The 136,620-nt window shown below is 47.5% G+C and overlaps 4 protein-coding genes and 1 long non-coding RNA gene across 8 annotated transcripts in view; 4 read left to right on the forward strand and 1 right to left on the reverse strand.

Moving 5' to 3' along the window:
• LOC135916851 (uncharacterized) overlaps nucleotides 1–2,904 on the forward strand; it is an 8,541-nt gene extending 5,637 nt beyond the window's left edge. The window contains exon 3 of one of the 2 annotated variants that reach the window (XM_065450279.1): nucleotides 2,296–2,868. In XM_065450279.1, the coding sequence (XP_065306351.1) occupies nucleotides 2,296–2,665 (370 nt within the window). In that variant the 3' untranslated portion in view covers nucleotides 2,666–2,868. Of the gene's footprint in view, nucleotides 1–2,295 lie in introns of both variants that reach the window. The other variant, XM_070522542.1, reaches the window with a different exon arrangement.
• A 15,155-nt stretch (nucleotides 2,905–18,059) lies between these two features.
• LOC135916850 (uncharacterized) lies at nucleotides 18,060–32,166 on the forward strand. The gene is made up of 3 exons (XM_065450278.1): nucleotides 18,060–19,004; nucleotides 20,866–21,110; nucleotides 31,713–32,166. The coding sequence occupies exons 1-3, from the start codon at nucleotides 18,183–18,185 to the stop codon at nucleotides 32,080–32,082; spliced, it is 1,437 nt and encodes a 478-aa protein (XP_065306350.1). The 5' UTR covers nucleotides 18,060–18,182; the 3' UTR covers nucleotides 32,083–32,166.
• A 17,416-nt stretch (nucleotides 32,167–49,582) lies between these two features.
• On the reverse strand, nucleotides 49,583–120,373 carry LOC135916843 (mRNA decay activator protein ZFP36L2-A-like). 2 transcript variants are annotated; one of them, XM_065450271.1, is made up of 6 exons: nucleotides 120,347–120,373; nucleotides 120,016–120,145; nucleotides 86,805–86,854; nucleotides 73,349–73,615; nucleotides 66,315–66,641; nucleotides 49,583–50,963 (listed from the first exon to the last, which is right to left on the reverse strand). In XM_065450271.1, the coding sequence occupies exons 1-6, from the start codon at nucleotides 120,356–120,358 to the stop codon at nucleotides 50,772–50,774; spliced, it is 978 nt and encodes a 325-aa protein (XP_065306343.1). In that variant the 5' UTR covers nucleotides 120,359–120,373; the 3' UTR covers nucleotides 49,583–50,771. The 2 variants fall into 2 exon arrangements, with proteins under 2 accessions (XP_065306343.1, XP_065306344.1); XM_065450272.1 differs by lacking the exons at nucleotides 73,349–73,615; nucleotides 120,347–120,373 and having other exon boundaries at nucleotides 120,016–120,265.
• On the forward strand, nucleotides 105,730–112,480 carry LOC135916838 (uncharacterized). Of its 2 annotated transcripts, none has more exons than XR_011507212.1 (3): nucleotides 105,730–106,147; nucleotides 107,202–107,289; nucleotides 110,337–112,480. It is a non-coding gene; the product is annotated as an uncharacterized lncRNA (long non-coding RNA). The 2 variants fall into 2 exon arrangements; XR_011507211.1 differs by having other exon boundaries at nucleotides 106,108–106,147; nucleotides 107,209–107,289.
• Nucleotides 120,374–126,857: 6,484 nt separating the features above from the next.
• LOC139047879 (uncharacterized) lies at nucleotides 126,858–130,887 on the forward strand. Its single transcript, XM_070522031.1, has 4 exons — nucleotides 126,858–127,405; nucleotides 127,553–127,730; nucleotides 127,781–128,338; nucleotides 130,831–130,887. The coding sequence occupies exons 1-4, from the start codon at nucleotides 126,858–126,860 to the stop codon at nucleotides 130,885–130,887; spliced, it is 1,341 nt and encodes a 446-aa protein (XP_070378132.1).
• The last annotated feature ends 5,733 nt before the right edge of the window (nucleotides 130,888–136,620 follow it).

Raw genomic sequence — 136,620 nt, forward strand, 5'->3', positions numbered from 1 at the left:
TGATGCTGTTAAGCTGATTTTGTACGTACGCCAATTCAAGCCAATCACCTTTCTAAAATTTGTACCAGCTTCGCCTATAGCTGACCAAATAAAGTTGTTTCACTCACCCACTCGCTCACTCACTCACCAGCTTCGTCAGTGTCTACATTTTGTAGTCACCATCGGTGCGCACTGCGTCATCTAGGTTACCTTCGGACACCCAAATTTCTCCTCAGTGGATCAAATTTAGTAGGAGGCCTCATAGTTTATTCCTTTTTTTTTCCTTTTAGATGTAGAAAAAGAAGTTCGGCAGTTATCTGAAAGAAATCAGATTAACGACACTGTTCCGCAGATTTTCGTATAATGCTAAGCTTTTCAATATGCAAGCGGTGAATAATCTGCCTAGCGGAAAGCGATCGAGTGCAGCATTTTGTGAATGTGTTTAGCAATAATGTTTTTCAGGTCCAATTTTCTTTTCCAGAACGCCATTGTTGCTGAGCCTCATAATGAACATTTTTGGATGGTTCTTTGGAAGGCCACTTAAGTTCACAAATTATTCTCTTTTCCGCAGTAAACTTTTCACGTGTAGCGTTATCGGGTGCAGGCTGCGCAAAGTGTGAGCTGGTTTACGTAAGCGGAAAATGTGTATTTCCGCACAGAAAAAGCAGTTTTCGCTCGGTAAAGCAAATTTTGCTCGATAAAGCAGATTACGCAGATGCAAGACAACCGTTCGCTTTATTATGCGGCTGAGTTTGAAGTGATAAACGGGAGGGACCTATTTTTGTACAGTTATCAGCTAAGCAGAATATCCGCTTCTAAGCAACGAAAAGTATCTTCAACGTTTTAGCTACGTTGAATACTAATATGAATGCTATGAATATTATGAGTACTAGCTGCAGAATTATTCATGTAGGATTGCAGGGTAAAATACGGAATTGCATGTACACCTGTCATTCTATGAATGACAACATGGGGAGGAAGTATACATCTTGCCGCACGGCGGGATGTTTTTCGAGTGAGTGATTGTAATATCTCTACAATTAAATGGCAAACATCGGCACATAGTTTAATCCTTGTAACGGCGTCACAACGCGAAATCCGTTTTTTTTTTCTTTTTTTTTCTTTTTTTTACAACGCAAGGCACGCTCCCTAAGTATGACCCGTTATACGGGGTCTCTTTTTTTCTTCAAGGTATATTACAAAAAGTGTGTGGCGCTTATTCATTGGCGCCTTATTCACTGTGTATTTCTATCACTGTTTTTCTTTTTTTTTCATCAATTACGGCCAAAATAATGCGGCGCCAAACATTTCTGCCGCTATTCGACGTAGCCTCTGCGAAGTACCGTGCTTTCCGTCGTGCGCCAGCTGGCTCCTAGATGGCTGATTAGTACCCCTCCTCACTGTGCATGGCGCCACTTGCTCCGTTCGAAGCTGCAGCGCACAGTGCCTATATAAGCGGTAGGTTACGATAAAGACAATAGACGTACGCCACGAGATGAAACAAAATCCCTGGCGGCCCACGTCACGCCACCGTTCTGAGACGCCTGGTCGGTGCTAGGGCGCTGTTCCTTCTGCACAGCTGGAGTTCGCTTACGTGCTGCGTCGTGCCAACATGCCGCACCCGCGTATACTTTGCCCGCTATACGAGGAACAAACCAATGAATGAAAACGTTCTCATGGCTAAAAGGTGCCGCTAGGTTAGGAAATGCTTCAGTCCAAGGACTCGCTGATAAACACTTTCAAGCACTTGTGTAGGTACTCTACCAAGGAGTAACAGGGGCACGGGTCTCAAACCATGCTAAACTGGCAATCCTTCGCCCTGCGTTCGCGCAACCCTGCCAACTCCTTAAGGCGAATTAATTCTGCGGACGCTTTCATTTAATTTCTGGCGTCTATATATGTCCGTGCAGAACTAACCTCAGGCGCCGGTCCTGTCGTTTGTGTCCTCCTTCAGTCCTTGTCTTTTGCGCCTTGCTTTACTCATTCTAACCTCTTTCACGCCAACTTGAGCATGTGTGACTGGATTATGTGCCGCTTTTCAAATGAACCTTCTGGACGCCTAACTTGACAACTGGGTACGTGCCACTGGTATGTGCCACTGGCTATGGGCTTCTCTTCATTACAAAATATAAAACATATCATCACCCATCATCTTCGAAAAAAATCGACTCGCCGCCGACATTTGGTAGTGCAGAACGGTATGTTTGGCATATTGGAAGACTTATATAGTTCAACTTATTTTCTTTAGTAGCGTCGTTTAGCGACTCATGGCGATCATCTAGGGTCAGGGCTCACCACTGCCGGCGCCCCCTGCAGGCAAGACGTGCCGGAAGCGTGGTGGTACTACAACGGCTCTGCGTGCACCGAGTGGAACTTCCCGCTCGGCAAGTGCCCGTCCCTAGGCCGGAGAGTGTACCGCTCCCGCGAGGAGTGCGACAGAGCGTGCCCACTGCGTCGACAACGTGGTAACACCACCGTCAGTAGGCGTCGCCGGTGCGACTCGCCTGCTGCTACCACGTGCACTCCGCAACAGGTCAAGTACCCGTACTTCGCCGACATGCAAGCGCAGAGCAGCGCCAGATGCGTCAAGGCGACGAGCCACACTCTTCAGGAACGACGCTGCCTCATCGGATCGAACCGATTCGATTCGGTCGCCAGTTGCGAACAGAGCTGCGTCCACTTGTGACGGAGGTCACCTTGAAGCGACCTAACGCAGCTCAGGCGATCCGTTACAGTATTGCATCCTGGAATAAACTTCGCCACGCGACAAGACTCTTCTCATCATCGCGCGGCCACGAACATACTGGTCAAAACATGCTGTTAAGCCAATCGATTCATTATGGCAACAAACGGCGCCAGAGAACACAAGAGACAAGGCAACGAGATCGCCTTGTAACTTTCGTACCTCGTGTTCACTGGTGCCGTTTGCCGCCGTGAAAGTGCGCTTGGTTATATTTAGAACAAGTCCACAGGCTTTACTGCTGGCAGTTATTAGAATGGGCAATCGCGCTTGCTAAGGATCCGTATTGCAGGTAAAACGCGACGTAGAGTGCTGCGATTCACTGCGTCACTTTATTTGGTGAGCTGCAACTTCGCTACGATTTCTGCTCACATTTCACGTGAGAACGATGGCTCTTAGAAGTAATGATTGCCATCCTGACGTCGTAATAAATGAATCCCTAAGAGAATGGGCAATTTACGTACGACTCGGCGTCTGTCCATGGCTTGCTGACGGTATTAACACAGCTCACGAATATGCGAGCATCGTAGCATATCTCTTCGATGTTCTTCCCTTTTTATTGCTATTAGCAGTCTTTGCCTACTTGAGGCATTTTAAGCCTATCTATCTGCCCAGTCTCTTACGCTAACCCAGTAACCATATTTAGCAACTAGGTTCACAAATCAATTATCCAAATCAGGTAATCATTCATTCATTCAAATCAGGATATCAGTTCTGCTACAGGCTAAGCATAACCGCGTACCTTCCAGCAGCTATATCGCTTACAAAATGGCATTCGATGGCCTGGCAACAACTTCAAAGCAACACTTTTCCGAACCAAGCTACCTAGCCATTTTTATCCAGAACTTTCCTCGAGTGACTGCAAATTCTGCGGAAACAGGGCCGACCTCCTTCACATAATCTGGGGGTATCCCAACAGTAATCAATATATGCAGAAACACCACTCTGCTTTACTAGAAAAAAGAAAGAAAACATTTATTGTAGAAAATAGGACGAGCGGTCGTCAGGCGGGTCGGGGCCCTTATTTAAGGGCTTTGCAAGCAATAAAAGCGATGGAGCAGTGGGAGACCGCGCTGCTCAGCTGTGACCCGGGTATCCAAACTAGTGCTTGCAAATTTACGTCAAACCGGATATCCGGTTTAACCGGAGGCAAGTGAATCCGGTCTCGAAAGCCGGTTATCCGGTTATCCGGATTTTAAGAAACGGATATAGAAATTATCCTGTTTAATTAACCGGTTAGCCGGATATTCGGATATTCGAATCTACTAGACTTTCCTGCTCAAATTAATCCAAGCGTCAGCTATTCTCGTCCAAGCGCCAGTGAATTTAATTCAGCTGCCATACATTTAATCTCGGAGACAAATATTTAATCCGGAAATGCATTTGCGGAGGTGTTCTAGAATGTTCAAAATAAGAACGAAATGTTATAATTATAATGTTATAATGTTAGAATTATAATTATAATGCGCTGACCAAACCTAACTGAATAGCTTTCTTGCGGAGCATTTTCATTGGACTGCAGAAATGCCTTTCCCGCGTGAAATATAATCTAAATATTGCATTGATATGGACATTGCTTCTGTTAACAGGGTCACACAGAACGTAGCTATAGATGGATTTGGTGACATGCTTTGAAACCAAGGGGCATCCAGCAAGAAACTGGCGATTCGTAAGCTCATAAAAACAGGCTGAAAAGAGCGTCACGCGACCTCTCATCATTTTGTTTTGTTTTTTACAAGGCCCGTTACCATGGATATCAAATTGAACGAGCTTCGAACAAGCTCTGCGATTATAGCCTCGTAACGCATCTGAGATTGCGTGGAAGAGGGTGTTACGGGATCTGACGTAACGTTCGCCAGCATATTGCTGATTCTCAACTATATTGACATGGATATCAAACGATCGGGCTTCGGAGGATCTCTGTGATAGTACCGGCGAAGGGTACGCTACACCTCGTGGCGAAGGACGTCAAGTGGCCTTGCACAACTTTCGCAAGCCCACATGTGATTTACAAGCACAGTGAGATGAGTTTGAAACGAACGGGAACCGCAATAGTTATGCGATGGTCGGCATGCAGCCAACGTCAAATCAGGTGGGAGACGCTGTCCCGTGACCTCACGTATATTTGCTGGCCCTTGCGTGATTCTCAATCACACTGATATACATATAAAACGATCGGGCTTCGAAAAAGGTCTGCGATGGCACGCACTTCGCGTACGCAATACCACGCGAAAAAGAGTCACCTGACATCATGTGACTTTAGCCAGACTATGGGCAATTACCAACCACGCCAACATGGATATCAAATGAATGGGAATCGCGAAAGCTATGCGGTGATACCCACGTAGCGAAATTCAAATCACGTGGTAAAGGGTGTCACGTGACCTCACGTACCTTTCGCAAGTCCGCGCATGGTCCCCAACCATACTGACATGGATATTAAACTATCGGTCTTTGAACAAGTTCCATGATGGTACGCATTTCGGGCACTTCCGATCACGTGGAAAAGAGTCACATGACATCACGTAACTTTAGCCAGCCCATGACCAATTGCCAACCATACCGACATGGATATCGAACGAACGGGGAAATCAAAAGCTATGCGCTGGTGTACACGTAGCGAACGTCAAATCACGTGGTAAAGGGTGTCACGTGACCTCACGCACTTTTCGCAAGCCCGCGCATGGTTCCCAGCCATAATGACATGGATGTCAAACGATCGGCCTTCGAATAAGGTTTCCGATGGTACGCATCTCGCGTACCTCAGATCACGTAGAAAAGAGTCACGTGACATCACGTAACTTTAGCCAGCCCATGGGTAATTACCAACCACGCTGACATGGATATCGAACTAACGGGGAAATCAAAAGCTATGCGATGGTGTACACGTAGCTAACGTCAAAACACGTGGTAAAGGATGTCACGTGACATCACGTATCTTTCGCTAGCGCATGCATGATTCCCAACCAAAATGACAAGGACATCAAGCGATCGGGCTCTGAACAAGTCTTGCGATGGTACGCACTTCACCGACTTCAGACCACGGGGAAAAGAGTCACGTGACATCACGCAACTTTAGCCAGACCATGGGTAATTGCCAACCATGCCGACATGGACATCGATCGAACGGGGAAATCAAAAGCTATGCGATGGTGTACACGTAGCTAACGTCAAATCACGTGGTAAAGGGTGTCACGTGACATCACGTATCTTTCGCTAGCCCATGCATGATTCCCAACCATACTGACATGGATATCAAACGATCGGTCTTTGAACAAGGTCTGCGATGGTACCTATTTCGCGCACTTCAGACCATGTGGAGGAGAGTCACTTGGCGTCATGTAAGTTTACCCAGAATATTCATAATTGCCAATCATGCCGACATGGATATCAAACGAGCGGCATTCGCAAACGGTATGCGACGGTACCTAATTGCTTGCAAATGTCCGTTAAACCGGCTATCTGGTTTGACGGATATCGGGAAGGGAATCCGGTCTCGAAAACCGCTTATCCGGTTATCCGGATTCCAAGACACCGATAATCAGGACAACCGGTTTGACTAATTGACTAGCCGGATATTATAATATTTGGGCATGAATATTTGGAGTCGCTAATAGGTTTTCATTCAAATTCTCAGTTCTATTGCTTGTATCCTCGTGCCACATGCACAGCTGATTCTTTCAGCTTCTATAAGATTGTGTTGTTTATCAGACGGCTCAAAAATGGGCCCGTGGCTTTCCTTGCGCTTCCTTTTGTGCATTATGTTTCCCTTGGTATTGAAAAAAAGACAACTGCATAACTTTTCTATAACTTTTTACTGCGCAAACTAACCTAAATACGAACCAAGGACACAATGAAGGAACACAAGGAACCAAAGCGGTATGGCCTCTTCTTGTGCATCTTCAAGAGCTGCCCGAGCGGCATTATCGGCGTCTTCGTTTCCAGTGACGCCGCAGTGACTTGGCAACCACTGAAACGTCACGTGGTGTCATTACCGTCGTGGCTAGGGCCATTACAGTTCAGTGCAAACAAAAAGGGGTGTGAAATTTCCCTGTACGGCGCAAGGGAAACCTGCAGTCAAGGACGCTTCCTTGACCGCGGCAAAAATCGCATTTGTGGGATGTGTGAACGGAGCTCTCTTCGCAATCGTCCGCCCTAGGAAGTTCAACTCTGGCGAAACTAAATCCTATTACAGCCGCGGCCTACACTCAGATAAACGCTTTGATTGCTTAACGTATGGCGCGCCACCTATAAATAAAAATAAAATACCGCAGATAAAAGTGAGCCACCGGCTGGCCGCATCGAAAGCTCACTGGAAATAACTGTGCGAATGTTGTGCAGAAACCAATATTCTTTTTATCGAAATAGCTACATCCTTCAATTGCTATATCCTCCCCGAAGTACAAACAAACATGATGACGCGACCTTGTGGCAAAAGGCCGCTAGTTCATTGGTTTCCCTCGCGCCACGACATTCCACTCTTCCTACATGAGAGGTAACTCACACGTAACAGCCACAACGAAGCCGTTCCAAAGCGAACCGGTAAGGAATACGGCCTCGGAATGTCAAAATAAACAAAAAGGATACATGTAAATTTGGGAAACGGACCGTCAGGCACAAGATGACTTGGGAGTGCGCTTATTACGTAAAGAAAATTTGCATTTAACTGTGCTTACTTTCTGCAGGATATACTCAGTACTGTTTTTACCTTGCTATATAAGCGGATATTTTGTTCCCGAAATTGACCCAACAAATTACAACGTCAGACATCAGGAAGGAATGATGACTGCTTCTCTTTCTTCACAAAAATTTGGTTGCGAACGAAATCGCTTGAGGTGTAGGAAATTCTCCTTGGAGCATCAAAGAAACATAAGATGTGCATTTGCATACCTCCTTCAAGAATAATGTGAAGCATGAATGTTACGTTCACTCGAAAAGATCGTAGAGTGCACAGAAAACTTAGCTAGAAGAAAAATGCAAGGCGCCTGGTTTGGTTATATGGCTTCGTTCTTTCCACAGACAAATATTTAAAGGGTGAAATGTACTGGCAAACATAAGACATCGTGGGTAATATAGAAGATTTATTTATTCGACTTCTGTCATTTTTACATATCCATGTACGCCCTATTTTGGTACAAGAACACAAGAGAGCTCACATTTTCCGGTAGAAGGCAGCTTCTTTTGGCAGTGATTATATTTCCGGCAGTCGAAAAAACGCGCTCTGAACTTGCGGATGAGGCTGGGATGCACATATATTTCTTGGCAAGTTCCGCCAATAGGGGAAATTTGGGTTCATTGTCCTTCCACCATTTAAGTGCGTCCATGTTGTGCCCCAGCTGGGGCTCGGAGAGGTATGCGTCAAATTGAGCGGACGGGTCACTGACGCGCGGCTGTTCATTAAACAGTATGTCGAGTGCAGTTGCTTCGGTATGGGCAGTACCCATCCCGCTTTCATCAGCCGAAGGCGACAAGAGATTTAACATTTCTCTAACATTGCTACGGATGGCCTCTCTGGCATCTGGCTCCTCATAGTGGAGGCATTTGTACCTTGGATCGAGAAAAGAAGCTCTCTGGCGTGCAGACACCGACCTCTGCTGGGCGTCCCAGTCCAAGGCAAATCGCCGAGATAACTCCATCCGAACTACTTCTTTGAAATTCTCGACTTCCAAGTCACCTGTGCTCTGAAGCTCTAGTTTCTTCACTACTGCTTTCACCACTGGCCGAACCATGGAGACAGGAGACACCGTGTCGCTGCAGAGAATGGTGGTTGCAAGATGAAGAGGCTCAAGGACCTCACAAAGCTCACTGATTACATTCCATTCATGCTGACTGATCTCTAGGTTCTGCGCTTTTTTTGCTGTGACAATTGTTCGGTCAGCAAGAACACTTTGTATAGCAGACCGATGCTTGATAAGCTTTGTAAGCATCTGGTAAGTCGAGCTCCATCTTGTCGGACAGCTTTGCATGAGGCGCTCTGTGGGTAAGCCGAGTAGCTCCTGCCGCCTACTCAACTCATCGCTGGCGACGGTCGAATGCCTAAAGTGAGCAACCAACCTTCCGCTCTTCTGGCAGAGGCCATCGATGAGACAGAGCTTTTTTGATGCTCAGGTGGAGACTGTGCGCTGAACAGGTAACGTCATTTGGCTCTAATATACCTTGCAGCGCATTCACAGCATTAATGCCATTAGATGCATTATCAGTGACAACAGCCGTTACCTTGCCGTCCAACTTCCATGCCGAAATTACTTCTTGCATTCGCTGCGTGATGTTTTGTCCTGTGTGGCGTTCTTGCATCTCCTCCGTTGCTAAAGTGAATGCTTGCGACTTCCACTCGCTGTTCAGAGTGTGCGCAGTCGCTGTAATATATGAATCCTGCGCCCTCGACGTCCAACAGTCTGTGGTGAGGGCAACAGTTGTGGCTGCGTCGATTTGAGACATTATCTTGTCTCTCAACTGATTATGCCGAAGTTTTATTCGATTTTTCAGCTTAGCAACTGAAGGTGGCCTATAACTTCGCTCCACTACTCCCATAAAATGCCTAAATCCGGCACTTGCTGCGAATGCCAAAGGCAACTGGTTAACCGCGACCATTTTTGCTAGCTCCTGGTCAATCTCCTCCTGTCTTTCAGTGCACATCTTCCGTCGTTTTCGAGGCTTAGGCGCCGCAGACGGCCCAGGATCAGTAGCAGAACTGATAGTTTCATTACCATCAGCCGGATCATCACCAGAAACTTCATCAATATCGCTGACACGCGAAGTTGGTGGCAGCCTGAAAAAAAGTAAATATAAATCGGTAAAGTCCTCCCCACGCCACTGATTAGGACAGTAATATAATTAAGAGTCCAAAGAATTTTATTGAGTAATTTTTCACTAAATAAATTTATTTAGTGACTTAGTAGTGACTAGACTTAGTACCCTTTAAAGGTCTACTAAGTCTAGCTCAAATTAAAGTTTGGTAATCATGTGTAAGTATCAACAACAAACTGAGTTTCTAAGGCGACCATCAAAAGGAGGCAATTTGGGGGCATTTGGGGGAATCATCATCATCATCAGCCTGGTTACGCCCACTGCAAGGCAAAGGCCTCTCCCATACTTCTCCAACAACCCCGGTCAATTTGGGGGAATACTTGAGGCGAAATTATTTGTTATAGTTTAACTTTGCGTCCTGAGCCTAATAGCAAGCGCGAAAAAAATATGTTTCGCATGGAAGCTATAGAATCTGTTTCGCCAACAAAGCTATCAGTTAGAGCAGGTATCTGAAGCATTCCTCATTCAGAAACAAATTCATGGCAAGAAAACTGCTCTGAAGTACGTCCTCCTAAAGATATATCATCCAGAGAACAACGTCGATTCGAAACGTTTTCTTGCTATTAATTTGTTTGAGAGTGACGAATGCTTTAGATAAAAAAAGCACAGTGATCAGGTTTGGTACAAAAACTCGAGTACCTATGAAGTATTCTCGAAGTATTCTATGAAGGGGTAATGGTGACATTCGTGCCGAATAATGGCCATTATATGTTCAAGAGAGTCAGGCGCGCAAAACATAATTTCTGGTATATCTGATGAGCTGGGTAGACTCAGTCTTCGCAAGTACGACAAACTTCTTTAATAACAATTTTGATGGCCATGGATTAAATTAGGTGAATGCATAAGAGAACATTTATATCTCTCCAAGGCCTGCTGCAAAAAGCAAGTAATCCATCGAAACGACACATTTCAACAGGTATTCGAATAGAACGTTCTACTTACGAGTTGCGGTTTGCTGGCTTCTTTAGAAGTCCATGTTCATTCCGAAGGTGCATAGCGAGAGATGAGGTTGACATATTAACGCGAAACTGCTCATTACAAACGCCACACTTTGCCGTGCTGCCGTCCGAAGATCTTTCGGCATGTTGCCATACCCAACTCCGCAACCTGCCCATCACTAGTGATGAAGCGATCCAGCACACCACTATGGTAGCTAGAAGAGTAGGTGTGAGTGTCCGAACCGGTCCGTCTGGAGCACAGTTCACCACTTCTCCGCATCATGAAGCAAAAGTGGCGCTTCGCTCAGTGCAACGGTTCTCAGCGGCGCATGTCGTCTGGTACTTCTGGCAGACGGCGCGCAATAAATGATGCACGCAGAGTGAAAAACTCATCTGTGGCCTTCAATTTGTTCAAATGAGGAGATACGGGTCTCTTTTATTGCGTGTTTGCAGGTTGCTAAAATATTTTGAAGTTTCTACGACCAAAAGGCGAGTGGCATTGCTAGCGGAAGCTCATATCCGATGGCGAATAAGCGGAGCCCGCACCAAAGAGTGGCGGTATTTCTGCTTCAGAAAAGATCAACATACAAATTTATTTCTTTGCTCTGAACTATAAATCATGGGGGCCTAACGCAGAAGAGGACACTGCTTGTGGGTGAAGGATACTTTTAGGAACAGTTCTTCAAGCGCCATTTTACCCATGTTGTCGACTGCGATAAGTTTATCAAAGATGCAATAATATGGTGCTTCCGCTACATATCTATAACATGATACCCTAGTATTTAAGGGTGAACATAATTCGGGACTGTGATTACATCGCGTCATTATGATCACAAACCGTCGGAGAGATCAGAGCACCAAGCTGCGAACGAACCCTTTGCAGATTGTGACGTCAATATTTCTGTGCCGGCGCTTGTGGGGCTACTCGTCGCGTACATATTGCATCATGCTCGGTCACTGGATCTGGCAGTTGAAGGTTCCACGGCTGCTGCATTTTCTATTTTAACGAAATAGTTGTTTTACATCACGCTCAATAATTATAGCTCGATAGGAAGTGTGTGAATTTCTGTGCAAGGAATTGAAGGCTGCACCCCATAACTCGGGAGGAAAGGTAAGTTCACTTGTTCCTGAAATATTGCGAGCTACGGCGTAAACAAATATAAGGATATATTACTGCGCTTAAAAAAAGGGGGACGACAGCAAGGCTTAATAACAACGGGAGTTGTAAATTCAGAACCAAGTGGAATATCCTTGCTCCAACCGCAGTTCTTACCCGCCGTGATGGTTCAGTGGTTAAGGCTGTGTTGCTGGCGATGAGGTAGTGGATTCATTTATCTACCATAGTGGTCCCGTCTTGAACGGGTCGGAATACAAAACGCTCGTGTACTTAGGTTGACGCCGATGCTAACTACAATCAGGGTACTCCGCAATGCCCCGCGACGGTGTCTCTCATAGCTATCTCATGTGATTCTGGACGCTGAACCTTATTTATTTGATATAGCGAAAGTTGGCTGCAGGGAACCTACGAAAAATATCTCAGTACTTCACAGTCTAAGGCTCAAAAATAACTCCGCACTCGCTCAAAGCCTCTAAAGCTGTAAGGTTTTTGCATAGAAGCTGAAAAAAATGTTTCAGCTCGTCGTGTTTTCTGAAAATATCACAAGTACCCATAAAGCTTTGCTTGCGCTTGACATAATGGTATTTTAAGCATATCAGCGATATCTTCAAACAGGCATTTGAATTTCCTTCGTACAGACGCTCTTCCCTACGTACGGACGACGGCGCGTGCAGGAGAGCCATTCCACTGACTGCAGCGCCATTTTTTCGTCATGATACGGAGAAGCTGTGCACTACGCTCGGTCGGCACATCTACTCCTTTGCCACCTTAAAGACGCAGTGCTATTTCACCAGCGCTCTTCCTCCTCTTCTCCAAGCTGTTATACATGGTTCAATCGAATTTAGTGCACCACTTGCTAAAGAGATTCGTTAACAAGAAGCCAGATTGAGAAGCCTCTCTTTTACGCCCGATGGAAGCAGACGACGGAAAGAGAAGAAAATAAAGCAGCTTCGCGCCACTCTCGAGTTCCAAAAGCAATCTTTTTTGTTCTTTTGTTGTTTGAAAAAAGTTGCAACCTAAATTGATTGCTTCCACCTAAACCCGTTGCCCTGATTATCGGTGTCTTGAAATCCGGATTACCGGATAAACGGTTTTCGAAACCGGATTCGCTTCCCGATATCCGTCAAACCGGATAGCTGGTTTAACGGATATTTGCAAGCAATTAGGTACCACCGCATAGCTTTTGTGATTCCCGTTCGTTCGATATCCATGTCGGCATGGTTGGCAATTAATTACTCATGGTCTCGGTAAAGTTACGTGATATCCGGTAATTCTCCTCCACGTGGTCTGCAGTGCGCGATATGCCCACAGTCGCAGACCTTGTTCGAAGCCCGATGGTTTGATATCCATGTCAGTATTGTTGGGAAGTGCGCATGGGCTGGCGAAGGATACGTGAGGTCACGTGACGCTCTTTCCCACGTGATTTGACGTTCGGCTCTTGAGTACCGTCGCATACTTTTTGCGAATCCCGCACGTTTGATATCCATGTCGGCATGGTTGGTAATTACCCATGTTCTGGCTAAACTTACATGATATCACGTGACTCTCGTCCACGTGGTCTGAAGTGCGCAAAATACATACCATCGCAGACCTTGTTCAAAGACCGATCGTTTGATATCCATCTCAGTATAGTTGGGAATCCTGCATGGGCTAGCGAAAGGTAGGTGAGGTCACGTGACACCCTTTACCGCGTGATTTGACGTTAGCTACGTGTATACCATCGCATAGCTTTTGATTTCCCCGTTCGTTCGATATCCATGTCGGCATGGATGGCAATTACTCATGGTCTGGCTAAAGTTACGTGGTGTCACGTGACTCTTTTCCACGTGGTCTGAGGTACACGAAATGCGTACCATCCGAAACCTTATTCGAAGGCCGATCGTTTGACATCCATGTAAGTATGGCTGGGAATCACGCATTGGCCGACGAAAGATAGCTGAGATCGCGTGGCACCCTTTACCACGTGATTTGACGCTAACTACGTGTACACCAGTGCGTAGCTTTTGATTTCCTCGTTTGTTTGATATCCATGTTGGTATGGTTGGCAATTGGTCATAGGCTGGCTAAAGTTACGTGATGTCACGTGACTCTTTTCCACGTGGTCTGAAGTACGCGAAGTGCGTACCATAGCAGGCCTTGTTCAAAGCCCGATGGTTTGACATCCATGTCAGTATGGCTGGGAATCACGCATTATCCGGCGAAAGATAGGTGAGGTCACGTGACACCCTTTACCACGTGATTTGACGTTAGCTACATGTACACCAGCGCATAGCTTTTGATTTCCTTGTTCGATTGACATCCATGTCGGCATGGTTGGCAATTACCCATGGTCTGGCTAAAGTTACGTGATGTCACGTGACTCTTTTTCACGTGGTCTGATGTACGCGAAGTGCGTACCATCGCAAACCTTGTTCGAAGCCCGATCGTTTAATATCCATGTCAGTATGGTTGGGGACGATGCACGGGCTTGCAAAAGGTACGTGAGGTCACGTGACACCCTTTACCACGTGATTTGAATTTCGCTACGTGGGTATCACCGCATAGCTTTCGTGATTCCCATTCATTTGATATCCATGTCGGCGTGGTTGGTAATTGCCCATAGCCTGGCTAAAGTCACCTGATGTCACGTGACTATTTTTCACAAGGTATTACGTATGCGAGGAGCGTGCCATCGCTAACCTTGTTCGAAGCGCGATCGTTTTATATCCACATCAGTGTGATTGGGAATCACGTAAGGGCCAGCGAATATACGTGAGGTCACAGGACAGCGTCTATCACGTGATTTGATGTTCGCTACGTGCGTAGCATCGCATAGCATTCGCGGTTGCCGTTCATTTGACACTCATGTCACTGTGTTTGTGAATCGCATGTGGGCTTCCCAAAGTTACGCAAGGTCACGTGACATCCTTCACCACGTGGTCTATCGCACCCTTCGCGAGTACTATCACAGAGCTGCTTCGAAGCCCGATCGTTTGATATCCATGTCAGTAGGAATGACAATCAGTAATATGCCGGTGAATATTACGTGAGATCCTGTAACACCCTCTTCCATGTCATCTCAGATGCGTTACTTGGTTATAATCGCAAACTTTGTAGAAGCTCGTTCAGTTTGATATCCTTGTCAACGGGCCTTGTAAAAAACAAAAGAAAATGATGAGAGGGCACGTGACACTCTTTTCAGCTGTTTTTATCAACTTAGGCATCGCCAGTTTGTTGCTTGATGCCCCTTTGTTTCAATGCATGTCAGCAAAGCCATCAAAGACGTACGTTTTGCATGAGCCTGTTAACGGCAGTAATTTAATGTCCATATCTCTGCAATATTTCGATTATATATCGCGCGGGAAAGGCATTTCATTAGTCCGACGAGAATGCTGTACAAGAAAGCCCTTCAGTTTTGCTTGGTCGGTGCAAAATTACAAGATTTCGCTATTATTTTGAACTGATGTAACACTTCCGCAAAAGCATCTTTGGATTAATTCACTGGCGACAGGATTAAAATACATGGCGCGTAGAATATATTTTATGCCGCTGTGATTAAATTGATTTACGCTTAGAATAATATAGCTGGCGCTTGGAATAAGTTCCAGGGGACAACATGTGGTACTGTATTAGAGCGCAGAGCAATTCGGAAAGATAAATTTAAAGAACGAAAGGTGAGGAACGAGACAGGAAATCAGGCTCGCGCGAGCGGCTGCAAAAATAACCACAAAAGAATAACAGGAGAGAGAAAAAGGTAATTTGTGCAGACGTACAGATGCACAAATACGAGGGTATTCGAATATCCGGCTATCCGAATATCCGGTTACTAATAACCGGATACCCAACCGAATAACCGGTCACTCCGGTTATCCGGTTTTCAAATTCGAATAACAGGTGAATCGAATAACCGGATAACCGGTTTTTCCGCAAAACCGGTTTGATGTTGCTGCACTAATCCAAACCCGGCTCGTCCAGATGGCCGAGGACACCGCCAGGACCCAGGGACTCCTGGCTGCCGCCTGAGGAGGAAGCAGGAGCGACTCTCCCTCGCTTCCCTTCTCTCTAACCCCATCCGGACACAGTAAAAGTTTTATCTCTCTCTCATAACGCGAAGTGACACCGCAAGGAAACGGCAAATGACACACAAGGGCGGACGCCTGCAAGCCCTCATTCATCGTTACTGCGAACGACCGCTACAAGATAAAATAAGAGGACGCGTGCATGAACCTTTTACTTGATGTCACTATTACGTTTTTGTACTTTTCGGTGATAACGGCGTCATTATCGAAGACACCAAGGCCTATTGGAGACCCAGCATGTCATAAATACCCGCAACACAACCAAACACGTCGAAGCTTTGCACGGATTGCGCAGTGATCCACCGCGCGAATTGGAAGAGCGCTTGCTTGACACGCCTGCACCACAGCGCCTGTCGCTTTACTAAAGGTTTTGATTATATGCCGTAGCCACACTGATGCGGCAATTACAAAGTACGAAATTAAGAGAAGAAAGGCAGCGCGAAATGCACAGTGGCGACTGCGTTGGTGTCTAGTGGTCTAGTCCATTGTAGTTTGAAACGCTAGCGAAAAAAATAAAAATAAACAAATTGTATAGCTTTCATGAACTCACATATAACGCGAGGCGCGTTCTGGGACCATATATTTCAGAACTCCCGTTATATTCGCGCAAACGCGGTATCTCTCCATGTATCTCTGTCAAGCAATACGCACCACGTAAATGGTACCAGTTTAGGAAAACAATGTAAGAGGCTCGGTGTGAATATGTTGAACTGACTTGAAGTTCCGTGTGTATGAACTTCGTAAGTTTGCCATGACGCATAGAGGTGCGTCACACCGAACACGCGAACTCGATGTGTGCACGAAAAAAATTCTGTCACATTCGATGCCATTATTAAGGCCCCTCTGACTAATCAGCGTGGACGCCTACAAAGCGCCTCAGCTGGCAGACAGGTTTTGCGAAACCTCGGACACGCGCTCATCGCCAACGTGATCGCTGTGCCCATATGCGAGCCGCACCAAACATGTAACGCATTCGTATCATTTTCATCCCTCGCAACATGCACCCTTAGCATTACTCCCAGAGTCAACAAGCTCGAAAACAAGCCCTCCAGCACCACTATGGCGATCAGCCTCATACATCCCACGTAGACGCAGTCAAGATCTCCCATCGCTAAGCCTACACAGTGAGCGTCGTTGACAGCAACCTGCAGGATGTGACCTCGGTTTTCGGAACAGCCCCACGGCGGCATTGGAGGAGGCGGCCGTCCCTCGTGGCACGTCAAAATCAAGATAGGGTCATCGTCATTTCGAACTCCCAGAAGGCATGTCGCAGTTACCTTCGAGGCAAGCTGTACTTCTCTGCCTATCGCATCCTCCCAAACGCACCCTCCCTCCCACAGTGGAAAGCTATATTGTGAACTCCTGGCCACGATTATCTCAACGAAAACTATGGGGTTCACTCCGTTGCCTCAGCTTATGCCATCCGTACCCCGCACAACGGAGAAGGAAATGCAGACCAAATGGAACTCATACCAGCACCCTGCTCCCACCTCCTCAACACTATCACCTATTCTACGGTCTATATACATACCCTCATAAAACCCTCACTTTGGAGGATGCAGTTGCATGCCCGGAACTGCAAATAAACATATATCCTTACCTAAGCGTCTATCACGCCACACAACCCGTCGTATATATGCAAGTGTCCGCACTGTGGAGAGTACCTGTCACTTCATCACGCCACTTGTGCTTGTCACTCCCAACCTTTCGCTCATTGCAAACCCAACATACAGTGCGAGGCTGTTCTATCCAGATCAAACCCGCGTGGCGCTGTGCCGGGCCGGGCGGGCGGCGGCAGCCATATATGACTCCTAGATGTAGGTCTCCCCTCACTGGCGCTACACCGAAGCGAGGAGAAGCAGAAGCTCTCGTCGCTCGTGTCTCTTCATTTCGTTGAATGAATGGTTCATCCTCCCCATCTCATGCTAGGCTATCAGGGTTCCTTGAAATATGGCTAAAACCTTCCAGGCCACATCAAAATTACGAATGCGCGGACCCTCGAAAGCGCCCACCTAAGTTGCTGGGAAGGAGACGCCACAATCCTGAATGTATCCTTCTATGGATGAAGTCACAAAAGTGCTTAGCACAGCACAGCTTAGCACAGCAGGTGAGATGTGTACCACCCTATTTCGTGCACCACGTCATTTATTTCGCTGCTACATTTATCGATACAACTGCAGCATCTAAGCGCCTGGGAGGCACAATTAGAGCCATTGACACCCATCAGTACTGAAACACTGGCTGCTAAAAGAAGTGCTCCCCCTTATTCACGACAGGAACTGGTATGCAGGCACACATCCTCTGTGTAGCATTATTGCTTATGTTAGTGTACTTTCTTGCTCAGTCGGTTTTATGGAAATAAACAGTAAGTGATATCCAAATTTGACAGCCGCTATCACAACAAGAAAGAGGACGAAGAAACACCTCGTGGAGCTGGCCGATCCCCCATAGTGGGTGTGAGCCCCTCTCCAAGGAAAACAAAGCAAAGCAAAGGAGCTGAGCCGTTTTTCTAGTGGGACATCAACTAGCGGCACAAGGTCGAGATGATCGGCGCTTCGAAGAACCACCCAAAGTCTGCCCTGCGCACGCCTTCTCCGCAAGCTCGGGCCCGTCGGGTCTCCTTCGCCGTGCCTAAAGTCGAAGAGAGCGCCTCTTACGTGACCGGGCCCTTCGTGGCACCCGTTCTCCAGCCAGCCACGGAAGGCCCGCTGGCTGCGCCCTACCCTTACGGAGGCGGTGCCGCACACTGGACACGGAACAGCCCGTTCTACGGGTCCGTCGGTGAACTGATGCCTTCGTCTACGCATGCCTTGTTTGAAAGTAAACTGCCAGTAATGACTGACCCGTTCGCGGAAAGAAACTCGATGGTCCAAGGTTACTATTGGGCCAGGCCTGCGCTTGGCAGCAGGTGGTCCCAAACGTTCCAACCCTTTCCTCAACTGGAAGCCTTTCCGGAGGTGCCATCAGACAACGACGATGCAACGTCGCCGCATCTGACCATGCGCAAAGTCGGCGTTGCAGCTCTCGCAGCTGCCCTCCTGGCCGTCGTCGTCCTAGTGGCGTTGGCAAGTAAGTTTTCGACTGCGGTCGCTGAGATGGAAGCCTCGGAAATGCCCCACGTGATGAGGCCGTTCCAGTCGGGAGACATAAGGATCGCCGCGCCACTGCCGCCCATCAATGCTCCGGTGCGAGCAATGCCGAGCGTGACCGTTCGTCCCCGCGCAAGGCCTACCAGACCACACAGGGTCACCGCTCCCCGGCGACTTCTGCCAACCGCTACGCAGCGAGGTTTGGCCGACAGCACTGCGGCAGGGCCGGTGACACGCACGGCGACGAGCGCGGGACGGCATACTGTGAACCGAGCGGTAAGCTGCGCACCAGATTGCGCATATATGTGTGTGCGTGTGTGTGTGCGTGTGTGTGTGTGTGTTGTGTGTGTGCGTACGTGCGTGCGTGTGTGTGTGTGTGCGTGCGTGCGTGCGTGCGTGTGTGTTGTGTGTGTGTGTGTGTTGTGTGTGTGTGTGCGTGCGTTCGTGCGTGCGTACGTGCGTGCGTGTGTGTGTGTGTGCGTGCGTGCGTGCGTGTGTGTGTGTGTGTGTGTGTGTGTTGTGTGTGTGTGTGTGCGTGTGTGTGTGTGTTGTGTGTGTGTGGAAAACGCAGTTGGCGGACAGGTATAGGATGAAAGCAAATGGGGCACCGGTAAATACGTTGAAGTAACCGTACAGTTAGGAGCCGCAAGTAATTGAGAATTTCAAGGTATCGGAGAGGGGAGAGGGAAAGTGTTTCAAAAGGAGGTTCACGCATGCACAAATCCTTCATCGTGAGGCTTTATCGGAGTGGTATCTCAGCAAAAAAAAAGACACAAGTGGCCGACTTCGACGCAGTAGCCGCATAAACGAATGGGCAAGAACCACCTTCGGCACCCGACAGGTTATCCAACGCACGTGCAGTCATTCCATGTGTGTGCGCTGAAGTCACTAGAATGCGCGAGTAATTGGTTCATCGTCGACATAGAAGCTTTGTGCAGCTTCTGCGTGAAGCTTCCGCGGCGTGTGTCCTTGCATGTAAGTCCTTGCCTTCTGAACTACAATAATCTTCCATATCATAAGAAGCCAACAAACACTGACACCAAGTACAACATAGGGGAAATTACTTGTGCTTAATAATTGAAATGAAGGAACAATACTATAATGGTAATTAAAGTGGATGGTTGTGGTTAAAGTGGATGGATGCGAAGGTTGTGGGTTCGGTTCCCACCTGCGGCAACTTGTTTTTTCATCCACTTTAATTTCCATTAGTGTATCGTTTGTTCATTTACTTTATTAAGCATAAGTAATTTCCCCTGTGTTGTCCTTGGTGTCAGTGTTTGTGGGCTTCTTATGATATGACTACTAAAGATAGGTCCCCTCGGTTAACCACCTTTGTTCTCGTTTATTGCATAACGCGGGTCTCGAATCCTGCAACATTGATGCCTTCAGGTAGCACGTGTGGGTTTATTGACCAGTTACCTTCACCCAAAAAGATCACGTTATCGTGACGCCTGTGGCAAAATGGATGTTTCACGTCCGCCGCCAAGGTCTGTGAGTGGTGGCGCTGGCTAACACTTCCAGGGTTCTACTAAAATACATAAATACCCAAGAAAGTGGATGGGGAAACGGCGCCGTGGTAGCTTAATTGGTAGAGTATCGCACGCGAAATGCGAAGGTTGTTGGTTCGGTTCCCACCTGCGGCAAGTTGTTGTTCATCCACTTTAATTTCGATGAATGTATCGTTTCTTCATTTAATTTATTAAGCACAAGTAATTTCCCCTATGTTGTCCTTGGTGTCAGTGTTTGTTGGTATGACTACTAAAAATCGGGCCCCTCGGTTAACCTCCTTTCTTCTCGTTTATTAAGAATCTTCCATGTCTCACACACGTGCTTTCCAGTGCCGTCACCACGTCGTTGGTGCTCGCATTCGACGCTATAAGCATACCCCACTGAAATCTGTGAGCTCTCGCCTTCTGACGTGCCTTCGTCACTCAAAGCGTGCAGAGATTCCCTTATTTTCTCACGGAAGCTCGACCAGGTCATTAGGGGCCGACGCGTGTGTTCCCTTTATTTGCACTCACAGGGGCCTGCATAGCGGTCACATTTAACCTGAGCAGTGTATCCCCACCTCTTCTACATTTCAAGTTGAAGCATCTTGTACGAACACAGCCGGCTGCTGTCTCCTCTGTCCCAGCAGCTTTCGCACGAGTGCGGCGGCCACTTCTACACCTACTGCACCGCTGCTGCCGTCGCGAGCGGGGTCTACTACAGCGCCTCGTCGCACGCCTGCCTCTCCGCGGCGGAGGACAGCGTGCACCTGTGCAACCGCGGCGCCAACCGCTTCCCGAACCTCGGGAGCTGCCTGGCCAGCTGCGTGCACGCGGACGGCGGAGAACCGCACGACCGCTGCTACGAGAGCACCCTCTTCACCACTTGCACGAGGTGAGCACCCGCACGACGGGGAACAGCGGGAAAACTCTTGCAGTCCGGTAACAGTCGCGGCGGCCTCAGGGCTATGGCATTGCGCTGTTATGCACGAAGTCGCGCCATGAACTCCTGGTCGTGGGGACAGGGTTTTGGTGGGGGCGAAATGCAACAATACGCCCGTGTACCGTGGAGTGTGTGCACATTAAGGAACCCCAGGCGGTCAAAATTACTCCCCAGTCCCCCACTACGGTGCGCTTCATAATCAGATAGTGTTCTCGGCCTGTAAAGCGCCAGAATTTGTTTTATGATTGACCTTTACCGGGCCCTGGCTAGAGCCACATGCTCGTCCTGTGGATAATGTGCACTGCGCATGTTCTTTTCGCACCTGGCCAGGTGGTAACGCTCTGCTGAAACATGCCAGTAATAGTGTTTTAACGTGAAGCTTTCTGCGCCTACCTCCCAAGGGCTTTGCGCAGCTGGTTTCTCGCCTCGGTGGCAGAGCACAAACTATCGCTCAACTACATGTCTATCATTGAAGTTTCAACTAGTCTCTCCCATTAAAACAGCGCGAAGCCATATACAGGATCTCCCAGCTAACTTTAGCCATGTTTTTAAGATATGTAAATGCCACTTAGGTACACAGAACAAAGGTAATGTTGTTTTCCGTCGCAAAGTATCTCGAGCGGCCAGTCGCTCGGCAATTTGCGTGCATTTGTGGGCTTCTTTCATGATCGGAAAAACACTTTCATGTAGCACGGGTTGAGCAGCAGAAATCTGTATCGGGAGTTCTTCATGTCACTCTACATTATTCCCTTTGACGCTATTCATCTAATTATAATGTTTGAGATCCTGAATAATTAAATAAGACTAATTGTCTAATTAGGCGGCATGAGTATCTCCAAGCAACGGCAAACAACATTACCTTTGTTTTGTGCACCTACGTGGCATTTGCATATTCTTAAACTAAGGTTAGCTGGGACACTCCGTATACTTTATTGCACAGACTCACGCATAGCGCTATACTCCCTCTCACAGGTCGTTTGCAGCACTGCCGAAGGTGCGAGGAGTACACAGCTATATTCCGAGCGCAGCGGTTTATAGTACCGGTTCTCATTATTGGTGGAATTTGCGAGTTTTATTGTTGCGTGGTACATGACACATAACAGCGATATGTGACGTGTTAGGACCATTGTGCATGCAAATTACTGTGGGGGGGGGGGGGGGGGAACAGACGACGTGGCGCGGGTGAACATATCTCCAGGAGCGTCCATTCTTCCTATTGGCTAAGGAGTCAGCTTCCGGAGTGCTGCAAACGACTTGTGCGATGGAGTATAGAGAGTGTCCCAGCTAACTTTATCCAAGGTATTCAACAAACAAAAGAAAGTAAAACCAATTTTTAAAAGCAACTACGGCGTGCCTCATAATCCTATCGTGGTTTGGGCACGTAAAAACTTTTCTTTTTTTTCTTTTTTTTACTTGACGAGGCAGTTGAAGCCTGGTCCACCTCCGCCTCGTGTCGGCCCAGTATTGCGCTATCTTAGTGAGTGGCTTACGGTTCTTGGTCTGCTGACATCAATTCACTGGAAACTAGCTTTGTACAGCTTCACCGTAAAAAACCCGATGACACCTAAACACTTCTTATGAGCTGTGAATGCCAAAACATTAATGTCCAGTTGAATGCCGCTGAGTTGTCCTTCGATTATGAACTCCTCGCGGGCAATTGAGCACGTTGAAACAAAAGCTGAAATGCTGCGCCAATGCCTCCTAGATGGCATAAAGCCAGTACACTTCGATCCGTGACGTCATGCTACCTTGTCCGACTGCCATAGAATCTTGGGGAAGCTCCCGAGTAAGCCGCGGTGATTTTGACCTGGCCACTTCGTCACGCTTCGCTTGGCAATCGACATTTCGGTTCAAGTAGCATGATGTCGTAAAGCAGATTGCACGCGCCTGTTATCTAGGAGGCGCTGATTTAGTCCAAAGGATAAGACAACTGACTTCTGAGCGTTGCGTCGTAGGTTCAAAACTCACTACTGGCAATGTTTTTGCTTTCGAATATATTCTCTTTTTCATACTGTACAATAATTTTTTACAGCGATTACCGAGACGAAGTCAGAACGCAAGCGAGCGCTCGCGCGGCCATGGAACGCGCGGATAACAGATTTCCGCGAGTGAGGGTAACGTGTCTGACGGCGATGCCCTCTCCCCTCCATCGAGGCACGCACGTGACGTGACGTCGCAGCCAATGAGAATGTAGGTGTCGTTTCGCAGCTACGGACGCCGACTTTTTTCGCTCAACGAGCCATTTGATGCCTTCGAGTCTATTTCGTCTTATTTCTTTCCCTCGTGGACTCTTTCGAAAGCTCTGTGCATTCGACACGGGTAGCAACAATTGAGCGATTTATTTATTTATTTATTTGACTTACTGCAGCCATGGAAGTGATGTTGCAAGAGAGGGGGTACAAGTCGAAAGCACTAAAAGGGTAAATATGTTTATAGCAACGCAATTGGAAATTATACGAGAAATCCAGGAAATGTCACAACGCTGCACTGCCAGCAAGTGCGGCGAATAATCCATTTCATGGGAAAGAACGAATACTTGCAGGCAAAAATTACATAGGTCGATAGTAGCTACGTGGGAAAAAAACTATTTAAAAGTTTTCGTGGCAATTGAATACCGCTTACAGGTTTTCCACACCTTCAACGTCATTGTCGATTATCAGTTAGAAACCCGGCGAAGGCGTGGTCGCTGATAAACCGCCTACGTGGGGAAAAAACTGCCAATTCAAAGCTAGCCGGTGGTTTTCAAAGCGATCTTGCACTGACGGCTACAGTCTTCAATCAATATTTCAAAAACATTTCGCGCGCGTTTCCGGAGCAACCTTGACAGGTCCATCTGCCCGCTCTAGAAAAAAAAATCATGTCACCTTCGGCGTTCTTACTGACGATCACGTTTTACGTACTCGCACGAATGGTTGCCGGCTTCAGGTGGCATAAGCCAGCTAGTATATGTAGACGCCATATCGGTATTTTTGCACCAACGAAACTTCGACGCGCTATGCGGTATTCCTCTTGTCATACTTATTGGATTGCTGGAGACCGCCACACTGCCGACGCAATTAAGTAACATGAATTCTGAGTTACTACGTGCCAAAACCACGATTTCATTCTGACCCAAACCTGGCAAAGCACTTAGCGTTGATAACTCGACGCCCATCTCGCTTATATCCTGTGCGGGTAAGGTAGCCGAGCACGCGGTCCTGAATCGACTGTCCCGGTTCTTGGAGAATAACGACATTTACCACCATAATATGATGGGATTCAGAGCAGGCCTATCCATACAGGATACTATGAAACTGATTAAGCATCAAATCACAGACAACGACTCTAGCGACACTTAGGTCGTTTTGGGACTTGATCTTGAGAAGGCCTTCGACAACGTTCTATATTCGGATATCCTAGCCTCGATATCTCGGCTCAATCCGGGTGAGAGATTTTACAACTATGTTATATAGTTCCTCTCGGATAGGAAGGCTATCCTGCGGGTGGCCGATCTCGAATCACAACAGCTGAAACTTGGCGAGAGGGGCACACCACAGGGGGCAATAATTTCCCCCTCTTTATTCAATATAGCCATGGTCGGCCTTAGCAGAACGCTTCTCGAGATTGAAGGCATCAAACACACTATGTATGCTGACGATATAACTCTATGGTGCTCAGAAGGCAATGATGGTCACGTTCAGGGAGCTTTACAGGAATCTATAGACGCTATCGAAACCTATCTCGAACGCACCGGTCTCAGATGCTCCCCCTTGAAGTCGGAACTCCTACTGTATAGTCCAAAGGAACGCGGTCCAAGTCCCAAGGAGTGGACATCGTTAGAAACAGAGACATTAACCTATATACAAGAAGAGGTTGCCGCATACCCAGAGTCGATTCAATCAAGGTCTTGGGCATGATCGTCGAGTCAGGAAGTACAAATGGCAAGACTATAGGCAAGCTAATTCCTAGAACTGAAAGTGCCGTTCATTTAGTTCGGAGGGTATCAAATCGGCATCATGAAATCAAATAGGATAACCTCATTCGACTAATGCATGCCTTCGTCATGCGCCAATTTATTACATACGTGGCAGCCATGAATCGATGGATGGGCAGAGCGGAATAAATTGAATGCACAGCTTAGCAAGATTACTTAGCGGGTTCTCGGGTTACTCGTATACATTTGTACAGAGCGCTTTATGCGGTATGGCATTCATAATACTCGAGAAGAGTTCAGAGGCCGAGCAGCGCACACAGCTAGCTCGCCTCACTACAACAAAGGCGGGAGATCAATCTCACGGGAACTCGGATATCACCCCGATAGAGTAGCGCAGGAGTTCTCTGCCGTTCCTCCGTCGATTCGTGAGAACATTACGGTCGCGCCCATACCTAGGAACATGCACCCCGATTATAATCGTGGCAGAAGAAGGGCAAGGGCGGCCAACCTCCTTAGGCAAATGCACAGTGATCAGCGACAAGTCAGCTTTGTGGCTGCCACTTCTTGTAAGGGACGTCGGGCGTTCACCATTGTGACTGTCGATGGCCGCCAAGGGATCACATATGCTGCCGCGGGCCGGACGAGGGACTCCGAAATTGTTGAACAAATGGCTATTGCACTAGCCCTGCTGGATAGCTCACGGGATGTCATCTATGGTGATCCGAGGTCTCCAGTCAGAGCATTTGAAAAAGGTACCGTTTCGAAACAGGCTCTCACACTTCTTTGGGGCACCGCAATCACGCACTGCTTCATTTATTGGTTTCCCGCACATCAGGGTCAGATAGAGGGTGCTTCTCCCAACCTCAATGAGCCGGCTCACGGCGCTGCGCGTGAACTAGCCCACCGCGCTACCCCTGACCAAAATCCGACTCCCCAGAGGACAGACACACGCCCTCCACCTACAACGAGATTACAAAATACTACTACCTCAGCCGTAGAACCTACTTCGTTCCTCATCCGCGGCTCAATAGAGCTGAAGCACTAACGCTCCGTCTACTACAAACGAATACGTATTCCAATCCGTCGCTCTTACATATAATCTATCCGGATAGTTACACTGATGGTACTTGCCGCGATTGTGTAGAAATAGCCACGTTAGAACACATGCTCTGGCGGTGCTCCCGGTCACGCTCTATCATCGATGACAGCTCGGCCAGATCGGAGGCGGTTCTCCGCAGCCCTCTTCTGGCTCACCAACTCTCGACTTTCCAGTAAGCCCACGATGTGACCGAGAGGCGCGGCCTTCCGGTTCCCACGTGGGAGCGACCCACTTCGTGAAGACTCACGATCTGCAGGACTTCAGTAAAGTTTTACCATACCATACCATACCTGGGGAGCTCTTACATGGCCCTAATTCACGGAACACGGGCGTTTTTGCCAACCGCCTCCATCGAAATGCGGCCACCGCGGCCTGGATTCGGTCACGTGACCTCTTCTTTAGCAGCGCAACACCACAGCCGCTAAGCCACCACGGCGGCTAATTAAATGAAACGGCTATTGTAAGGCTGTTATTAAAGGAGGAAAGAAAGGTGGCGTTGATAGTTACCGATCTATTTCGATCTGGCGTATCATGTCACAACTAATAGAAGTAATCATATTAGAAACCATTACTTAGTTTCTAAATATGTTTGCAGTCATATCAAGCCCTCAGCTTGGCTTTGTCACGGGATGGTGCGCTGTGGTTCTGCACGAGTAATTTTCAGACGAATTAAGCACAGTGTTAGACCAGCACAGGTTTCCATGTGCTTTGTTTGTCGACACTTCTGAAGCATTCGATACTAGGAATCATGAACTCCTGCTTGAGAAATTATAGCTGCTCGTTTTCAGCGGGCCATTTTACCAGTTAATAAACAATATATCTCCAGCCGCTCACAGGTGATAGCTATAAACAAACAGTTATTCTTCAGTAACAAGTTACCTTTGGAAGCTGGAGTGCTTAAAGATAACTTTTCTCTTCTCTTCCTTAATTATAATCCGTTTAAAAATTTTTTCATCATCTGTGTAGAAGTATGTCATACTTGAGCATGCAGGTGACATCCTCCTTTTCAGAAAACATGTGTGTTACTCAAAAGCAGTTGCGTTACTTCAAGAGAGTTTGTACGATACAATAACCTGGTTTGATAACGGTCAGTAAACAAGAAAAAAAAGTCGCAGTTTCGGTCTGAAATGCGAAGCATCGATTGTGATAGCAAATCAATATGTAGCTGTACGAAGTAAGGATAGCAGATTTTTCGGTCGTATAGACTTTTCAACATCCGCTTACGAACTACATTAAGAAGCATGGTGTCGCGCGCCCTCAAGCAAACTTGAGCACATCTCTCTTGATCACCCCGGAAACTCGCTGTCAGAACGCTGGAGTGAGGAAGCGCGGCCGCAGCAGTGAGCGAATTGACCTTCGTGCTGCCTGGGCGCAGGGGGGGGGACTCTACTTCTGTCGCAGATTGCTTTCAAGATAGGGATCGCCGCCCGCGTGAGGTCGCGCCAACGCAGCAGCCGCTAAAGTCCCTTGATAATTTGAAAGTACCGCCACTCTTTGAACTCTGCCGCCGCCGCGCGACCTCCTCGCCTCCTCCTCGCCCCTTGCGCGTCCCCCCCCACGGCAACCAGTTTTGCCCCCGTTTTCCTGCACGACGATTGGTCTCCCTGCCGTTGCCCTTGGAAACGCGCGGATCTTGAGTTTTGCTTGTGTTTTTCTTTTTCGTTCGCGCCATTTTCCTCCTCAGCACGGCTGGCTCGGCGCTTTAGCTCGGCGTAGCGAACGTTGAAAGCTGTGTTTCCTGCTGTATAAGCTAGCGCTATGCCTTGCTGTTGCGCATATAACTGCAACAAGAAGCCTGAGCATGGTTATGCCGTTTTTGTGATACCGCAAGGAAAGCGTGACGGCTTGCGCAAGAAGCAGTGGCTGCATAACATCGGCCGAAAGAACTTTGTTCCGACAAAGAACAGCGTTGTTTGCGAGGTGAGGCGTCTCTCATTGCTCGTAGCAAATCATATCGTAATGCATCTAGTAATTCTTCCGGCCTGCTCACCAGCGTTTTTGTTGCGGCAATTTGTACGTTGCATAAAAATGCGGTTGCCCTCAGTAACGTATTATTATACATGTATGAAGACGTTTTACTCATCCTGCCTGAGTGACTAACTCTTCTCTAATTGTTCTAGCTACATTTCACTGAAGACCAATTTGAGCCGCGCATATTACAAAGACTCGGGAAAAAAAAGCTGAAGCTGAAAAAAGTTTGCTTTCGCTGACTTTCATTGCCATTAATTTATCATTTGTTTAATTCAATCGGTAAGCACTAGTAATTTCCCCTATGTTGTCCTTCGCGTCTTTGTTGGCTTCTCATGATATCTTACAACTGCTGTGTTCTCTTGAGCGTCTCTTTTTCTCATAATTCTACACTAGCATTGATTCTGATGTTGAATATTATATTCAGTACTATTATTATTGTTGTCGAATATTCTATTTTATGTTCTCGGTTACGTGTATCTTGTCAACCAACGTTAGTGCGTGTACATAAAAATAAAACATTCTGCTGACAATGCTGTTTGATTTTCGTTGCTATAAATGTTTTGTGATGCTTAATTCAAATCAAATTTAAATATGCTACTACATAATGTAACAAAATTTCGTTGTGAACTATTACAATACGTTATCCAAAGGCGTTTCTCTTGCCTAAAGATATAGAATGTCTTCTCCTATAGATATACCGAGTATTTCTTAACGCTTCCTTGACGGCGACCCCTAAAGAATATTCATTAGATGCCCTTCCTCGGCTTCTACTACTGTAGTCAATGAGCGGTTGCCGGCACCGCTTTTTCACACTGAAATTCCGCAATCGTCCTATTCAGTTTACAGACCACAGCAAAAAAGCTATAACTTTCACATTGTGAAGACAAAGGCATGGACAGTCGATGCGCTCGCGACTAATTAAGGCATGCTGAATATATTAACTGCGGTGCACATACGCGCACAGGCAAGAAAAAAGGGTGCCAGGTGTTCTTATTTATCGCCCAAGAGAAGCGAGCGTGAAAGCCTTCTAAAGCCTACTGCGGTAAGACACCCTTCATCCAACTTAATCGGCCTTAAGCCCCTCTAATGTGCCTTAATCCCTCCTAATTCACCCTAATCCACCTTCATCCACCTTAATCCAGCCTAGTCCTTCTTTATACACCTTTATATTTACTAATGCACCTTAATTCACCATCATTCACCCTAATCCACTTTCATCGACTTTAACCCTCCTTAACACACCCGAATTAATCTTAATCCAATCACTAATCAATCATAACTTTGCTAATCAATAATCATGTCTTATACACGGGTGCACATGCTTTGGTTCGCTTCCCGCCTTCTTTCGGTCACGCGATATTTTCTGTAGGTGACAACACGACCTTCAAACAGAGGTGTAAGACTTTTGCTTAATATGCCGCACACAAAGGGATGTGTCACAAGCAATACTAGATCAGACGCACAAAGTAAAGCATCTCATCATGCGGCAGAAAAACTGTCTGGAGTTTAAACTCGCCTCAAAAGCTCCCTTTACATCGGTATACACCGTTCATACGGCTTTAGGAAAAAACCAACCCCGTCATAAATGTTGCCTCTAGCATTATCGATGCTGTTATTAACATTTCTCAAAATTTTCAACCCCACTGGGGCGCGCAACTGGCCCAAAATAACACGCCTCCATAGAATCCTGCGGCCCGTCCGCGGGAGCCAGGGAGGAATAGCGTGCCGTGCGCAGCCGGCGGGCGAGGAGAATCGAGGAGGAAAGCGCCGTGAGGAGGAGAGTGTCGCTACTTTCAAACATCAAGGGGCTTTAGCAGCCGCCGGAGTAGAACGCCCATTTCCTCCTTTCCCCAGGTGCCTTGCGCGCGACAGAAGACGGCGTGCCTCCTTCCCGCTTTCCTCCCTTCTGCGCGCTAGATTGAGCCGCCATCGTCGGTTCACCCTCGCATGCCTTCGCTCGCTGTTTGTGTTTATCACCCTTATGATTTATACGGAACCTCACGGCGATGGCGACACCGACAGCCGAAATGAGCCTGATGTGTCCATACGATTGCTATCGCATTGAAAACGGGCCGCAATCCTGTACGTTCCAGGCACTACCGAGATCCTGGCACAGGCGGTTTGATTATAGGATGTGCAGGCAGCGTACGTTTCCTCGCGGAAACTCAGGCATGAGCAGTCGACGTGAAGGACCGCCTGGACAAGGACACATTGCCAGGCGTCGTATACGTCGTATCATGTGCAGATTGCCCATATGTCTACATAGATGAGACCGGCAACTTCAGGAAACGACTTCAACAGCACAGGAAAGACGCCACTAAACAACACCTGGCGTCAAAGGCCCTGGCAAGGGACTGTGTGACTGCATCACATATTATCAACTGGGGGAAAGCGCGTGTGCGGCCAAGGAGAAGAAGCGATTTTCACGCCTTTAACTGGAGTCATTGGTCCCGCCCCCTCCACCATTCAAACCATTCAGCACGCACTAAATCGCAACATCGACAATCTTCCGCCCGTGTATGTCAGATGTCTTAGTCATGGGGACGTATTCTGAAACGTTCGCCGCGGCGAACTTTTCGCACTGGCCACGCCTCCGCCGTAGCGGCGCGCTCTGAATGGATGCTTTGACAAAACCGGAAATTCAGGTGGCGCAAGTGCATTTCCGGTTTTGTCAAAGCAGCCATTCAGCGCGCGCCGCTACGGCGGAGGCGTGGCCAGTGCTAAAAGTTCGCCGCGGCGAACGTTTCAGAATACGTCCCATGTTATGCGCCTACATAAGAACCCCACATTACACTGGTTTGCACTCGTGGTGAACAAGGCTCCCGTGAGGAAGCCGAAACGTTAAAAAATATTTGAAATTCTATTTTTTCGGTTGGTGTCCTGACCCCTTTTAAAATGTCGTAATCTGTACCTCCGAAAGTAGATGTGTAAATTTTATAGTGAATAGTAGTCAGGCCAAAAACAAAATCGGCGCTCTGAACACATTTAAATTGTCTAACAAGAGTAATTTGAAGGGACACTGGCAATAAAAACTAAATTGTTTTAGAGTGGTGTTATCCTTTACAATCTCTAATTTGATAATTTCATTCTAACAGTTTGGCCATATAAGCAGCTAAGTGAAGGCCTGCGTTTTATGATTTCTTAAATAATTTACAACGTTGTATAAGTTTATAATTTCACCCGTCAGTGTGACATGTATTTGTTATTTGGGCCATTCTGTGTTAACAAATTTCTTGAAACTTCCTAGGAAAAGTTCAACACCTTATTCTTTTATAATAAGAGTACATGTATAGCCGATCCATGCACATAATAAATTACCTGAACCCGAGGAGGTCGTCAAAAGCAATGACGTCACGAGAAGGTGGGGTGGGCACATCAATGGGACGTCGGCAGCCGTCTTTCGTTCACGCGCCTTTTCTGGCTTAGCAAGCCTCTTCTCTCAATAATAACGGCTTTTATTATATGTTATGAGGCTAATTAATTAGTATGGCTGAATTTATTTTTGTTTATTTCCCGTTAACTGTGGCGATCGTGTAGCGTCAGGGCTCACCACTGCCTGCGCCCCCTGCAGGCAAGACGTGGCGGAAGCGTGGTGGTACTACAACGGCTCTGCGTGCACCGAGTGGACCTTCCCGCTCGGCAAGTGCCCGTCCCTAGGCCGGAGAGTGTACCGCTCCCGCGCGGAGTGCGACAGGACGTGCCCACTGCGTCGGCAACGCGGTAACACCACCGTCAGTAGGCGTCGCCGGTGTGGCTCACCTGTCGCTACCATGTGCACTCCGCAGCAGGTCAAGTACCCGTACTTCGCCGATATGCAAGCGCAGGGCAGCGCCAGATGTGTCAAGGCAACGAGCCATACGCTTCGGCACCGACGCTGCCTCATCGGGTCAAACCGATTCGACTCGGTCGCCACTTGCGAACAGAGCTGCGTCCACTTGTGACGGAGGTCAGCTTGAAGCGGCCTGATGCAGCTCAGGCGATCCGTTACAGTATTGCATCCTGGAATAAACTTCGCCTCGCGACAACTCGTCTCGTCATCGCGTGTGCGTAGTGGTAGGTTTTCTTATTTTTAGCACGAATGCTCAGACCATCCGGATGGAAGCTGAGAATGTGCAGTCGCATAGGCGAATGGCCCGCACTGCATAGAGAACGTGACGTAGAATTTCATCATTCAATACATCGCTTTGATGCTTAAGCTCCATCTTCGCTATAGGTGTTGCTAACTTTGCAAATACGAACCACAGCTCCCTCGAATAACGATAGCTAGCCTTAGGTTGGAAGGAAAAGCTCCGGAAGGTAAAGGTAATTCACGTACAACTTTGCGTCGCCTAATCGCTTGCTCGCGGTATTAAGACAGTTCAGGGAGAGATGTGCAGGCATTTTTCCATTATTAGGATGTGTTAAGCTTACCTATGTTGCTATGAAGCTCGGCATGTCAAGCTGGCTAAATTCACAAAGCTGCTTGTTAGTATGTACTGTCACCGAATGGCCGGCCCCTAGTGCCAAATATAATGGCGGTACTAAAAATAAACGCCAACCACAAGAAAGGAAAAACCCAAACAGAAAAGAAACGCTCCGCAACTTAAGCGTAAGAACATTTTAATAGGGCTCACCTAAAACACAGTACCTTGTTCACACCCGAGCTGATCAGTATTTTCTTTTTGCAACATTTCTAATCGCTTCTCGTACTTCGTCTGTCTCAGCACCAGAAACATTTACGCAATCATGATCACGTTGCTTTTCTCTAATTAAGCGCGTCTCACAGAAAACAGCACGCGCCCGGACGCCATGGTGTTCTCCAAGCCGCGCCCACATCATCATTCTGAGATAGCTTGGCCTCCTAGGTCTCTCCTATTTTGTTGTCTTTCGGGACTTACGTGCTTGGACACTCCCGTAGATGCATTGCCGTGAACAAATTCTTTTGATAACTCCATCAATTTCAATGCCAATCTCAATGTTCATTTGCTTCGAGGCTGATACTTTATTTTGAGACATATATTACCCTTCATTCAGAATGCCTCTTAAAAAAAATATCTCTGGTTACTTGTAATAGATTTGTGTTTCTTCTTAAACATTTTTATGTTCATCCCGTAATACATTTATGAAATTCCCTCAACTACTGGCCAATCTACCGAGTGGGTAATGGTCACTTTCCAATTAAGGTTATCATTACAATCGTCATCATCATCATTCTGAATTGTGAAAGACGCAACACAGATGGACGCGCCCTCTAACGAGCGGGCAGCGGACCAAGTGAGCCGCAGCCCCTTCTGTAAGCACCATATCAAGCGGCAGCGGAGCTGCCTACACCACTGCGTTCTGTGCAGTAACATAAACGAGAGCTACAGCGGCCGCCCCGACAAGGATGCAACTCCACCAAGCGAGGCCTCCAGGAAAGGCTGCAAATGTGCGCGGCCATCTCACATTGTACCTAAACACCTCGTCGTGTATTCAACTGGCACAAAAAGTATTGCTGCAGCATCACGGCTGTAGCGCAGGTTTTACAGAAGCTTCAGCTCTGAAAAATCACAGTCCAACGGATGCGATCTTTATCGATTAAGCAAATGCCTTTCATACAGTCTGCGACACAAGCTTATTTCCAAAATCAAGGGGATAATTAAGAACAATAGACTAGTATCTTGAATTGCAGGTGGCCAGGACCCGTAGCCTCAGATTTTCTTTTTCATTTAAAATCGAGCTCAGTTCCGGTGCCTGAAATGTCTTTTCTGAAGCTGCCTCTATGTACTATTTACGGCAATAATGTAAATGTAACAAATGGTATTGCGATAAGGCTAAAACTATACCGAGGTGGTGGTGTCCTTTAGCGAAACATCGCTAGTGGTTTTGAGGAAGACAAACTTAAGTGTCCTTTTTGTTATGCGATTACTATTCTTTCCAAACTCCACCCAGGTCGCGGTCGGTCCGTCGGTCCGTCCCCGTCTGACCTCTTTCACGCCAACTTAAGCGACTCTGTAGTCCGTGTGCGAATTGGTAAAGCAACGAGCGGCTGCGCTGAAGAAACCGGGATTGAAACCAACCATGGTATCAGTTTGGGCCACTGAGTATGCGAGGCTACATATGTGCTCCTCTTCAACATCTTTCAGGCAACCTTGGGTCGCCAGGTATTCGCCATTGCCTCGGTGCTGCTCTTCAATGAACCTATTTCGTGCCTGTACTCGGGTCACTGGGTATGTGCGTATCTTCAATGACTAGAAAACGTCATTTAAAGCTTATGTGCTGTTTCGCGAAGTCTTAACAGTGTCACATACGTATATTTGCATCGCGCGTGGTCTTCTTCGCGGTGTCGCAGCATGTTCCGATGAAAGCGCGGAAGAGGTGGTCGGTAGCAGTACATTCATCATATATGTCGCGTTTAGGTAGGAGCAATATGGTGTTCCACAACATTGCTGGGATGCCAATCATATTGGCGCCAGCAGTCATTGTTAGATGCCGTTTGCCGTAATTTCTTATAGCTCTGCAAATAGAGTGAAACTTTGCAAATGCGAAATAAATGGAGTCGTGCCGCTCAGATCCATTTTTCTTAACAAAAAACTTATTTGAATTGAATTTGCGCACAATATAGAGTGAATTCTTATAACTTCTAATATATAATCTAGCTTCTAAATGCTAAAATATGCTACCTTGCAGTGGCTTGAAGGTACCGTTAGCACGACAGCATAGGGCGCAGCGCGTGGAGGAACGAAAGCGTAGCAGAAGCCCGGCTAGGCCCGTATCAGTTGCCGAGATTGTGACGGAAGTCACGTGTTGTTGTTCTTTCGCAAAGTATCACTAGGACTGGTGCCCCAAACGTCAAGGTTGCCATAACAACCGCACTCTAAAGCTCTCACTGCTGCTGTCGGCTTCCGAAAAGCGATATCAGATTTTTCGACACAGCTCTTTCTAGAAGTACATTCCGTTCGCGACACATGCTAAGTATGGAGTGAGGTGCGTAAGCTTGAAAGTTGTGTTTTGGTTCTGTGAGTGTGAGTGTCAGCCAACAACAGAAACATTAATCATGGCGCTGGTCTTCGTCGGCTTCTTCAACGTACCATTGAAAAACACAGGGGCACATCTGCTTTACTAAAACTGTTGCAGAAGTTTCGTAGGTTTTCTTCTGACGCGCGTCAGCATCGTGATCTTCCGGTGACTCGTAGCGATGCAAGTTCAAAGCTCAGGCCATCCGTTCCAGCGAGCTGATTGGCGGGATCGAGGGGAGATGGCAGACCAACATGGTTGCACTTCCGGCTTGAAAAACGTGACGTCAGGGCCACTCTTATTTTGATTCTTTCCTCCTTAGCGCATCGAGATTACGAGCGGCGCATCCCTTATTCTTTAGTTTTTCGTTCAGCTCTCATGATAATGATTAAGGCGTTTTTGTTCATGGATGAACGGCTAGTTTTCTTCTTGTTCTGCTTTCTTGGTCTTCAACACAAATGGCGACCACGGGTGGTCGTTTAGGAGTGCTCCAGGAGTACTCATCTTGTCCGGGTGATCGAGAGAGGGCGCTCTGGCTACATTCGGTTGGTTCTTTCCGATCGAAGAAATCCGACTTAAAGCACCCAGATATTTTCTCCTGCCATGGACGACATTGGTGCTACTGGGAGGTGCGGCCAGTTTTCAGTCGCGCGAGCGTCACGTAGTTTCCGTCAGGGTGCTTTTCCCGTTGTCACCTTCGCTGTTTTGACGATTTCGTAATTTTGCTGTCGTGCGTTGTGCGCCTGCCTCAGGTTGGTGGCCCGGCACTGCTTGCATTTGTTAGCGGCACATTCAGTTCCACTTTTGAATAGAGAGGTAAGAAGTGGCAGCATCACATCATAGCGCTGAGACTTGTGCGGGCCTAGAACTGTCTTGTAAGCGATGGCCACTATAGCGGTCTCCTTTTTAACCCACCATATCTTAAAGGGCCTCTCAGCCGGCCCCATCGCCGATTTTGTTTACACAGTGGACGCTGTAAAGCGCCGTTTAAGAAGCGCTTTACCTAAACAATTTTTGATCGATTCACCATGCAGGTAAAAGAAATTAACTGTCCTGTTGTCATGCCGCTAGCAGATGAGCGTCACTGCCAACGGAGACGCTCTCTCCCTCTACCTCTAGTAGCGTTCCCAAGCGGTTTTACTTCCCTGCCTTTTTGCATCTGGAGACAAGGGGCATACCGCGGAGTCGGGCGCGGCCTCCTTTCTTGCGTCGTTGCGCCTTCCACCTATTGCTAAGTCAAGGTGAGTCACGAAACAACCACAGCGATGAGGAATGTGTACGTGTCGTGGTGGCTCTCTGGCGGGGAGTATGCTGTATCGAGAGCGAAGGAGCCCGAAAGTTACTTTGAAATTTCAGCTGTTATCGCGGCGCGCAGCGCGCTGATACTTTTCAGGCACGATTGTCAGCGCGGCATGCACCCATTATGCTCGTCCGTTGGCGTCGCCCTAACCGAGTTAACGAGGACAGCGAATGATAGTGAACGCGGAGTGTGGAGTGAACGGAGTGTGGAGTGAAAGAGTGAACGCGGAGTGTGGATGAAACACAGCGATAGCGAAGAGACCGCGAGGAGGCAAGCGGGGGAGGAGGGTGCAGCGGAACCACGAGGCAAAAAGTGGAGGAGGGGGGTATTGTAGCGCCGTACAAGAGGGGATTTGCAGTCAAGACGGCTACGAGGTGGCGCTAAAGTAGCGCGCGTCGTCTGTTGAACGATGACGACCATATATGGAAACAAGGCACTGCATGAGCGGAAACGTGTCGGCGTAGGCTGCTGTGAATCACGCCCAAGCGTCACAACGCGCTTCCTCTCGCGATCTCCCGATTAGCGATGTTGTCGCGCCAAACTTCACTCCGTTTGCAACGTGCCTCGCGAGACAGATTGTCCGCACCTGCCAACATACCACGAAATGAAAACACATACAGAGCTGCTCTCGAGTTTCGCATTATATGGAGTATTGTAATCGCCCGCGAGTTCTTTTTTTTTTATGCACTTGTGTGCTGCACGCTGCTTGCCGCATCTTTTTATCGCCGTCACCGCGACTTAAGCGAGCTATGCTCTCGAGGACCCATAAGGTCCTCGAGAGCATAGATCGGCCAACTCACTCAAAAAAGCTATTCGTTTTAAATCTAAGAGGGAGCATGGCGCCAAGAAGCTACAGCCTCAACAAACCAGCCTCGTCAGACCCAACCCGACCACATTCTTTCGGGCGCCTATTTGCGCATTGCCTCTTGGCGTGAGGCTCTCGAGGCTTGCCGGGTCTTTTCAAGACACTGTTTGGTGCGCGTTAGCTCTTAAGGCGCGGATTTTGTCCGGCGTAACGCGGGCGCAACGTTACGCTACGTTCTACAGAGTAGTTCTACAGCCGCTCTACAGAGTCTAATCAGCGCGCATCCAGCGTGCCCCGCCGCGTTCACCGAGCTTTGGTGAGGCCAGCGTGGAAATATGACACGTCCTACAAGGTAAATATACCTGGTAGCGAAGCTTCCATTGAAGCCCATACGTTCAAAACATGGCTGTCCATCGGCGGTCCGTGGGGCTTAGCGCCACCTGAATGTGGTGGGAACACTTCCGGCGGAAGAAAAAATAATGTGACGCCATGTCCCTTAAAAACAGAAGGGACGTCATTTTGTTTTCGAAGGCGTGAAATTTGTTTTGTTGTTCTTCCTTTGGAGCTATACATTCAAATGCGCCGCCATTCGACTTGATGGGCGTTTCGAGCTTTCATAGTGGCGTCAACGCCCCCTGTAGCGATGGGCGCTGAAAAGAAATGCGTTTATTAATAATAATAAAATTAAACTTGTATTTTCTTAACCCGTCACGAATATATAAAATTGACTAGGAATTTAATTTTTTTGAATGAATCTAACTGTGTCTCGTTTGAAATAAAAACGCGTTTTTCTTTACCAATGTTTGTTCCCTCCAAACATAGTCGCGCTTCAATCGCTGCTCCCATAACCCCCAATGCTGATGTCGGTGATAATCTGTACTCAACCGCTTTTCGCCCGAAGCTTCGCGACCTATTTGAATCGACCTTGCGTCCTATCTCCCGCCGGAGCCGCTAGACCAGAGTGCATCGCCCTCTATCTTCTCAGGCCGACAACATGCCGGTCAGCCTACATAGATAGCCAAGATAGGTTCAGCTACAGAGATTGCGCTCAGCTTGCGCCTTCGCCAAACCAAAAAACGCTCTCTTGCCGCGAGCTTGTGCGCGTGCGCTACGGCAACAGCCGATCGCCGAGCTGCTGCTGCCCACGTGTTCAACGAGCTGTGCTACACAGGGCGCAAGTTTGCGGCCGTCCTAGCGTCGCTGACTCGGTATATCTGATTTTGCCGGCTGCTAGCTGGCTGACCTGAAACGCCGGACTGTATCCGCGCCTTTAGTGGCACCCTCGTTGCCCTCGTCACACGCCGCTGTGGGTGGCTGTGGTCTGTTCTCTCCCAGATTCCGCGCGCTCAGCGGTTATAAATTGCCGCTTGCGTTTCACGTGGGGAGGGCCTATCTCGCCCGTGAGCCTTTCCTATTTTTATAACTACGTTTTACGCATCAGGTGGTTAACCCGCCGTGGTTACTTAGTGGCTGTGCATGTGTTGGGCTGCTATGCACGAGGTCGTGGGATTGAATCCCGGCCAGGGCGGCAGCATTTCGACGGGGGCGAAGTGCGAAAACACGCGTGTGCTTAGATTCAGGTGCACGTTAAAGAACCCAGCTGCATGGTCCAAATTTCCGGTGCCCACTACGGCGTGCCTCATAATCATATCGTGGTTTCGGCGAGTAAAACCCCACAATTTATTTTTCTTAGTACATCAGGTGCATCGGTGTGGAAGTTACGCAAGACGTTCGGTGACGAAAATGTACCACTCCGCGCGTTCCGTCCATGGATGCCCCGCTGCACGCCAAAGGCGTATGCTCCGCGAGCGCGCACGTGAGGCTACCGCGATGGGCTTCCAATAAAAAAAAGATCCCGAAAAGAAACGCAACGAAAAATAAATTTATCTAAAATAACGCATTCGATAGACGCATACGACAGTTTATTACGAAGAATTAACCCTTTAAGGCGCCTTGTACACAATTGTGTACATTGTACTTCTGGTGTTTTTTTCGCGTTTAGGGCGCGCAATTTTCTATTAGGTTGGCTTTAGCACATTCCCAAACTTTAAACTGACAACCATGTGCATTTTGGGCACCATCTGTCGCATTTCGGTGAGATGGGGCTCTATTCTGGGGCTCTATTCTGGACACGCATGGCGGCTGCACGGCCGCCATTATCCGCCATGTTTACTCTCTGATTGGCTGTCGAGAGGTCACGTGTTTTGAAATTTGTGCCGGGAAGCGGAAGTTTTGCGAAATGTCATTTTGCGTTTTCATCAAGATGACGAAACGTGACGTGGAGCTGCAAATTTTATGGACTAATACATTTTTTTGCTCCTTGGCAGATATATGGTGATGTTAGCGCTTCAAAAAGAATGTGAGCGGTAGCGTGCAAAAGCCAGTGCAATGCATCTGCAATTGCGCGAATATGTGGTGGCGATTCAAGATATGCGCCATGCCAGCTTGCTGATTGGCTGAAGGAATATCTCGTAGGGAGCGTCACAGGAAGGGCTGTTTCGTAAACGTCATTTTGACGATGCGTGACGTTGCGCAGGGTCGCCATTGCTGAGATTTTCCGCCATAATTTTTGCTGCGGCGAGCCGCGCGAATTATGCTAATGGGCAGCCATATGCAATGGCAGCCAAGAGGAATGCGTATCGCCACATTTTCCCCGTCGTTTGGCACCACGAAAATCTTTTGTTCATAACGCGTGCTCATTGTATTTGCATCGCTCTCGGGTGGTGCTGGCATTTGTGTTTAGGGCCATCGTTTTTTAAAAGAACGCGTTTATACGAAATAATATTGGTTGAATATAGCAAACTTTCAGCAATGTTGTCCACTTTTCACTGCTGCATTTGTATTGTAATCGAGATTAATGCCTTTTCGCACAATCAAAAGTTATGACAACGGCCTCTTTCTAATTTATAAAAAGAAATGTACGCAAGGCGGCGCCTTGAAGTTTCCTCCTGCGGTGTGAGTAACCAGCGAAATGAACAAGAGATGGCAGCGCCGGTGCTTGCGTCGCTCTAGTGGATATCTCTGGCGCGCGCAACGCTATCGGTGATATTCGGCCGTTTCTCATCCAGCCGAGTCGGGCTGAGTCACTTGCGTTTCACGAAATAGCGATAACGTGGCCTAGAACGTGCGCGCATCAGCACTGGTAGGTCGCGTATGTTGTCTCAAGAAAGAAAACAAGCGCGTTGGCTCCAACATGCGATGACTCATTCCATTTTCCAGGGACACGCATCCGAGCTACTGAAGCAGACGACGGCTTGTACGCAGCAGACGACGGAAGCGAGAGCCGTTTTCGACAGAATAATCATACGCTTTGAGATAGCTGCTTTATTTTTACTGCGGAGGAAAACTGTTTTGCCTTACCGATAACGCTACATTGAGTGCCTTCATTTCAGTTTCTTAGGCGAAACGTCAAGTTGGCGTCACGTTATGTAAGCAAAACTGGGCCACCAGCGCCATTTTGTTTGCGTCGCGCCTACGTCACGCAACGAAGAAAATGGCGGAATGTCCAGAATAGCGCCCATGTTCATATCAAAACAAGAAATGGCGGACGCCGGAGCAGCAAAGAGCGGTGAGTCAAGTTCTTATTTTTTTAGAGCCGCTTTTTTTTATTGTGGCAAGCGAAAAAAAATTAGACGCGCTTGTGCATCATATGAAGTACCGAGGAGTGATAATTTTATCCCTTCTGAGGAGATGACCGAACGCTAACGCTCGCACGCGCATGTGTACACGATTGTGTACAAAGCGCCGTGGTCGCTGCAGGAATGAAGAATGCTGAGAGTTGCTTTGATTTTCTTTCCAGGTTTTTTGGCCATTCGTCGTTCTTTCTACAATGCAAACAAGTATAAGAAAACCCAAAAGACAGCTGAAAGGCTTTTGGAGCTCATTGCTGATAAATGTTTCAGACGTTGGGGAAAGTGAGGAAGAAGAAGCCACGTGCGAAGCGACCGACGCCTGCGTTGCAGCTGCGTTCACCAACCTCACAGAAGAGGAAGACGCTGCTGCAGGGGAAACGCAAGCTGAAGAAGTGGACACAGTGTTTTTTCCTTTTGTGAACCTGGGTATCTGCAATTCTTGGCTGGACTACCACCGTGACAATCAAACGCTGCCTGGAGCTAAACTCCTATATTTGATGAATTTTCGCTTGCTTGCAAGCTGCCGAAGCATTAATTAAGTCGGTACTACCCGAGAAAAAGCGTGGAAGGCCTTCTCTTGCAGAGATCCAAGCACCACAACCAAAGATAGGGCAAAAAAGCAAGAATATCGCTTCCTTGCACCGACGCGCACTACGACTCCTTTGACCATTGGTCCGAATCCCGCGACCAGAAGGTGCGAATCAGGTGCAAGCTCGAGAAGTGCACACGAGGCACCCGGATATTCTGCATGAAATGCGCCGTGCAACTGTGCCTGACGAAAGAGATAAATTGCTTCCTCGCATTCCACAAGTGAATTTTGTGACCACCGAGGCGCTGTGTACACAATTGTGTACGATGTTGCAAATAATAAAGTTTCATGATAACTTTCAAGAATTCGATGGTTTTGTGTTTCTTAGGTCCCAAAAAGAATGTTTATATATAAAAAGATTTTTTTCTATGCATAATTGCAAGTGGCGCCTGAAAGGGTTAAAACATTTTTCATTCAATATTGAGCCTCTATAAAAAACAAATACGATCAAGAACAAACTATTTCTAAATCTGGACGCAGCCGCGGCTGCAAGAAGTCTCTCTAGCCGCCACAGCGTTGCATCTGATGTCTGAAACAGCTTCAAATTGGTCAAGCGACGCTCACTCCTAGTCCTTTTCCTTCGTCTGTGCTTGGTGCTCGCGTTCAGCGCTATTCACAGCAGACGTACATAATACCAGTGTCACTGTGGAACAGTGCATCTGCATTTATAGCGCGTACAGTCAGACAAAATTGCTGTCCATTCTGCCGGCTCACCTGAGCTTACGCGAGGGCTGGCAACTCGAGAAGGAAAAACAGTGAACAGGACCTGTTTCAGTGCTATCGTCAGTTGTAGATGAAAAGTTGCGCTAAGTAAAGTCAACTTTAATTTTGTGCACAATTTAACAGCGTTTATTTTGTTTACGAAGCAGACCCTGACGCCCGCAGAGTGCCAGAAAGGACAGAGTTTCCGCAAAGAACGCGCGTTCACACAGCACAAACAAAAAAGCGCGTGCACACAACACGCACGCACAAGCCCAAATCATTAATTCGATATAGTTTAAAGATCCCTGCGCCACATTTATCTTTATGCGAAATACTTCCAGATTGCGCGCGCGTCACGTGTTATAACAGTGATGTATGGGAAATAAGGAATTTCTTGTATCTTTAAGACTCTTGCGCACTTTTTTCGGCATGTTTAGCGTTCGTAAGCCCTCTGCATGGGCTAATATCTGACATGGTCTCTTAGTCACTGACATGTTCCATTCACGGAAACATTGACTTCCTCAGAGCGCGATTTTCTTGAGTGGCTCCGAGTAAGCCCTAAGCAAAAAGTGTGATTTGCGAGTCATGGCGATTTCCGTTAACTCCCGACTTATGCTCAAGAGTAAAAGTACTGCTGCTACTCACAATTTCATCTTTCTTTTTTTGCCTGCTAGATACTCTTATAGTGCTCTAACAGAGTGAGCAATATTTGAAGCCGTCCTTGACCTATGTTTGTAAGCAGCAAAAGGTTATATAAATGCTTCGCCTCGCTATTTTTGTAGCGGCACTGCTACTACCTTAACTACCAGAGGTGAAGTAAGTGTTGGCCCCGTGTACGCCGTCCCGCTGGAGTACGCGTAGAACACAACTCAGTTTTATCTTCAAGCCTGGATGTTGGGATGCTTGCGAGATAAGAGGGTGCCGTTTCTGGTTAAAACATTGTTTCGATATCTCAGACTACGATCAAATTTTTTCCATGCCTTTCAGCGTCACTCAAAAACTTGCGACACAAAAGCGTTGTGCGCCACTCCATACAGCGAGGAGAGACTGGGGGTGCTTTTTAGCACATTGACGAATTGCGCTGTGCCGAGTTCACATTGTCAGCTCCGATTGGCCTAGAACAAACCCAGAAGGCTCCTACGGCCTCTCTTACTGGTTCGAATGCCTCCATCAAAGAATTTGATAGAAGTGGTGGAAATTCACTGTGTCCAAAATAGCGGACCCCTCCCCCTTCTTTTGCGGGTGTGTGTGTGCGTGTGCGTGCCTGCGCGTGCGTTTTGCTAGACCTACAATTCATGGCCTTTATTCAAATCTAACTTAAGTGGTAACCTTTATCCGTTCAGTATATGCGTAGTGCGCAGACTTTTTTTTTCCTTTATTGCAGACGCATTAAACGAACACTCGAGACGCGTACTCGTTGTCGTCGCCATAGTTACCACCCCGTCGTGCTATCGACGCGCATGCGCAACCTGCGCACGTGGACGTTTTAGAAGGACTCCACAACCGCGAAGTGATGTTGGCTGTAACAGATATGAAGAGGAGAGGACGCAGCCCCACTCCACTCAGTTTCTTGCCGCTGCCAGGGCAGTGTCCACACTCCCGATGCTGGCACCGTAGAGTTTCCTGCAATTATTGTGCGTTACTCTATGGCCGGCATGAGCGCTTACGCACACGCACCTCAGCGTTCCTTCTGAGGAGCTGTGTGCATACCAGACTGGTCGGAGTGTTAGAAACTAAACGTGAAGCTAAGTATATCCAAGAGAGAGTGAGAGAGCGAACTTTAATTAGAACCAGCAGTTTAGCCGGCTGGGCCTAGGCCTCCTACGATGGGACGTCGAGCTCTTGCCTCTTCACCGCTTCGTAGGCCTGCTGGGTCGCCCAGGGTTGGTCGTCGAGATGGGAGCTGCGCAGGGCGGCGTGCTATCTCGACGGGAGGGTCACAGGTTTCAGGTCTGGGTGATGATCAAAGCTTTTTTTTTATGCGAAGCATATTACTAGAGCTCAACCCAGCTCCTCAGGTGCGGCAGTGTCGCCTTCAATACCACGTGACACCGTGACGTCACGACAGAGGAGAAACGGGGCTCCAACTCGCGCCGTCGCTCGCGGCGTCGTTGCGGTATATAAGCAGCTGCGCTTGCCTGTGCTAGACACGAGGTGAGATGCCTCCTGGAGACAGAGCTGCTCGTTGGAATGAGAAGCGAAGGTTGCGGCGTGCTACAGAGACTTTCTAGGTGGCTAGCCGCACCCCACTGGCGCCAGAACCTGCAAGGGGATCTTCAGAACACCATACATCGTTAAGAAACGACAATGGGAGAAGCTGCAGCAACAGGAGGAGGAGGAGAAGAAACTACCAGAGCATCGCAGCCGGCGGGACGCTAGCAAGACGCGGGCCACGAGCAAGGAGCGCCGCCGGTCAGCATCCTTTCCGAGGCTACCACAGCAGGCCACCCCCACCCCGCCAAAGAAGCAAGGGACAACAACCATCAAAAAGGTAGGCTGGGAAGCGGGGAATTCCCATGACTCTGACATAGTGAGGGAGCTCAAAGAGCAAATGAAACAACAACACGAAATGATGAAACAGCAACAGGAGCAATGGAAACTTTACCAGGAGCAAACAGTAGCTCAGATGCAGGAGCTCCGTAATCACGTTATCGAGTTGCAAAGGGAGAACACTGAGCTCAAGGCTCAACTCATTAGAAAACCGGCAGCGCGTCAGGATGCCATGGACGATAAGTCGTCCGAATCCGAGCAAGAGGTATCTGCACCACCAAAGAAAAAGCGAGTTAAAAAGACCGCTTCGGGCCTTGAAAACGCAGAGGGCAGGGCAGAAAAACTTGAGGTAGACATGCAGCAACTCAAAGAGGTAGTACAGCAGGCGGCCATAGCTACCCAGCGTAACGCGGAGAGGATAGACCAACTCTCAGCCCAGCTCAGCCAACTAGTCATCCCAATGGGAACTCGACTTGATCAACTGGCAGAACAGCAAAACCAACTCCTTCTGCGGTTGAATCATGGCCAGACTCAACACTAGGGCAAACACAATATGGCAATGGAACTGTAGGGGCTTTATAAAAAAAAGAAACGTTCTCCAAGCCTACCTTGCGGGATGCGATGGTCCCGACATCATCGCGCTGCAAGAGTGTGGGAAAAACGCTAAACTCAGCGGATACAAAACATACCCAGGCCAGTCGCCAAACACTCAGACTGCTACCCTGGTGAAGAGAAATATCACCGTCATACAGCATGAGGTAGGATGCACGCAGATTGACTATGTGTTAACGGAGATTATACCGCAGAGGCGGAAAGAACGCAGCCTGCTAGTCATAAACGTCTACAGCTCTCCTAAACTAAGGAAAGGCTGTGGCTTCAGGGAGCTCTTTGCCAAAGCGCAAGCATTAGCACAGGGTAAGCAGCGTCTCGTAATAGTAGGGGATTTTAATGCTCCCCACCAAGCATGGGGATACCACCACTCCCAGATAAAGGGAAGGGAATTATGGGACGCTATGATAAAATGCAATTTAACACTCCTCAACGATCCACTCGCACCGACAAGGCAGGGGAACAGCGTGTCATTCGACACCTCCCCCGACCTGGCCATGATCGGAGCGGACGTTGAGGCTACTTGGCACAACACGAGAGAGAACCTAGGCAGTGACCACAGAATCATAGAGATCGTTGTCCAAAACGGAGTAAACATCAAACGGGAGAGAAAAACCCTAAAATCTATCAACTGGCAGTCCTTCCGCGCCAATGGAGCGGATTGTGGGGCGATCACCGACATAGTTGAATGGACCAATGGCATCAAGCGGGCGTGCAAAGAGGCTGAGGAGGAAGTAGAATTAGGTGAGGAACAAAACTGGGTTGATAGCCACATGAGACAGCTGTGGCAGAAGAAAAACGAAGCAGAAACCGAGCTAGCCCAAAAAAGGGGCAACCGTAACCTGAGAAGAAGAATAGCAGCTCTCAACAAGGAAATTGAGAGCCATGCCCAAACCCTAAATAGACAACACTGGAACGACATCTGCGATAGACTAGACGGTCAATTAAGCTCCGTCACCACCTGGAAACTATTGAGACACCTCTTAGACCCAGACAACACCAAAGCTGAGACCAGGAGAAAAATGCAACGACTAACCCACAATTTCCAGGGGTCGGAGGAGGATATGATAAACCAGATTAAAGACAGGTACATAGGAGAAACAAACACCGAAACATTGCCCGACTACAGTGGCGAAAACAACGAAGAGCTGGACCAACCAATCACCTTAAGAGAGGTCCAAGCTGCCTTAAACAGGCTCAGCGGAAAAACCGCGGCTGGCCCAGATGGGGTCACCAATAAGATGCTTAGAAACCTCGATGACAACTCCCTCCAGCAACTGACAGCATTCTTTCAAAAGTGTTGGGAACGGGGGGAGATACCCGGGGAGTGGAAGACAGCAAATCTAGTCCTCATCCCCAAATCAGGAAAGGAACTCAAACTTGAGAACCTTAGGCCAATATCGTTAACCTCCTGTGTAGCCAAGCTCATGGAACACGTCATACAGAATAGGCTCAACGATTACTTGGAAAGTAAGGAACTCTACCCAGACAGCATGATTGGTTTCAGACAACAACTGTCCACAAATGACGTCATGCTACAACTCAAAGAACAAGTATTGGAACGGAAGACTAGCGACTCGAGAGTCATAGTCGGACTGGACGTCAGCAAAGCATTTGACAACGTCAAACACAGAGCGATCCTGTCACACCTCAGTCACCTAAATGTTGGAAGCAAGCTATACAACTATATCAAAAGCTTCCTCACGGACCGAACGGTGAACATAGAAATCGGGGGCACAATAAGAAAAAACATTAAGCTAGGCAACAAGGGAACACCGCAGGGATCAGTGCTCTCCCCTACCCTGTTCAACATTGCAATGATCGGGCTGCCAGAACGACTCAGAAAGATAGAAGGCCTCTGCCACACACTCTATGCTGACGACCTCACCCTTTGGGTCGACAGAGGGGGGAGCGATGGCCAAATAGAAGGCACCCTACAAAGGGCAATATGGGAAACGGAATGCTATCTGAGACCCATAGGGCTAAAATGCTCGCCGGAAAAATCGGAGATGCTCATCATGGGCAAGCAGCAGGTCAATATCCAGCTCCTGGTCAACAACACCCCGGTACCAAGGGTGGACAAGATCAGGATACTGGGTATGTGGATACAACAAAATGGGAGAAACACCGAAACAATTAACCGACTAGAAGCCACGACCAACCAAACATGCAGGCTTCTCAGGAGGATAGCAAACAAAAACGCGGGGATGAAAGAGACAAACCTACTTAGGCTCGTTCATTCTTTCATCATTAGCAGAATCACCTACGCTATCCCGTACTTAAAAACAACTAAAGCAGAGAGAGACAAGGTAGACATTCTCATCAGGAAAGGTGTCAAAACAGCACTAGGTTTACCAGCATGCACATCAACCGAGATGATTCTGAACCTAGGAGTGTCGAACACCCTAGAGGAAATGTGCGAGGCGAAACTCACGGCACAATATATCAGACTAACTGGCAGCAAAACGGGCCGATCCATCCTCAGAAACCTGGGCTATCAAAACCCAGAATCACGTGATAGGATAACCGTCATCCCCAAAGAAATTGCTAACAAGTTAAGAATAACCCCTATCCCAAGAAACATGCACCCCATACACAACAAGGAACGCAGGAGAAGCAGGGTCCAAAGACTCCAAGGCTCCCTCCTCCAAAAACAAGGGGTAGTGTACACCGATGCGGCAGAATACCCAGAAGGGCATTATGCTGCAGTAGTAGTGAGCGACAAAGGCGAGCTAGTCTCTAGCTGTAGCGTACGACACTCTTCACCAGATGAGGCAGAGATGGCGGCGATTGCCCTGGCAATCACATACCCATCAACTAGAATAGTCATCACCGATTCTAAAACTGCAATCAAAGCCTATGACAAAGGTAAGGTTTCCAAAGAGGCCGGCAAAATTCTGCAAGCAGGCAAGGAGAACGTACCTAACGACCTAATTAGGATAATATGGGCACCCGCTCATAGTGGACTCACAGGGAACGAGATCGCCAATGAGGTCGCCCGAGGACTCACACACCGGGCCCCAGCGCAGGCAGATTACTTCCTGTCCAAAAAGCGAGAGTTAACCACATACAGAGAAATTCTAGAACACTACAGAATGGGGAGGAGAACTCTGCCTCCCCCCCATAGATCTCTCACAAAGCAGGAAGAGGTAATATGGCGAAAACTGCAGACAGGTACCTTCCCAAACCCGTATATTCTGCACAAATGGCATCCTGAGGTGCACTCTCCAAAATGTAAAAACTGTGAAGGCATAGCAACGCTAAATCACATGCTTTGGGCTTGCCCAGCACTAAACGGCCTACATGGAAACAGAGAGTCATGGGAATCCTCCCTCCATAGCCAGGAAGAGCAAGCCCAAAAACATGCCATCCGTCAAGCCCAGGCCGCCGCCGGAAGTCAACTGATTCCGGCCGACGTCTAGGGGGGAGGTAGACGGTGATAGGGAGAGCTGCGTCTCACCCGATCACCCATACTCTCTGACGGGTGTAAATAAAGTGCTATCTCTCTCTCTCTCTAGGTGGCTTTGCTACGGCGCAGCGACTACGCGCCCCACATCGGACGCGGTGAGCGTCGAGCAACGCAGCGTTCGGCGCGACAACGAAATGTGCACCTGAGCAAGCGCCGCACGCCTGAGCCGACGCCGACGACACCGTCTTTTCTGCGACACGAGCTCCTTAACGCTGTCACGTTAAAATAAAGGCTAGTATGCATCGCATCCTGGGCTTAACCTTAGCTAAGCCACAGCCATTTTTTTTTTAATTGGGCGCCGACTCCCGTCGACGGTTTTCTCAGTCTTCATCTCGCGCACTATACATGCAGGTGCGACGCCTGCGACATCGCTGCCGGCGTTGCTTGTCGCGCCTGCGTTTTGACGCGCCTGGTTTCTGCCAAGGCACCGTTCCTTATACGCTGCAGAAGTGGGCCAACCTAGCAGAAGTGGTCTCGCGTGCTGCCATAGTTCCATGTAACCTCCACGTACTGTTAGAACACTGAGTGAAGAGCGCGACGATAGAACACGCCATCGCTTTTAATGTCTCGCGTTCAGGCGAAAGGGTCACGTACTCTCATGTATATCCGTCTTCTAAGCGCTATCGGGCCTACCTCGAGTAAGCCCAGAACAATGCGACAACTTTACGTGTATTCCGTCTGTGTATGTACGTCCAAGAAGGTTGTTTCTTATATAAACTACAAAGGTAGTACGCACGACATAATTGCAAGTACTGCTGTGTAATGCGTAAGAGACATAACGCGGGCGCCACCACGAGATCAGTGATGATTCCACTTCAATGGTGAGCGCGTGTTTAATTCCGGACTGAACAATGAATTTCGCAAACTGAGTTGACTTCACTTCAATTTATTATTTCATATACATTTTTATAAATAGCATGCCGTTCCAAAATCGGGCCTCACAAATAGGACAGGTACACGTTTCGCGCAAAAATTGGCGCTCGTCAAATGCTTATAAAAGGGGCCTAATAAATTCTATCCAAATATTCCCCAAATATTCCGTGGTAAATTCTTTACCTTGTATCTGGGTGACAATAAAATAGCATTTGCACTGCTGTGATGCAGATGTCGCCCAATAGCGGGCTCGTAATCTGAGTTGGCCCTATATTGTATAGCTATATATAAGGCACGTCTACGAGTCGCAGGAAACGTAGTCGCGTAATAAATAGTGCGACGGGCTTTACGCAAAAATGAGATATTTTACGTGAGACAACCACTTTCAGCAAAACAATGCCCGTGGAAGTCGTGGACGTATATGATTCAACAAATTAAAAACTAGGTAATGATAAACTATTCATCGGAGAAGCCTGCCCTCTTCCACGTTCAATTGTAGACCCCATCAATACCTTCCGTAATACAGTCATCCGGCGTTTAAAGCCTAGAGAAGGCCCTTCAAATAGTCTGCTACGCTTATATTTTGTCACCGGGCCCATTCACGATGCAGACGGGTCATTTTCTTTTTTGTGCTCGAAACCAACTACCAGCTTTATCACATGTGAAGCTTAACAGAGTTCGTTACAGCAGGAAAATTCTAAATCTTCCTCTCTAGCACGACAGTACGTTCGCGCATCAATGACTTCTTAGATATAACTTGCATATGTACCCGTGTTACCACGCAGTTCTCAACAAGGTTATTCCCGCTAGCGTAGTTGACGATTTACCCCTCGTATCCGCGCTGTTATTGCATTACAAACGTTCACTGCAATTCGTACTGCAAGAATGCAAGCGCAATCAAATGCACAGAGGCAATTTACCTTAAAGGATTTCGTGATAAGAATGTCAAACACCCATCGAGGTACTCGAACAGCTACGCCGCGTCACCCGCAATTCCGCGTTAATCTATATACGCTCCTTGCATGCTCACACGGATATGATATAGCCGTCAATATAGTTTGCTTAAGTCAAAGGTGTGACGGCGCACGTGCGAAATGTCGTCGGTGCGTAGAAAAGCGCACGTCGTCAATCTGTGTCGCCGAGCGGCGATGTGTCGTCCGTGTGTCGAGCTTGGTGCGCCCGTCGTTCAGCCGTCGCGCGGGCAGAGCTGCTCGAAGACGTCGAGGCGGCGGTACGGCATGTCCCTCCACCGGTAAGTCCAGCGCCGGCGGAAGTCGGGCTCCAGCGGAGCGTCCAGCAGACTCGGCTCCAGGGCCAAAGGAGGCAGGTCGGACTCGTCGCGCTTCCACGTACCTGGATTCCAGCGAGGGTCCAGGGACTGCAAAACCGAGTGCGGTGTATGTTAGCGAGTGTGAGGATGGATCGCATGTTTTACATAGACAGTAATTGCTTTGCTCTTTTGTTTTATAACTATTAGCATTCTCAGCCTAATTTCTCCACTTTTGCTTGCGGCTGTTGCCTGCTCTCTAACACCGGAAACGTGAATCTCGCCCGCGAAACAAAACAGGCAATTGCGTGTCTGAAGGTTCGCATCCCAACAGTTTGCTTTCTGCTATTTCATACAGTATTCTTGCTTTCTTTATAGCGGTATTCGTGTTTGTTAGAGATCTGCTCTTTCGTCTTTACCCCTAGCATTCAATAATTTCTTTGTAATTATTTCTGCTATTTCATGCAGTATATTTGTTTCCTTTATAGCATTATTTATATTGGTTAGAGACCTGTTTTTCAACTTTAACCGCTAACATTATATAAATTCCTTATACTCTTTGCATTTCATACAACAATTTTGTTTCTTCATAGCATTATTGACATTCGTTACAGATATGTTCTTTCGTCTTTACTTGCTAACATCGTATTTCTTTATAATAACTTTTTGCTATTTCATACAAGATTTTTGTTTCCTTTATACCGTTATTTGTACTTTTAGAGAATCGCTCTTTCATCTTTACGCTCTAACATTGTATAATTTCCAATCAGATTCAATATGAAATGCATTAGTTGTCCGTGTTTTGTTCCATGAAGTTTGTGGGCTGTCATTCTCGAAACTGAGGAATAATTTTGTCAAGACTAAAACCTGGTATGGGTAGCATCAGTGATAAAATGTGGAAGTATAAGTCGCACATACCACATGCAATATAACATGGTGTGGCATGTAGCATACATATGACTAAATCAATTTAATCATAGGTCTATAATTGTATATAAGTTTATATACAATTATACAGTGCTAGCAGGGCACAACTGGCTGCGATAGGGAGGACACGCTCAGCGAAGCTTTCTTTCTGCAAGCCGACGGTGTCGTGCTAGAAAAAAACTGAAAACCTCTCATATGCGCAATTTGTAAGGAAATCAAAGCGGTTAAAATATTGGAATGACCATTCCCAATTGTAAGTAAAAGTTATCGCCAACACGCCATGTCGCTACATTGCTCTCATGCTAATCACCTCATGACTGTCAGCGTTAAGGCGGATTCTTTCGGAATTTTTGTGTGGGACTGGTAAAGTAGGAAACCTTTTCTACTGCGTTAGTATTAAGAATTTCAAAGGGGGAAAAGTGTGCAATTTATGGGAATGAGGGAAGCAGGTCATGTGGTATATATGCACTTCGCTCCTCGAAGAGGCAAGACGTGTGTAGACTGAACTCCTGAAAAACGGTTTGCAGTGTGATGAACGGGGTTTAAATCATGGAGCCGCGACGTCACAGAAATGTGACGTAATTCTTAAGCACTTCTCTCGCATTTAGCGCGAAATCACCGCTGAATTTCTCTTGTTTAAAGTGACACTTTGTTAAGTGTTTATGAAATGCGTGTGAGCGCTAGAAGATTGCTTAGTCATACGTCAGGCTATAGGAAATTATAATGTTTGTGCGATTAGCAACGCTTAACTTCACAGTTTGCAGTATGTTTATCTAGTCTCTTTGACGCAAACTTGGGTGACTGTGCATCTGCTACTGGGTATGTTAAAACATTCTGGTTTACGCGCCTAAAACGAAGATCTTATGGGGCACGACGTAGTGGGGTTACTCCGGATTAATTCTGACAGCCTGGGGTTCTTTAGCATGCCCCCGATGCAACGGACAAAGGCATTTTTTGCATTTTGCCCCCATCGAATTACGCCCTCGCGGCCGGGATTTGATTTGATCCAGTACGCGCAACCTCGACGCGTGCTGCGTATGCACCGCTCTTCGGTGACAAAAATGCAGTTGTGCGTGCAAGCTCTAGTTGTACAGGATTTCATTAGCGGCTTTCTCCAAATTTCGCTTCGCGTAGATTCAAGCGTGTTCGCTGTATCTACGCAATTCGTCTTTCCGTAATTTTTCCACGCCAACTCCACCGCAACCACGAAGGCTTACGCTTACGCCAGTGGGGACAAACATTCGTTTGCCCGTTATCAATATGGACTTCATTTGCTCGTTCACTCCTAGTTTTCTGTTTAATAACTATTTGTTTTTAAATTGCAAATGAGCAAACAGGGTACCCTTCTGAGCAAGGTTATGACTGGCGTTGCAGAAGTGGGGTGAAGCGGCAGCGCTCAACTTAGGAGGAAACTTTAGCTCGGGCGCTCTCCTCTAAATACATGCAAAAGGAGAATTCGTTTTTCTCGGCAACCACTGCACCAAATGTGGCAAGGTTTCTTGTATTTAAAAGAAAAACTTAAAATCTAGTGACTGTTTCTAATTCTTCCTTTTTGTTGCAATGTTTTATTAAAAATTGGCGAAAATCGAAAATTTTCAGAAAACAAAACTATCAAGTTCACAACTCTAACTCAGCAATGAAAACAGGATATCACAATTCTGTGAATTGCACTTAATAGTACGTCTAAAGCGGACAAAATTAATATGTAAAGTGTTAATCTAAAAAAATGTTATATGAAGATACAGCTTTTGCAGAACCCTTGTACACAACCTAAGAGATTCACGTAATGTATAAATTGACACGTTGAATTTGTCCGCTTTGAATGATCTAATGGACTCCGTTTACAGAACCACGATATCTGTTCTTGATGGAGAGCTGTTAATTTGAAAGCTTCGTCTATATTTTTAGAGCTTTCAAATTTTTGAGAACTCTTGTTGCAAAATTGAGGCCCTAAATCAAAATTCCGCTTGCAACAGTCACTACAACTTAGCTTTCTCGCTCAAATGCAACAAATTTGATCAAATTCGGTCCAGTGGTTATTTAAAAAAAACGTTTTTGCGTTTTATGTGTATTTGAATAGGCCGCGTCGGAGTTGGGTCCGAGCTAAAGCTTCCTGCTAATGTCAAACGTTGGCGGCTGAGCGGCATCATATTTTTTTTAATTGTTGTTTTAGTACTTGTAACTTTTTTTGTTGTTTCATATGATTGGTGGCACTTCCAGGACACCAAACCTGCAACGGGGACGCCAAAGCTGTAACCCGGGCTGCCCCCAGGGTAAGGGACCGCCGAGGCTTGCACGTGCCAGGGGGTGTTTGCATAAAACATTGGCTGTCCATTAAGAGGACTAGAAAGTGAGAGGCGTAAAGGAGAGATGCCTCAACCTGCGCCACTAGTTTATCGGAGGTGGAAAAGGCAAGGGCTAATTAAAAGTAACTGAACATAGTACTGTTCGAAATAGATATTTTTGAGAGAAAAAATGAGGTGGAAGTTCAGACGTATGAAGGAAAGCTCACAAAAGATAACGAAAAACAAGCCTATGATTGGGGGGGAAGGGGGTAGAGGAACGGGTGTGACAGACGTATAGTTAGACAATATAGGATAGACAGGGTTTATATTGTTACATCACAAAAGAAACTGTGTTTATTTAAGAGGAATCAAAGCGAGCCTGAGACGGGGTAAAACGTCCACTTTCTCGTGTTCTCCGCCCCCACTTCCTCCACTCATGCGCTACATTTACCGTAATAGTTCTCCCCTCCTAGACGAAGCCTGCCGAGAGAGTCAGTTCTCGGAGTGAAGAACGAGCGACGTGTACAACCTCTGTCTCGGCAGAGCGTCGCCCAGTTGTGAGATGTGCCAGTCGATAGTAGTTCCCCTCACTGAGCTTGTCAACAACATACGGGCCCGTACGTTGTGGCCACGTTTGCGCACCGGACACCACAGCAAGACTAGATCCCCTGGAGAATAGGAGACATCCCGATGGTGCCTGTCGTAGCGTGCTTTTGGCCGGTCTTGCGAAGCCAGAGTACGCATGCGGGCCATGCGTCGAGATTCTTCAGCGAGACGCAGACTCTCGCCGATAGAGAGATCATCGTGGGTGGAGAATGAAAATGTGGTGTCCAGTGTTGCGCGGCGTACGAGCGTAGAGAAGGAAAAAGTGGCTGTAGCCAGTAGTTCCGTGCTTTGCAGTGTTAAAGGCGTATGCAATAAAGGGCAAAATTATCCCAGTCTTTGTGGTCCGATGCGACGTACATGAGCAGCATGTTCACCAGTGTGCGGTTGGTGCCTTCGGTCAGCCCATTCGTTTGGGGGTGATACGGGGTCGAATGGCGAACGCTGGAAGCGCACAATCGAAGTAGCTCTTGTAGCTCTTCTACGACATCTGCGGTAAACTGGCGGCCGCGGTCCCTGATGCCGACTCGAGGAGGGCCGCGACGGAACATGATCGAGTGTAGCAGAAAAAGGGAACTGTAAGCCCCGCTACGGGCGGCTGCAAAACAAACCCAAACGGACGGCGCGGGCCATCTGGGCAGGGGGCATGCGTCTTGACGAGATTCTGTCCACACTTGAGTAATGGCTGTCAACGGTTGACCCAGTGCGGGGCCTTGCAATCAAGCAGAGTAACCACGCTGTCGGCCCCCAGGGCTGCCGCACAGTTCGGGGAGCGGAGAAGACCATCAGCGCCACATTAGCGGTCGCGCATCACAGTAAAAAAGGGAGCTTCGGACCCCCGTCGCGTTGTGCTTCCTGGGAATCCCCACAGGCGTTTCCCTTGCGCGCGGCCGGCTGGCGGCGGTAAACTCCTTCCCAGCTGGGGTCTCCCCGACTGGGCGTCAAACGCCGTAACGGGCGGGCGCGTCTGACTTCCGCGGTGCTCTCATCGGCGCCCTTGAAGAATGCTTGGTTCCGGTCTGGCCGCGGGCAACGGAGATAGCGCGGCCTCAAGCAGGCGCGCCAGCCTCATTGCCTTTTATGGCTTTGCACTGCGCGCTGACCGGCGTAGGGATTCTTTGAGCCGCAAAAGAGCCTGCGGTTTTGTCTCGGTTCCGAGGCGCCGTGGGAACGTCTTCTTCGGCTTACGGCCCGGACACGAGGCCGACCTCGGCGGGTGGACAATTATCCCGTGCTCCTCTGTGACAGTTTGGCTTGCAAACAATTGTTTGTTTATGGCGCCGCATGGCCTGCGGGTTCTTGGAACCCGGTCGGGTCGCGCACGTGTTCGAGCACTGGAAAACATGGTCCCGACGTTCCCAGGCTTTTGGGTTTTGTGAATGTATTTTGTTGGTCAGTGCTTGTTGTGCCGGCTGTGCTCGAGAGCCGTTGCTCGGAACTTGCGATGTGTACAGCTGGCATGACCCTCACCCCTTTGTTGTATATTGTGTATTTCGGGTGAGGATTCTACACCGTGAACTGTACTAAAAAAAGATGTTCTTTGACTTTTGGTTGTTCGACTGGCCAATCCCACACGCAAGTTCTGCTGAACGCAGTGATTGGTGAATGGATTGTCCAGTTGAGACGCCACCCGGCGGCAATTCGCCAGCAAAGATTGTGGGCGGAGCGTTGCGTCTACAAAATGCGGCCGCGGCGCTCTGAAGGGAGGTCTGGACCTGGCTTCGGTGCTAAGCACCATCGGCTCTGCCGAAATAGGGTCGCCCTATGTGGTCCAAACCAGTGTAACAATTTGTAACCGATGTACTGTTTGAAACTATGCAATCTTGTAACCGAACTTTGTAATTTTACTGTAAATACAAGTTGTTGTTCGCTCGTTACTGCAGTGGCTTTGTCTTTCGAACCTAAGACATCCATTGAGCCACCTGTGCAGACCGTCTCTGACGGTGCGTCTCGGACGCCAACGGTGGGGGTGAATTTCAACGAACCAATCGATCGATCGTTTTGGCATCGAATTCTTACTGGAACCTGGGCTGGTGGGGGCAGATGGTAAGGCAGACGTCTCGCAGTGCCGGGCCAGATTATTGGCAGCTACGATAATCCAACGGTTTCCTTTCGACGAGCGGGGAAAGGGACTCGTGAGATGAATTCCAACTTACTCGAAAGGAGAGCTAGGAGGCGTCAGTGGTTGTTGGACTCCGGCTGGTTAAGTGGCGTCAGTGGTTGTTGGACTCCGGCTGAGTTAAGTGCATGTCGGCCTGACACTGCGCCGGGCACACACATTTCAGTCGACCGACGCATTCGGGGCCAGTAAAATCGCTCTTGGGCACGATGAAATGTACGCGCTGCTCCTAGATGTCCGGAGGTAGAGTCGCCGTGCATGGCCTGCAAAATAATGCAGTGTAGCTTCTCCTGAACAACAAGAAAGATGCGGCCACCAGTGTTTGCGAAATTCCTTTTGTAGAGGAGGCCACCACGAACACAAAAGCCTCGGGTTGTTGTGGAGTCATGAGTAGCATTGAAAAGCGGCTGTGAACTGAGGTCTTCTCGCTGTTCCTTCTCCTAGGTCTCTTTACCAGGAAATGCTGGCGCCAAAGAAGCACTCAGGTGGTCGAAGTTATCAGCATCACAAAGTGTCTTGTTTAGTGGCATTTTCGAAAGGCAGTCAGCATCAGCGTGTAGGTGACCACTCTTGCATGAAACTGAAGTTTTACTTTTGGCGACAGAGCCGAGCGTGCGAGACGAGCACAGGGATGCCGGAGGTTCACAGCTAGCACAACGAATCAATGATCCGTGATGGTTGTGAATGAACGCCCATAGACATAAGAGCGCAAATGTTGCACAGCAAAAATGACCGCTAGGCATTCTTGCTCCGTAACGGTGTAATTGCGTTCAGGCTTACTTCGCGTGCGACTCGCATAAGCAATGACGTGCTCTTTCCGGCTGCATCGTTGAACGAGGACTCCACCGACGCCCACGCCACTCGCATCGGTGTGGATCTCTGTCGGTGCGGCTGGGTCCAAATGCCGAAGAATGGGGCCGTCGTCAGTATAGCAACTACAGTAAAAAAGAAAAGCGTTGCACTCATGAGTCCAATCAAAACCGGTGTTCTTACGCAGCAGACCAGTCAGGGGATAGGTGACATCAGCAAAAGCGGGTACAGTAAATCAGCGGAAACAGCAGAAGCCGAGGAAGCTTTGAAGCTCTTTAACAATACGATGAGGCTTAAACGCTTCAACAGTTGATGTCTTGTGGGTCAGGCCTTACACCATCCTTGTCTACAAGATGGCCAATCAGCAATGTCTGCCTCTCGCCAAAGTGACATTTCTTGTAATTGAGTACTGGGCCAGCGTGTTTGATGCAGTCTAAGACAACTTCCAGGCGCCAGTTGTGCTCTTCAAAAGTGCTTCCAAAGATGACAACGTCGTCTAGGTTGCACATGCAAATATCCCATTTGAGGCCTCGAAGAACGGTGTCCATAAATAGTTCAAAAGTCGCGGGTGCGTTGCAGAGCCCAAACGGCATGACGTTGAACTCAACCAGGCCGTCCGGGGTTATAAATGCCGTTTTTATGTCAGCTGGTTCCATTGTGATTTGCCGGTACTCCGATCGCAAATCAACAGATGAAATGTAGGACACTGAATGAAGGCAGTACAATGCATCATCTATCCTTGGAAGAGGATAAGCGTCATTCGCGGTAATAGAAGTGAGACGGCGGTAGTCCACACAAAATCTCCAAGTACCGTCTTTCTTTTTCACAAGTATAACTTGAGCAGCCCACGGACTGGATGATTCCTGGTTTACTCCTTCCTGTAGCATTTCGCGAACTTGTCCATCAGTAATGTTGCGCTATGACGGTTATACTCGATAGGGTTTTTGCCGAAAAGGCTGCGCCGACCCCGTGTTAATTCTGTGCTTGGTTCGAGGCGCAGGAATGGATGGCGCGTTATCCTCCTGGGAAAAGTCGAAGATACCCGAGTGCTTAGTTAGAATGTTCTTTAGTGTACGGCGCTCATCCGTGCTGATGACTTCCTCATCACAGGAAGAACCAGTCTTCTGAACAAGCGCCAACTCGTTTATGTGGAACATCTGCGAGCACGGTGACCAGCATCGACTTGCGTTTTTTGAAGAAAGCAAGCTTCGTGTCAGCGGGTACCCCCTGCGTTTTCACCTGAAGGGTTGACAGTCCATAATTAGAGCGCCGCTGAGCTACAGACACAAGACAATGTGGCAGAAAAATGTTCTTCATGCACGTTAAATGTGCAGGCTCTGCTATGACGTCGAAGGTCTAATGATCGCTACTAGCACAGCCCACCGGAACAAGCACAGCGGACAAAGCAGGCACGAGAGTGTCCTCACAGGCATGAAATGCATGGTCCTCGCTTGGAGCTCGTACGAAATTTCGCCGCTTACAAACATCTCACCTGTTCGGCAATCAACTGTGGCACCGCACATCTCCCGAAAATCAATACCTCACATTAAACTTCACGATCCTAAGATCATGTGAGGATCGGCGGAGAATGTAAATTCAGTCGTGAAAACTTGACCACCTGATGCCGCTTGTGCAGTATAGACATCCCCGCAACAGGCTGGAAAGAATCCCCACTTACGCCACAATATGTTACCACTTAGTTTCATTGAAAGACCATTTTGCATCCTAATATCTTTTCCAAAGCATAGCTCATCACAGAAACAATAGCGCCAGTGTCCACTAACGCCATTGTAGACACACCATCAACAAGGACTTCCAATTTGTTCAACATAAACACAGGATTGATGATTGATTGATGTGTGGTTTTTTGTGGCGCAAGGGCCAGGTTTGGCCAAAGAGCACCATGACAGGTGGTAATGTTGACAATGTATTATGGAAGATGTGACTTGGCTGTAAAGTGGCCTAAAATATTCGCTGTAAAGTGCGTAAAATTAACTTGTTATAAAATTATGGCGATGACAAATGGCGAATACTATGAACATTAAAATCCATCGTAGAAGAATGATGCTAAGTAGAAAAATATAGGATGTTAAAATTACTTGGAGCACTGCTGCCTCGCCAGGGCCCTTGAAACACAAGGGCCTAGAGGCATGTGCGATACGAAAAAGCTATCGCAGCGGCATCCTCTGAAGAGAGGACCCGCTACGAACATGTGGGGCTAAAACATGCAAGACAACATCTTTCAGAAAACTTAGGACTGCGTTGGTATCAAATAGAGGTTCTGGGCCGAGTAACATGGCAGGATGAAGGGGGATGTGCTGTCGGTATGCTAAGGGAAAATGTTTCTTTCTTTCATATACGGCTTTCCGACACTCCAGGAGGACGTGGAGGACGGTCAGCCTCTCCCCGCATCTACCGCAGGTTGGAGGATCATTTTCAGTGAGTAAATAGTTATGCGTGCCAAATGTGTGTCCTATTCTGAGACGACAGAATAGGACATCTGTTCGGCGTGATTTTGTTACGGAAGGCCAGAATCCTAGCTGTGGCTTTATCACGTGGAGCTTATTATTTGTTTCCGCGTCCCACAGGCGTTGCCAGTGGTTGCGTAGTTTCCTCCGTAAAAAGGGCTTCAGATCTGTGACAGGAGCTGCAGTGGTGGGATTAGCAGAATGCCATGCAACTGACGTGGCCATCTGGTCCGCCAAAACATTACCTTCGATGGCCCTATGACCTGGCACCCAGCATACAATCACATGCTGGTTAGATACATATGCTTTGCATAGGACGGAATAGAGTTCGATTATGACAGGATTTTTGTGCCTACAGAACGATATCAAAGCCTTCACAACACTTAGGGAGTCAGTATATATGACTGATTTTTTTAGTTTTGATTTCCTAATATGCTTCACGGTCGACAATATTGCGTAGGCCTCAGCCGTGAAGATACTAGTTTCCGGAGGCAGTACGTCGGATTCCGAGAAGGATGGACCGACGGCTGCATAGGACACCCCGTCGTGTGACTTCGATGCGTCTGTGTAGAACTCCGTGCAGGAGTGTTTGTGCTGGAGTTCCCGGAAATGCATTTGGATTTCAATGTCTGAAGCGTGTTTTGTAACTTGCATGAAAGATATGTCGCATTGTATGAGCTGCCACTCCCAAGGAGGTAGCAGCTTGGCTGGATGCATTAGGGGGAGCTCGAGGAGTGGGACATGCATTTGATCGCTAAGCTGCTTCACACGCAGCGAGAAAGGCTGTCTTATGGAGGGACGATTGCTGAAAAGTGTAGCGCACGTCATATCGGTAACAGTATCAAAACATGGATGTTCAGGATTAGAGCGTATTTTAAGGAAATAAGTAAAGCTGATGTATGATCTCTGTAGGTGGAGAGACCATTCATTTGATTCTACATATAGACTTTCTATGGGACTCGTTCTGAATGCGCCAGTGGCCAGTCGGATTCCTAGATGGTGAACTGGGTCTAGCATCTTTAGCGCGCTCGGGGCGGCAGAATTATACACAACGGCACCATAATCCAATCGAGACCGAATTAGGCTCTTGTATAGGTTCATTAAACACTTCCTGTCACTACCCCATGTAGTCTGGGATAGAAGTTTCATTAAATTCATTGTTTTCAGACACTTTTCTTTAAGATGTTTAATGTGTGGGACGAATGTAAGTTTATTGTCGAGTATAACACCTAGAAATTTGTGCTCTTTGTTTACAGGTATCTGATGTCCACACATTTCCAAGCAAGGATCCGTGACCAGGCCTCTCTTTCTTGTAAACAGGACACAAGAACTCTTTTGAGGATTGATTTTAAAACCATTTTTCTCTGCCCACCCTGACACCTTGTTCAAACCATGCTGTACCTGTCTCTCGCATACTGCGAGGTTACAGGATTTGAAGCCTATTTGAATGTCATCCACATAGACGGAATACAAAATGGCCGGGGGTAAGGAACCACGAAGCGTTGTCATCTTAACAATAAAAAGCGTGCAACTGAGCACGCCTCCCTGGGGTACACCAGTTTCTTGTGTAAAAGGACGTGACAGCACATTGCCGACTTTCACCCGGAAGGTACGATTGGACAAGTAGCTTTTTATTACGCTGAGCATATTATCATGAATGCCCATTTCGGATAAGTCTCGCAAGATGCCGTATCGCCACGTTGTGTCATACGCCTTTTCCATATCAAGAAATATCGAGAGGAAGAACTGTTTATGTATGAATGCGTCCCGGATATTTCTTTCTATACGTACAAGATGGTCGGTTGTGGAGCGCCCTTCTCGGAAGCCACACTGATAGGGATCAAGCATTTTGTTCTCTTCAAGGAAATGGATCAGACGCCGATTTATCATTTTTTCAAATACCTTACACATGCAACTTGTGAGGGCTATCGGGCGGTAGCTTGCCACTGATGAAGGATCTTTGCCTTGTTTTAGAACAGGGATAACAATGGCTTCTTTCCATGCGGTCGGAAGGTACCCTGCGTCCCAGATAGTGTTGAAAAGTGTGAGTAGTGTCACTTGCGTGTCATTGTGTAGGTTTTTCAGCATTTCGTACATGATCCTATCAGATCCTGGTGCGGAACTCTTGCATGCGCTCAAGGCAGCTCTCAATTCGGCAATACTGAAAGGACGGTTGTAAGGCTCGATCTCTCGACTTTTTCTTGTTAAAGGCTTACGTTCTTCTATTTCTTTATATATGAGAAAAGATTGCGAATAGTTGTTTGAACTTGACACGCTCTGAAAGTGTTCCGCAAGTGAGTCTGCCTGATGTTGCAGCGTATCACCCTGTGTGTTTACCAGAGGGAGTGAATATGTTTGTCTGCCTCTAATTCTATTTACGCGGTTCCAGACTTTCGCCTCCTCTGTAAACGAGTTGATGTTCGATAAAAACTTTTGCCAACTCTCTCTTCTGGCCTGTCGGCGGGTTCTCCTGCCTTGAGACTTAACTTTCTTGAAGTTAACAAGATTCTCTGCAGTGGGCGAAGCACGTAGCAACCCCCACGCCTTGTTTTGATTCCTACGCGCGACTCTACATTCATCATTCCACCACGGGACATGCCGTTTGCATGCCGAGCCACTTACTTCACGTATGCATTTACATGCGGCATCCATTATGAAGGCTGTGAAGTATTCCACAGCAGCATCGATTTCTAAAGAACACATGTCATCCCATGATATACTAGTTAAATTTCGGAATTCCTCCCAGTCTGCTGTGTCAATCTTCCACCTAGGGGCCTGTGGTAGATATTCATTTTCTTTAAGTGTTCTTAATAGTATGGGGAAGTGGTCGCTTCCGTAGGGATTATTTGTAACTTCCCATTCGAGTTCAGGCAGTATGGTTGGAGAAACTATGCTCAGATCAATTGAAGAAAAGGTATTGTTTGCAAGACAGTAATAAGTGGGTTTCTTCTTATTCAGCAAGCACGCACCTGAAGAAAAAAGGAACTGCTCAACAAGACGTCCTCGCGCGTCTATACGAGAGTCGCCCCACAGGGAGCTGTGCGCATTGAAATCGCCAAGAAGCACATAAGGTTCTGGCAATTGATCTATAAAGGATTGGAATTCGTGTTTCGTTAACTTGTAGTGTGGGGGCACGTAAAGAGAGCTAATGGTGATGAGTTTGTTTAAGAAAACAGCTCGAACCGCCACTGCCTCAAGGGGGGTTTGTAGCTGTAAACTCTGACAGGAGATACTTTTATGAATACAAATGGCAACACCGCCTGATGATACGACAGCATCATCGCGATCTTTGCGGAACTTGACATACTGTCGGAGAAAGTTTGTGTGTTGTGGGTTTAAATGTGTTTCCTGTAGACACAGCACTTTTGGATTGTGTTTTTGTATAAGCTCTTGCACGTCATCAAGGTTCCTAAAAAGACCTCTGACGTTCCATTGAATAATTTGTATCGCCATTTTGAAGGTAAATAAGTGCTGTGTGTACGGAAACGGAGGTGATGCCTTAAGTTACAGAGCTCTTTCGAGGCCCTGTAACGGGCGTTCTACTCTTTCTGGAGCGTTCGAGGGAGCCTCGCCGCTCCTTAGGCGCTGGGTGCGCCTTGGGGTCAGGTGTAGTGTCCATTGCCTCGTGTGAGGCGCCGGACAAGCGCTCTTGCGAGCGAGAGGTTTTCAGAGGGAGTCCCGCCTTGGAGGGCAAGACCCCTGCGCCCACCAGCCCGGAGGTCGATGGGGTTCCCTGAGGGATTTGGCTGCGCTGGAAGGGACCTGGGAGGTTGAGGCAGCCTCGGCTGCGCCCACCTTCGGGGTCGACGGTCCCTTCTCGGTTGACGGAGCAGCGCTAGCTGCAACCGCCGCGGGGGCAGATGGCGTAACTGCCGACTCACTGCGTGTGGGTCGGACAGTCGCCGGAGGCCGTTGTGACGCTGCCCCCTGACGCGCCACTTCGGCAAAGCTTTTCTTTGGCAGGTATGCAACCCGCCTGCGTGCCTCCTTGAATGATATATTCTCTTTTACTTTTATAGTTACTATTTCTTTTTCCTTCTTCCAGGAGGGACACGACCGCGAGTACGCGGCGTGATCCCCGTCACAGTTTACACAGTGGAGAGAGTTATTACATGCTTCAGTGGCGTGTTCAAGGGCACTACATTTCGCACATGTTTGGCGGCCTCGGCAGCTCTGCGAGCTGTGGCCGAAACGCTGGCATTTGAAACATCTCAATGGATTTGGCACGTACGGTCTTACACGAAGCTTGATGTACCCAGCCTCGATTGACTCGGGCAGGACACTTGAATTGAAGGTGAGTATTAGGTGTTTGGTCGCAAGTTCTTTTCCATCTCGCCTTATCTTAATTCTTTTGACACTTATAACATTCTGTTCGCTGAAGCCCTCTAAAAGCTCAGCCTCAGTGAGCTCCAGCAAATCATCGTCCGAGACAACGCCGCGGGAGGTATTCATCGTGCGGTGCGGGGTTACTACTACTTGGGTCTCCCCAAATGATACTAGCTGTGGCAGCTTCTCAAATTGCTTCTGGTCGCGGAGCTCCAAGAGGAGGTCACCGCTAGCCATCCTTGACACCTTATATCCTGGGCCAAAAACTTCGGTAAGGGACTTAGATACCAGGAACGGGGAGATTGTTCGTACTTGTTTAGCCGGTTTTTCTGCGTGGATTACATGAAAACGGGGAAAATTGTGGACTTGACGTCCGAAAAACTGAAAAACTTCTTCGGTGCGCCCTCTTTTATGAGGGCGATCAGGTAGTTTAGGAAAAGCATGTTCCATAAGTAATGCTGGGTTTTCGGCCGCGATGCCGACCACCCACCACGGAGCCCAACAGGGGGACGTGACAGGAGCTTCTGCTATAGAAACCCTGCCAACGCCAGCCGTACATCGCTGCTATAACCAAATACAGCATAACCAAGGCTGGCTAGCTACACAAGGTTAACCCTTGCCGCCGGGAAACTAGGAAGTGAGGGGAAGTGATGAGAAGACAGGAAAGATGAAAAAGACGGGAGAGAAAGACCAAGATTGGAGAGGAGGACAGGAAAAGGCGACTGCCGATTTCCCCCGGGTGGGTCAGTCCGGGGGTGCCGTCTATGTGAAGCAGAGGCCAAAGGGGTGTGTTGCCTCCGCCGGGGGGCCATAAAGGTCCAATCACCCAGCATCAGCTCAACCCCCAGGATCCCCCTTTCCCCAGACACGGCTAAGCCGCGCACGGCTACACGCGGGAGGGTCCAACCCTCGTGTGCTCGGGTCCGTGGTGTCGCCACACACCAAACGCCTGCTGACGCAGACGCCCCTGCGGGGGCTACACGCGGGAGGGTCCAACCCTCGTGGGCTCGGGTCCGTGGTGTCGCCACACACCAAACGCCTGCTGACGCAGACGCCCCTGCGGGGGTATAAACACAGGAGGAGGCATATCATTCAGCAGCGAATTTCCAGCTACCTCACCTACATTGGCCGCGCTCTCTAGCTTTGCGGCTGTGGAGACCTTGAACGACGTCGTGGTGAAGGAGACCGGCGCAGGAGCAGGCGGCGGCGTCACGCTACGGTCGGAAGTGGGGGAGTTGTCGCGAAAGTTTCTTGCCAAAAGTTGCTGCCAGAAGACGATTGCGCCATTGAAGCCCATTGGGTGTTGGGCGCTGGGGCTTCAAGTTGACCGTACCGAGGCCTTTGACGATGAGGACAACATCGGGATCACCATCAGCGGCCACGGTCACGGTAACATGCTGGTTGAGGGCTTCTATTAATATCTAAAGGTATAACTTTAACACAGTACAAAGAGTAAATGTTGAAGACAATAGGTTTTATACATCTGGCCTTATTCTCCGGCCTTATGCACCGGTCTCGGCTGCCCCAACACACGAGCCGCCCTGTTTCCAGCTTTGATTCCCCGCTGCTTCTTGGGTGCCCCGGAGATCCTGCACCGCCTCATTTATTATAATTTCAGGTGCTCTCCTGGGGCATCTGTTTGACGGTTTTATTTACCCTCCTGGAGTAGTTTTCTTAAGAAAATCCAATGTATTCTCGCGGAGAGAAATGCACCCCGCGACTCCTGCAATAGTGAGCACCTTGCCCACTACCGTTGGATTATTTTCCCTCTATGTCAGTTTGAATGCGCCATCAAATATCAAACTCATGTAGCAGCACTATCATCGTCGGCTTACGTTAAACTGTCCCCTTCATCCCCCTCCCTACGCGCACGCCAACTGCTCCGTCAATGGACAATTCCACAGCAGCGACTGTACGCACTCACCGCGTTCTTCTTTCCCTGCGCTCGCCGCTTGCGTTTCTTGGTGGGTGGCGGGGATTCGTCCCCTAAAGCCGCAGCCGTCTCCCCGCCTCCGCCACCGGTGTCAGCCACCGAGCTCTGCGCGTTGTCGCCCTGGTCGCAGCTGCTCCAGCTGGCCGGGGTGGACGAGCGAGAGCCGCCCGTCGAGGAGGAGGCGGAGGCGGCGGCGGTGACCGGGTTCTCGGGCATCGGGGGCGCCAGGCGCATGTTGTTCAGCACATCGTTCACGATGTCGGCCGTCTCCCGCTTGGTGTGGATGAAGCTACAGCGGCCGCCGAAGCTGCAGAAGCCCTGGAAAGCAAATGAGGGTGAGCATTTGCATTTCTAAAGCGGAGCTGTTACGGGGAATGAAAAAACAATTCATCAGAGTTTCACGTGCCAAAACCACGATCTGATTATGAAGCACGCCGTAGTGGGAAACTCTGGAAACACCTGGGGTTCCCCAACGTGCACCTAAATGTAAGTACACAGGTGTTTTCGCATTTCGCCCCCATCAAAATGCGGCCGCCTGGCTGGGATTCGACCATGCGACCTCGCGCTTAGCAGCCCAACACCGTAGCCACTAAGCAACCACGGCGGGTGCTGTTAACCGTAGGTACATAATGGTTTTCGTGTGCCCAATGCCGACTTGAGATTGCGAGGTCGATATGAAATGTAAATGTAACGCAACGGGCTCCGTATTTACGTTGAAACGTAATGATGAATAGAAGTTTCCTTGCGTCTCCTTCGACTAGACAACTAATGCGAGTCTTTTTCTAACCCGTAACTTGTTTCACACGTTGCATTATACTCACTCCACACACTCTCGTATGAAGTGTTATGTACATTATGAACAACAGTGTTACGCCCTCGACCATATTGTAACGCATATGGCAGGCACTTGAAATCCATTATTGGCAGCTTACCGTTATTTTTGAGAAGTGTACGATCATTGCATTTCGCCGGTGTAATCTCATCAAGCTCAAACTTGGGAAGATAGCAAAGACATTTAAAAGGAAGCTTTAGCTCGGGGGATAGTACCTAAATACGTGGGAAAAAATAACTCGTTCAGTAATGTGGAAAGTTGGGCGAGTGAGTGATTAATCATCATACCAACACGGTATCGCCAACACGCTATGATGAGAAATCGTTTTTCTCGGAAACACCAGCACCGAATTCGGCCAAGTTTGTTGTATTTAAAATGTTAAAAATTATGACTGTAAGAAGCAGATTTTTGATCCAGGCCGTCGATGGTTTTATAAAAATTGTTGAAAATACAAATTTGCAGAAAACGGAACTATGTCCAGTTTATAACTAACTCAGCAAGGAAAAACGATATCACAATTCGGCAAGTGTCATCTAATAGTACCTCTACAGCGAGCAGTATTGATCTAATATACATAGCTAATATACACCACTAATACGCTACTAATACGTGAACAGGACTTTTCCAAAATCCTCCTAGGCATTGTAACCAATTCCAGTAATATAAATGGACTGATCAAGTGTCTCCTCTAGATGTCCTAACGGGTGCAGTTTACAGAACTGCGATATTTGTTTTGGTGCAGTTAGATTTGTAAACTTCGCGCTTCTCTTTTTTTAATCAACATTACTAATTTCAGGGAATCAACGTAAAAACATGCAGGCCGTACATTAAAATTTTGGTTTAAACAGTTGCTAGAATTTTACCTTCTCTAATGCGACATGCTTTTTTCAAGTTGCTCCAAGAGTTGTTTCATAAAAGAAGTCCTACGTTTTACATGTATTTGAATAGGCGACACCGGTTTTGGCATCCCACTAAAAGCTTTCTCTTAAGAAGAAGTTGGGGACAGTGGAACCTGTGGTGGAACGGAAAATGACAGGAATAAGCTTGCATGCTATCACACGGAAATACGGCACCATGGATCAGTTCGAACGATTGCACAAACTATAGGTACAATTGGGCCGGCCATGCGATTCGTAGAACAGATCGCCCGTGGTCCGTTAAATTGGCGTTAGACGAGGTGATAGAGCTGGCAGAAAATACGATGACTGCCAATCCTGCTACCCGCTATCTGTTTTCGCGTCGTTCAGGTTGTATTTGATTTTTTAGAAGATTGAACACGCCTCAGCAAAGCTAAAGAATAGAAATAGGAAAGCAAACGTGTCCAAGGCTAGGACTTGACAAGCATGAGGTCCGTCCTCCGGGCACCTACTTTAATGGTTGTTACTTTCAGCATCGCGCGTTTCCACCTCCGACCGTACCAGAAGTATTTACGTATTTCCTACAATTTACGGCGCCATATTGGGTGGCTCCCCACTCACGTCTACCACTCCAGCTACTTGAGGCCATATTTGTAAAACCTCCTTGCTCGTGGTATACGGGAACGTACAGGTCAGTCCATTGTGAGCAGAAAAACGCGAACGCGTGGCACGCCGCGCGTCGTCCGCTGTATCGAACCACCATTTGGCTTCACACGGGCACATCGTGTTCGGGTGTTGGACCAAAATCCATTTAGATGGGAAAAGTGGCGCGCCACTAGCCGGTCATCTGGACGCTATGAACATGGAAGGTAACGAGTTTCTAGAACAGTCTTGGTCACATCGAGCTCTCTTTAGCTGACGCAAGCTTCGCGATCGGACGTTGTCGGGCGATAGACTGAATCGCTCTTATTCCGCAGTTGGAGCGGGGCGTAACCTAACGTCAGTGGGTCACACCGAGAGCAGCCTATTTCGGCCTTTGTTATATTCAGGGCAAAGACCAGTGATACCCGACTGCGTCGTGGTCAAAACGTGCAACGGCTCAAAGTCCTGATTCGAAGTACAAGGCTGCCACCGGTGAATAAAAAGAATTACTTAAATGAGGTCTGATGCTGACGTTGTCTTGCTTTTTGCGCCACTCTGGTAGAGTGAGTGAGAAAACTTCACTTCGAATCGGTACGATACGAGTCCGGCGAGTTAGTGGGCTGGGGCACCCGCCAACGTTACGGCCAAGAGAGTTCTGGTCACCCTGCGGCTTTCTTGGCCCGCTGGACTGCCTACGGGTCTCACCGGGTGAATTTGTTCTCACTCCATCGGGATGTGCATGCCTCATCTTATTGCGAGTAGGCTCAGAGCAGCGCCATGGTGCAGGAAGCGGCGAAAACGAAGCACATGCGCGACAAGCACCTGCGTGAAAAGGCCGCGCATGCCTGCTGACGTCTGCTCAAACTACCCCTGGCACCGTTTCGCTTCTGCTTCACCTTGCGATAGCTAGTGATCCCTCACGCACTTCAATTCGCCCACTGCTATCTGATATCTAGAAAGCATATGGCACTCCACTGCGGTTAACGGAAGCACAATAAAGCCAAGTAAATCACGAAAGAAATTGCAAGTTAATAACTGAAATTCGGAGTAGCAGGCAACGAAAACGCTGAACTTCACGAAAGTCCAACTTCCGCACGTAAGAGCTGAACCCACCTCTACCCTATCACGAGGTGGAGCCATCGTACTGAGCGTCGTTCTGCCGCTCTCCTGCATGCGTTAGCGGATGTGTCAAACCTAACCCTGGGAGTGTTAAGCGCCAGTCACGGCCATGGCCGCCGATATTGAACATCGTTAGGGTCTCGTATCTTGAGTAGCATGCCAGCTTTTGTGAGCTACATTATCGCATCAAGACTTGATACCTTCGCTATGAAATGAGCGAGAATAAGGCAAACGAAGAAGGTCAACTTTTTGCTAGCTACAAACTTAAAGTCACATAAATCCAACAGATAAATAGGTCAAGGAAAGCATAAGCGAAGTAACTGTTTCTAAAGGGACTGCACATATAAAATTTACAGAAACTATGCGCTTGTTGAAATCAGCGTTAAACGAAACTTGTGAAACCTGAAAACTAGACGGGAACACATAATATGCGTGCAAATTTTATCTTAAGGAACATGCAGAAACTAACTTCGCATTCTCCTATGACCGAAGTACGATTTTATTTCGCGGAAACGTACTTCATTTTCTGTATGGTGCTTTGCAGAAAATCTTACTTCTCTGCTTGGCAGGACGGGAACACATGGAGACGCGACCTACGCGACCGCTGTATACAATGTCTCCGGGATTTGCCTACTTTACCAAGCGAGAGACCGACGGAGCAGCCGCCCTAAACCACACGCACCAAACAATAAAAGAGCTATGCACTTGACGGCCTATACCGGGTGTTTCAGTGAACACTTTAAATTTTTTAAAGAATTGCCTGTGGCATATAGCACAATCCTAGTCCATGAGCTGGTCTACTCGAAGAAGTGGACTTACGCAAAATATTCAAATGCGTAATTGACTCATTCACAAAAAAATGCAATAACTAGTTTCTAAGTAATTACCGTACGGCATATATTGCAATATAGAGATTCTAGCCGGGTAGTTCGCAAGTCGTATCCACTTGGAATAATTGACAGGATGACACCAATTTCGAAATACTAACTCCGGAACTTTAGGGAAAAATGCATCGGTGTTCCAGTTACCTTCGTACTTCAATGCATAGAAACATGTTTTGTTAAGAAAGTAAGCGGGACGATACTGTACTTTTACCGCATGTTCGAAGGTGCATACGTCGTAAAAAGGGCCATCGACCGAATTATTTTGCAGAGCAGGGCATGCCTTGCAGTCTCACCCGCTAGAATTTGTAGAGAGAGAGAGAGAGAAAGGCAAAGGAAAGACAGGGAGGTTAACCAGAGATTATCTCCGGTTGGCTACCCTGTACTGGGGGAGGGGAAAGGGGAAGCGATAGGTGAGAGGGAGAAGAATTAAAAAAAAAGAAACTACACACACACGCACGTACACACAAACTGTTTCTGTGGGCACTGTCACGCAGCCCGCAAAGGCGTTCCTACTGTGATGCAGTGCACCGTACAATCCTGAGTCACACAGTGAAGTCACAATCTGTCAGAAAGTCCAGTGTCTTTTAAATACCGCAGCAGTGCCTTCATAGCCGATCGCGCTGATGTTCGCGTAGGCCAGTGTCCAAGGATCTTGTTTTCTGACAGTGGGCGCTTGTCCAGTTTGTCTAGGGTGGCTGAGAGGACTGCTCTTTGCGGGTTGAAACGAGAGCACTCACAAAGAAGGTGCGCGATTGTTTCATTGCACCCGCAGAAGTCACAAAGTGGGTTGTCGGACATTCCGATAAGAAAGGAGTACGCATTTGAAAATGCTACTCCAAGCCATAGACGAACTAGAAGGGTACAGTCGCGTCGTGGAAGTTCGGGCGGAATACGGAGTTGTAAAGTAGGGTCCAGGGTATGAAGTCGTGCACTTCTGAAATCGGATGAATTCCACTGAGCTAATGTCAGGTCGTTTGCCAGTACGGCAAGTTTTTTCGCTGCGTCGGCTCTCGAAAGAGGAATGGCAACGCACCTGACGCCGTCATGGGCAGATCGGGCAGCTGCGTCTGCTCGATCATTGCCGTGTATGCCGCAGTGACTAGGCAACCACTGATATATGATATCGTGTCCTTCGTCAACTATGCGATGGTGTACTTCTCTAATCTCTGCGACGAGCTGTTCATGTGATCCATGGCGCAGTGCTGAGAGTACACTCTGTAGGGCTGCCTTGGAATCACAGAAGACTGACCATGCATGCGGTGGTTCCTCCTGAATGAAATGGAGAGCCGCACGCAAGCCTACAAGTTCAGCAGCTGTCGTTGATGATACATGCGACGTTTTTAGCTGTATTTCGATGGATCTTGTTGGTATCACCACAGCAGCAGCTGAACTTGCAGATGTGACTGAGCCATCGATGTAAACGTGTACGCGGCCGCTGTGCACCTCATGTATAAGTTGTAATGTGGCCTGCTTCAGGGCAAACGACGGCATGTTAGCCTTTTTAGTGATTCCTGGGATGGTGAGGCGTACTTCAGGTCTGTGCAGGCACCATAAAGGTGTGGATGGTCTTGCTGCAGGCATGTAGTTCATTGGCAATGAGGTGCGATTGGCAACAATCATACGACTGATAGCTGCGTGTGGCCTTTCTGCGGGTAGAGCGGCAAGGTGGTGAGAAGGTAGTCGGGCAACGTGGCGAATATGCGCTCTGAGAGCGTCGGTTACCAAGTACGTTGTTATTGGGTGATCTCGAGCTATGACAATCGTAATTGTAAATTTGTAATTTGTAATTACAATTTGTAAATTACAATACGTGCTATGAGGTCATTAGTCAAAAGACTAATTAGCCATTTTTGTTAATTAGTCGATCACGCATTTCAACTTTTTTCAGCAAGTAATGTCCGCCTCTTTGAGTAGACCAGCTTATGGAAAGAATAGTTCTATGTGCCACAGGCAACTTTCAAATATTTTTGAAAGTGTTCGCTGAAACACTTTGTTTCAGTGATAACATTTAGGCAGCGTTTGGTGCTTCACCGCGTAATTCTGTAAGGAACAGAGCCAGCCAATGGCGCGTCTGAACAGGTAGGACGAATGGCTATACATATAATGTCCCAGCTAGCCTTAGCCAAGCTGTTTGACGAAGCAAAAAAGGAAAGATTAGAATTAGAAACACTGCGCGAGATACGATTTTGATACCTACGGCATTTGTCCTCAGACCTCTGGTGAGTGAAGGCCATAGGCTATATCATTGCATTTGTCATTGTGTTCTTTTTATTTTTTATTTTCCTTGAACAGCTTGGCTAACGTTATCTGCGACACACGATATAAAGCCAATGTGTTACATGCGAGCTCTACTGCGGGGCTATTCTGCAAGTGTCCACCTAGTGGACATGTCCATTTCGTCTGCTGCCGAAATGCTGATTGGCTCAAGGCTCCCGTCTCCTAACGTGTGCCCTGCCCCAGCGAACCAGAACTCCAGCAGCAGACGAAGTGGACTTGTCCAGTAGGTGCACACTTGCAGAATACTGCCCCTCCCCTGTTTGACCTTCGGCAAGGTAGAAACAGCCGCCACAGTCCGTAAAGTCCGATAAAGTTGACAAAAAAAGTTTGGCTTTAAAGAAAATGGGCCACGGAAAGATCTGTAACAGCGAAGCAGAAGCAGCCGGCACATTGTCAGCCGGGTTATTAACCGACCTCTTCGTGGAAGTCCTTGCAGAGTTGCGACCGGTGCTTGGGGTGCCTCTGCAAGGGCCGCAGCTCGGCCGCGCTGTGCGCGTAGACGCAGCCGGCGCCGAAGCTGCAGAAGCCCTGCTCTTCCAGGTGGTGGCACATCTCGGTCTTGTAGCGACTGGAGAACACCGTCGACCACCAGGGCGGACTGGGAACAGGCCGAGCGTCGTGTGGGTCCCGATTGCTCATCACCTGCCTCGCCACTTGTCGCATGAGTGACACATGGCGCCGCTGCGCGAAAGGGAAAGGGCGGCGAGGGGTTCTCACGAGCGAATGGGAAATGAGCGATCCAGAAAGATCCGGTGAATAAGTACGTGGTGGCTAAGAGAGTCACACGAAGGATATTCCTTTCATGCTTTTTGTCAACATTGCTCACGTTGAAAATTGATTTGCAATTCTGATGAATAAGCATTTGCGCTATTCATTGATGGCTTCGAAGGCCGTCTGCAACAAAATTTCTCTGACAGGTTCGTTAACGTGAGTAGCACTTAGATTTTAGTAACATTGAGAAAAGCATAGGGGTCTAATGGCCTGATTCTTTAATTAACGATATTTCGAAAAGACCCTTAGCAGATTATGCGAGTACCTGGTGATAACCAGATATGAAATATACCTGAAATGCGCACGCGTTCTGATCTAGCGGCCGCGCCTGGCAGCCTCGGTGCAAGCACTCAACCCAGCACTCTTTCGAGCACCGATTCTCAAGCGGCTCTCGGTGTGCGTCATGTGATGATGATGATTGAAGTTTTTTGGTGCAAGGGCATCTAAGGCCAAATAGCGGCAGGACATGTGTTTTGATTTGTCAAGATTGTAAGTTTAGACTATGACCTAAAAGAAAGGCTGTATAGAGGACTACACGTAAGCTAGATCTATAAATACTAGTACATCAATTCTAAAGTAATTACTAAAAGTAGATATAAAGCCTTAAATGAATTCGCTACAAGAACACTTGTTAAATTATTCTGGGTTGTCCGAGTCCCTTGCTTTACAATTCGTGCTCACGCAAGAAGTGCGAGAGCTCAGGCATACTTTTGTGCATCAGATTGTACCTCACCTGTGAGGAAAAATCTGATGGTTAGGGTGGAATGAGATTATGTCTAGATAGTTAACTTGGGCGAAATAATTAAGCGCTCTTTTAAAGTTAAAATGTGCATCCTCTGATAAGAACATCGAGGGATGGAGGGGGGGGGGGGTATGTGGTGTGAGTAGAGTTCCCTAAAATGAGCCACTGGCTCTCGGTGAAGTTCAGGACATTGCATGAGGACATATCGGACGGTTAGGTTCTCACCGCAGCGTGTGCACCTCTGTGGGTCAGTTGCAGTCTAGAGGTGTGTGTGTGCCATAAGTGTGTCCTATACTGAGTCGTGCCAGGGTGACTTCGGTGTGTCTATCAAGCTTTAGTGGAAAATATTTGGTTAACTGCGGTTTAGGCAGGTGCAGCTTATTTTCAACTTCCTTGTCTCATTCAACTTGCCAATGATTGCGGAGCGCCTTTCGTACCGCAGGTTTCATATCTACACCAGGTACCCAGCTTACATCAATTCTATCCCGATGAGCCGCTTGTCCAGCATTTTTGTGCGTCATTTCATTGCCTGCGATGCCAGAGTGGCCTGGAACCCAGCATACAACGAGAGCAAGATTTTGTTAATACGCTACGTAAATGCGTTTAAGGAGTGGTTTAATACAGGGTTTCGACTTGCTTTGGCACAGGACAGGGCTGTGATAACGCTTAAGGAATCTGTGTATATTAGACTTTTCTATCTTGTGCTGTACACAAGATAGAAGAGTCCATAATATACAGATTCCTTTACACCATTGTAACAGCTTACAATGTTGAAGAGTACGCATTTGGGCTGGTTCGTTCATGATTACGAGCAATAAAAACAGCGCTAAACGACGGGACGAGTGAAGGGACACAGACAACGGCGCTGTTGTCGTTGTCAGCGCCGTTGTCTGTGTCCCTTCACTCGTCCCGTCGTTTAGCGCTGTTTTTATTGCTCGTACAATGTTGAGTCTACCGCGGTAGACTCAACATTGATCAGAATGCTGTACGCTTCCGCTGTAAAGGTGCTGCTATGGTTATGCAAGGTTTTAGTCGGAGAAGTTTAGGCCATGGGCTGCACATGATACCTAAGTTACAGACTGAAGTGTCAGTGAAAAATGCCGTAGATCTACACTTGTCTTCAAGGGCCGAAAAATTTTTCTGGATGAGGGCACTTGGACAACTCTTTGTTAAGTTCTGTAAAGGACAAGTCACAGGCACATTGCTCCCAAGGTGGGAGGGGTTCAACATAGTCACTTTCCTGAAGATCTGTGAAAACAACTCCGAGTTTTTCTGCAACAGATATTACTGCTAACGGGAACGGCGGGGCATGTGAAGGCCTGTTTAAATACAACTGATTTGTGGACTGATCACCTATGAGTGATTTTCTTTGATATTTTAGCGACATAGTTCTTATTGCATAGGTGACTCCGAAACATGTACGCTGATAATCCAGTGGCCACTGATCCGACTCTGCATAGAGACTTTGGACAGGGCTCGTACAAAAGGCACCAAGTGCTTGGCGGATCCCTAAGTGATAGACAGGATCGAGTAGCTTAAGTATCGTCTTTGATGCTGACTCGTACACAATACATCCATAGTCTATGCGTGACAACACAATGCTTTTAAAAAGAGATAGGAGGAAATATCTATCTGTTCCCCTTTACTGGTGAGATAAAATCTTTAAAAGTTTCATAGTTTTAGACATTTCAGCTCCAAATGTTTTATATGCTGCATGAAGGTTAGCTTACTACCGAAGATTACACCCAAAATTTTTGTTCTTTTCTATTTACCAGGCTTCTCCCATGCATCGTAATGCAAGGGTCAGGACATACCCCTCTTCGTCTAGAAAAAAGCACACAGGTAGTCTCTTCTGCACTGAATCTAAACCCGTTTTCGTCTGCCCATTTCGTGAGCCGATTAACACTTAACTGTACCTGGCATTCACATATCGACAGGTTGCAAGATTTAGAGCTGATTTGTTTGCCGTCCACATAGAGAGAATACGGCACCATGGATGATAAAACAGAGCGGAGAGAGTTCATTTTGATTATAAAAAGTGTGTAACTTAGCACTCCTCCCTGTAGTACACCGTTTTTTTTTAACAAAAGTGCGTGATAGTACATTGCCAATTCTTACGCAGAACTTTCAGGCAAGTAATTTCACAAAATGTTCAGCATACTACCACAAATTCCTTAGGACGACAGGTCTTGTAGAATACCGTATCGCCAGGCAGTATCATATGCCTTCTCAAGATCAAAGAATACGGATAGACAGTATTGGCTGTGTACAAATGCATCACGTATATAGGACTCGAGGAGAACAAGATTATCTGTTGTAGACCTCGCTCTTCAGAAGCCAGATTGGTGAGGGTCCAATACACCATTATATGCCAGAAAGTAAACAAGACGATGGTTAATCATTTTTCAAATACCTTAAGTAAACAGCTAGTGGAGTGCAATTGGTCTGTAATAGTTAACTAAGGAAGGGTCTTTGCCGTGTTTGAGTATTGGCAGGACTGTTGCCACCTTCCAAGATGAAGGTATATGACTAGTTGCAAAAATCTCATTGTATAGACCTAAGATGCAGTTTAGGGTCTCACCAGGCACATTTTTGATTATTTCATATGTTATTGTGTCAGAGCCTGGAGCCGAACTGCCACAAGAGCCCAGGGTAAGCTTGAGTTCATGAAATGTTAGTTGTTTGTTGTATCCTTCTGATGACTTGTTTGGACGTAAAGATAGAATAAACATTAATGTCCAACGGAAAAGGTGATCCACCCACCCCCCGACACGCAGGGCAGGGGGCGAGTGCCGCCGCCTCAGATGCAGGCTGGGAGGTCTTGGGTCCCAGCAGCTTCTTCAGCCAGTTGGACGAGGCGGAGCTGGAGCTCAGAGTCCGAGCTGCGCAGCAGGGTCTCCCAGGTGTCTCTACTATTTATTTTGTGCGTTCCCCCGGGAGAGTACGGGCATTCCCATATTATGTGGTCGAGGGTCCCTCTCGCCCCACAAAGATTACATTTATCGCTCCTGGCCTCGGGGAACATGTGGTTCGCCATAACCGGGTGCGGATATGTGTAAGTTTGTAGTCATCTCCACGCGACTGCTTGTTTGTTGTTTCATTTTGGGTCTGGCGGGGATACCAGTCTACGAGCCAATCTATAATGCTGCGTGATCTCCCCATATTTTAGCATGCGCTCTCCGCTCCCTCGGTCATCGAGGGGCCCCGTAGCGGCTCGGTGGTAGAGGTCTCGAGCCAGCTCGTGGGCCGCCTCGTTGCCGGGGACGGCTTCGTGCGCCGGAGTCCAAATTATTTGAATTTTTCTATCTAGCTTTCTCTGGCCTAGGATTCTGGCCGCTAAGGGCGAGATCCTTCTCTTGCTAAAATTTTGTATGGCAGTTTTGCTGTCACTGATCACAAATTTCGCGTCCGTTCCAGCGCAAGCTAATGCGATTGCAATTTCCTCGGCAACTTCTATATTGCGCCCGCACAGAGTGACAGCGGTCACGGGAATACCCCGGCCGCTGACGGCCGTTGCCACCGTAAAACTGCCGCTACCTCCCGCCGCGTCTACGTAGGCCACTTCATGTTCCGAAATGTTACCGAATCTAATTTTTAATGCTTCAGCTCGTTTATGCCTCCTGTCTTTGCTATGTTCCGGGTGCATGTTTTTTGGCAGGGGGGGGAATAAACAGATTTTTTCTAACTTCCCTATCTACTTCCACCTTTTGGGTGGCGCCGCTGTCCGGATTTATTCCAACTTTGGCCAATATGGCTCTTCCTGTCCTCGTGGTGCTAAGTCTCAATTTGAGAGGTTCGCACCGCTTCCGCCAGTTCCGCCCATGTGTTGTGCACTCCTAAAGCCATCAATCTCTCTGTTGATGTACACATGGGCAGTCCCAGCGCTCGTTTTACGCATTTTCTCATTAGAGAATCAATCTTTTCTTTTTCCACCACTTTCAAATCGAGATATGGCGTTGCATAGCTCACCCGGCTGAATATGTACGCCTGTATTAGTTTAATTAAATTTTTCTCCTTTAGCCCTCGGCCTTTGCTGGCCACCCGCCTAATTAGACTCATAGTCTGCATTGCGTGATTCTGCAGCCTCTTGACGGTCTCGCCATTGTGGCCGTGTGACTGGAGAATCAGGCCTAAGATTCTAATTTGCTCTACTATTGGTACCTCTTTACCCGCCACTTTAATTTTAATCTCCGACGGTGCCTTGCACCTTAAGTGTTTCGGATTGTATATAAACAATTCTGATTTCTGCGGTGAGCATGCTAGGCCTCTCTCGGCCGCGTAATCGACTATGATGTCGGTGGCGGCCTGGAGCAGGCTTTCGACGGCTGAATCACTTCCCCGGTTGACCCAGAGGGTGATATCATCCGCATATATACTAAATTTTAATCCCTCGAGCTTTGCCAATTGGTCGGGAAGTTCTCTCATAGCCACGTTGAAGAGTAGGGGAGACAGCACTGATCCTTGGGGCGTACCCTTACTCCCGAGCTCAATTGTGGGGGATTCCAGCGTTTGGAACCTCATGCAAGCAGTTCTCCCGGTCAGGAAGTCTCTGATGTATCGATATGTCCTGGTACCTACATTAATCTTGCTCAGCCCTTCCAGGACTGCCTCATGCTTTACGTTGTCAAAAGCCTTCGTGAGGTCCAGTCCCAGAATTGCTTTTGCATCTTTAGACCTTGAGTCTATTATATCATGTTTGATTTGGAGCATGACGTCCTGCGTACACAAGTGAGGTCGGAACCCGACCATCTCATGTGGCCACAGATCGCCCTGCTCCATAAAGCCCATCAATCTGGTCTGGACGACGTGCTCCATCAATTTCCCCACGCATGAAGTTAAGGAAATTGGCCGCAAGTTTTCCAATTGCGGAGGCTTCCCGGGTTTTGGTATTAAAATAATGCTTGCCGTCTTCCACTGTTGTGGTAGCTCGCCTTTTTCCCAACATTCCTGCATGTACTTCGTTAGATAACTAATGGAATCATCGTCTAAGTTCCTAAGCATTTTGTTCCTTACCCCGTCAGGGCCCGGAGCCGACTTCGTTCTGAGTCTTACAATCTCTGCTCGTGCTTCCGCTTCTGTGATGGGGGCGTCCAACGCCTCGTTAGGCACTCCACCATAGTCGGGTAGTGGAGTTCGCGATGTTTCTCCCACGTACGTCTCAATTAATTTCTTCATGAAATAATCATCGTTCCCTACGAACGCGTGCCTAGCTTTTGCCAATTTTATACCGGATTGAGTTTTCGAGCTTGCGGGGTCCAACAAGTGCCGGAGGATGTTCCACGTCTTGGAGAGGTTCATGCTCCCTTCCATTTCGTCACACTTGTTGGCCCAATTTTGTTCGCATAATGTAAAAGTATAATCTTCGATTTCTTCGATGCCTAGCAATCCTTCTGAGGTTGCGGTTCCATTTCTGATTTTTGAGACGACGCTCCATGCTTTGCTTAGCTTCCCACATATGCAGAAGACGGCTGTCCGCTATCTCCGGGGCGTTATCCCCTTCGAGCGTTTTTGTCATCTCTCTTACGTCCGATTTGAGCGCCGTCGTCCATTCCTCGATGTTTCTGATGGGCCCCAGTTCCTGCGCTCTCCTGATATCTCTAAACTTATCCCATTCAACGACGGCCAGCGCGCGAGCCCTGCGCATTTGAAGGCCCTCTTTCATTATCGAAACAATTATGTAGTGGTCGCTGCCAAAATTTTGATCCGAATTATGCCATTCTAGATCTTTAATGTTTTTCGAGAATGTCAGATCTGGAGATGTATCCTTACTAACGCTATTGCCCACCCTCGTTGGACTCTCAGGGTCCGTGTGCAGAGTGAGCCCTATGTCATGCGTATCTTCCCACAGCTGTCTGCCTTTCGGGCTTTGGTGCGGGTACCCCCATTCCTGGTGATGTGCATTAAAGTCCCCCACTATCAACAGTGGCTGGTTGCTTGAAATTTTGAGGGCCTTGCGAAGCAGAGCCCTGAACCTCACCTTCCTCTGCCTGGGTGAGCTGTATAAATTTAGAAGGAATAAACTAGGGTCCTTCTGTTTTCCGGTTAGAATTTCGACAAACACGTTCTCGATCTCTCTCGACTCTAGATCGTGTTCAATGGCCGCGATATTTCTTTTCACGAGCGTTGTGACCGAGGATTTCTCCCCCCTGCCACTATGAAATGCCTGATAACCTGACAGTTTTGCGGGTCCTCCAGTTTCCTGGAGGGCAATCGCCAGAGGAGTCGCATCTAATAGCGGAAGGTACTGTTGCAGATTCGACCGCTTGCGCCGGAAGCCGCGACAGTTCCACTGCCAGGATTATTTTCAGCTATTGTTTTATGGCATAAGACCTTATGGCGTAAGAAATCGGAATAATTTTCCGAGCTTGATACTCTCTCAAAGTGCTCACCAAGAGTGTTTGCTTGGTCTTCTATTGTATCACCAGAGCCAGTGACAAGAGGAAAAGAATTTGGACGTTGTCCTTTAATTTACGTGCCTTATTGTTTACGTTGCTAACATCAGTGTGAGTTTGAGGATACGTAGCGTGTCCAACTTTCTCCTTTGGATATTCGGTGGATACGGCGGCGATTTGCTTTGCACCTTTTAAAATTTATTAGGTTTTCTGTTGTGTAGCGTGAAAATCTGCTCCATGCTTTGTTCTGGCTTTGAAATTTCACAATCTTTGTTCACCATGGTTTTGGATTGACTTCATCTTTGCAGAACTGAAGTATGTAGTTTCGAGCAGAACAGAGGATGTGTTCAGTGATGTAGCTGGCCAGTTCCTCTACACCTAGGTGGTCCATGTCTTCCAAGCACAGTTTACATATGTTTCTAAATTTCGACCAGTCTGCACTATGGAGTCTCCATTTCCTGGAGTAAGCTGGTCCATCGTGCCACTTTGTTGCTTCTAGGAGTATTGGGAAGTGATCGCTCCCATATGGATTGCTAATAACACTCCATTCCAAGTATTGAAGTGATGCTGACGCTATGGCTAAATCTATACATGAGTACGTGTTATGTGTAGAACTGTTAAAAGTTGGCCCTTTCTTGTTAAATAGAGAGGCTGTCGATGAAAGAAGGAACTTTTCTATTGCTCGTCCTCTCCCATCACATCTTGAGTCACCCCAATACGTGCTGTGAGCATTAAAATCTCCAATTACTATATAATCGGCTTTTCAAATTCTGCTTTGTCAAAGCGTTCATCACGCGATATATATATGGAGCAAATAGCTAAAAGTTGGTTGAATATATAGCCCGAACAGTCACTGCGTCAAATGAACTCTGGAGTGATACATGCTAGGATGCTACTGACTTTTGGGCTATGATTGCCACACCACCTCAAGAAGAATTACCATTATTTCTGTCTTTACGGAAAACTGTACTGTCTTAAGAAGTGTCTTGAAGTGTCGACACATTTCTGTGTCGACTTTAAATGCTTTTCTTCAATACAGAACAGTCGTTGCTGATATTCCTCTAGTAGATCTTTGACGTCATCTAGATTGCGAAATAAGCCTCTGGCATTCCACTGAATTATTTGTGTAGCCATATCGAGGAAGATTTTTGTTTTCTATGTTCAAAAGCACGTGGTACAGACAGAAATGTATACAAGGGCGGTAACCGTTCAGGTTACCGGTCCCTTTTTCAGAGCAGTTACAGGAGTTTTATCCCTCCTAGCACGCTCTTGAGAGCGCTGACCTTTCGGCGTCGATGACGCCAGGGTTCTTTGATCGACCTCCATGGCCTTCTCTGAGGTGCTGGGGGATCGTGAACTAGGCGCTGAAACTTGCGTCCCAGGCCGTCGAATTCGGTTTAGCTTTGGGACCTGCGGAACCGAGGTCTGCAGGTCCACCTTCGATGTTGATGGAGCAGCACTTGCTGCTGCCACCAGGGGGGGCAGGCGGAGTGATTACCGGACCACTATCACTGACCGCGGTAGACTCCCGAGGGATTTGTGACTCTGCCCCCCGTCGCGCAACCTCGGAAAAGCTTGAGTGATCTAAGTATGAAAGGCGTTTTCTTGCTTCGTGAGATGTTATATTTTCTTTGATTTTTAGTGCAATGATTTCTATTTCTTTCTTCCATTTAGAGCATGTCCTGGAGTAGGTTGGATGGCTTCCATCACAGTTCACACAATGTGGAGATGAGTCGCAAATGTCTGATGGATGATCATTCGAGCTGCATTTCGCGAAAGTCTGCCTTCCTCGGCATGTCTGGGATCCGTGCCCATACCTCCGGCACTTAAAGCACCGTCGAGGATTTGGAATGTACGGCCTAACAGGTACTTTGATATAGCCTCCATCCAATATACTAGGCAGCACACTGGTACCAAAGTTTAGTACAATGTGCTTTGTCCGAGGTTTTCGTTATTCCTGCGGGTTAGGATTCTTCCTACCTCGATGACATTTTAGTCCTGAAAAACTTCAAGCAACTCTTCGTTACTAAGGTGCATGAAGTCATCTCCAGAGATTACACCACGGCTCGTGTTCATGGTTCGATGTGCCGACACAGTGACTGCTACATCGCCAATGCATTTGAAGTCGTTCATTTTATCATATTAGGTTTTATCCTTTAATTCAAAGAGCAGGTCTCCATTGTACATCTTTTTGGCTTTGTAGCCAGGTGCTATACTGTTTGCGAGGCGCTTCGCCACCAAGAAGGGGGGAAATTTGCGCACTCGTGTTACCTTCACTGTGTATGACATGGTACTTAGAGAAGTGTTCCGCATTGTTTGTCACAAAGAACTGGAAGTTTGCATCGGTGCGCCCTCTTTTTAGAGGGCGATCAAGGAAAAGTGGTAGTTCAAGTGATATAGGGGTCTTGATTTCGGCAGCAGCGCCATCCGCCCACCACCGAGCCCAACATGGGGCGGAGCAAGTCTTACGAGTAAGACAAGCCCTCGCCAGTTGTACGGTGCCACTATAACGCAATCTGGAGTACCCAAGGTTGGCCACCCACACAAGGTTAACCCTCGCTGCCAGGAAAGTCGGAAATAAATAGAAGAGAGGAGAAAACACGAAGGGTTGAAAGGAAGAGAGAAAGACGCAGAATGGAGAGGGGAACAGGGAAAGGCAACTACCGATTTCCCCCGGGTGGGTCAGTCCGGGGGTGCCGTCTACGTGAAGCCGAGGCCAAAGAGGTGTGTTGCCTCCGCCGAGGGGCCGTAAAGGTCCAGACACTCGGCATCAGCTAAACCCCCAGGACCACCTGTTCCCCGGACACGGCAAAGCCGCGCACTGTTAGACGCGGCAGGGTCCAACCCCCATGTGCTCGAGTACGTGGTGTGCGTCATTTCCGGTGAGCAGTAATCTCCTGCGGTTCTTTCAGTTTCGGTATGAGAAAAATTCTATTTTCGAGAGTTCTTTGTGATGTGTCCACTCGTATCATCTCAAACTTAGAATTGCGCCCGGAGACTACTTTACAACTGTGCTATTAGAAACGAGGCTTTTATTACGCAGTGAAAAATTTTTACTAAGTACTAAATTTCAGGCCAAGTCATTTACGTACAGGCTGCTTGCTTGATGTCCGTGCACGTGACGCAGGTACACAGCGAATCTACCAGAAAGGTGTGGAGGGCTTTTAAATTACAAATATACTTACATAACACATAACAGCATGAATTCTGCGTTTACCTTTCGGTTGTAAGTTTTCAAATATAGCATAATTTAACTTACACAGATAACCTAGTTTTATTAGCACCAAACGTCACTTAGTCGGCGTTATTCCTCAATCATTTTGGTTCTGGGTGTTCGTGATAGGAAAACTAAATTGTGCGGAACGCGCCTGAGCGCATGTTGTTAACACCCGAGTTTAATCTATACTTGTCAAATACTACGCTTCCTCCCCGGATCTACCGGAAAGCTACCGTGAATTACCGACTGGTCTAAAAGCCGTGAGAAACGGAAGCCATATGTTCAGACCCGCATGAACGACCTCAGCCACTCCGATATCTAATTTCTATACAGCCTATCTGTCTTATTCGCAGCTGTCTTCTGAATCTAAACATGAAGTTCATTCCAACTGGCTTTGTTAAATTATTTCACTGTTCCGCTTGCAAACGTCTACCAATTGAATGCATTTAGTGATGCCGCAGAACTCGAAGCGTTGAATCCCAGTCGAATCAGTTTTGCAAAGAATAAAAAAAACATTTTTATGAGCACAATGACGTCTGATAACCACTGACATTTGAATCAAAATCACAATGTGATGACTAACAATGTGAATTCAAGAAGCCGTTGCTCCATCATATCAAAGAGCGACTTTCGACCGCTGATATATAGCTTTTGAATAACAAACTGCGTTAAAGAAGGCCATTTTTAAAACAACTTTCCTAACTTTGATGTCACTCTAGAAAAATTCACCGGTCGGTAAATATTAAACTCTCGCTAATCAGACAAGACAGCCGCTAAATCTAGCTACAAAATTGCTTAAATGGCGACAATCATTACAGACCGGTAAATTATAGAAAGAAGCGCCATTTTTTTTTTCTTCACTGAAATTTGGCTTCAGCTGTTTTGTTAGATCGGCCAGTCTGTCGCTGACAGTGCCTACTTTCAGAACTGGAATTGAGTCGCCGAAGCATAGACGCTCTAATATTTTATGACGTCAATGCTGCAGTAAGCGACGCAGACGTCCGCTTTTCAATTTGCCTTTTATGGCTTACCAAGCATCATCTCAAGGGAACAACGTTCGCTTTCTTATAGCATAAGCGTAATAGAGGTGTATTTAACACTTGTTTATGGTCTCTGCAGCGCAGAGGCCTATGGGCAATGCTTCACTAACATACTGTTGTCTGTCTAAATGATTAGGTGCTAAATAATCAAATTAGCTTTTCAGGTTTTAGGGGACAGAGGTGGAGACCGGAGGAAGGAAAGGCAGGAAGGTTAACCACAGTTTGTTCTGTTCGCTACCCTACACGTGGGGAGGGAGATGAGGGAGTGGAAGAAATAGAAGACAAAAGTCCTGATCGTACTTTCACATGAACTAAGCCAGGTGCAGCGTACCTAAAGTCGGGTGCTTGAGTCTGTCCCCTTTAGCTACTCCACAAGAGCTCGAGTGGTCTTCTGGGCCGATGAGCTGAGGCCGGGCTCCCAAGGCCTTTGCTTCTGTAAATGGCCTACCGTCCAGAATATTCAGGCTACAATGGAGACGTCTGTCGTTGTTTATGCAAGCGAGAACAGTGGCACAGAAGATGGCCAGTGCTCTCTTCACACTAGCAGTTAGCGCATATGGGTGAGTCCGCGATTCCAATGCGATAGTTGTGGGAGTCAGCGAAGGCCACTCATACCCACAGCCGACACAGCTATGTTGCGTCGCGTCATGAAAGGTTCAGGTAATTGCAGTTCCAGTGATGGGTCGAGGCTGTATAAACGACGGTTATAGTAATGCGGAGTAGGCCAGTAACCCAGCGTGATGGTACGTTCGAGATCGCGAAGCCTTCTTGCAGCGTGTAATCTCAATAAAGGTATAAGGAGTGTCGGTGCTCCAGCTTACGCACGCCGGACAGCGTCATCGAAGAGGTGATTATCAACGATGCCACAATGTCCAGGCAGCCACTGAAATATGTCATGTCCGCGTTCAGAAACGCAATGACAAATTTCATTGATTCGGAACACCGGTATGCCGTAGTTTCCACGCCGTAACCTTCGCACTCTTCGGAGGGCTGCTTCCGAGCGAGAAAATAGTGCCAGTTTGTTATGTGGTTATTTTGAAATGTATTCCACGGCAGCACGAGGAGCAGTCAGTTCGTATCATACAGATGTGATGTCAAATTTGACGACTGAAGGAAATCGTCGCCGTGGTTTTACGGGATAAAAGCACGATATGATTATGAAGCACGCCTCCGGATTCATATTGAGAACCCGGGGTGCGTTTAACGTGGATTAAATGCATGGTACACGGGCGTTTTCGCGTTTCCCGCCCCTCGAAACGTGGCGGCCGTAATCGAACCCGCTACCTCGAACTCAGTAGCGCAACACACCATAGCCACTGGGTTACAGTGATAAGGTAGTACTAAATAGTGATAGGTCTGAAATGCGAATAGTTTAAATCTAAATGAAATGTAATTATGATAGTCTCAATATTGACTAAGCACATTAACTGATGATCCCCTACGCGCGTGCGCAGCCAATGCCCTCACTGCGGTAAAGCATGGGCTCCGAGAGGATCTCGGAGGCCATAGTTTCTGTAACTCATCTTCCAGCGTGTGCCAGCGTCGCTCAGAAATATTTAGATAGTCCATTCGTCTATCCATACGCTGCTATACAACGTGAATAACGTGCAGCTACCCTTGCTTTAGACTTTGTAATAGTGCAACATATCTCGCTCTCGCTTCACCAGCGATAAATTGCAGGAAATCGTGATTTAGGTTGCGCACTTACCACTTCTTTCTTTTGGCGAGGCCTCTTTTCTGAACCAGTCATTGTGCGAGCTAGATGGAGTAAAAGAAAATCCCATCAGACTGTGAGCACACAAAACAATTCACCTCCAAAATACTATCAGTGACTCAATTTTTAGAAATGACCAAACGAGACAGAAGAAATTAACCGTAGGATGCAGGCTTGAAATGTTCAACAGTCGTTTTACAAGAAGCATTGCTGTAGCCAACGCTTCGACATGAACAGCTTGCCTTCGTTAGGGCAGCAACTGCTTTCATTGGCAGAGATTGTACGTATGCGTATCTGGCTCTCTCGCTCTCTGAATGGCGGAGCAGGAGGTACAGAATAAGCTGCAGTATTTCGTAGAAGCGCTACTAAGGAAAGCAGTTGCTACCATGACGAAGACATTCGGCTGCAGCGACCATATTCCTTATTCAACCACCACCGATGTTGAACGAGATAAACGAGATATAATGTCATGTGAAATGCAAAGACGACACTGTTTAAGCCGTTTTACGCCTCACTATCCTTTCAACGGGCGGCCTGTAATCATCGCACGTTGTATAGCAGCCGGACACTTTTTACACATGTATTTTATATTGGCGCATGAATTTCGAGAACGCTAATGTTAAAACGGGTATTTATATTGTTACGCGAACGAAGGATTAAGAACTGGCGACTATTTACAAGGTATATTTCCAACGCATAACTGCAGCGCTAGCAAGTTCAGTCGACAGCTCGAGAGCCAGAGAACGTTCGTCGTCTTCGTCGGGGCGCCCGCCTGCCTCGTCTACAAGAAAAACGCAATATGCATGGATCAATATGGACCGTGTATTGAAATATTAAAAACGGAAAGCCCAATACCGAGGGGGCGAGAAAGTGCACTTGCCCCATCGCGTTCATTGAATCGACATCCTGGGTATCGTTTCATTTTTCATATATATTACCTCGTAACCTATAGCCCGATTGACCTTCTTAAGTTCTGTTGGATGTGTACAAAGATTAGTAGCACAACGAATCGTAATGTGTAATTTTTCCTTTGTAACTGCTTCTCGCAGAAATATCAGAAGTTAATGAATTAAAGTTAGGGCATATTAACATTCCAGTTTCTCGCGCAACGAACGTCCACATCTGTGAGTATAGTAGTGTCGAAGTGAAAGTAACTTTTAAAGCAGGGTCTTCAAAATTAAACTCTGCAGTTGCGCCTGTCAAAACCACAATTTGGCCATAATGCACGCCGCAGCGGGGCACTCTGGATCAATTTTGAGCACCCGGGGTTCGCTAACGTGTACTCAAACCTAAGTACACGAGCGCTTTCGCATTTCGCCCCCATATATCTTTGTTACCTCATCTTTAGGTTACATTATTTTCAACATTATCTAGCACTTCTTGGCCCCTATATACTATGCGTATCGACGTGCAGGGAGCACCGGTACAGCGAGCGCACTGGAGACGCAGACGCCCACAGCAGCGCTGGCAGCGCCACGCCACGGTGCTTTGTTCAACTGCAATCTGCTAGAGAAAGTTCTGTCGCTTTGCTGTAGTCCAAGGTCGCACTAAAAATCAACGATAAATCACTGAATCGTAAATTCATCTCGTTCACTTGACGAGAAAATCATTAATACGGAGGGTGAAAAAGCCTGAGGTCCCTAGTTAGGTTTCGTGCCTAAATTCCAGGGAAGGTACGTCAATGCGACGTCAATGCATCATTTCTAAACATTTGGCCGAAGTTGTAAAAACCTTGTCAGGTTGTCTCCGGCTTTTAGAATGCGATGGAGTTCTTTACATGCAAGCAGTGAATTACGTAGACGCTAGAACAGGCTGTGAAAATTAATATGACGACATGGCGAGCCAATGGGGCAAATTCAAGGCAGTGTCGAATCTCCACCATAGTACGTTCTTACGTATTTTCTCCCTTATCAGGCCTCATATTTAGGACTTGCTTTTCTTGCGGTTGCGCAAGCGTTACCTCCTTAGGTAGCTCAACTTGAGGCACTCAAAGGCAGGCTTTCAAACTGGGCACACGTAGGAATGATAACACAAACGCCGCTCAACCTAATATTGCGCCTCAACTTGATATTCTTTGGTGTCCATTTTATGCTGAACTAATGAGAAGCTAGTTTACGCTATTCAAGTATTCTTCAGGAACTACACCCTGTTCTTTTTAACGCATACAGTATTTTTTTTCTTATAGTAATGAGCCCTGCGAACGTGGCGTAATTGCGGACCACTTTTTCTGTCTTTCTCATATTCCCTTTAGTCCTTTCCCCAGCACAGAGTAGCCAGCCGGTATTTACACTGTCTAACCTCCCTGTCTTTATATCCCTTGTTGTCTCTCTCTCCCTCTCTCTTCCTAGGTGAGGCGGGCATACTTTGCCGCTAATAACGTGAGCTTGAGAACACTGATTGACAACAATTCATTAATTACATTTTTATTAGCGCCTGGGAGGCAGTCTAATTGACACATTTGGAGGTGACCACGATTCCATGCACACCCATGTTTAAAAAATCTGGAAAATCACACGCAACTCCAGATCATTATCAGCCTATTTTTATATCCACTGCAAGACGAAGGCAGCTCCCAATGATCCCCAATTACCCATGTCTTGCGCTATCCGATTCAGACTTGCGCCTGCGAATTTGCAAATTTCATCACCCGACCTAGCTTTCTGCCATCCTTGACTGCGCGTACCTTCCCTTCGCACCTATTCTGTAACTAATGGTCTACTGGCTATCTACTCTAGACATCCCTTCCACTCTCTTTTTATCCCCCTTAACCCTTCCCCCCGTGCAGGGTAGCCAACCGGCACTACCTTTGGCTAACCTCCCTGCCTTTCTCTCTCTCTCTATCTCTCTCTCTCTTACTCTAGACAGTACCATGGCCTGCCCAGCTCCATTTTTTTCTCTTAATGTCAACTACAATATCGGCTATCTGCGTTTGCTCTGATCCACAGCGCTTTCCCTGTCTCTTAACGTTACGCCTAACACTCTCGTTCCATCGCTCTTTGCGTGGTCGTTGACTTGTTCTCGAGCTTTTGTGTTGACCTCAAAGATTCTACATGATATATTAGCGCTGTCAAAATGTCATGATTGTACACTTTTCGTTTCAATGACAGTGGTAAGCTCCCAGTCAGAGTTTGGTAATGCCTTCCGTATGCGCTCCAACCATTTTTTCCTCTTTAAATCTTCTCATAATCACGGTCCCTGTGAGTAACGGACCTTGAAAACATACTCGTGCACAGGCTATAGAGGCTGAATGGTCATCACGAATTCGTGTTCTTGCAAGGCTACAGAACATTGTCTTTGCCTTTGACATATTAATCTTAAACCCTACACTTATACTTTCAGGTCCTCAATCATTTGTTGCAATTCATTCCCAGCGATGCTGAACGGGACAATGCCATCTGCAAACCAAAGGTTAGGATATTCGGATGCTCCTCAGCCATCCCAGTCTAATAGCATGAATACCTCTAAGCATGCAGTGAATAGCATTGGAGAGGTTGCATATCTTTGCCTGACCCCTTTATTCATAGGTAAGCTTCTGCTTTTCTTGTAGAGAACCAAGGTATTCTAGATACTTATCAAATTTAAAAGCTCAATCGAGGCAATACCGAGACGGAGCGCGTCCCACTGCGCGCCATGGAGGGCAATGCCCCGTAAAGAGGTGTGGGGCGAAGTGAGAATGATAGAACGCCGCGGCAAATCATGACCATACACACAGCTGCGCACGCTTCGTCGCGCTTGTCGCGCCTGTCGGTGCTGATATGACAGCGTAGATGCCGTTTCAGCGCTCCCGCTGGATTGACCTTGGAAATTTGATGATTAGTATCTCTAATTAGGTGCGACTCGAGAGTTTAAATAAAAATGAAGTTGCAGTAAAATGCGACTGTCTTGAATTTTCCTGTTTATACAACTGCTCCTAAGGCACCAATTAAAAACCTAACTTTTAACGATTCTTCTGAAGCTTACGTCATTAGAGGCAAAGTGTCTGCCTTGCCTGGGATCTCTTTGGTTCGCCACATTCGCAGCGCTTTCAGTCTTGAAAATTTATCGTGTAGAAAACCCTGTATTTTTGTTGATTTCGCGGTAGCGCTTGACCACTGCGAGAGAAAACGAAGGTAAAGGTTTGATATTCTCTGTCAAATTTTGGCGCAGAAATTGAAGGCCTGGTAGATCTATGAATAGCCTATTTGCTATATACGCCACAGCTCGGCATCATGTGACCTCAACAAAACTTCATCGTAGCTGTGCATGGCTGTGGCTAAAACTAGTTGCGTTCTGTTTAACGACTCAATGGTCATATGAACAAAAAGACAACGAAAAAAAGAGCACCATGCGCGGAGTCACGAATCCAACTTGTGCATAGTGACCACTTTATTCTTTGGCGGCTGTGCAGTGGCGGTGTCTGCTTTGCGTACTTTAACACTGCGGATGCAATGCGTCATAACCTCATCAGCGAATTGATGCGTCAGAAGTGCGTGAAGTTTTGTGATCGCATTTATTTATATTTGGGAGTGAACGGTTCGCGACAGCTTCGCGAAGGAGCTGTAATGAACCCGGTCAAACCGATGTCACTTAAACGCTCATGGACGCGTCATGTGTCGCTTCGTAGGTATGTGTGACGAATGCTGTTAAGTGTTGCGCTCAATAGTACTGCACTTTCGGTTGAGAGATTCGAACGCCGGGGAACACAAAGTGGAGGCGTGGCTGCTGGCATCCGCGAACGGTTGATTATGTATGTGATTTTATGGCGCAAGGGCCAAACATGTCCAAAGGGTGCCATACACATGGTGATCAGTTGTCAGTGAATCGCGTATAAAATGGGGAAATGCACTGCATATGGAATATGTAGGATCGTAGCACAGCTGTAAAAAGGCCTAAAATCACTCGTAACTTCCGCAAACTACACAACTATTCATAAAATGAATATGACTAGACATGTGAGCTATGCGACCATAAATGTTTTGTGACGAAGGGCTGATGTAGTAAAACGTGGCTCAACAGGGCGCTTCGTGCACGGTTCTCTTTACATCAAAGGCAGCGTCGTGACCTGCAAGCAAGCATGAAGATCTTCCACTTCATTTGCCGGAATTGTACGGCTACATCTAAGAAAGTGCTGGAGTCTAGAGGCGTACGTTTGTCCGTAGATGCGGGAATTCATTCACGCCTACCCGGTAGCCATTTTTGGTTACCCTCACGAAGTGGTACAAAAAAAATTTCTGTAAAGTCCGCCAGTTAGTCTGTATACCAGCTTCCTTGTTTCTGAAGTGCAAGGCAACGTTACTAGACTAGCTTCAGTTGTAAAACTCCCCGCCCGCGCGCTTACAGCCGCTGTCGCCACTTTTGTGACAGCCGCCAGAGGGCAACGCTGTTCCATCGGGCTCCACTGCAGGCGCCTCGTCACAGCCTTGAGCTCGTGCGGACGGGCCGCCGTTGGTGCGTGTTTCACGCTCGCTGGCGTTCCCCTTGTCCGAATCAGTGAGACCACGAGAAAGTGATATTCACCTACAGCAATAAGATTTATCGCGCCAGTTCGTTAATACTGAAAGAAGGGTAAACTGCACGAAAGGAAGAAACGCATACACCGAAGCGCAGAAGCTGCGTCTCTAAATGTCGTGTGTTTCTTCCTGTCGTCTTAACGTTTCGCGCAGTTTAGGCTCAGGAGCCTGAATATCTGGCCAAAGTGCGTGATTTTAGGATGATCTTTATCCCCACCGAAGCTTGTCACCACGCCAAAGAAGCGCTACAAAAGGAAAGATAAGGTCGGTCTTTGTACACACAAGCCACACACACACACACAAAAAAAAAGAAGCCGGATTTTTCATTCCGTCAAGATGCTTAATCAGCGAAGCTGAAACGTGCGGCCCCTGTGTTTAGCACTGGGTAAATCCCGAGGGTTCATTAAAGTATTTCTCAGTTATGAGGTTGCACACACAATCGGCTGCGAGAGAGAACGACGTCACTTGGTATGCCCGCAGTCCGCAGTTGTCGCTTGCGTTCGATGTCTCGAGTTTGCTCGGCGGCGTGGTTAGCAGCCATCGCCTGCGATTTGCCGCTTGTGATTCTTTGAAATTAAATTTCTTCAAAATATAAATCTTTCCGTTACGTAAGACCATGAGTGGCTCATACTCCCTTAAGCAATGGCTCATACCCCCGTAAACGCGGCCTCCCCATTACGACGACAGAAGTGAAGCGAAATTCTACGCTGGAAAGATGAACTGCCATGCAGCCAGCTGTGGAAGACGACGAGGAACGCAGGAGCAGTGGCACGAGCGCGTGCCGTTGATTTCGCAGAGTGTTCCCGGTCTTCTTTCGTTCTTTCGTTCGGAGCGTCCACTTTGGGATTCAGCCACAGGGATGCATGCTTCGCTGTCGGAACATTCCTTACGGAATCTAAACGAATGCCCTGCTAAATTCCTTTCTTTTTGTTTTTACCATTAAATTAATTACTACTCATTCAATATGACCTTCCTGATTTTATTTAACGGGTAATTCTGCGCTATTCAATGCTATTTTAATAGCTATTAGGAAATTTATGCTCCATAATAATTTCGAATAATCCACCCATTTCTTGGCCAATGCCCCATCGTGGATAGGAGCCACACGCATCACAGGCTACAACAACAACCACTGTTCCCGGTCGGCACGAGGAATCGCTCTTTTTCACGCCGAGCGAAGCATCGCATTGCTGGGATCAGAAAAAGTGGTGCGTCAAACTGTTGACATCGTTCCGATAGCGGCCTATGCAGCCAGGTACGCAGCCCGTCGGCATCGTCAGCTGATATTCTTAAGAAACTCGGCGAAGGCTACAGTTCCAAGGATGACATGCTTGCTGAAATTCGCCGTCAACAACGAACCACAGAATACACCAACGCTGCACCGTGTGCTTAATCCGGCCCGCCCGCGTAGCCGGCTAGTGAGGAAGTGAAGCCGGGCGTGACTGCAGCGCCACGAAGGCGTGGGCGGGTGGCGGTTCCGCGCAACGGCGCCGAGTTTTAAAACTGAAGCTAGTCTAGTAACGTTGGTGCAAGGTGAGTGGTTCATTAATGGATCTCGTCTACGATGCACCTGCATGATGCGCCTCGATTGAAACTCCTAGGTTGAGAAGGGATCGTAGCTGCGCCATTTGCGTTCGCCACCCTCGAGGCCCAGGAGGTACGGTAGTACAACTACTTCATCACTTAGCGACAAATACGATAATGTATCAATATTCGGCGTACAGCACAAGACCAAAAGCCCTCTGAAGCCCACACCGCGCGTACGCTAGCCGACGCGCGCTAGCTCACGCCTGCTCGCCTCGCGTTTGCAGCGCCTCGCGAGCAACGGCGGTTTGCATTTACTGTAGCTCCGTAGATAAAACATCTAGGGGACGTAGCATCTACAAGAGAAGTGCACCAGTGTTCTACCGCTTAGCTCACTCATAGCCGTTTTCACAGACATCGTTTCGTACTTTGTTGTGGAGAGTGCATTGAGATGCTGACATCTAGATGGACGCAATTGTTTCATTTTTGAGGATGTTCCATCAGCACTAAACGTAAACAAAAAAGACATTCTCGCATTACATGTCCGCCTCAAATGAGTGTTGATTGTGCGCTTTGTATCACGCCGACGCGAGGCAGCCAAGCACAGATATCTGCACGCGCCACGATTGGACAGGCACGATCCGTTCCGCACCATCTGCACGTGCGTATAGGAGCGCCAGCACGAGGTTGCACGCGCCGGCAAGTGCGGTCTGCCTTTAAAGCGCGAAAGAGTGTGCGATAAGCACGGCAGCAAGGCTCAAACAAATGCACGACAAGGGCGACGAACGGAACGGGGTCAAAAAAAAATTTCAAATAACTTTTTCGAAGTCACCTGACCCACGAGTCGTTAAACAAGACGCAGCCAATTGAAGCCACAGCCAAGCACAGTCACGGTAGAGCTTTTGCTGCGGTCACGTGACCGCGAGCTATTGAGGTGCAAATAGGCTCTCCCGTACATCCGTGGGAGACCAGGAATTTCAAACTATATTAACGCGATAGCGTTAACGGCCCCGTGTCGCAGAAAGTCCGGTTTCGGTGTCGGCGGAGCTGTCCGTGAGCGAAAATTTGCGTATGCATTTAGGTATATATGTATATGCCAGACGTTTTTTTTCTTTATTCATGTATATGCCACGCCTTCCTATATGACATGCGGTATATGTGGCTTGTATTGCCACACCACTGTATCGCTAAAGTTGCGCGTACCTTGTCTTAAATTCTTGACAAAGTTATTCCCTCTGAATTTTGAGAATGACAGCCCACGGACAAATGTCATGAAACAAAACACCGTCAGAGCATGCCTTCTGTGTCCATTCTTCGGAGACAAATATTAAACGTGCGAGACACTAACAGAAGCCTGAAAATTGTGCAATTGTTTTGGCGCGGCTGTGGGATCGGCCCACACAACAGGGCGCGTTTCTACCAGACAGCTCGCCTTCCTGCATAGCGTTCGCCGGCAGCGTTTCTCGGTAAATGTAACGGTTACATGAACGCTATGGCAGACACTGCGTTTAGTAGAGGCGCTGCTCCACCGACTTTCGGCCTTTAATGCATCTAACTTGAGTTGACACCTGAATTTTCATGTTCAGAACATCCGTAAAGCGTTTCTGCACCACCAGAGACTGGAATAAAGGCCGACAAGGGAGGCAAGATGAAAAGCCGCTCAAGTCTTTTGCCAATTCGTTCCAAGAACTCAGTAATTTCCTTCGGTGGGAAAACAAGCGAGTCACCAGCAATTGATGTTTGAATCATCTTCCGCACGATATCTCCTAAAGTGAAACAATGCTCCTCTGTTGCATGTTTGGGACAAGAAATCAAAATGCCTGATGTTATACTGGTCTGTCCATTTAGAAACTACGTTTAAAGGCGGCCGCTATGTATCTGTATTCGTGCCATTTTGTCGGACACTGGTTGTGTAGAAGTTTTTCCCATGCAGCTTTCCTCCACTTATATTCTTTAGTGCTGTCGTCATCCCACCATTTACTAGGGCTATTGCTTTTACTCGAATGCATTACAAATTCAGATACTTTTCGAGAATCCTGAAATACCGAGCATGAACTACCAGCCTTTTGATTCCAACTCATGTTTCATTTAATTAAACGCTGCTTCCAAGCAAGTATTAAGACAAGTATAATTAATAAAACTTCTCTCTTGAAGCTCCGGAGAGGTTAGCGGGCCAACCACTTGAAAAACAGGCAGGTGGTGATGGTCTGTGGCGCAGGCAAGCTTTCACCATGATGATACGACAGTGTGTATTCCAGAGAAAGTGAGGTCTAAAACAAAGCGAGGCAGTCCTCGGAGAAACGCTACTGCTCCAGTGTTCATCCAAGAGAGCCCATTATCTACTGTCCACGCCCACAGTCGCTTACCACAGTTGTCGAGTTTGTATCCCCATGATACATGGTGCGAGTTGAATTCACTGGCTAAGGTTACGTTTTTTCCGCAGTTAGCAATAACTGAATCTAAGGAATGATTGTCTTGCACCTCCACAAGAAAGAATTTATGACTGTGAAAGGTGTACATTCAAGGCATATTTATTTTTAACGAAAGTCTATCGCTTTCTGGGGCCATTAACATGAATGCTAACTTTATTATGGGGCAAAATTTAGTTGAGACAAATATTACAATACCTCAGTTACTAGTAGGGCGGTTCGCACAAAAATATCGATGATTCCGAAACTAAAAATTTATTTCTTGTACACAACCAAGTTTTTTGTAAAGGTATAGTATCAGGATAAAAGTGTTGAGCGAGATAAAGTAAATATTTTGAAGCAGCAAGTGTAGATTGACAATTTCACTGTAGAACTAATCAGCCCTCGCGCTTTGAGCGCACGGCAGTGGCAATTGCTATCTCCACTCGGTGGGAGAACTCGAAGAGACTACTAATGACATTAATTCAGCACGTATGTCCGGCCATTATCAGAATTTGGGTGCTACAGGTGCTTTTTTCGCAGGCACTGCTCGAGCCCTTGAAAGTTGAACTCTAAAATAACTGAAGCAACACAAAGGGGAAAATATTCAGTGACAGTATAATATATGAAACACTTAAAAACCTCACAAAGGCAAGCGAAGCGAACCATGCAATAGCATTCCAGTGGATACCAGGGCATTGCGACATTCCTGGCAACACAGCAGCCGATGAAGCAGCACGACAAGCACACCTCAAAGATGATACATCTCCGCTCCCAATATCAAAGGATGAATTACGCTGCATTATAAGGACAACGTCTCTCAAAATGTCTAGAAACACTTGGTTTGACCAGAATTCCAAGAGCTCGGACTTATACCATATTGATCCATTTATTGAATTCAAATTTTCATTGTCATTAGATAGAACTATGGAAACCCTTATTCATCGATTAAGGCTAGGCACTGCCTACACAAAGCATTTCTTACACAGAATTGGCCGTGCGGAAACCCCCGAATGTGATTGTGGATTTGCAGACGAAGACATATATCATCTCCTTCTAGATTGCCCACATCACGACACACCAAGAAGCCGACTTAAATCAGCGCTAATTAAATTAGACCGCAGACCTTTCAGTTTAAGGAAAATTTTGGGCCCTTGGCCAACAACGGCCTTGCAGAAGAGGGCTTTAAAAGCACTAAAGAGTTTTCTTGAAGACAGTGGCATTGCTGGAAGTTATTAGCGCTTTCATTGTTCTCTTCATTTCATTGTCACTGTGTATATCGATCTGTTTGTGAATTATGTTATGTTGACTGTTCTGTTGTGACTGTATGTGATAATGCATTTACACGATGTATGTACCACTCGCTGACTAGACAATGTGTTAGTAGGCGGCAATATCTTTTGTACTTTTGAGACTTTCATCTACATAAGTGTGGAGACATATACATTGTATATTGTATGTACCATGTGTTCCTTACGTCATAGTGTTCCCGTGGAAACGCTGCGTGATAAGTCCTGGTGCTTGTGTGAAAAGACTATTTGATATGTAACCTTGAACCCTGTACGATGTGTGACGGAACCACTCAAGAGATGAGGAGTAGCCGGCGCCTTAAATTGTGCGCCAACATCTCCTTTTATCATATCAATAAAAAAAGCGAAGTCTACTAGCCTCTCTGGAAATTTTAGATGCCATCTACCCAAATAATGCAATTTTTTTCTCAAATATTATAATTAGATGAGAAGTATCAATGAGAAAATTGTAGAGCAACATGCAAAACTCCTGATACAGCTTTCTGTTGCTCAAGACGTGCTACATAAGTGTTTTGCCCAGCTGAAAGGAGCCCGCGAATGCACGTAAAAGTGCCTCGAGCGGGCAGTTGCGCGGCAATTTTGCGCATATTCACGGGCTTCTTTCACGCTCGAAAAAACTTTTATATGGCGCGTATGCACATCAAAAATGTGCAAACGCGGTGGGAAACATAGCGGCACTACAGCGTCATTTGTCGCTGCAGCCTGACGTCGTGGGAAAACGTAGCCACATAGGCGCAAGACAGGGCCTCTGGGATCAATGGTTGCCATTGCCGCTGAGATCGTGCATGTTCGTGTGCAGCTCACCAATTGCTTGCCGCTATGTTTCCCACCGCGTTCGCACATTTTTAATGTGCATACGCGCCATATAAAAGTTTTTCCGAGCGTGAAAGAAAGCCCGTGAACACGCGCAAAATTACCGCGCAACTGGCCGTTCAAGGCACTTTTGCGTGCATTCGCGGGCTCCTTTTAGCTCGGAAAAGCACTTATGTAGGACGTATTGAGCAACAGTGAACTGTATCGGGAGTGTACTATGTTGCTCTACAATTTTCTCATTGACGCTTTTCATCTAATCATAATATTTGAGAAGTTGAATAAGTAATTACTACTTTTTATCTACGTAGGCAGAATGTAAGAAATAGTGTCTCCAAGCGATGGAAAACATCACTTTGGTCCTGTCCAGCTACGTGGCATTTGCATATGTTTAAATCTTGGTGCATGATAATTGGCACACCTGTATACACAGCACGTAGTCATTTTCCTGTGGTATCTTCGGTTAATTAATCTAGCCACGGTGTTTCTATTTCGATAAGTGCAAAGCATATTGCGAGTGAAGAGCAATAAACGGAATCTGTCTCGCTGAATTACTGCCTTTGTAGAAAGCTACTTATTCGGGTGGTCGACAGTGTCGCACTGCCGTTATTCGCAACGCTTTTCGAACTCCTAAATCCACTGTCCAAACACCAATTTAAAATTCGTTGAACAAAGGAAAAATGTTAAGTGCAATGTAAATTTCTGTATTAATTAAAAGCGTTGTAAATCAATACTGAGCCCTCGTTTTCTTCACTAGTGTCATGTGTTATGCGAGGTTCTTGGTTCGTTTCTCTGTTGTCGCCGGTGAACTCGGAGATGCACCTTGTTTACAGTTGAGGAGTATAATGGACAGATTGTGGGCAATATTCAGTCAAAGTTCAAAGTGCATGTGTTAATTATGGATCTTGTGGTAAGTAAAGTGTGCAAGCGATCTAGAGCATTACGAGTGCTAATTGGGGGCGGTGCAGAATTTAGCCCATTACCCTTGCATAACAAATACCACATATCAAATTCACCAAAACTAGATTGAGCGCTGTGAAAAATTTCCGTGGGTTTAAATCAGATATAGGCATTGTTAGAAATTTTATAATGATGATTTGTTAGTGTGATACGGCCGCTATCTGCTATATATGCAAACCTCCCAAGATAATTATTGGCTATCCCAAATTGATATCTTGTACACGGGGAAGGGGGGGGGGGGGGGTGATATCGTATTTGCGATGTCTTACGAACTATCCTAACCCTGGCTTAATAGGAAGAGTTGCAAATTATTGAAACGTCCTTGCTTTCCTATTTTCAGGCGTCATACGATATTCAGTCTCTCCGGTGTCCTCGATGAACTCAAGACACCCGATTTATATTTATCGAAAATAAGAGCGACATTATAGGTTAAAGCGTAGAAATTTCTTGAGTGCTCGAAATTGTTATATGTGGGCAAGTTTTGAAATAGAACAGTCGTTTAGGGGGAACGGTTTTAAGCTACGTGATATAATCACGGGCAACAAACTCATTCCAACTGCTCGACAGAATCAGCTTCGCTGGAACTTGGGATGCGAGACTGCGATGTCGCACAAGCTTGCTGTCATTTTCTTTGTGCGTCGCAGTTCCTGGAGAACAAGCGGAAAGATTCTGGACTTCTTGAAACCGCGCTCATGGGTCACTTTGGCAGCATTCCAGCCCATCGGGGCCATTTTTTCGGAGCGAAATGTCGAAACGGTTGTGGGAGCATTCGTCGTAGAGCGTTATCTTTTTGTATAGTGAAACCTGGCCATCGCTTTTCTTGCTGATTAGGGTAAAAGGTTGCTCGTGCAAACTGCCTGACACAAGACAGGTGTTCCTTCCGGGTTGTCTATTCTTCGTGTGTGTCGCTTTATAATATCAAACTGCTTTCATAAAAACAAATATTCGTGTATGAGAACGGAACGAGCAGGACGGTGTTTCTTTGCCTTCTGGAATCGTAACATTCAGCGAACAATTGGGGATGCTGATCTGTCAATGGAAACGTGCACGGTATGTTGGCGTAGAAAGCTTCATTTATTGCAGTAATGCATCCTAAGGATTGTTTTATTTGTTTTTGTTGAGAATTAAATTCACTTTATTTTTTAGGAGCGTTTCACTTAATAAATGCCGGAAGATTCGCACAACAGGCTAATAATTTATTTTTTAAGGCCATTTCAGGTGAATGCCGAAACTTTCGCACTATGGATATTGGTGCGTCAAGCACACCGGCCACCAACTGATGGCTTCATCGCAAGAATGACCACAATTTTTCCATTGTATTGCTGTTACAAAGTAATTATTTTAACAGGTATGCGTGACATATTGGGATAACGTTCAAGCAATGTTAGCAGTGAAGAAAAAAACAGTTGCATTTGTGCAGTAGGCACCCCTAATTGTTTTATTTCTAATGGTGAACTATTGCATAGTTTAACTCGTGCAGATGTAGCGGTCGCTCCCCGTAAATGTTATTTACAGAAAGTAGGTTAAAGTTACCTTGCGTAAGGTTTCGTGTGGGACCGGAAGAGGTAGAAAGAAATGCAGGAGTGAAATGGGCGATTATGCTTCGCTATGTTGCTGACGGAAGCTACCGTTTTAAATTGCCGTAAGTAATCAAACGAAAGGAGTTTCATAGCACGAAACAATGGCTTGGTTGTTTCATAGGGTTTACTACGAGTTATAATTGCAAGTGCGCGTTTTTGAAGCCGCCCGATTGCGCCGAGAGAGCTATAGTACGTCTAGCCCCGGGCTTCTATGCAATGTATGAAGTACGTATGATGAAAACGTACAAGAGAAAATGTTCCAAAAGCCAGGGGAACTCATGCTTGAAAGTGTTGTTTTCACTGGCTTTACTCAACAACAAAGTATAACAAAAACAGACGTTTCGCCACCTATGCGGGTGGCATCGTCAGTACACAATGGCAACAAATGGATGTATTTCTCATTTGTTGCCATTGTGTACTGACGATGCCACCCGCATAGGTGGCGAAACGTCTATGTTTTTGTTATACTTTGTTGTTGAGTAAAGCCAGTGAAAACAACACTTTGAAGCAAAAAGTACAAGATACGGAAAATGCAAGCACTGCTACTAGAACGTACAGAACTACTCTCGCCCCTCGGGGCACGGAACCACGGTGTAAGAGGCTGTCGTAAACTTGTCACGAGCCGAGAGAAGTTGAGCGATGCTGACAGCTGTTCGCAGCCTATGACGCCTAGCTGCCGAAAGTTCCGCAGGTTGCACATACTTTTCGTTTCTCTTTCGCGGAGGCAAAGCGTTCGTTGCAAATAGCGCAAGCTGCTAATCAGCTTTTTTCATGAATGCAAAGGGTGCTCGGGCTAGGCGCGCGCTGGGATAACGCGTGAAAAGAGTGCACTTTATCAGCAGGGGGCGGGGGGGGGGGGATGGAACAAAACTTACGGGATCGTATCGTCGCGGTACGCTATTCCCAAGTTTCCTCGCATTCGACCGCACCACACTGGGGTACAGCTCACCTGGTAAGGGGCATTTCGCCTCAAGCGACCACCGTGAGGGCTAAACAACACTAAAAACTAGGAAGGGTATCGCAGGAGTGAAACGGCCGGTTCACTCTTCAAAGCGTCGTTTTACTCTCGCAAAATGTCGAGGAGAGTGAAATGCATTGTTCACTCTCTCACCGAGGAGAGAGTAAAATGTGCTTTTCACTTTCCCCTTCAGAGAGAGAGTAGAATGCCCGTTCTACTCTTGCGGCAATAGAGAACAATATATTTCGCTAGAATAGCAGCTTGGGCTTGGTTTTCCATCCTGCTAGTAACAGCGCGAAATGTAGACAAGGGACGAGACAAGAAGACACCACAAGCGCTGGAAATGTATTTCACTAGAATAGCAGCTTGGGCTTGGTTTTCCATCCTGCTAGTAACAGCGCAAAATGTAGACAAGGGACGATACAAGAAGACACCACAAGCGCTTGTGGTGTCTTCTTGTCTGGTCCCTTGTCTACATTTTGCGCTGTTACTAGCAGAATAGAGAACAAAACGTAGCGTAATCTTCTGCTTCAACTGTAGGTGGCTGGCCCCGAACATGGCAATGTTTCATTCATGCACGCTGAGCAAAGAACACATCGTTTTGCTTCTAAGAGAACAGGCCGCCGCAGTTCAAATGGAACGCGTAGCGAGCGCTCTACTTTTTCACTCGGATTTGCTCCACCGCGCGCGCGCGCGCGCGCGCTCTAGATCGCGGAACAACACAGCACTGGAGAAAGGTGATCCGCAGCATAGGAGCTGCGATTGCCAGCCAACGGAGATCATGTGGCAGCCATCTCGCGTCGCCACGAAAACACGACAGTCGTTCGTCATGCCTTGGATATAACAGCAAACCCTCCACGGTAAGTGAATTCTAACTTAGGTGCACATTCTCCGTATATGTCATGCTATCGCCAGGAAGTCGTCGCTGCGCTTAGCCGACGCGATTGACAAAGGACTAGGCATACGCGCTGTGTCTCTCGATGTCAATCGAAAAAGCCAGTCGTCGCGATAACTGCATGTGATTTTATCACTTTGCCGTTGTCCGTAAGAGCTTTAAAAATCGCAAAGGCTGCCAGAACTATGGTATGTTCAATAAGACACCAGGCGAGAGGACGCTTAAAATGGTTCGTTCACCAGCCCGTGATTCCGAGCCTATGCGGAGCGTGATTAGCGTGCGTTTTGTGTGTTTGAATTTATTCAGTTTGGCAGTCTACTGTGTACGGAACGCTGTTGAACTAAGGAATCACATAACAGAAGGCGTCGTTTTGCTGGCAGCATGCTTTTTTATAAGTAAACCGCGCGCTTGACGGTGTCTCGCGCAGGGGGAATCTGCGACCACTGAAGTTACGTGCAGCACCAGTGCTAGTTAGAAACTGCCGCAGGCATTCAGCTGCATGCTGCAAGAGGTCAGTTGGGCGCGTTATCTTGAACTTACTGAAGACGCATGAGGAATCCATTTTTTATGCTGAAAAAAGTATAAACCCCATATAAGCGATCTTGTGCGCGGCAGCTACAAGCGACGCGATGGAGATGGCTGTCGCGTTCGCTTGTCGCCTACAAGTCGTACTCCGTGCGAGCGACGATATTGAGCGACGCCTCCCCGGTGTTGCCGGCATGAGGGCTGCAATCATGCGTGACGCGTGCTTTAGTAATTTACGTTGATGTATTTTACGATAAAAAGTAGCATAAAATATTTCCGGAGGTATTGCCGTAGGTTCTCATCCTTGCACGTATAAAAATTGAATCATTTGCTCGTTCCGCGCGACAATCGGTAGTATTTGAGCGATGTACATCCAGTTCCGGCTTCGCGCTATTGGCTAGTCGCTCATAGCACTTTCGGGCGACGAGCGATGATTTATAGATTTCCAGAACCGAGCCATCTGTTCAAGCGACGGCCCGTTTTGTCGCTCGAAGCCGTCGCTCGTCGCGCACTAAATCGCTCTCACAGTGTTTATCCCTAAGACTGAACTGTTTTTGCTCATGTATTGAAATGGTGTGATTATAGGTGGGTCTGGTTTTGTCTCCTGTTGCGGTTTTCGTGCACGGTGCGAAACTGAAAGGATGCTTATGTCTACGAACTCGGTGAATTGTCGAGCAGCTAGTTATGCATCGGCATCGAATATAACGTCTGCTGTGTGGAATTACAATTGCAAGGGCGCTTTGCATACGCTTATTGTTTTGGACATGCCTGTGCATTTGCTAATATGAGTTGGCGTGTCAGAGTTATGTCATTTGAATAGCTAAATCAGCCTTCCTCTGGGGGTTACAAGCGTAATGTGTGCATTTTGCTATTGCATGGCAGATCAAAATGTGTTTATCGCTTGAAAATTTTAGTATAGAAATAAAATATCAAAATAAAATGTTGCTTTAATTCCATGTTACCAGTCTGTCGCACACAGAACAATAGGTTGGTGTAATAAACTAATAACTGCGGTTTAACTGCAACTTTTACATGCCTTCAAGAATCTAAAATGCTAGATTTCAAACTGCAGCAGTAGTCGGCTCTGTCAAAAATGAACTCCATTGCGCACCTCGTACATGAAAATAAGTTCACGCCTTTTAGTAAGCTTAGATGCAGGCCGCAGTGAACTTTCTTGTTAGTATTGAAATGTGGGTAAGCTTGCCATAACAAGCCTTGTTGCCCTTTTTTATAGGCACATCCATATATCCATTGAACTGAAAAACAATATTTTCATCCCTACTGAGCATCATGTTTGCAGCTATAATCCTCAAATTATGGCTTCAGCAGTGGCACAACCAGGGATGGTGCGGGGGGCACACTGGGCACGTGCTTAGGATGTGTCACAAGTAGTGTTTGTGATACACCAGACTCATGACAGACCTATGATGTCTGAAAATGACCAATATTCTATTCATTAGCAGGAGTATTCTAACATTCGTTCTGAACGAGGATGAACTGTCCGTTATTTCTTTTTTGTGTAAATCTAAAATTGAAGTTAATTCAGCAGTTGACTGTTGCAGTCATTTGGATGTTTTGCATGCATTTCACTAAGAAGACTAAGAGCTAAGACTTTCTTTTATTGCCATGGCCTTGACTGTCTTGATGTTGTTTTGCACCATGCCCTTGTGTTGACTTTTGCATTCGATATTTTTCAGGCACCCGCTTTATAGAACACATGAAGGCAGCTGCAAGGACACGAGGATGTGAAAGAGCCAGTGCAGCGTGACTTCACGTAGTGCAGAGAAGCCAATGCCAAAAAATCTAAATACATTGGCATGCAATTTGGACAAGAAAACTAGTATGTGGGTATATTGGGTGTACCATTTGACCAAATGTAAACAAAATCAAGATACAGTATGTTACACCAAGATGAAAATTCTCACGTGCTCCAGGCAGTTATCTTAACATGGTATACTTATGTAATGTCTCCAATTGGAAAGTCAAATCAAGTATGCTCTCTGGAGACAAACACATAGCAGCAAGTGTCATTGAAAAGTTAGAGATGTGTTTTAAAAAAAGCTGATTAGTTCTGAGAAGTGACTGCTTTTTGTCTTGCCTCTCAACAGATAGATCCATGTGATAAAAAAATAGTTGTACAATGAAATTGTATATTTGCTTAGTGACATGATACATACTTGCAATGAGCACGGTGCCTGTGTTTACTATAAAAAGCAACAGCCCATGCTTGGTTAGGTTAGGCCCACTACAACACACAGGCATGGGTGATTGGCGCCTTTTTTTTATTTCTGTGTCGTGAGGTTTATTGACATGCGTATAGGTGCAATGGCACGCAGTATGGCTAGCACAGAAAGGGGGGGGGGGGGCAGATATATGTAGCTCACTGTACACGACACAGGGCAAAGGAAATCCGTGTTCAGCAACTATGTTAGATGCCATGTGCGTAAACTTTACAACGCTACTCATTCGAAGGGTGCACAGGTGCATATTGAAGAAAAGTTTTCCAGGGTACATAATTTAGTGCGTAATTTACACTAATTTTGCTCTAACCACAAGACATAATAATTTGAATATACTGCACGGAAAAACCTAGAGCGAATTAAATTGTGTGTCAGCTTCGTGTGTATACATATAGTCTTTCCTATGCGTTGGGTTTTTCGCGTAATGCATTACTAGTTGACAGCCTATCTTATCATGTGTACTCTGTTTACATTACAGTTGTTTATTAGTTTACTCATAGTTTTGCAACTTATGAAGTGCCGGTGTATATATATTTTCAACATTTGACATAACCCTGTATGTTTTGTAGGGACAACCCAGGACGTGCAGTTCTCAGCACCCAGTCAACTGCCAGAAGTGACTCGAACACAGGCCACCAGTAAGTGGACATCAGTTGCAATTTCACATTATGCAGTTGGCTGCTGCCTTGTACTGAGTCTTTTTTTTTAATCAGATGGTGGTGTCGTTCTAATGTACATTTTGACCAGAAAGGTGCGATCATGTCTCACAGAGGCATATATGGTTGCTATTCTCTGCGAGGGACGTGTTCTCGTGTTCGTGAAGCATTTGTGTTTGGCAGTATTGTCGCCCAATAAGTCAGATATAAACACTGTAACTCGCCACTGCTGGGAAGTAGTTGCAAGAAACAATATATTATGACGCTGTAAAGTTATTTCATTAATTCGGAGGAAAATTTTGCAGCAGGAAAAAAGATTGCTCTTCCAGGTAAACATGTCTTTTTCTCACAAGTTATTTAACCAAACCGTGGATGCGTGAAATTCATGACTTATGAATAGATTTTAATTCAACCTTTAGTAATGCTTCTAAAAGAGACTAGAAATAGCATGTGACTACCTCTCCAATCAGCAGATCATACACTTACAGTCATAAGTGGTAGTTCCGTGCAGTCTCGCACTCTATATAACCTTTCCTTTCAGCAGCATTGTAACTGGCGGCTGCGTTTTCAGAAGGAGGAGTGCACTTGGCACTGTATATGTATGTGTGAATTCGGTTTTATTTCTATGTGTCGGCTCACTGACACAAACAGTGCAAAAATCAGTTGTACTATGAGGCTGATGACGCCTTCTGCTGCTAGAAATGCGGCACTTCATATTTTATAGTACTGCATGACATTTAAATCAAAGCTAGCACATAAGATGATCAAGAAAACTAACCGCTGTTATAGCTGTTTTCCTCAAAGAAAGCTTGTCCTTTATGGACTGTGTTAATCTGAGCTCTCCACCGACGTTTCAGTAGTATTATCCCTTAGTGAGTGAGAGATTGGGGGCAATTAATCGTGTTAGTCTTTAAGTGGTGTCCTAATTATGTGTATTTGTTCCAACAAAGTTGTCTAGATTACTTTATTGTGTATTGTGAAGCTTATGAAACCATCAGCAACTAGTGAGTTGCTAACATGCATATGCATTTGTCAGTATACAGGTGGCACTCGGCTGTACCACTGCAGTGCTGCGGAAATTGCCAGCACCAGCGGCTTTGCAACAGCTGTTTCACAGCATGTCGGTATGTGCTAATCTATAGTTTTGTTGGGATGAGTTAGTATTATAGACCACTGCTACTCTGTATTGTGACAGATCCATATGATAAGTGATGTAATGGGCACAGCAAAAACATGTGAATGTTTTACTATGCTACATAAAAAGGCTCTCCTTTTCGTCACTGGAGCAGGGGAGAAGAGCATGCAGGCACTCCTGAATGTACATAGATTTCAAAACATGAGAGAGACATATATATATATATATATATATATATATATATATATATATATATATATATATATATATATATATATATATATATATATATATATATATATATATATATATATATATATATATATATCTTTCATTTTGAATTGACTTGTACAGCGCAAAAATACAACACAGACCACAGAGAAGCCCGCATGTTAACAGGTATGATACACACAATAATTCAACAGATTTGATACTTCAGGTGTGCTATTTTATGCAAGGGGGAAGGAAAGAGGATAAAACCAGAAAAAAGAGTGGAGTGGAAAATAAAGGAATCATGCCAAAAAGCATGAGAAACACTGTGCAGCCAGGATTGCCAGCAGGACATCTAAAAAGCACTGATAAAATTACATACAGAGCAACCTTACGTATTATTTGTTTCAATCAACTCAGATCACATGCAGCCATTACTGCAATCAAGTGGTTTCCTTATGTCACGAGGGAATGATACGGGCCCAAAAAACTGTTTAGAGCTGAAGGATTATGTTCCATGCTTGCCTCATTACCTGCTTTTTATCATATTATTATCAGCTGCTTATGTTAGGGACAAAAAGTAAGAGTACGAGCTTTTTCCTAATTCGCCATTCCACACAGCATGTCTTTGTGACTATATGTACATGCAGATGATCCATAGATGAAAAATATTCAGTACAGTAGAATCTCATTACAAGATACACTTGGTTGTAAGAGACATCTGAAAATGGCTTGGCTGGTTTGCCACATTAACAACACTGTACACAAGAGTCACCTTTGTTACTAACGACTTTTTAAGTATTCACTACTTCGAAGGGACACAACCCAGACACATTCACTTCATGCACCTTGTGTGCTCCGAAGGACGTAAAGATCACGCAATCCTCACACAGGTCAAGTGCGCATGTCTCTTGAGCATGAACTAGAAAAGGAGGGCAACGAGGACAGTGCAGGGCAGAAAGTGTCGACAGTTGAAGCTGACGAGCGTCTAAGAGCACCTCAAAGGCACTGCGAGCAACAAGGCTTGCAAAGTGAAGTGTTTAACTTCCAGAAGTTAGGGAGGAAGCTAACACAATCTACAGTCACTAAAAAGCTGTGAATGTCTTCTTTAAAGGGCCCCTAAACCACCGAGGTTGAAATTTAGTTGCGGTGTTGTAGTTGTACATGTTAAGGCAACGAACACGTAGCCAGGAGAATTTTTCAAAACGGTGCAGTAATAGTGGAGCTACGTGTTTAATTATCGAAAAGTAGTCCCCGCTCATTTTACTCTTTCATCTGGTACACGCCATCTGGACAGTATCGTCTTTTCCTCGCCTAGTACACCTCCAAATGTTACGGGACAGGCCATCACCAACGAGCTCTGTTGCTGTCGCGCAGGCCCGTCATCCTGCGAGGGGTGGCGCTAATGACCTTGCCAATACAATGGAACTGTATGGTGACTCTAGTTAAAGAGCCTCATAGGGAGACCCTTCTGTTGGCATTTCTGTTCTTTGCCCCCATTGGCTGCCCACAATGGCATCGCGAGCAACACGACGAGGAAGAAGGAGTGTGTATTTGCTTGCAGGCCTTGCCGGCAGTCCCACACTTTCGTTCGACCACTCGACAGCACCGGAAACTGGTGACATCATCAGAGACAGCCTGGTGATGTCAGGACAAACTGGGGGGTGCAGGATAGGTCCAGAGAGGCGCACGGGGTCGTTTTCTTCATTTTGTGGTGCCCCCACAGGTGCTACACACTGTGGCGTTTGGCATCGTCAATTGTGACGGCATTCTGATTTTGATGCGTGCGTTTACTTGAAATGTTCAAAAAATGTCGAGAAGTGGTTTAGGGGCCCTTTAAGCCACCCTGAGCAATTATTCCTTCAGATATATCTAAACATACTTTAGTGATGATGCATAATGAAGTGATCTAGTCTGGCTCCTCAGTGTTTTAAAATTTTTGGTTTCAAGATACATGTTTCCCGTGCCTCTTGAGTATCTCTTCTAATGAGGCTTAACTGTAATGTACACACACAATAGTGTAACTCCTCCTGCAAGTATTATTCAATAAGCCTGGTCACTGATGTGCAAAGCTTGTGGTTAGAGAGGGAGAGAAAACATTTATTCGGACCATCGAGGTGGTTGCTCTTAATAATAATAATAATATTTGGGGTTTTTACGTGCCAAAACCACTTTCTGATTATGAGGCACGCCGTAGTGGAGGACTCCGGAAATTTTGACCACCTGGGGTTCTGACCACCTGAGCAACCACATACCACGGCGGGTATGTGGTTGCTCTTGAGGTCGAGTCGGTGGTGTCCTCATTCCAGGACTCCACTGGCCATGGCTGCTCGACGTACTTGCTGGACGAGAGCTTCTTGTCCCGCCAGGGTATCGCCGGTCAGCTGTACCTCCCACCGCTCAAATGACGTGCTAGGAGTCTTTAAGTGTTGAGGTTTGCCCTCGCACCCCCACGAGATGTGAAAGAGTGTAGGGCGTGTGTCGCCGCACCAGGGGCAGATGCCGGGATATGTATGTGGGAACATTTTACTGTATCTGTAGGTTTGGAAATGTGTTGGTCTGTATAAGTCGGAGAGCTACGGCATCTTCAGTGCTGAGCTTTTTGTGAGGCGGAGGATAAATCCTGCGGTTGAGTCGCTGGATCTCGAGTCGGTCGCAGTAATTGGATGGCAGGGGCATGAAGGTAAAGGGTGGGGATTGATGAGACGATTGGTCTTGCCCCGCTCGGTTGATTAGCGCTCGAGCTAGGGCGTGAAGTTTTGATGTCCATACTGTTTAGAGCTATGTTTATTAATTCAGGCTGTTCTTATTGATTCTTCGATGCAGGAGACAATGCCTATGAAATTATTGGCCCTGATGACGAGAGCCCTCAAGGGGCAAACGACATCTCTGTTGCAGAAGTGAGCCCGATACCACCTGAAGTTACCATGACAGGTGGCACGGCAGCAATAGATACAGAGACGGCCATGTCTACTGCAGCTGCAACAGTGTACGACGCAAGCAGCAGTGTGTCAGCATCAGCATCAGCAGCAGTGTCAGAAGGAACCGCACCAGGCCTGGTAGAGCAACATGTGTGTTAACAATGTGACTTTTTTGTAGTGTATACAACTCATTTGCTCAACATACAAAAGCTTTTCACCACGACTGTGAGCCAGTGTTCTTGTGCAGCAAGTGCAAGACTAAGTTAAGTGTTATAACACAGTACAAGCATCACTTTAAGATATGCAAACATATTACAGTTGCCTCCCCAGCCAGCCCACATAGCGACAACAATGTGGAACACATGGTGGGACACACCTCTTCCCCATTAGAAGATAGTAGAGACTGTCAGTGTTGTTGCTAGATTAACTGGTCTTTGTAGGCAACTAGAAGGACAACACATGTATCATAAGATTGTTGTTTATGTTGTTGTTGAAGAGGTAAAATAAAAGTTTGATGCAGCTGAAGTGCCAACTGATATTGAGCAAATCAAAAACAACCACCTGAGAAAGCAACACTATCGGAATTTGGGTATCTATGTGCCGCGAACTCTGGTAAGGATGGCATAGGACAGAAGTGTGATGAAAATTACACAGACACTGCTGTTCCAGCACTGGTCACAGTGAGCAGTGACTTGTAGGGCAAGAGAGTCAACTGAAACGAACATTATGGCATTGTGTCATGCTCCCATGTGACCACTTTCCATGTTATTTTGCATGATACAGCTCAACCTTCTGAAACGAGACTGCAACTTGTCTGTAAAAAGCTTTCACAAAAAATTATTCATAACACTATTAACACAGCAGTATCTTCTTTTTTTGTGGGTTCGAGGTTCCCGGGTGTCCATTAATGCAACAATTCTGGAAAAAAAGAACATGTGTCGTACTTACACCTTTTTAACAAGTACGAGGGGGACAGAACTTTTGTAGTCATGCATCTTCATCATACTATCAAGTTTTTAAATGACTTTTATAATTATTATTATCAGTTATACCTGAGTGCATTGTGTGCATTTAGCAGGTGTAAAATCAGGTCAGTTGGATCAGATGCCTTATCTGCAAGGGAGCCCTATATTCAAGAAATGTGAATTAAAATAGGTACGTTAGAGACGCAGTCTTTCAGCACTTTATTGCGTGTGGTTTAAGCATTGCTCAATACTTTTGTGGATGGCAGTTTCAACCGGCACAGCACTGCGATTTGTCACGGTCACGTGTCTTCAAAGCGGTGTTTACCATTTGTGTTGATCTGTTTGTGTGTTCATAGAGCAAGTTTTTAATTTATTTTTTTCCGCATTCTTGTGCTTGCACTAAGCTTGTATAAGGCAGTTACAAAATGGGCGTCACTATAACGAACTGTTCTGTTGAGCTTACACTTGCAAATAATAGTGTTCAGATGGCCGCACTTCTATATAGGTGCACCGATAGCTTTGTGTATGTTCTCATGTTTGTATAAAGCTTATATAAGCTAGTTACAAAATGTGTGTCACTAAGCATTGTGATATTCTTTAAAGAACTGCTTGGTTGGTTTTACACTTGCAAATTAGTATTGAGGCGGTGGTATTTCCATGTAGGCCCACTGCTAGCTTTCTGTGTGCTCACGTGTTTGTATTAAGCTTTTACAAGGAAGTTACAGCATGTACGTCACTAAGCGCTGTGATATTTTTAAAGAACTGCTTTGTTGGTTTTACACCTGCGAGTAATAGTACTCGGGTGGCACTAGTCATGTGTAGGTACACAGGGACCATTTGTATATATTATGCTCATGTAAAGCAGTTACAAAGTGTATGTCACTAATCACTGTGATATTTGTTGAAGAATTGCTGTGATGGTTTTACACATGTGAATAATAGTGGTCAGGACACAGTACTTGCGATGTATAGTTGAATTTATACAGTGCCAAGACATGGGCTGTATACGTACCAAAAGAAATGTATGTCATTATATTGTTGTGATCATTACTGTTTTGATTTTATTAAACTCTAATAACGTTTTTTTCTTGTATCTTTTGAGGTATGGCAATTTGTCATGCAACCAAACTGAGGACCTGAACTTGCGCATACAAATAAATAGCTAATTTAAGAGTATACTGCTCATATTCTGCGAAACCAGTTTAACAAATCTTGTACTACAATGCTGGAAAAATGACAGAGCTGACAGAGATGTACAGAAAGAGTTCTGCACTGGCTGAAGGACTGCCCCACACTGGAGTTGGTAATGTTGCGTTTATTGGAGTAGAACAGTAAGTGCACTTCTATTAAAAATGTGACAGTCAATGCAGAAACATAAGGCAGACGAGCAGATGTGGCACATTTTTTTCAGGGCCCTCCATGCCTGCTACTGCATTTCTAGTCGTCCTGTGCTCTTCGTATAAGCCCCTGTTCAGCCAAGGTTTTTACTCCCTGACAGTTGTTCTACTGGGTTCGTAGCAATATTGAAGAAAAAAATGCAATGGTTTTCAAGAACTTTCGACGCCCCGACACAGTAACTTCACGGACCTCGTGCGATTTTTTTAGTAGTTTGGACAGGCAGTAACTTGTTCAACAAAATCGTTAACTTTAATGCAAACAAAAGAATACAAAACAAATCGCATTTCACTGATTTCAAACATTTGAAAGACTGCTAATTTGCCTTTCACCGCCCATCACTAAACGCACACAAGGAAGCATTTCAAGAAATTGCTCAAAGTTTTTCTGCAATAGCACAATTAACTACTTGGACCTGCAACATTTGCAGTTTTTGAATACTGTTTGGTTTGACAGTGTATGTGATATGTGTTGCCTCAGCTTTTCATCACCAAATAAGCAATAGTCATTTGTAAATTCCTTTTATTGTGTCTGTAGCTCTCGATTTACTCATCACGGCTTTTCTTTGAATGCCTCAACTGTTGCGCTTCCTGCTTCTGCTCCTCCAAGTACATTTGTCGCCGGTTCCATGTGCCTAAAACTGGTATCTGCAGCTCCTTTGTAATTTCAACTTTAAGGTTGTCGCTTTACTTCTATTACCTCCACAGACAATTCTCTGTGACATGCGAAGAGTGTCACAGAAGGGGAAAAAAAAACGCTTGGCAATGTCTGCTAAGTCTAGCCAAGTGTACAAATTTAAGGACTTTCCAGTACTTCTAAAAATTCCAGGGTTTTCAATGCCTTGAATATGGCATTTTAGAAATAAGGGGTTTTCAAGGATCGCTACAAACCCTGGATTCTAGCACCTAAATAATTTTACAAGCTTATTTTGTAATGGAGTTCGGAAATTCATGCTTTTTAGCTAATGCCACGAGAGCGCAACCATTTGGAGTAAAGAAAAATACTGAAAGCTTTTAATACCACTCTTTTTCTATGGAGCTTCGTATTGCCTAGTTAAGTTTACGAATGTGCCTGGTTTTGGTGGGCGTTTCTTCGACATTTTCTTTGAGAAGTAGATGACTAACCCACGTATTCAGAAATGTATCTTAATACAAAGCTCATGCTTGACTTTATATAAACGACGCCTGGTGCGAACGTCCCCTAGACGCTCACTGCCTTTCTTTTGGTGCGTTCACGACTTGCGTCATTTAGATCAAGTCAAGCATGGGCTTCAAGTTATGATGCATTTCTGAATATGGGGGTAAGCGTGCGCAATTCTGGGCAACGCATTGTGCCATTGACACTGAGAGGAAACGGGGAAAACAAAGTTAACGCCCTATGCTCCTAAACTTTCGCGTACCTGTGGTATGCGTGTATCGTGGAAGAAACAGCGCAAACACCAGGACGAAAAAAATCATCAACCACACCAGCGCTTCGTGGTGTGGTCCATGTTTTTGCGTCGTGCTTCTGTTGCGCTCTTTCTTCTAAAATGCTCAACCAACTAGCCGGCAAGTTCATCCTGTGCATATATATTGAACACACGTATGAATGTAGATGGTCTTCGAAGCTTTTAGAACGAGCACTGCCACAGGATACGAGCAGTGCACGCGTAACAAGTGGTCACATTAGTCATTTAAACATGCGTGCCAATGCATGTGACGCGGCTATCGGCATAAGCAGTCTCCAAATGCTGGAATGCATGCTCTTCAAAACGCTAACGATCCGCTGCTAATGCAGGACAACAGCTCACAACGGACTGAAACAAACTCTAAACTAATGCACTTGAAAAGAACGCCTACACGGCATCGTGAGGCACGTCGAAATGCCTGGTACTGGCGTCGCAGTTGACCACATACGAATGGAACTGGCGGAAAAAATAAACAGAAATACTCACCATTATACGCGCGGCTTAAATTCACATACGTGGATGGTTGGCACGATACTTTGTATCCGCGTGTTTTCGGAGAACATATAATGCATGGACTGGAAAAGCACTCGATCGTGCGCTGAACGGCACATTTGTTATTTTTCTGGGGTGACGACAAGCCGTTAATAGTTCTCACGTCGTCGTCTACGTTGTATTCCTTCGTTAGTCGCAGCAAGGAATGGAAATGATGCAAACGCAAACGTATTTCAGTACACAACAGCACAGCACACTGCAGAGAAACTCAACCCACCGCAGGAGATTCCTCAAATACATTTGTTATATATATAACCTCTAAAAGAACACGATTAAGTGTGGTGGTTCTGTGGTGTAATGGTTAGGATGTGTGCTTTGAATTGTATAAATGCGAGTGTACGCGGGTTCGAATCCACGTGATGTATAGAGCAATGTGGTTCTTCATAAGTATGTCATGCCCTTGATTATCATGTTCTAATTAGATTATGTGACTCATGAGTGTGAAATTTGCGGGGATATTTGCGGATTAAATCTCCGTTAGCTCTTTTTTTTCTCCGCAGTGGCGTTCGGGACGCATACGCATAGGCCGATTCCGAGCAGTCACGCCTCATGGTAGGCAGCAAATAGCCAGGAAAAATGACTTTAAAAGCCTGCATAACTTTGCTCACGCCTATTCAGAAGGCCGCTTGGAATTGGGCCACTGACTCTGAGGAGCTGCCTTGGGAAGGTATATCAGCGGCCCTAATTTGATCTGATTTCTGCCTGCATGCGTGGCCAGGACTTCGCTACGAGGGTATTGGGAAGAGTACTAGCACTCTGTTTGGGGGAGTAGAAGTACTCGGTCTGGTGGAGTGCCATTACCCCTGCGGTGAGAGTATTAGCACTCTGCGGAAGAGTACTAGCACTCCCTGTGGGAAGAGTATTATCACTCTGCAGAAGAGTACTAGCAATCCCTTGCGGTGGAGTAACAAAACTCTGTCAACAGGAGTTGACCTACTCTCTCTCAAAGAGGGTCGATCTACTCTCGAAAAGAGAGTGAAATATGGGACAAGCCGCTACTCCCTCAAAGGGAGTGCCCGGCACTCTCTTAGTTTTTAGAGTGAAGGGCATCCGATTGGTGCAGTATGGCTCTGATGAATTGCCTTTTCCGTCAATAGTTGTAGATGCGTGATCTTTCACGAGAAAGACTGATTGACGAGACTGCTTGGCGCACGTATGCGGGCCATTTGCTTGCTAGTTTTCTGTGGCAATGAGGAAGCAACGCCTTTTCGTACTAAATGCAATGAGGAAAAGAAAAAACGAGATAAAACTAGCGCTTGCTTTTCTTTATTTTATGTTTACCCGCTGTGTACATTCGAGATTATCGGATTCGAACCGTGCATTTCATATGTCGGCCGTTATGTTTTTCGAAAGCGAACCCAACGTACATTTAGAAAACCACCCGAATGGTTTACATCACAAAAGCGCCTCAATAATATGCACTCGTGGCGTCACTCTTGGCACAGTCGCTCAATTTACAAGAATTCGTTGTTTCATGTTTCGAGGACGCCTCATCGAAGCTGCGTCGGGAAGTTTTGTTATACGCTGCAACCTGTACTTTTCGAAGGAGCGTCTCTCGTGGGGGCGGGAGGGGGGGGGGGGCGTGTTAGTACCAGCTGAGTTCAGAAGCGAATGAAATCTCGTACGAGAGAGAAGGCGAGCAATGTCCCCATGGTGAATGCTCTCTCCCGTTGCCTGGACCAACCAGCGTACCCAAAATTTGAATTGTCATCGACCTCTGTATCTTCCGTCTGAGTGGAAATTATCTGCAGTTCTTAGCGGAATTGAGGGAACCATAAATAAACGAAAGTCGATGAAAAAACAACTGGCCGCAGGTGGGATACGAACCCACGTCTTCACATTACGCGTGCGATGATCTTGCCAATTAAGCTACCGCGGCGCCGTTTTCCCATCCACTTTATGGGGTGTTTTTGTATTAAATACTATAGTTAACCTTAGGAGTGACAGCCAGTGCCACCGCTCATTGCCTTGGCGGCGGATTTGAAACATCCTTTCTGCCGCATGCGTCACATCTATGTGATACTTCTGGGCGAAAGCGACTGGTCAATAAAACCAGACATGCTAACTGAAGGCAGCAAAGCTCCCGGATTCGAGACTCGCTATGCAATGAACGAGAAGGGAAACCGCGGAGTCAATTTTTATTTGTTATTTCGTAAGAAACCAACAAACACGGACACCTAGAACAGTATAGGAGAAAGTATCTCCAGTTTTTCATTGAACTAAAGAAACTTAACAGAGGCCATTCGGCGCGCTCTGTGTTTTAGGCTAATCTCTGAGTGCTGATGTTCGCGATTTGTGTCCGGAAGGCGCAATTATGTGTCACGTCGTCTCGCTGGCTATCACAGTGGCTCCCTCACGGAGAGAACGCGGGTTCCAGAAGTTGTTTTAGTGAGCAGCTCCTCGATGCCTACGGCGAGCGTCGGCGTCACTTGTAACCGAGCGAACGAGCACAGGGAACGATGAGAGCGAACGCGGCGCGCAGCAACGTTACTAGACTAGGTTCAGTTTTCAAACTCCCGTGACTGCGTGGACCCACCACCGATCCTCGCATCTCGTGGCGCTGCTCTCGCACTTTGCTCGGTCAGCACGGCGCGGACAGGGCGACGAAGCACTGTCCGTTGTTTATGCGTTTTGGCGCGTTGTACATATGCGTGTTTTGCTGCAGTCTAGGTGGATTTTTGCGACACTCTTACGCGTTTTAAATGCCGTGTGCATTTTGAAGAGTTTACGGGCCGTATCATCCAATTTTATTTACTGACGCGAATGCATATTTATGCTCCATTCCTGCAGCGATAACTTACTTTGAATGTGCAAGTCTGCTCGCAAGGGAGCAAAGCTCACGTAGGTTTCAACATTGCACTTGTGAATGCGGTGCTCTGATGAAAGAAATAGTGCTAGCTCCATTTTTTTTATCCCGAAATGAAGTGCTGAGAGTGTGTATATACCGTGTTTCCCAGCTAACTTCAGCCAGAGCTTTAAAATATGCGCATGCTGCGTAGCTGGGCACAACCAAGGTAATGTTTGCCGTAGCTTTGAGATATTCAAATTATAAATCCGCCCAGTGAGGTAATGCGTAGTTAATTCATTATTAATTAAAAGTTATCCAATAATTGTTAGTGTACTTGTTAATTCACTAATTAATAGGTTAGTTCATCTATTTATGTAATTCGTTGCCACCACCAAAGGTCCAGGCTTCAACGATCGTGGGTTCAAGTGCCTTAACTCTATTTTAATTAACTGTGCCTTAATTAACTTCGCCTAATTCACTGTGCCTTGACTGGCCTCGTGAACTGCCTCGATTGGTTCGCTTGGGCTCCCGTGACTTTCTTGGACCATCGTGTGGTCGCGCTAACATCGCCTCATGCGTTCGCATTATTAATTAGTACTAAGCAGCAACAGCTGATTACAACTACTAATCAGCTACTTACAGCTACTCATCAGCAACAGCTGATTAATATAGAGCGCAGTGGACGGCCGGGGCTGCTGCGGCCCTGGACTAAGGACCCCACAGCGAACTCTGGGGCTGCGCAGCAGAATTTTCACAGCTACGTAAAATTTTTTCATCAATCTCCTAAACGCGAGACTATACAAACATTTAAAGACACATCGGTGAAAACACTTGCTGAGTACGTAAGTTGCGAAGTCTGAGGACTCAAGCCCCTTCGCCAACGCAGAGCTGCGCCCGCGTAGAGCTACTTGCGGTGCTCCCGCCCTCTGGCGGCGAACCAAGACAAGGGGCCACCCGCGATGTACGGCGCCTACGGAGAGCTTGACAACTGAACCTAGTCTAGTAACGTTGGCGCGCAGCGGGGGGATGAAAAACATGGCGAAAGCGAAGAGGCTCGAGGAGGAAAGCGGAGAGGAGGGCGCAGTGGAGCCATAAGGCGAAAAGCGGAGGAGTGTACGAAGAAAGGTAAGGGTGAAGAGGAAAGCGGAGTGCAGGCGGTGACCAGGTATGTAGGGAGCGCGGAAAGAAGGCGCTGCCTTCGGACCCACTGCGCATGCGCTACTTCCCTTGCATCGCCGCCGCCGTTGAAGGATGCGCTCCAGGCGAGCCATGCATCCCCGTGTCCACGCTTTCCGGACAATGAGCGACAGAACCGGCCGAAATGCTTCGTCTGCTGCTGCTGCTGCTAAACGAGCTGTCAGCACCGCCGCCGAGAGCACCCTGTCGTTCAGAATTGAATTCTTTGTCACATTATATCGCGAATTATAAATACCTAAACACCTGCGGTCTTAATTCGCATTAAGGAGTATCGTAATCATCGGTGAAAATTTCGTGGTCTGCATACACGTAATGTCACGCAAACGCGATCATAAACGCGTTATCGACGCACCACGTTTACATAAACCACACTTTATGAGGGCCCCTATAAAGACCCAGTAAATCCGCCAAGTTCATTAGCGTCGGCGTCCCATCAGCGTCCCATTCGAACTAGAAAGAAAGCGCCAACGTGACGTCTGGTACTGACGTAGTGTTACAACTCAGGGAAGAGGAAAGAAAACCCATGAGATGGTAGCGAAGGTCTCAAAGAAACTGCTATCTCGCCTTCGAACTCAGTGGTTTAGGGGTTTTTAGAAGGGTGTACGTACAAGGGTGTTTTCGCATTTCGCGCCCATCGATATGCAGCCGCCGTTGCCGGGATTCGATCCCGCGACCTGGTACTCTGCAGCCCAATACCATAGCCACTGAGCAACCACGGCGGGTCAATTCAGCGGTCTAGACAGAACTGTGGACTGCACACCCGCACGCTCCAACATTAACATTATCTGAAAGCCAGTGTACAAAACAAAAGCCTAAAGCGCAGCTCCAGTAATGACTTGCAGATTGCGCACTAGGTGGGAACACCGGTCACACGTGAATGTACAGCCTGCACTCGCTTTCTTTGTGCAGCAGCCAACACCTCCCGCCTATAGTTGGGCGTGTTTTGGAGCTTGTAATATATGCCCGGCACCTAGACTCTGGTGCGTTATCTATCAGTAGTCTCTCAATAATATTTGGAAAGAAACCATTGTAAGCTCCGATTTCGTTAGGCTACCAGCGCTATGTCATCTCGACAGCTATTGCGGCGTAGGGGTGCCAGGACGGAAGTGTAGCAGCGGCCCATGCTGATTTGTACTGTTCTTATGCCTTCCTACTTTTCACGCTGTTCTAGAACTGTTCGAAATTCTGCCGGAACGCCCATTCTGCGCAAAAATACGAATAGAAGGCTGAATGAACTGACCTTTTTGTTTTTGTTGTTCTGCAGCTTTTGTCTCCCGCGCACCTCCCGGACCGGCCAACTGGAACCCGACACGCCTTCTTGGTAAGGCCACAAGAACTGCACTGACGCAAGCGCTGACTTTGGTAGGGCCCTGGGGAGAGGAGGAATCGGTGACAACAGCGCACCCTTTGGCACCGTTATCTTTCTTTTTTTGTATGAGTATCGATGTAGGGAATATCGTGCAAACTGGTGGCATATGTAATTTAAGAAGTGCAGACAACATTTCCGATTTTTCATTTCTGGCTTTAAACAATGTCCAGACACCGAAATCTTAGAAAAAGTATTAACAAACCTCAGAGTGCATTTAACAATTTTTTATAACAGCTTTCAAGCGAACAGTTCCGATTTCGCTTCTCTTTTTTTTTTTGTGTGTGGGTGTGTGACGTCATTGAACTGAAGGCGGTCACGTGAGAGAGCATTGTGATGTATTAGCACTCACTCCCGCTCGCTCGACCGTGCGCCATGCTGCCCTCCTTTGCGCTGCCCAATGAAGCATCGTAGCAAGCGAACAATTTAGTCAGCATGATTTCCGAAACGTCAGGTTGTTCTGCTCACGCGTTACCACCTTCAGTGTCATGAACTCCTAACACGTACACCTCTTGAAAAGGGACACCAAAAATTTACTTACGGCGCTCTGAGGCGTTTTAGTGCGCAATTTTTTTTAGTTCTTCTACGTGTTGGACGTTCGACGAGGAGTCTAAAGTAGTGTTGCGATACGAAAGCAGGCACAACTATTGTTCACAAACGCAGGCCGCATGAACAACTCCGAAAGTTTCGCTTGACTACATAAAGCGTGGCAGCCGAAAAAAAAACTAACAGCAAGCACACAACTTCGTTCTCATGGTCTCTAGTCTCGCAGTGGGCGTTTTCTTCATCGCGTCCCCCACCCCGCCGGCCATGAAGCGCCGTCTTAGTGGTGTGAGAACGGCGCTCGCACGAAGGGCTTTAGGCTGGCGACATCGGTTCCTGGCTTTAGAAAATACGCGTCTGCGGCAACAATCTCATAAATCAGTACTCGTAACCGTACTGATTTAGGCCTATAAGAAAAAAAAAGAGAACAGACCACTTTAGTTTAAACTTTCATCGCGCAGGCTATGTGATGTCGACCCGCCGCTGTGGCTTAGCGGTTATCGCGTTGCGCCGCTAAGCTCGATGTCGCGGGTTCGAGTCCCGGCCGCTGCAGCCGCATTTCGATGGCGGTGAACTGCGACAACGCCATGTGTACAATGTATTGAATGGAAGTTAAAGAACCTCAGGTAGTCGAATATAATCCGGAGTCCTCCCACAACGCGGTGCCTCATAATCGTGCCCTGGTATTGGCACGTAATACCTCATAATTTAATTGATTCAACCATTTAATCTCGGCATGGTACATGCTTCTTGCACCTAAAAGTTATCATATCTAAATCTGCCCAACGGTTCGCATGTTGTAGTAGTGTAACGTATGTTGTAGTAAAGTGTAAATGGTGATGTACTTTCATTTAAAAGTTGCGACACGAATGGTCCAATGCTTTGACTTGCGTTACGAGAGCCCCAGTGATAAAGAGGGCGTTTTTTTAGAACAAGCTACACTAGAAAACACGACGCGATCCTGCAGAAAAAAAAAAGATATCTCTAAAGCGCACACATGCCAGTCTGATATATTGCGTGTTTCGATGGCGCGTTCTACACCAAAGAAATTTCCACTTAAGTTAGCTGCACCGATGGCATGCTGGAAAACCTGTCTCCTCCCGCGCTCTTCGAAAGCTGTTTTTCTTTTATCTCTCTTACGTCCTTGTTACCCGCACGTGCGAGCATCTCAGTCTCACCGAACGACGACGCGCGTCAGCATCTCTTGCAGTGCACAGCAAGGTGATTTGCTTCGTGTAGTTGTTGACAGGCATATCGATGTTCACGAAGTCACTCATTAACACAACACCCTGTTTGCCCAATGTATTCTTTGCCACCTGTAAGAAAAGTCCGATAGATTACCTTCTCGGAGGCATAATCTTCAAACTCTTCACTATTTTTACAGTGCCTACCTACTTTTTTTTCTTTTGCCCTTCATATCTTCCTGAATGGTTTCAGACAAGGCAGACGCTTAGAAAATCATGTCTTTGTGTTAAATCAGTCCGTGGTGAGTTCAGTAGCTCAGAATATACTTTTATGAATAATGTTTCTATATCTTGGGTGGAATTGATTGGGATAACTTGTTAATTTGCAATAACGAAGTGAAAAGTTGTGACCTTCTTTTTGATATTATGCAGAGTTTCTCGCTCGCTCAACTCGAACTTCAGCCGACATGCGTTCAAGGGCAAGTGTACTCAGTTCTAGGCCTTGTCTTTGTGTCCGCATCTTTAACCACTGAAGTTAGAATAGAACAGGGTATATCTAACCACAAATTGATTTTATTGACGGTAGACGATCTTGGCACGGGTGCAAGGCACCCAAGTACTGACACCAGAATTGCGGTTAAGGATTGCACAAAGGCAAATGATGAAAGCTTCATTGATTTTTGTTAATTATGCAAGATAAATTTGACGATCTCATGTGGGAAGCCAAGAACCAACTGTTAAAATTAAAATGTGGGATTCTACATTGTGGAAGTAATTTTATTCCTACCAAACTCAAAAAATAAAGTGAAAACGCCATGGATCAGAAGAACTTTCATACGCTTGAAGAGATGGGTACAAAGGATGCTTCATAAAAAAACTATTTCACTATGCTTAGTCAGCTTTCACAAACATTTTCTGCAAGAGCACGTGATGCGCTAGCGACCCCTCTTGCGTGCGTCGCACGATCGTTTGCTTCCTTCGGCTGAGTTGCGGATGCGGACGGGGATGCCTACATCTGCCGCTTCTGTACATTTGGGTGATGTCTTTGTAATTTGTCACGGGGTGCGGTAGCTCTGGCTCATCCTCGGCCCGGATTGACAGTTCTCGGGCATATTGGTCGGCGAGTGCGTTGCTTTCCATTTGCACTCGCAAATGCCGGGACCCATACGAGCTCAACGGCCCGTCCCGGTGATTTGCGTTTGCTGAGGATCGCTAGTGCCGCGAGAGAGATGTTCCCCTTGCGGTAGCTTGCGTAGGCGGTCTTGGAGTCTGTGACCACGCTCCTATCTCCAGGTTGTGCGAGTGCAAAAGCCACGGCCACTTCTTCTACTTCGGCTGTATTCGTCGTCCGTAGAGGCGCGCCTGTGACCAGTTTATCGATGGTGGTGACGACCGCCGTTGCTCTGGTGCCGTGCTTGGGAAGCGAGGCGCCCGCGTAAAGAACCTCGGGGTCCTCTTCCAGCTGTCGAGCCAGTGGCTTGGCTCGCGCAGAGCGTCTCTCGTCGTCGTTCCTGCATGTTCCGGGGGGGGGGGGGGGGGGGGGCTTGGTCTTAATAATATTTCTCCACGTTGTGGGGAGCGGCTCCGTTGTCGGTTGCTGTTCAATTAACCATCCTATCTTGCGTAGGACGGCCCGGCCGTGCTCTCTCTGGCTCAGCCTTACTCTCTGGTGGGATAGGTGTGCTTCCATCAGCTTATCCACCGTCTTGTGGGCAGCCCATGTCCAGCAGCTTCTACATTGACGAGTAGACTGGAATACCCATGGCGAACTTTACCGCTTTCCTTATCGTCGTGTTCAGCGTCTCGCGGTTCACCTTCGTAAGCTGGAGGTACGGGTCGGAGTACGTTACGCGTGACACGACGAATGCCTGCACCAGGCGCAGTGCGTCTTCTTCTTTGTTCCCTCTGTTCCGGTTGGTGACTCTCCGGATCGTGCTCAGGACCTGCTCTGATGTGGTCTTGATTTTGTTGACGGCTGCGTGCGCCTTGCCGTTGCTGCGTAATACCATGCCCAGTATCCGGATCTACTGCGTTGGCTCGATCTCTGTACCGTCGATGGTGATAATTATGTTCGGTCCTCTTCGGTCCTCTGGGCTGTACCATGAGCAGCTCCGATTTCTGTGGAGCGCAGTTTAGGCCGCGGGTCGTGGCATACTCGTGGACGGTCGTTGCCGCTCTCTGCCGGACTTCCTCCGCCGAGGCATCGGACCCGACGCGGTTCGTCCACACCGTTACATCGTCGGTATAGAACACGTGGTCCACGCCTTCGATCTAATTGAGTAGTTCGGGCAGTGGCAGGAGGGCCAGGTTGAAAAGCCGAGGCAACAGGACCGACCCCTGTGGGGTACCCCTGTCTCCGAGCTCCACAGGCTCGGACCGTTCCTTTCCTATCCGGATAGTCGCCGTTATATTGGTTAGGAAATCTTTAATATGGCCGTAGGTCTTGCGGCCACACCCCGTCTTGCACAGGTTATCGAGCATGCTGGCGTGGGACACGTTGTTGAAGGCCCCCTTGAGGTCCAAAGCCAGTATACCCCGGGGCGCGTACTTCGTTGCTATCTTAATCACTAGTTCGTGTAATTGAATCAGGACGTATTTGGTGCTGAGTTGCTGGCGGAATACATACATGGTCGCCAGCATCTGACACGTCTCGTCCAGGTGTGCTTGAAGCCTTCTGAGAACCATGCGTTCCATGACCTTGCCCACACATGACGTGAGCGAGATCGGGCGCATGTTCTCGATCGTCAAAGATTTGCCGGGTTTCGGTATGAACCGCACCTCGGCCTCTTTCCATTCTGCGGGCAACTTCGAGCTTTCTCAGGTTCTGTTGATGTGAACCAGGAGCCCGCGTGCCGCCGCATCGCTCATGTTGTTGAGCAGCTTGTATGTAATGGCGTCCGTTCCGGGTGCGCTCATCTTATTACTTTCGTCTATGGCTGTTAATAACTCCATGATGGTGATTAAGCGTTCATCCAATGCCGGATTTTCCGGTCCCCCGTACTCCTCCGGTATTGGAAATCGCCCTCTCTCCGTCTAGAGGTAGATCGCCTTGAGGTCTTCAATGAGCATTTGGCCGTTGCCATCGTAAGCGTTCAGAACTTTGGTGAGGTTTCGGTTAGTTGCGGTCTTGCTGCTCAACGGGTCGATCAGGTGTCTGAGCAGGCACCAGGTCTTGAGCGCCGACAGCTTTTCCTGCAGCCCGTCGCACGTACTCATCCAGTTCTCTCGGCACAGCTTGGTTGCGTATTCAGCGATCTGTTTGTTGAGCATCGCTTTGCGTTTGACGAGCTTCCTGTTTCGACGTTGACGCTTCCATCTTCACGACTGCGACTGCGACGTCGTGAAGATGGAAGCGTCAACGTCGAAACAGGAAGCTCGTCAAACGCAAAGCGTTTGACGAGAGTCGCCTGGGTCGACGCAGTCAAGGCAAACATGGCAGAGAAGAGACAACCACCAGCGCAAAACGCCGCGAAGACGATCCAAGAAGAGTCGCCTGGGCCGACGCAGTCAAGGCAAACATGGCAGAGAAGAGACAACCACCAGCGCAAAACGCCGCGAAGACGATCCAAGAAGAGAACGGGATGGTAAAAGCCCTGAGAGACGAGAACGAGATGCTAAAGCGGAGAATCGCCGAACAGGACGCCACCATCAAGGAAATCAACGAGAAGCTAACGACATTAATTGCGTTGTAGCAACAGCAACAGCTGCTGCCGAAGCCCGCACAAGAGAGGAAACAAGAAGAGATAACCGAGGACGAACCAGAGGTCGAGGTGGACCCGAGAGCCACGAAAGAGGCGGGACCGGCTCCCAAGAGGAGAGCCATAGAGGGCGCCAAGGAACGAAAGATAATGGAGAGAATCGAAAAACAGGACGACAGACTCGACCGTCTTGAGGCGACCAGCAAGGTAACCAACGAACGCCTCACTGGGCTAGCGCAAACAGTTCAGCAGATGACAACAAACATACAGAGCGCGATCCAGAACATGATGGCGCAGATGCAAGCACAGCTGCAGACGCAGATACAGACACAAATACAAGGTATGGAAGCACAGATCATCGCCAAACTGCAGCAATCATGGACGGGACCGCACGTACAGCAGCATCCACACCACCAGTGAGAGACCTCTTGGTCTGGCACTGGAACTGCAATGGCTTTACCGGCAAGAGAGCGGTGCTGCAGCAACACTTGCAGCAACTAACGAGGAAACCAGACGTCATAATGATTCAAGAAACACACAGCGAAGGAACGCCGAGACTACCGGGCTACCGGTCGCACGACAGCCCGCCGAGCAAAAGGGACACGTCCAAGGGCAAGGGCAGAGGGGTCTGCACCTTCGTTAGGAAAGGGATCACCTTCATGGAACACGAAACGATCGGCAGAAGCGCCATCGAACACTGCACGGTGGAAGTAATCACGGGAAAGAGGAGGAAGGAGAGCACTTTCCTGGTGAACGTCTACAGCAATCCGTCCCACGGACAACAGAAATTCAAGGCACTCTTCCACAAAGCGAGTTCAGTCGCGGGGAGCAATACGCTCGTAGTGTGCGGAGACTTTAACGCTCCGAGCCAAGACTGGGGCTACCACAGAACGACGGTCAAGGGGAGAGAGCTGATGCAAGACGCCACCGACGTGGGACTGAACCTAATCACGGATCCGGCCTTTCCCACCAGGATCGGCACATCGGTTACGAGAGACACAACTCCGGACCTTACCTTCGTCAAAACTGACGGAGGATCGAGAGAAGCACATGGAGAAACACGGGCCAAGAGCTGGGCAGCGATCACTACATCGTAGAGGTCGTCGTACCGCTCGAAGGCCAAGGGAACAGCGGCATAAGGAAGCATCGCATTACGGACTGGGACGCCTTTCGAAAGGCGCTACCCGCGGTGCAACTGGACATTACAGACATCGAGCAATGGGCGGCCAACGTCGTTGAGACGACGGAAGGAGCCACCAGAGAGCTGGAGACGGACGAACGGATAGACAAGATGGACAGTCGGCTGGCCCACCTGATAGAAGCCAAGCAGTCCATAAAGGCGAGGTGGCAGAAGCGACGAACCAACCGAAGTCTAAGGAAGAAGATCGCCGAGCTCAACAGGCAGATCGAGGTCCACTGTAGGGTGCTATGCACCCAACAGTGGAACGAGGCCTGCAACGAAGCCGACAGACAGATGCACAAGGGCAAGACGTGGAACATGCTGCGGCACCTCCTCGACGAAACCAAGACCAAGGGCCACCAACAAAACAACCTGGCCAGGATCCTACACAAGGCGATCTGCGAACACGGGGAGGACGAGGTCAAGAGGCGCTTGGACGCCAAGTACCTACCGACCACCCCCACGGAAAGACACCCAGATTACCAAGGCAACGAGAACGAGACGCTAGACCGAGACATCCAGACGTGGGAAGTCAGAGTTGCCCTGCAGGATCTCAATGGCAGGTCCGCCGCGGGTCCCGATCGAGTGACCAACAAAGCGCTCAAGAACCTCAACGAAGCGGCCATCGAAGCGCTCACGAACTTCTACAACAAGTGCTGGCAAGAAGGAAGGCTGCCCAAGCAATGGAAAGCAGCCAAGACGATCCTCATCCCCAAGCCTGGCAAGCCGCCCAACATAGAGAACCTCAGGCCGATATCGCTGACTTCGTGCTTGGGAAAGGTCCTCGAGCACGTTCTCATGAACAGGTGGCAGCGTTACCTGGAAGAATCGGAGCTTTACCCAAATTCCATCATCGGGTTTCGTAAGAAGCTCGGGACGCAAGACGCCATGATCTTACTGAAGAACGAGATCATCGACGATACGACGGGCACCAATGACAACAGAGCCATACTCGGGCTGGACTTGCAGAGCGCCTTCGATAAAGTGAGGCACTCGGCTATCTTGGCCCAAGTATCCAGGCTAAACATGGGCAGAAGGACAATTACCAGTACATCAAAGAGTTCTTGACGGAACGGACCACCGAAATCTGCGCGGGAGACCTGAAGCTCGAAGAGAAGAAGCTGGGCAGCGTGGGAACTCCGCAGGGCTCGGTGATCTCCCCGCTACTCTTCAACCTCGTGATGATCGGGGTGGCCAACCGGCTAAAAAGAGTAGCGGGAGTCCGGCACACCATCTACGCCGACGACGTTACGCTATGGGTACCGGGAGGAAGCGATGGACACATCGAGACAACGCTGCAAGAAGCGGTCAACGCAATCGCGGAGCAGCTGGGCGGGTCTGGACTCGTATGCTCTCCGGCCAAGTCAGAACTGCTGGTGATTCCACCGACAGGAGCGGGCAGGAAAAGAAAGAATATGGAAGCCAAGTACGAGCGTCCCAAGATTACGATCAAGACAGCGGGAGGACAGGTAATACCGGAGGTCGAGAAGATTCGAGTGCTCGGGCTGCTCATCCAGCGAAACCGTGTTAACGGTGAAACGGTCAACAAGTTCGTGGGCAAAGCGGCCGCGGCAATGAGACTCATCAAGAGGGTGTCCAAGAGAAGAGCGGGGATGAAGGAGGAGAGCCTGACTAGGCTCGTTCAATCCTTCGCAGTTAGCCACATAACGTACGTTGCCGCCTTCCACAACTGGAGGCCGAGCGAACGTAACAAGATAGACGCCACCATACGCAAGGCGTATAAGGCGGCACTCGGCCTCCTCGGGAGCACGAGTACCGAAAAATTCATGGCGCTGGGAGTCCACAACACGCTGGACGAAATAGCCGAAGCACAGAGAACGGCGCAACTCGAGCGTCTCTCTGAAACGAGAACCGGAAGACAGATACTGCGGGACCTTGGCCTCGAGCCGAGGGAAGCCAACCAGCAGGAAGACGTACCTATACCGGATAGCATCAACAGAAAGCTCAGGGTCTACCCGATCCCGAGGAACGTGAACCCCGAGCACAACAAGGAGCGGAGGTTGGCGAGGGCCAGGGCTCTCGTGGACCTCCACGCCAGAGAAGAAGGCGCCGTCTACGTGGACGCGGCGGAGTATCGAGGGAGCAGCGACGCATACGCGGTGGTGGCTGTCGGGGCATCGACGGGTGCAACGAAGACTGCGGCGAGCGTCCGGACTCGAGAGGCACACCGGGCGGAGGAGGTGGCCATCGCCTTGGCCATCTCCGACCCCGGATGCACTACAGTGTTGTGTGACTCTAGAACGGCAGTGAAGAACTACGCCAAGGGTAGGGTATGTAGTGAGGCCGCGCGCATACTGCGCAAGGACGAACACATCGAACACAAAAGAGCGGTGGTGATCAAGTACGTGGTTTCCGGCCCACATGGGCAGTGACGTGTCGGAACGCGGGAACGTGAACCACAACGAGACGGCCAACTCAGCCGCGCGAGGACTAACCAACCGCGCAGCTGCAAGCACGGCCGACTCGGAGTGTTGGTCGCGGTGCAGTGCCAAGGACAAGATGACCACCTTCAACGAAATAGTGAAGTGGTACAGACTTAACAGACAGACTATGCCGCCACCTCATCCGGGGCTTACCCGGAAGGAGGCAGTGCTATACAGGCAATTACAGACGGGGTCCCTGCTCACCCCGGTGCTAGCTAAGCACGTGTGTCCGAGCGTGTACGCAAGTGACCTTTGTAGATTGTGCGCTAAGGAGAGAGCCACCGCGGCCCACATCCTTTGGGACTGTAGTATAAATCCGCGTGAAGCCAGCGAGAAGACAACGATCCCGCCGCAGCTAGAGGCTGCAACGAGGAGTTATGACCAAGAGACACAACTCAAGGCCGTCCAGCAGGTCTCGGCAGCTCTAGAGAGGCAGCGACCGCGCGAAACCGAGGAGAAGGGAGCAGCACCCCCAGGAAGGGGGCGGCGACCCTCTCGGATCCCCGGAAGTAGCGAGGCACGCAGACCTCGAGGAGCACAATGCACGAGACTGACGTAGTGGCCGCGTCGCGGTGAAAGCTTGTCCTCCCTGCGTGGAGGGAGCCTAACCGACTCTGCAGGCATTTTCACTAAAGTTGTTCTCTCTCTCTCTCTCTCTCTCTCTCTCTCTCCATCTTCACGTGAGCGAGTGCCGCGCCGCCCACATGTGTGCTAGCTTGGCGTCCACGAACGCCGTCTGCATCGTTGTCACTACTTCTTGAGTAAATCTGTCGAGCGCGATCTTTTATTCTCGCGGCCATTCTGCGTACGTTTGATGTCTGCCGTCCTCCGTGTTTTCAACACACACAACTCTAAAGCTCACACATACACCGATATCAATATCGCACCATATCAGGCGCCCTTCCCTATCAGTAAACAAATGTAGCAAATCACATTGTAAATGTTTTCTAACAAATAACATACAACCGGCGGAAACGCCTACTACATGGCTTAAACAAATAGTCAGATAAGAATGGAGATATAGCTACTTCTGTGTTTTCGTCTTATTCAATCTTTGTTTCTTGGATAACAGCAATAATTAATTTTCTATTGCGTAACAAACAAAGAAGCTGTACTTGCCGTTGCTTACTGCGTATAAGCCACGAACATTTAAAGTACCAAAATTAGAAGGGAAGAGTGCCCGCCATGATTACCTTTGTAGGTGAAGCGTTTAAACGCTGCTCCAGAGGTGCATCCCTCCTTTCTCGATGAAGTGATGCACTGGGGACCTTTTTTTGCACTTTAACACAAGAGCCATCTGCAGGAGTAGGGGTTCCTCAGAGCGGTTTTGTCGACTTTCACACTTTGGGAACGCGAGCCTCCTTTCCCGAGGGCGATGGATTGTCAGATGGCGCCGGCCGCTCCTTAGCGGCCTCGCTCAACGATCCTGCAGATTCCATTGATGGTGGGTGATCTTGAACTGGTGGCAATTCTGCCCATGATATAGCTGGTTCGTCATCGGGCAACTTGTTTTCATCAGGCTTTGTCTCGTCAGCAAGCTTCTGGCTAAGGCTATTGTAAGCCTATGAAGGCTTATTCTGCTCCTGTCGATGAGAGCGTCTTTCACCGGTTTCATCCACAACTTCACTCACATCCATTAGATGATCGATGATGGTCTCATCCTCAGCTTGTCTACTCCCACGAGCTTGTCAGGGTAGGTTCCCATACATGCATCTGCAAGGTGACCGTAGCGGTGACAGTTACTGTAGCGCGGTGTTCTGCATTGTCGCCGGACATGCCTGGAACCAAGATGGGACACTGGGACCCGTATATGCTCAATAGATGAGGCAGATTGCTGGCAGAAACTCCATCCTTCGATGTAAACGCCATGTTTCGATTAGTCATTTGCTAGCGCTCCATGACGTCACATCGCCACATTTATCTCGTGATAGACTGCACTGTGCCATATGGCTCTTGCGCTTCAACAATTCGTCTCTGTTCGATGTGTTGGGGAAGCCAAAGAACCTTCATCTTGATATTCTTACATTCCGGGTCTATGACAAGGCACTTGAGGCCCTTCACCAACAACTCGCCTTTGCCGACAAGTCTGTTTCGCGATGTTATTAACACATGTCACTAACCACAAATGGCTCATCTGGTATTGTCCAGCGCCGAGGATATCCGTTGCAGTTAGCACTGAAAGGAGTCCATCGCGAAAGTCCGGGGCCTGATACGGCCATTCTGCCAGGTCAGCATGCAGCAAAGCTGCGAAGTGAGGCGTCTTATTGCTCGTATCAAAACATCCCCTAATGCTGATTTTTTTTTTTTTAGTTCTTCCGGCCTGCTCACCAGCGTTTTTGCTGCGGAAATTTGTACGTTGCATAAAAATAGGGTTGTCCTCAGCATGCTTAATATTCTGGTGGGACTGCATCACCTCGCACGCCGCCAACTGTTGTTATTCAGCCGGAAATGCAGCAATATTGGGGACGAGTTCTACTACTGGAAACGCTGGCGCCGCCGTCGGCATGACGTGGTATGAGGGATCACGTGGACGCAGCGGCTGCGTCGGCTGCTTCAGAAACGAAACACCGAAGCGAACTGAAAACAAAAGTTTAAAGTCCCACCTGCTCTGCGGTTCTGATTAAGTGCGGATGTTTCACCGCTTCGGGTGTTTGTTTGACAACTTTTCATAGTCCTATAATGAGTAGTTGCTGCCTTTGAAGGCGTCCAAGGTGGTAGGCTGCTGCTCGGTGCCACAGTGCCGTTCGTACACAACGGAGCCTGGTGCCAGCCTTCACACGTACGCGCAGGACAAGAAGCTGTGCGAAGCTTGGATCGCGCAACTTAGAACCGGCAAGCAGCCATCGGCTACAACTCGGGTATGCAGCAAGCACAGACGCGATGAATAATTCTGCTACGGCGCCGAGAGTGCGTGCGCGATGTTCGGTCAGTAGCAGAAAACGCGCACTGAGACGTTCGCCCGCGCTCCCTGCCCGGCTAATGTCACGACGGTTTGGACTATGAACTTGTTGATGCTAGATACTGGCAAGTTCACTGGAATGGAAAGCGAGTGGTAAGAAGCACATTAAATAAAGGCATGGCATATGGTCATGTCCGTGTTATGAATTAACGCACTGGATTACGAAAAAGAAGCAGTGCGAAATCACCCGCTGACTGCATACAGTGCGACGCAACTTTAGAAATAATATTAGAACGTCCAAGAATTTAGAAGAAAAAGAATATTGAATCGTAGCGACGGCACATCACAATCGCCGTACGCGTCGCAGTCCTTCGTTAAAACGAAATTGTGTTTAAACAGCTCTGATAACGTCCACGCAACAATGGTTTCTTGTGGACTGGTAAATGCTCATATGCTGCGGCCTAAAGCTCACAGCACGGTGCGAAAACGCTCTCAGTGAAACCGCAACATTGTGCGCAGACATGCATGTAGGCGCAAACCCATGTGATCGCTGCATGCATTGAGGCTTCGCTCGGTTATGCGCCATTTGGTTATACAGACCTCCTTGTAAGAACATATTTCACATAGTTTGCGCTCAGCATTTGCATACCTATCACGCAAGAATCCGGTTCGGGAGACTCCATCGCGGCGACCGCGCGCCGTGGCTTTCACTGTACGTATTCGGTAAAGAGATAACGTCTGTAAGCGATCCTGTGCTTTCAGTCTGCCCAAGGTTATTATTTCGGCAGTAATAAAGTTCCCTCGCTTTGAGAGGACTTACAGAAATGGCTGCCACGGGGTGTTTTTATTAAGCGCCGTACGCCAAACCTATGAGGAGCGCGCCGCGTGATCCCTCATAATATATATCCGCAAGGGAGGCGCTTCCGACAGATGGCGACTCCGTAAGACCTCGCCCCCAATATGAATGCGCCTAGGCACTACGAACGAGGTTTCCTAGCGCATGTTGTTGACGTTTGTCAATAGGCGTACCGGCATTGCGTAGTCAGGTCGGGTTTGTTTATGCTCGGACACTGACTTGCGGCGCGGTAATAGGTGAAGCAGCGGGCACTGACGCCCGATTTGGCGACCGCTGTGTCGGACAGACTGTCTCGCACCTGCGGCGGTCGTGCTAAGTCAGTCGTGATGGATCGTAGCTTTCTCGCGCCTTACGGCGATGTGCTTTGTAAATAACATCACAGATGTGGGAGCGGTAGCGACCGTAGTAGAGCCCGGGCCACATATATTGAAAAAGGTCGCGGGTCGCGGTAATGCTCAACTTAGCGTCACAAGTTGGCCGCTGGACGTAATTATATTTATTGAATCGTGTTTTTTTTTTACTAATTGTAACAACGTGTCATTATTTCGCCTTATTGACGGCGCCTCCAGGACACCAAAGCGCCAACTGGACACCAAAGCTAGAACCCAAACTGGCCCGTGGGTTGCAGCTCGCCGAGGCCTGCGCGTGTCAGGGGTGTATAAGATCGGCTGTCCGCTACCGCGGAGAGCCAATTTTCTTATGCGAACACCCCCTGGCACGCTTCAGCTTCCGCGGGCCGCCCTGCTTCCAGCTTTGATTCCCCCGCTACCCCTTGCGTGCCCGGGAGATCCTGCGCCGCCTGCTTTATTATAACCTCAGGTGCCCTCCTTAGACCTCCGTTTGCCGGTTACATGCGCCCTCCTGGAGCAGTGCTTATAAAAAATCCAATCTATCGTCGCGACGAAAAAAGCGACCCACGACTTGTATATACACCAGTCAGAACAGTGCCCCTTCAGCGATCGCCAAATGGGGCGTCCGCGCCCACTGCTTCTCCACGGAAAAGCCAGCGGCTGCGCTTAAACAAACTCGACCGCACTCCGCCATGCCGGCATGTCTGGGGACAAACAAATACAACGCGCACTAAGAAACTTCCTTCGTAGTGCCTAGGCATGGTCATATATTCAAGGAATATTCAAGGAGCAAAAGCCCCCAGATTTTTTCTCTCGCGCCCGCTCTTACTCGCGCCTGCGCACAAACGTCTGGCGATCCCACAAATGAACGTCTCGTCTAGAGTCAATCGGCACGAGACGTTCATTTGAGGCACGGAGGAAGGAAACTAAAGAGAGGCCCTGACGTCACTCTTTGTGAAGCTAAAGTGAAGCCGGAAGTTGGCGTTGCTCATGGCGTTGCTCCGTCTATCGGGCCTGCTCTCCTCCCTTGTTTACATTTCTCGCGAAACCACGCCGCGCTGCGCGCAACCGTGCTGCTCGGACCCGCGCGCTTCGCAGCAATACTAAACAATCGTTAGCACGTTAGCATAATTCCGCCAAGGAGGGCAAAATTTCCCGCGGATATTCCTTCGACCGTTGCCACTGCCGTGGCGCGGTACATTGGGTACAGCGTTGCATGCGCGTTCATTTCCCGAACTTTAGTTCCTCCTGTCCCACCTGGCCACAGCAACACCCGGTAGAGCATGGTCCAGATAACACATCGCAACAAAACACGCAGACAAACGCAAACCTGCCCGCACGGCGCCTTTGCCACGGTACGAAACCTACGGAGCTAAACGTGTGAGCGCACAGAACAATAACAAAGCCGCCATCATCCGTTGATCATCCGCCGTTGATCATCCAAAGCGAAAGTCACCGGCAGGTGACCAAAAAAGTCACCGACAGGAACGAGAAGCCAGCTAATTACGTGCATAAACTATCCAGGAAGCTTTTCAGACTGTGAACTTTTCTTCTTTTTGTTTGGCGCTCTTCTCACTTCCACAGCGTTGTTCATGCCATTTTCTTTGATGGGAAGTTGTTGATCACTCATGTACTAAACCGACTGAATCTGCAATAGATGTGCGTCAGTCGCGATGCTATAGATATGTAGAGTGGTTCAGCCAACTGATATGTTCTGAACGTAAAACATATTGAAGTTATGGATCTGAGCGCACCGCATTGGATACCTTGAATTTAGCTGTGAATAAATTAGTTTTCGATTCTCTGAATCCGTCCAGCGTCATGAATTCACGCTAAATCCGCTTTCGTGCAAAACAAAAACAGCAGCGCTTGAGATTTCAGGAGCTACATTTTATACGCTTCGGAATTCTTAGGAATATGTCATATAAACGCTCCAGGTCGCTTATAATTCTACACACTGGTTAAAACCCGTCAGTAGGCAAACTGAAGAGGCTGATAGATTTGTTTCTCTCCAAATTTAACGCGTAGAAAGTGTTGACGTGAGTGTACCAGAGCCTCATGCGACCATGCAGTCATACTGGACAAGAGCACGCGATGGCGCGCGGTAGTTATTCTGTTGTTTATAACTCTTGGCTGTCAAATCGAAGAGGCTGATTGCGCGGTCATTGCATAATGCATAGGGGTGAAATATCAGGACCTGAGGGTTACCAGTCACGCGGGATGGACTTAATAATAATAATAATAATAACTTTATTTGCATCCGAAATACACGATGCCGGAGGCCTGCAGAAAAAGCTGTCGCATTGCAGCTTGACAAGGCCGCAGGCCCCCGCACTGGCAACTTCACGTAGCAGTCAGCAAATTATAAAAAAATATATGTGAGTTACAATCAGCACTCACTGAAATCCACACATACGAAAAGATAAAACTTATTCCATATTCAGACAACGTTATACAAATTATGTTATACAGTTTGAAGTTATAGAATTATTACAATTACAATTGCGATACAATTAATACAAGTAACACAATACAATTTGAAGTTATACAATTATGAAGTGCAAACATTCAGCTTTCAAGACACTGTTTATCCATGCAAGAACGCCACCAGAGACCAGCGCACACAAAATGAACCGCAGAAAGCGCAGATAACTCCGCAGTAAAAGTGCAACAAAATTATACACTAACTATACCATACTTTTTTCCTTTTTTTGTTTTCTTCTTCTACGCACTAAAGTATTTTCGAAGGTCCGCAAAAGTAATTTTGTCAGGCTCTATATTTTGTTTCTGTAGGGTATTCAATAACCTTGGCAGCCGGTTTCTCAACATTTGTAAGCCATATGTTGTCCTACAAGTATCTATCGCCCATGTTTCAAAATTTCGCGTATTATATGTAGTAGAGTGATATTTCAACTTCGCTAACTGACGCAAGAAACAAGTATTATTTTTTATCTCTTGTTTATATCGCTTGTACAGGCAATAATCATAAATATTTGTTACTGCCATTATGTTGTAGCTGCGAAATAAGGGCTCAGATGGATAGTACCTGGGTACACCCGCAATAACTCGAAGAAACTTTTGGAGCGGGCGCGCGTTCTCCTTCCGCGCGAACGGCGGTCGCAGCGGCGGAGCAGTGGGGCAGTGGTGACCCCACCGCGGTGCGGTGGGAGGCGGAAACAGACCCCATTGCGAAGGCCGTAAGAAGAGAAGCGCGCGCACCCCTCGAGACCGGCCGTGGCGAGACGGGGCAACGGAAAACCGCTCCAACAGGGTGCGCTTCCGGTGATCAAGGATGGTCGGTGCGCACCGGTGCGGTTGATCGAGG

This window comes from Dermacentor albipictus, chromosome 7, assembly GCF_038994185.2.
Source record: "Dermacentor albipictus isolate Rhodes 1998 colony chromosome 7, USDA_Dalb.pri_finalv2, whole genome shotgun sequence".
Lineage (NCBI taxonomy): Eukaryota > Metazoa > Arthropoda > Arachnida > Ixodida > Ixodidae > Dermacentor > Dermacentor albipictus.

Bases quoted from the DNA above. Each gene is read 5' to 3' on its own strand.
- LOC135916850 (XM_065450278.1), top strand. From the start codon at position 18,183: ATGATCGGCGCTTCGAAGAACCACCCAAAGTCTGCCCTGCGCACGCCT. The intron at 19,005-20,865 runs GTAAGCTGCGCA...CTGTCCCAGCAG, and splicing joins GGCATACTGTGAACCGAGCG to CTTTCGCACGAGTGCGGCGG. The intron at 21,111-31,712 runs GTGAGCACCCGC...CGCCCCCTGCAG, and splicing joins CTCTTCACCACTTGCACGAG to GCAAGACGTGGCGGAAGCGT.
- LOC135916843 (XM_065450271.1), bottom strand. The intron at 86,855-120,015 runs GTCAGTTCATTC...TACTCCATCTAG, and splicing joins AGAACAACAAAAACAAAAAG to CTCGCACAATGACTGGTTCA. The intron at 66,642-73,348 runs GTCGGTTAATAA...TTTGCTTTCCAG, and splicing joins GCAAGGACTTCCACGAAGAG to GGCTTCTGCAGCTTCGGCGG.
- LOC139047879 (XM_070522031.1), top strand. From the start codon at position 126,858: ATGGACAGTCGGCTGGCCCACCTGATAGAAGCCAAGCAGTCCATAAAG. The intron at 127,406-127,552 runs GCAAGAAGGAAG...TCTCATGAACAG, and splicing joins AACTTCTACAACAAGTGCTG to GTGGCAGCGTTACCTGGAAG. The intron at 127,731-127,780 runs GTGAGGCACTCG...AAACATGGGCAG, and splicing joins TGCAGAGCGCCTTCGATAAA to AAGGACAATTACCAGTACAT.